At 42.4% G+C, this 144,179-nt stretch overlaps 1 protein-coding gene across 1 annotated transcript; it reads left to right on the plus strand.

Annotated features, from left to right (window-relative positions):
- The first annotated feature begins 8,066 nt into the window (after positions 1-8,066).
- On the plus strand, positions 8,067-90,957 carry BFSP2 (beaded filament structural protein 2). The gene is made up of 7 exons (XM_056518442.1): positions 8,067-8,522; positions 19,132-19,214; positions 52,751-52,907; positions 54,617-54,778; positions 59,616-59,744; positions 60,722-60,942; positions 90,708-90,957. The coding sequence occupies exons 1-7, from the start codon at positions 8,067-8,069 to the stop codon at positions 90,709-90,711; spliced, it is 1,212 nt and encodes a 403-aa protein (XP_056374417.1). The 3' UTR covers positions 90,712-90,957.
- Positions 90,958-144,179: the final 53,222 nt, after the last annotated feature.

Consider the following 144,179-nt stretch of genomic DNA (forward strand, 5'->3'; position numbering starts at 1 on the left):
TGTGGGATTGGTGAGGGGGTAATTACATCGCGCTTATGTCCAGAGGGGAGGCTAAATGGATTTTTGAGATTAAAAAAGGAATACCGCACGGTCTGAATTCTGACTTTGAAATCTTTGGATTTTTAGAAGATTAACACCAACAATATGCTTTTAAATAATAAAAAACCAACAACAATATAACAATTAAATGGATACAATAGCAACTATGAACACAAGGAACTAAACTAAAATACCAGAAACAAAGACAAAACACAAACCAGCGGAACGGGAGGGATGTCAATCAAAGTCAGCAGCACATTTAAGGACAGCGGAGCATCCATCATGTAATTCTCCCAGACGAAGGAGGCTGATACTTTTTGGACTATTCGCATTCCCGTAGTGACGTCACTCATGGCAAACAATTCGCCTAACATGCAGCAAAGCGGACTAGGAGACGGTAGAGACGCCACCGGCCGGGGCAGTCTCCTGCCCCCGATCCCAACACTAGGAACCACACGAGGACATCCCTGAACAAATCCGCATGGAACTAGAAGTACCTGAGCTGGGAACATACAACATCTTCATCTATGCAGGTACCTTATGTATTACCAGACCATAGTTAAAACATAATGAACAAACATTGGATTCTTATGCAATATATTTTCATTTAACAGTATATATTTTTGCGGCATCTGATTCTCATCCAACGCACAAATAGAACGTTGCAGGTGTTCTAAAACTAACAGTATCTTCTACGCAAGTGGATATAACCACCAAACATATAAGGTGAGATACGGCTCATACGCCCAATTATATCCTTCTCCTGCGGTGGCCAGTAGTAACCATCTGTTTCCCGTTTTCTATTTAGATGCACTTTATCTGATGCACATTACCTTACTTATGGTTTAATTCAGGAAACACAACATACCATTATCAGCACAGCTACAGTAGCACCTACTGTAGCTGTGCTGATAATGATATGTTGTGTTTCCTGAATTAAACCATACCCTTTCCTGAATAAAAATTACACTTGTTCAATATACTACACAGCCATTGATGTTTGCATCCATCTTCTTAAAATATTCCTTACACTATTTATTTTCTAATCGGCCCACCACCCAGCCATCGAGGGGAGATCATATATTCGAATCTTGTGGAATATTTTATTCAAAATATTTAAATAAACAAGTATTTTTATCCTATTTATTGCGCCAGTATATATTTTATTTATTTCTATTACGGTATTTTACCTACTCTATGGGGATAGCAGGAACCCATTAATATTCAAGGCAGCATTTAACACATCACCGGAGTGTATTCATTATTTATCATTGTTACCATCTAGACACTCACCTTCCCCAGTCCGTGAGAGCGCTAGTGAATCACCTACTATAGACATCCATATAGGTACGCAGTATAGTTCCCCTACATTAGGTGCAGTATAGTTTCCCCACATTAGGTGCAGTATAGTTCCCCCCACATTAGGGTTGGCAGTATAGTTCCCCCACATTAGGTGCATTATAGTTCCCCCACATTAGGTGCAGTATAGTTCCCCCACATTAGGTGCAGTATAGTTCCCCCACATTAGGTGCAGTATAGGTCCCCCACATTAGGTGCAGTATAAGTCCCCGCACATTAGGTTGGCAGTACAGTTTCCCCACATTAGTTTGGCAGTACAGTTCCCCCACATTAGGTGCAGTATAGTTCCCCCACATTAGGGTTGGCAGTATAGTTCCCCCACATTAGGTGCAGTATAGTTCCCCCACATTAGGTGCAGTATAGTTCCCCCACATTAGGTGCAGTATAGTTCCCCCACATTAGGTGCAGTATAGGTCCCCCACATTAGGTGCAGTATAAGTCCCCCCACATTAGGTTGGCAGTATAAGTCCCCCCACATTAGGTTGGCAGTACAGTTCCCCCACATTAGGTGCGGTATAGTTCCCCACATTGGGTGCAGTATAGTTCCCCCACATTAGGTGCAGTATAGTTCCCCCACATTAGGTGCAGAATAGTTCCCCCACATTAGGTGCAGTATAGTTCTCCAACAGATATACAGCCTTCAGCCATATACAGTGTATGGCTGGAGGCTGCATGTCTGTGTACTGCCCCACTTCAGTGTTCCGACCACCGCTCCTCCAGTCAGGGGTCGCGATCTACGATCCATAGCAGTAGGTCCCGGGACTTGAGGAGCAGTGGTCGGAACACCAAAGATGACGTGCTGCCAGCTGGTGACTTACCATGCAGGCCAGCGCGCGTCCTCCTCCTCGATGCTCTGCTCCTCTGTTCCTATCGACGCACCTCCCGGCGGTCCCTGCGTTTTTAAACTACGGATACTGGAAGCCTGTGCTAGCATTTCTCCTGCGGTGTAGCTATCAGTGTGTGAAGAGTGGGAGAAGAGGGTTACATTGACAATCCAACACAATGGGCAGCACATTGAACACATTTTATAAGTGGTCAGAAACTTGTAAATAACTCATGAAAGAATAAAGTTACATTAAAACCAAGCACATAATTGTTTTTCTTGTGAAATTCCAAATAAGTTTGATGTGTCACATGACCCTCTTCCAATTGAAAAAAAAAAGTTGGATTCAAAATGGCCGACTTCAAAATGGCCGTCATGGTCACCACCCATCTTGTTTCCCCCCTCACATATACTAATGTGCCACAAACAGGAGGTTAATATCACCAACCTTTCCCATTTTATTAAGGTGTATCTGTATAAATTTCCACCCTGTACATAATAGTACACCACCATGTGCATTCACTTGTGCAAAAATCTAAACGAAAATGTATTACTCTGACAGTATATACATGTTTTTCTAGTACCGCTCAGTAAAGAATCACAGCTAAAAGCCGGGCACCTGCTTAAGTATATGGTTAAGAATAAACTTCTTGACAAGTTCGTCAGGCACTTCTTCTTCTTGAACGTTGCATAACCTGTACAAAAGTACTACACAAAGAAAAGTTAGTGACAGATAGCAGAATTATCACTGGTAGACTTCTTTAGCCTGTATATTTGCCATCCCAATCTCACCTGTCAGACTGTTTCCAAGGCTGGGACATGTAACGGGATCCACGGGACGTTGCCCCCTCTAATGTTCCAGTTCACCCGGGACAAGGTAGACTCGTAATGGTGGGGCTGATGGGGACCACCATTTCCACCGCAGCAGCTTGCGCCAATGGGGGAACAGCAGTTGGTGCCTGTTGGGCCGGCCAAACCTCCTCTGCGGGAGTAGGCCGAGGCACTTCAGTTGTTGCCCGGTGGTTAGGCCAAACCTTCTCAACCACAGGAGTAAGCCTAGGTACAATCACAGACGACTGTGGTAGATACTTTGGTGTCATGACAGGCACATCGGGCATGTAGATCTCTTCCTCCTGGACGGTACCTCGGACTTTAGGTGGCAGAAAACCAAAAGGCTCTGCATCCCAGTCATCCATTGGGAAGTAAGCAAACGGAACTTGAGTTGGATTCTTTGGACGGGTCACCGCAGCCGCCCACTCTCCTCTCATGCTCTGTAAAGGAGTGTACACCACAAGCTCCCTGCTGTCTAGAGAATGCAATGATGGGGGGAGATAGTCTCTCTGCACTGCCCGATGATTGACCAAGATGGTCCCCCCATGACGACAGACCATGAGGGTACCAAACCCCCACACTTTGTCGAATTTCACAACCGTGGCACGGCAACGTTCCAGGGGTGGCTCTCCCTCTCGGGGATGTTCCAGCTTTCTAATGGTCTGGGCCTCTAATGTTTTAGTGTCCTGTTGCTGTGCATGTTGCACCTCATATGGAAGCAGCTTTGACCCACATCTTTCCACTCTTTGGGCCCTCAGCCCTTCTAGAATCTTGGCCACCTGGGCTACTCTTCTGGCCCACTAGGACTGGGCCGTCGGGACTGGGGGATGGGACTTCCCTAGCAGGGGGAGATGGTGCTCCCTCATATATTGCATCAGTCCAGTCTCAACGCCAAACAACCACTTAGCTAATGCTGGTGACTTTAGATGTACAGCAGACTTCTGGACCTGGGGGGTTTGCTCTGGGCTAGGGTGGAAGGAGGGTTAAAGAAAGCGGCCTCAGCCGGGGGACTCTCCAACCTCGTGCTTACCTGTTCTGCCATGTTGCTCCACTTGCTGACTTCCGGCAAACTGCTCCTTTTTTGCAGGGCTTCGGGAAAATGGCGGCCGGCCAGAAGTGCGTCAGCGGTGCAGCGCTGACTTCTGCTCCCCTGGCAACAAGGGGCGGATCTTTACAGTTCCACTTTGGCATCGATACAGCAAAATGGTTTCCACACCCAGGGGTGGGACGCTGACCAGCATGGGACATTTTCGCACGCTTCTCCGGTACACCTTTAACCCTTGCAGGTACAGGCAACACATTGTAACCAACATAGCTTAAGACCTGATCTTGCACATGGTTGACACAGTACTTGAACACTTCACAATGGCGGACAACAGTCTTTTCTTTACCTCCCCCTCTATTACACAAGCGCCTCGAGTAAAACACTTTTCACTGGTAAAGTCCCAAACACTTTCTGGCGCAAATTTCATTCGCATCGGCATGCGATTTTCTGACAATACTGCTCACAGTTCAGACTGGGGGAGGACTTGTCGCATAAGGCACACACCCGTATCCTGTTCGTGGTGCCAAAAGTTGGGGTATGGGGTGTGAGATGCAGGGCAGATGGAATTACCCTAGGGGCAGATGGCATTAACCCCTTGTATTCGTGATGCCAGGGTGTGGTTTATCCTCAATACCACCCGAAAGTATACCGCTGGATCCTGGGCTAGGCACGGGGGCTATAATGACTCCAATGCCAAGTTACGGACAATGGTAGCTTTACAGTCTATACAGTGTAGCCAGGCCCATGGAGGTGACCAGTGACTTCAGAGACCTTAAGGGCTTGCTGGGACTTGTAGTGGTTTTGGACAATTTAGTGCAGGCCATGTTGACTTGACAATAGATGACAGTGGCTGACTTGACATAACATGACAGACTAAGCTGTGACTTTAGCTTACTTGTAGACTTGTAACTTGTGGCTTCAGACTTGACTTGAGGCCCCCTATGACTCCAGACACACTCTTAGGCTTGACTGCACCTCAGCAAAGACTCAGGAACTAAGAGAGAGAAGACTCCTCCCAGGGCTTTTATGGGGGAGACTCTGGTGGGGTCCCATTGGTCACCCTTAAGTCACCTGGTAACTGCTACCTCTTGGGTAACAATCACATGACAACTCACATGACAACTGGTGATCACATGTCAACCTTTCTTAAAGATACAACATTCTTATATATATAACATAGGGGATAATATACAATTACAGTAGAACAGATGCAGGGGGTGCCCAGGGGACACTGCAGGGAGGCTGCCTGACAGGGCAGCAAGGGTACATTGTAACAACTCACGTACTGGGTCACCACATAAACACCTGCAGCGACATTATAGTAATAACAGATTCTCCAGCTGCCTATGCCCACAGCATACCAATGCCTAGGACAGCATGACAAATGAGTAGCAACATATTCAGCAAGCAGGTACCCACAGGCTGTTAGCTTAGCAAATATGCAAAAACAAATACCATGAATTTTGATTAGTTATATGTATATTTCAAAATAGGAAGCAGATGCCGGCTGAACCTTTATCCCCTTTATCTTGTACAAACAGATCCCATATTTGTTAACTGAAGTACCACCGGTGATTCAGTAAAAGTTAAATCTAGTGTCTTTAATTTGTATGGGCTTTATGAGGGATCCTATTATTTTATTCTATGGCTTGAGAAAATATCCAGTAATGTCTTAAATAGTGCTGTACTACAGTGTTCTTAATATCTCTGCTGCAGAAAAGTCACATAGAAATCTCATATTGAGAGTCATGTAGTACAACAGTTACACAGTACTTAGGTCCTTTTATACCACTTGAATACACTCTGTTGAGATTGTACAAATAAAAGAGGCAATATGTGACTAATGCTATTATCATTGCCCCATGCAATACTTAAAGAGTACCTGTCACCAAACTAAGATTTTAATATATTGTACCCTGTGTAATTATAAGACACTTTGCTACTTACTTACTGTTAAAATTCTCAACCTTTATATGTTTTTAATGGGATTGAAAAAACGTCCGCTAGGTGGCTCTGTTCTGTTCCCTGCGCAAGTCAGTTAGTTTAGTTTCCTACCAGCCTTCCAGGAGACCAAACTCAGGAAGTGCATGCAGGGCAGGGCGAGCAACAGCTCTCACAGGCTTCAGTGATGTTGCTTCTGCTGGGGAACGCCCACTTTCTCCTGCCAGGAGCTCACACAATGTGAGCAAGGGGAAAGGTATGATACAGAGCTTTTTAAAGCTCAGGAAAAAAAAGGGCAGGAGGGGTGTTAGGAGTAGTTAGGGAATATAATCTGAGTTCATTTAGAAAATATGGTTTGATGGCAGGTACTCTTTAAATAATGAAAATAAATTCCTTTCAATGCAAAAATATAAAACGTATACATAAAGTGTTACATAATATTTAATTATGTAGGAGCTCTAACTTGGAATCATTTTATATATAAAATAAAGAATTCAAGGTATTGTAGAAGGTGCCCTTATTCTGATTGATAGTGCCTGCAGGACAGCCATGAGGAATGTGGTTTGCTTGCTGCTGCTCACTCCATTACCTGAATCGCTCCGGCTAGTAAAAAGTGCTGCCAAGTTCCATTTTTGTTTATGTGATTTTTTTCAGATGTCACAGTGTCCTTGTTGCTTTCTAGGTGTGTGATAGCAGAGCTGTTTACTACAGTATGTGATCAAAAGTATGCCCTATGGGCTTGCCTTCCCCTGGCTCCAGGCTGCACTGCAAACATGAGACCCAAAGGGTCATTGTTTTAGGGCAGAGCTTTAGAAACTGTGAGCCGCAACATATTAGTGTTTCGGCGGCAGTCTCCAGGTGTGTTGCGGGACCATTCTATTTGGTTGCAGGAGCATCTGCTGAGTGACAGGAGATGCTGAGCAGAAGCTACCGAGACTACACATGGGCCTGTCGTGGAGCAATGAAATGGGACAGAGAGACACAAGACAAGTGTGTGATGATAAAATGGCACAAAGGGTGATGAAATTTCACTGGGGAAGAAGGGGGTGGTGAAATGGCACAAGGGGGCGATGAAATGGCACAGACAGTGATGAAGGAGGTCATAAAATGGCACAGGGGGTGATGAAAAAATAAAATAAAAAAAATAAAAACCTCTTTCCCCTAGCGTATCATTACAATTTCATTGTAATCAGTATAGTGACTTCAAATCATGTGGTGAAAAGCATTAAATAATCAAATATAAAAATATACTAAGAGGGGATGTTGTGATCTTGCTTCATTTTTTGTGAATCCACTGTGTCCAAAGGTCTGATCCCATAACACTTCTCCTGCCTTTTTAAATAACTTCCATATTTGATCAATCCCTTTCCTCGTGTGGAAAATATGAAGCTATAATATTTTTTTAAACTTAGCAGGCATGTAACTTTATTGTAAGATTATTATTTTAATATTTTGTATAGTCAATTACAATTCTGATGTTTAGAAAGAGTAAATTCTGTAAGGCTAGATGATGCCTACCTTGTAGAAAGCTTTGTGTACCTTTTTTCTATTTAGAATTTACCGTGCCATACATGCAAAAATGTGCCACTTCAAGCTCAAAGCAGCACCATCACATGGGAAATAAAATGTAAGTTCACATTAATTTCATCTTATAATGGACAACAATTATATATTTTTCATCATGGGTAGTGTATATCAAACTCCCCTATATAAATAATAGCCCCTAACCTGGTTTCTATTTTTTCTAGGATAACCAGTAACAGATATCAAATGATCACTTTCACTGCTTTTCATTGGACATTTATTTACAACAATCAGATTATTCCTGAAATGAATTGCTGAGACAGTGAAAGCTGTGAAACAATGAGGCAGAGCTCTCCATGACGAATAGTACAAACACTGTGTTCTGGAACTTATGACAAGATGTAATCCCAAAAATTCAACAGAAAAAAAAAAACAACCTAACGTTGAGAAGGGAATACAGATTGTTTGAGAGCAGGGACAGTGTGGAGAGTGTCTATTGCAGCAATGCCTTTACCAAGGCGTAGGTCATCTATCTTGGGGCAACAGCCCCCATTGTCTTCTGCTGACTGTTCTGGGGTTTCCAATCGTAGGGTCAGCATTGGCAGTGCCAATATCCTTCCCAGACAACCAGGTGTGTATGTAGGAAGTGTCCCAACTGGAGGCGTAAGTAGTCTTGGCACTCGAGTATCTCGACGAGCCCTGGGCATCAGCAGTGTTTTTATGCAGGGACTGCGCAGTTCTGGCCCACTTGTTCCTGTTACCCACAGCTTGGAGAGAGGGAGAGCCCCCACATTTGAATCCTTAAACAGCTGCTTGGTGGAGTACATAGATAAAGTAAGAGCCTTAGAACAGGTGAATTGTGAGTTGGAAGAACACATCAGAGTTTATCTGGACAAAAAAGCATCAACTGTAAGCAGCTGGGGGTCACTCAGGGAAAACTGGGAGAACATATACCATCAGGTAAGTTCTTTCTTGTGTGGTTATTGGTCTATTGGACTACATTATGTATAAATTGTACTTTATCTAATGGGATTTGTCAATAGAAGCACAGCCTACTTACTCTGTATGCAAAAGTTTGATCATACTTCATTAACCTTTACACAATATTAATAGGTATCCCGCTTACTATTTACTCATGTACTAATAATTATTAGATCTGAAGAGTCTGTCTGAGTTCAATGTATTTGTGCAGTAAACATGTTACAACACTGTAATAAACCTATGCACTCAATGAGTATATAAAAATATCTTACCCTGGGACAAAGTGATTATATTAAGAAGGTTGGTTAGAATTAAGCTATCATACACTCTGTTGTGTCAGACGTATGTGACTAAATTGGGCTAAGGTCTGTTTCACACCAGCGAGTCGGCAAATGTTCATAAAATATAGATCTGAAATACAGATGTATTCGGGATGAAATGCCATCTTTATGTCAACATCATTTTAACGGCATTGCATCCCTATGTCTGTGCAGCAAATACTGATGGCCTATCTTCTAGGCAGGAAATTTAAGTGCTCTCCATCCATGACGAAATTTCTGAAATGGAGAAAAATTGAAGTGATATGTGTTCACAAAGCCTTGAAGAGTGTCCCAACACAGACATTAGTGGTGCATTGCCAAGAGACTAATATCTAGTCAGCAGGGCCCTTCTACTCTAAACCCAAAAGTTACAGTTGTTTCCAAATAATTGCATAGACATCCATTGAGAGGAATTCATCAAGGGCTGCGTCATGCACAGCCTGAGAAAAAGTCACAACATTTTACTAGTCTGTAGTGCACGCGCCTTGTGGTCAGGAAAGGGGTATGGCCCCTATTGTGCCTTATTTATTACAATGTATTCCTCAAACAGGCAGAAATTAAAGTTGACATCAACAACAGCTCAGAGCTGTCCTAGATTTCTAAGGCTGCCGCCCAAGATGTGCAGGATGTACTGATAAGCGTGTCTATCTCTAGTTTCAGCCAGGGTCAATAGGGGACATTTATTAAAACCGGTGGAGAGGGAAAGTGGACCAGTTGTCCATAGCAAAGGCCTTTTTTTAAAAAAAAAATCTGATCGGTTGCTATGAAAAACTGCTTTACTTTTCCTGTGCACAGTTTTTGTTAAATCTCCCCCAGTGTCCCCATTACTAGGAAACACAGGATAAAATATGATATTTAGAGAAGATGGTGATTTCAATACTTCTTTTGGTGATCGCCAAGCGCTATAGTGAGTGATTCTGAACAAATACTGTAGCGTGATGTTTCGGGGATACTCTCCTGAGTCCATAAATAAAACCTTCATTCTGCACTGTACTAGAGTATTAAAAACAATGTTTCACATGTCCATCAGACATGGCAAAAGCTGTTCATCACACCCGGTCTCACTTGTTGATCACACCCGCTGCGAAAGTGATGTATTAACTGGGGAAGCAGGTGGCATTGTGCTTAGCTCCCCAGCTGGCCAACAGATATGTACATTTCTCTGCATAGAAGTCTTATCGACTTTTCTTTATTGTATCTTGTCATCTGTCCAGAGGCAGTAGGGTAGCTGTGTTCTATAACAAGGTAATGATACAAATACAAATGTAAATCTACAGTAAATTGGTGGAAAAGCAAAAAACTCAACAACAAAAATAGGCAAGTGATATTAAAGTATATTAGGAATTTATTGCAATTTTGATGCTAATGATGTAATAGGCCAGTAATAATTTATGGAAAATTAGGGGAAAATAAGTTTATCCTAGGGTGGGATGAGGGTTGGGTAAATGTGTTACAATTAAATGCACAATGAATTAAATTCATATATGTAGTCACAAGATGGCAGCAGAAGCACAAAATAATGGCATCACTGATCACTGTAATGCTGAGCACTCCGAAGCCCTGTCCCTCCCCGGAACGCTCGCGCTGTTCTTCTGTGTGCAGCCCCCCGGTCAGACTCGCTGACCGGAGCGCTGCTCTAGTGTCCCCGGCAGGAATGCGATTCGTGTGGGGGGACGTACCCCCCCCCGCGCGGGTCGCATCCCGATCCTCTCACCTGCCCCGTCCTCCTTCAGTTGCTTCCCGCCGCGCGCGGCCCCGCCCTCTAGGGCACGCGTTCGCCGGCTCTCTGGAATTTAAAGGGCCAGTGCACCATTAATTGGTGCCTGGCCCAATCAGTGTAATCACTCCCATTTTATATAAAAGGAGGTGACCAGTGATGCAGAGACCTTAAGGGCTTGCTCGGACTTGTAGTAGGACTGGTCAATTGAATGCAGATCACGCTGACTTCACAGATAACAGGGACTGACTTGACTTGACTCAAAGCTGTGACTTTAGCTTACTTAAAATAATGGTGGCTGCAGGACTCGACTTTTAGGCCTCCAACACTCTGGACACACACACTATGCACAACTGCACTGGACATCAGCAGGAAGCAAGAGCTCTAAGCTCCAAGAGAGAAGCTAGCTCCACCCAAGGCTTATATGGGGGAGACTAGCAGGGAGCCCATAAGTAACTCTTGGAATCACCTGGTCACTGGTACCTCCTGGGTAACAATAACATGACATATCACGTGGTATAACTCTTAAAGCAACATTACATTTTATAACACTTTACATGGTAAAACATATTTACAATGGGGAAACAAGTGCAGGGGGCCTTGGGGACACTGAAGAAGGCTGCCTGACAGGACAGCAGGAGCACGGAATAACACTTCCCGCACTGAGCCACCACACTGGCAAGGGTTCTTGCCAATAGGCTGGGGAAGGTAGTCCTGACGCTGGTTAAGGGGGACCAAACCAGCTTTATGCCAGGTAAGTCCAATGTGGATAATACCCACCGTCTATTTTTGAACCTCCAAATGTCCCAGGAAGAGGCAGGGGTATGGTGCTGCCTTGCATTAAACTAGAGACCTTACAAAGGGGTAAGGCAGCGGGAGGACTAGCTCTACCTAACCCATTCCTTTACTTCCTGGCCTCTCAATTGCAGCAACTGAGGGGGAGGGCAGCCACTCTATGCTGGGACCTAATGGGCTTTTATTTTTTTCCAAGCATGAAGGGAGGTTTCCTATACACGTATTGGCTCTCTGATGAGACCTCCAGACCCTACCCCAACCACTCCTTCACACCATTATAGAGTAACTCAGCCTTTCATGAATTCCTTTTATTGCTGGACTATGGAGGAAATTGATCAAAACCTGTCCAGAGGAAAAGTCGCCCAGTTGCCCATAGCAACCAACCAGATTGCTTCTTTCATTTTGCAGAGGCCTTGTTAAAAATGAAAGAAGCAAGCAAGAATCTTCCCCTATATGTTTTGGGAGAGGAGGGGGGGGGGTAGTCAAATTGGAACAACTGCACTCTGATGGGTCATTTAAGTCTTTTCAACAATTACAGTCAGACTTCAATCCACCGCATACAGGTGAAACTCAAAAAATTTGAATATTGTGCAAAAATCCATTGTATTTCATTAACCCCTTAACGACCACAGACGTAAATGTACGTCCTGGTGTAGCGGTACTTAGCGCACCAGGACGTACATTTACGTCCTGTGTATGATCGGGAGCATCGGATCGGTGCTCGCATCATCCACAGCAGGTTCCAGCAGCCGGGGACCTGCCGGTAATAGCTGACTTCGGCAATCGCGCTGATGTTGGCCATTAACCCCTCAAATGCCGTGATCAGTACAGATCACGCCATCTGCGGCAGTGCGCATGTTAAAATAGATGATCGGATCGCCTTCTGCGCTGCCGCAGGGATCCGATCATCCGTAATGGTGGACGGAGGTCCCCTCACCTGCCACCGTTCGTCTCCCGGCGTCTCCTGCTCTGGTCTGAGATTGAGCAGACCAGAGCAGAAGATCACTGATAATACTGATCAGTGCTATGCCCTATGCATAGCACTGAACAGTATTAGCAATCAAATGTGCGTAAATGTCCAAACTATCAAAATATAATGTTAGTGATCCCGTACGGTGTACGGTGAACGGTGTAAATGTACATTTTTTTTTAAAAGGCTGCTTTTTAGTCACATTTTATTAAAAAAAAAAATTATAAAATTTTTTCTAAAAGTTTTATATATGCAAATGTGGTATCAATAAAAAGTACAGATGACGGCGCAAAAATGAGCCCTCATACCTATATACGGAAAAATGAAAAAGTTATAGGTGGTCAAAATTGGGCGATACTGATTTTGTATAAAAAGTTTTAGATTTTTTGTACAAAAATATAAAAGTATCTAGCCATTGGTATCATTTTAATCGTATTGACCTACAGAATAAAGAACACATGTCACTTTTACCATAAATTGCACAGTGTGAAAACAAAACCCTCCAAAATTGTGGTTTTCATTTAAATTTCCTCCCTAAAAAAAAATAATTTTTTGGGTTCGCCGTACATTTTATGGAAAAATGAGAGGTTTTATTACAATGTACAATTGGTCACGCAAAAAACAAGCCCTTATATGGGTCTGTAGATAGAAATATAAAAGAGTTATGGATTTTAGAAGGCGAGGAGGAAAAAAACTAAAACGCAAAAATAAAATTGGCCTCGTCGTTAAGGTTAAAACGGGCTTGGTCCTTAAGGGGTTAATGCAACTTAAAAGGAAAGGAAGCATGAAGTGCTCCAAAATCTCCTAGTAGATGGATGCATTGACCCTGGACTTAAATGGGCACTGTCACCAACTTTATTTTTTGATATGTTGTAGTACTTATGTACTACAACATATCTCTAATATACTTTTATTATTTTTTTTTCATTAAAAAGGTTTAATTTACATTTATAAACCGGCTACTGAAATAGGACTGATTTTGGAGTGGCAATCAGTCGTTTTTCAGTTAGGCTGCACTCGCTCCCAGGCTGCACTGCTCAATCAGACAGGTGGGAGCGAGCGCACTGGCTCCCCGGCCACTCCTCCCGCACATCGCCGCCGCCGCCTCGTTGCCGCCGCTGTCCCTGCACGCCCGCTGCCAGACTCTGCAGTAACTGCAAGTGTAATGAGGGAACGGGGTATGCGGGGCGGGGCGGGGGGGGGGAGGAGGGAACGGGCTAGTGCCGTAGCAGGGGGGGGGGGAGGGGCTAGCAAACAAAAAAAAATAGGATGGTGGGAGGTACCCTTTAATGAAACACAAGCAGGTGACATGGCTCCCCAAATCATAGTAATTGGGGGAGCTTTGAGGTTTTCATGAGCTGTAACCATAACATAATCATCACAATTATGACAAATCACGGCTTGAACTATCTTGCTTTGCATGTATTAAGTCTCTCTCTTATATCAGTTTCACCTTTTAAGTTGTATTACTGAAATCAATGAACTTTGCACGATATTCAAATTTTTTTAGTTTCACCTGTACTTCATTCTACCTTTATCTGCAACTCTGTCATGCTATTAAGGGTGCTGGGCAGATCAAGGCCTTTAGCTGCTTACTCTTGCCCCCCTTTGAAGTCGGTGGTGACGACCCAGAATTCCTCAGGTGTTATCTCTTCTTTATACAATGAGCTCCCAAGTAAATATCATCTATGATATTGTGATATGAGCCATCCTTGGACAGGGAAAATAATGGTGCATAAGACTAAGCCATTTCCCACACCTTTGAGGACAGGTCACCCACATCAGAACTCGATTTGCCTTCAACAGGCAAATGGAGTTCTAATGTGGGTGACCTGTCCTCAAAGGTGTGGGAAATGGCTTAGTCTTATGCACCATTATTCTCCCTGTCCAAGGCTGGCTCCTATCACAATTATTCCTTCTCCATAGAGTGTATAGAACCCTGGTATTACTGCCTGGGCTTAGCTTATGCTCCGACTCCTTGTGTCCACGATGTGAGAAAGGTTATGCCACTTTATTGCATATGGTTTGGGATTGCCCTCTGCTTTTTTCCTTTTGGCAGAAAGTCTTAAACATTATATGTAAAGTTTATGGTATGTAACTCCCTCTCATGCCTAAATGTTGTCTCTTAAGCCTTATTGGCTATAGTGAGGAGCCTGTTGGCCCTAAAGTGGGATTATTGTGAATTCTCTATTTGGGAAGAAAATCATTGCCCAGTTCTGGCTTCACTACACTCCTCCAGCTCTTACTGAGTTAGTTACCCATGCTTCTCTGATTATCTGCCTTCAAAAGGGGATCTAATACAAGCATAAAATACTGCATAAGTTCAATTCTTTATAGGGCCCATGGTATAGGGAGTACCGCCTGGGTGGCTCTCAGTCATAGGCTGGGTTGTTCTCCAAGTCTGTATTCTAAGGTAGTCCTTTGTCCATCGGATATGCTAATCCTTTAAGTGCCATGAATAATAGCGATCAAGGCACTTAAAGGGGTACTTCGGTGCTTAGACATCTTATCCCCTATTCAAAGGATAGGGGATAAGATGCCTGACCGCGGGAGTCCCGCCGATGGGGACCCCCGTGATCTTGCACACGGCACCCTGTTTGTAATCAGTCCCCGTAGCGTGTTCGCTCCGGGTCTGATTACGGGCGATCACAGGGCGAGCGGCGTGTGACGTCACGCCTGCGCCCCCGTGTGACGTCACGCTCCACCCCTCAATGCAAGCCTATGGGAGGGGCGTGACAGGCGTAACGTCACACCCCGCCTTTGGATAGGGGATAAGATGTCTAAGCACTGGAGTACCCCTTTAAGAGTCTCACTTACTGTTCCATGCCTGATAGGCAATCTAATTGGGTCCAGTTGGTTTACACATCTGAAGTTTTCTTACCTGGTCTGTGCTGGTCCTTAGGCAGACTCACTGATTAAACTGAGTAATGCTATGCAATTAGCAATATAACATTCCCCTTTGGGGATTAAAAAGTATAAATAAAATAAATAAACTAAATTTTTCAAAATATTAAAATGCCTCTTATTAAAATGTTAATCACATAAAAAATAAATAAATAAAACATATATTTTGTATTTCTGCATGCAGAGCTTTTCCCAGTATAACTCTCCAACAGACACCATTTTTATCATGTGATCAGGTCCTAATAGTATAATTTTGAGGACCTTAATTAAAGCTATATAACTTCAAAAAATTGCTTGGACATTGCAGAACATTAGCAAACTCAGAGATTGACCCATCTGAAATATTAAGGATGGAGAGATCCAAGTATTCAATTTCAAGTATAATTTTTTTAAAGGACAACGGTCACAAGTTCCCTTGCACTATTACCTGATACAGAGGGTTATAGTGAACAGGAGATCGATGCTGGGTCTCGGACTGCTATACCCACCTGCAGTCCGGAACCCCACTCCTCCACACACACACATATATATATATATATATATATATATATATATTGTGATAATGTGGCAAGGAAAGGGTGTATTTCCTTGGCTCACCCTGGAGAAACCTCCACCTGGGGCCTAGTTAATGAGGCAGCAGAGAGGGGAGGTGTTTATAAGTAAGAGATTCAGTGTAATCTGGGCTCTCCCTAGAAAACAGCAAGCTGGCTGTAAGGGAGAGACAAGGGGCCCTGTGAGGAAACACACAGCCGGAGCTGTGAGTGGTCCAAGAAGTGGTGTGAACTGTGACTAGAAGGTTGCAGGAGACACATGTTTAACTGGCTCAGGTAGCTCACCAGTTAGTAGTCAGGGCATGCTGATATGTGTAGTCAGTGACCAGACGGTCTAGGATTTTATTTTGTTCCTATGTTATGTTTGCTTTTTCCTGCAACCTGTCTAAATAAAGATGGCAAGGTGCCAGACTTGCATGAACAACCGTTGTCTGCCAATTTGTTGAGAGGAAACATGTCCCATGGCAGTGTCCAGGGCAATCTCTGAGCTATCCCCAAGGAGAAATCCTTACAATATATATATATATATATATATATATATATATACATATATATGATATTTCATTCTAGCCGGCGGGCCCGCCTCAAAGTGTAAGTCAGCGCTAGAAGAGAGGGACCTTTGGAGGAGTGGAGCTCCGTACTGCAGGTAGGTATAGCAGTTCGAGACCCCGCATGGGTCTCCTGTTCACCCACACTATAACTCGGTGTATCGGGTTATAGTGCGGGGGAACTGGTTATCTTCATTTTCATGGCTACTTATTGGGGTTGTCACCCAGTAAAAGCATCTCTCTTCTGTAGAACACTTTTCATATCTCCACCTTTTCACTCCTCCTAATCTCTATGTACATTGTTGGGAGTACTTAGGCAGAGAAAAGAAATAAAGTTTAACAAAATTTTCAAAAATTTGGTTCAGTAGCTTCACTGAATCTTGTTTCTTCCTCTACACAGATTTGGGCACAGATTCAGATACAAAAACTATTGATATGTTGTAAAGCATGCAAAACCAAGAGGTTTTGCAATTGCTTTCATTAGAAAATTTTTGGTATTTCATACTGAAAAAGCCAGTGAAACAACTGAACCCCCTGCCTGCTTGGACACATACTAGACCTACTGTGTCCATGCATCATCACCTATGTCATGGACACACTTCCTTGATTGACAGCTGGCTCACACCTGGAGGAAAAATCCTCCCACTGTCAGCTTGTGTCCCGCTACTGTCAGTGAGGACAAGCTGGGAGTTGCAATTTTGCTAATGCTAGGGGAGATGTGAGCAGACAGCATACTGAGGGAGGGGGCGGAGACCTGCACAGTGAGGCCACGCCCCCTCCCTTTGAGAGGAATTTAGACTAGTGAGCTAAATTAAAAGTGTAATAAAAAAAATAAAGACACATAAAAATTAGATGTACATGGCAGGATTAAATACTGAGTGATATATTTAAAAAAAAAATGTTGTTGGATCTGATGGGTACGCTTTAATACAATGGTAACTAACTTGTATAACTAATTTGTATAATGATACTCTTTTGTAAATTTTCATAATTTGTACACTCTGGAATTTAACCTTACACATATTGGATCGACTGTACAAGTAGCAGAAAGTAGCCAGTGATTGGATTTCCTCCTGCAGCAGATGGACAGCTTTTGGAGCTAGTATAATTTTCAGCTCAGACAAAATGCTGATCAGAGACAGCCGTATTGTAAATATGAAGCAAAGAGATGAGTACTGGATAGCCATTTTTAGACCCTCACTGTAAGACCAAAATGGGGAAATTTCTCCATCTTTCTTAAAGGAGGTATAATTGTCAGTGAACATCACTGACAATGGGCACGCATGCGCCTTAAAAACGTTCTTGATGCAATGCTGAAAGGTTGCTGTACCTGCTTTTACCGTGTGTCTTAAAAAAGCTAGATTTCGTTATCACATTGCTTGATCAACCCTTCTTTCCAAGTAATTTACTTTACCTTAACCTGAATCTGTGTGACCTACAAAAATCTTAAACATTTTGAACAGTAGCTCCAATTACATTTTGAATACACTTGCAATTTTTATTTCTTGAATCAAGCACTGAAGTTGTAAGGCATGGGAATTAATTTGCCTTATAGACTATTTGCCTGAAGTCATAGGGGGAGATTTATCAAAACCTGTGCAAAGGAAAAGTTGCCCAGTTGCCCATAACAACCAATCCAATTGCTTCTTTCCTTTTGCAGAGGCCTTGTTAAAAATGAAAGAAGTGATCTGATTGGTTGCTATGTGCAACTGGGCAACTTTTCCTCTGGACAGGTTTTGATAAATCTCCCCCATAGAGTATATGACTGAGACTATGTTTACATGGCAGAACTTCCATGCAGAATTCCGCAGAAGATATCCTCCACAATTCCGCTATAATTAACTGCCTATTGCTTTCAATGGCCTTCTGCAGTCCCATTCAGACAGAGGAAATTTTGTATATCGCAAAAATATAGGATCAGTCTTGTATTTTGTGGAATTCTGCAGGGGAATCCCATTGAAGCGAAGGGGGCTTGAATTTTCGTGGAATTCTGTGTTCTGAAAACACAGAAATTCCACCACAATTCTGGAAGAATTCTACAATTCTGCAATTCCATTCACCAAACTTTGCTGAACAGAATTTTTGTGGAATTGCGGAAATTCTGCTGTGTAAACATAGCCTAAGGGTCAGAAATTCTCAAAAGGATAATTTTGTTCAAAGTGTGGTGTATGTATTTTAAATAAACATGTGATAAAGGAGAAGACTATGTTTTTAAGGGAAATCAGTGTGCTGGAATTCATTTTTTTATACAGGCTAGGCATATAGGCCAGCATTTATCATTGTAGGTGTAAGTGAAGCATTTTTATATACCTTTTTGTGTGTGCTGTTAATGTGTAGGAGCACCAAATTTATTCAATGGTCGCAGAGCATTTGATAAATCTTGTGCAGGTCACATTTTCTGAAATTTTTCTCTTCACATACACAAAAAAGCTAAGCTAAGTCTGAGCTGGAGTAGTTTTAGAGACTTATGGGTAGCTTTGCGCCTTGTTTGTGCCTTTTCACAAAAAGCTGCAGTTCATAACACCCTTCCATGTCATGTGTATTGCCAAAATCAGTGGATTGCAACTCAAAATCAGCAGAAATGTGTAAACCAAAAGGTGCAAAAAAGGCGCAAATAAACTCTGTTTGCGCCTTTTTTGCATCTTTTCTAGACACAGAAAAACTGTCTAAAGACAATGATAAATGTCGGCCATAGTAGCTACACAGTTATCTAGAAGTAGCCTACATATCCTAAAATTCTGAAAACACTTCATTTATTGTTTTATACTGTCTTATATTTGCAGGTAGGAGAGGTTGTTTTGGAAAATGCACGACTTATGCTGCAGACAGAGAATATACAGGCATGTGCAGAAGATTTCAAAGAAAGGTAGACGTGTGTGTGTGGGTATGTGTGTGTGTGTGTTTGTGTGTGTGTGCTGCTAATGGCAGTACACTGTTATCTCCAAACATAAGTCATACACATAGTAAACTGCTCATTATTCCATATCTGCTCATTACTTGTTTATCTTTGATTATTATATCTTTGTAACTTTATTGCACATCAGCCAGATGCACACTGCCCCGCAGATTCCAGATGAATAGTTGAAAATAGTGTTCAGATAAATATTTGATACAATATTTAGATAAATCAAGATAACTCAACACATCCAAATCCTTTCCGATGCCATTTTTATGCCGTTTGGATGTGAATATCAATGGTATTATAGGTGTTTGGTCTAGTGAAATTTCCATCTTCATTGATTATAGTGGTGCCTTTCCTCCTCTGCTCCCCTACCGTAGCATTGAGAACATCTCATGGCTATTGGATAATGCATGAAGGTATGGTCTCAGAAGGTATATTTTTTGGATGTGGGGAGTGGGGAAGTGGAGTGCCTGAGATCAGAAAGGTAATACCTTTTCTGCTCCCCAGAGAACTCCTAAAGGAAAACTTATATTTATCCAGTGCATCAAAAATGAAGTCACTTTGCCACAAGTTTCAATTAAAAATGTCCTATTGTTTTGGAAATATTACAGACAACAAACTCTATGTAGTCTGGACCCACTGTCATATTACAAGTGTTCAGTAAGTTAGCAAGATGTAGCAAACAAATGGAATGTTTTACTTATTTGAAAAATTGCTTATTTTTTATTTGATTGACTTTCTAGAAACAGCAGTGAGTTCTATGTTGGTATAATAGGGTACATCATGTTAAGCAGCTTCTTATTTTTGTGTAATAAAGTCATTCCAGTTTTATACCACTTTAGTACTCAAGTCCATTAGTCTTATTTTCAGGCTTCTTCCCAGTGTATTAAAGGGGTACGCCGGTGGAAAACATTTTTTTAACTCAACTGGTGCCAGAAAGTTAAACAGATTTGTAAATGACCTCAATTAAAAAAATCTTTACCCTTCCAGTACTTTTTAGCAGCTGTATGCTACAGAGGAAATTCTTTTCTTTTTGAATTTCTTTTTTGTCTTAGCTACGGTGCTCTCTGCTGGCACCTGATGCCCGTATCAGGAACTGTCTGGAGCAGGAGAAAATCCCCATTGCAAACCTAAGCTACTCTGGACAGTTCCTGAAATGGACAGAGGTGTCAGCACTGTGGACAAGACAAAAAAGAAATTCAAAAGAAAAGAATTTCCTCTGTAGCATACAGTCGCTAAAAAGTACTGGAAGGGTAAAGATTTTTTAGTAGAAGTCATTTACAAATCTGTTTAACTTTCTGGCCCCAGTTGATTTAAAAAAAAATGTTTTCCACCGGAGTAACCCTTTAAGTCTGGAAACATTTTGGGGGCCCATCCCCATTTCTCGAGCATGAGGCAGTTACCAACTTAACTAAAACAAATTAACTGAATATTAGTTGAAAATGCAGTCAAATCTACCAGCAGCATTTTATGTAGCATCAGAAGTTATATAGCATCAGGACAGAGTGACATAAATTTTTGCAGGAATTGATTCATTATAACTTGTCATTTATTGATCCCTGCTCATTCTAGGTGTAGGAGTCCAATGGGTGGTGCTAATCAGTAATTGACAGCTAATTGCCAACACTCATACAAAGAATGCAGTCAAATTCTTAGTAGGACCAATCACTTTGCTCCTAAATCCACATTAAACAAGGATTTAGATGAATAAATTACAAGGTATAAAAAATTATTCCCTACAAAACTTTCTATGAATTTACACCTATAGTTTTCCCACTATTATTCATGAGACATTATGCAAAGCACATCAACAGGTAAACAAGCGCCAGAACAACTTCCAAAAGACTAGGGAGGAGATTTATCAACACCTGTTTAGAGGAAGAGTGGTGCAGTTGTCCATAGCAACCAATCAACTTGTTTCTTTAATATTTAAAAAGGCCTTTGAAAAATGAAATAAGCATTTGATAGATTGCTATGGGTGACCGCACTTTCCTCTTCACAGTTTCTGATTAATCTGCTCCTAAGGATACGTTGACATGTACAGTATCCTGCGCAGATTTGATGTGCAGGATTTGATGCACAGGATTTTCTGATGCAGATCTCAATGTATCCTTAAGGGGTTAAAGTACAAAACATGAATGTGGGAAATGATGGTCATAGTCAATAAAGTTATTGATTGCAATAAATAAAATAATGGGACAGCAATACAGATATAAATAATCTTTTTGGTATTAAAGCTGGGCTGAAGATGAGCAGGCAATCATGGTGCATATTTGCACCAATGACAAACTAAGAAGTAGATGGAGTGCCCATAAAAAAAAAATTCGCGGATTTAGGCAACAAGTTCAAGGCAATGACCTCCAAGGTAGCAAGAGATTAGTGAGGTAAACAAGTAGCTCAGAAACTTGTGCAGGAAGGAGAGGTTTGGGTTCATGGAGAACTGGGCCCACTTTGCAGCCGGATGCATAGCAAGAAAGTGGGAGGGGTTTGTTTACACATAAAATCCTGTCACACGCGCCGATTTTCGCAGCGTATTTAGCTGCGCATCCGCTGGTGAAGGCCCGCTCTATGCTGGCTTTATATTTGCCTGCTGGTAGCAGCAATACCTATTGCCGCTACGAGCAGACACACTGCAGCGATGTGCGCGGTGTACTCGCACATCGCAGCCGCTGAGCTAGGTAGAGAGCTCCCGCGATGTGCGAGTGTACTGCGACTCGCAAATCGCAGTGTGCCTGCTGGTAGAAGCGTATTGCTGCTACGAGCAGGCACATGTAAAGCCAGCATAGAGCGGGCCTTCACCAGCGGATCTGCAGCGTAAAATAAGCTGAAAATCCGCACGTGTGAACGTACCATTAGGCCCATTCTACTTGAGGACATAGGTGAGGAAATGATCATGTGGAGTCTCTGTGGGTGGAAATAAGGGGAGGGGTAAGAACAATAAATTACTGATACTTGTTTGTTATAAGTCACAAAGTATAATAGAAGCAGCAGAAACCCTACTAATAAGACAAATAGATGGTGCAGCAAAGAAGGGGAAAGTCATTATTATGGGGGACTTTAACTACCCTAATATAGACTGGAAAACTGAAACCTGTAGGTCCAGCAAAGGAAACTGGTTTTTGGCAATAATAATGGACAATTACCTTTCCCAACTAGTTCAGGACATAACAAGAGGTGGGGCACTTCTGAACCTTATACTAACCAATAGGCCAGACATAGTATCCGAACTATAGGTATAGGGTCATCTTGGTAACAGTGACCACAAGATAAGTTTTCATTTATCCTATAAAAGGATGTCTACTAGTTGGGCTACAAAAACATTAAACTTCAGGAATGGCATATACCCCAATGGAATAAATGTGCTAGAAATAAGAAAAAAACTATTTGGCTAACCAAAACAGAGATGTGATAAATGATAAGAGGAAAGCACTTAGACTACTAAAACAAGAAGGTAGTGGAGAAATGTTAAAAAGAGGAGCAGAATAAAGTCTGTAAAAAAGAAATAAAACTAGCAAAAATTGCAACAGAGAGAATGATTGCCATAGAAAGTAAAAAGAACCCCAAAATTTTCTTCACTTACATAAATATTAAGAAACTTAAAACTGAAAATGTTGGCCTCTTAAGAAATAATCTGGGTGTAATGGTGGAGGAGGAGGAGGAGGAGGAAAAGGCCAATCTACTAAATGCCTTCTTCTTTACTGTATTTACACAGGAAAATACAATGACAGATAACAGGGGAAGGGACAAAGTAAATCTCCAGCAAATCTCACCTGTTAAACCCAACAAGAAGTGTGTTGCTGCATTAGTACCATTGAAACACACAAATCACCGGGCCCAGATGGCATCCATCCCAGGGTTTTGCAGGAATTAAGTACCATGCTAGGCAGACCCTTATTCCTTATATTTGAAGATTCTATAATGAGAAGGTTTGTTCTACAGGATTGGTGCTTAGTAAATGTTGGTACCAATATTCAAAAAGGGGTCAAAAAGGAATCCTGGGAACAAAAGGCCTGTAAGTTTAACATTTGTTGTGGGTACAATTTTTGAGGCTTTTATGAGAGATGCTATTCTACAATATCTTAATTAAAATAACTTTCACAGCACCAACATGGGTTTATGCGGGGTCGGTCCTGTCAGACTAATCAGATCAGCCTCTATGAGAAGGACCAGGGTGAAGCTGTGGATGTTATATATCTGGGCATTTCTAGAGCATTTGATACTGTGCCACGTGAAAAGTTAGCACATAAAATGAGGATGCTGGGACTAGGGAAGGATATCTGTAAACGGTTGACCAACTGGCTCAGTGAAGGAAACATAGGGTGGGTATTAACCCCTTAAGGACCGGGGTTTTTTCCGTTTTTGCATTTTCGTTTTTTGCTCCTTGCCTTTAAAAAATCATAACTCTTTCAATTTTGCACCTAAAAATCCATATGATGGCTTATTTTTTGCACCACCAATTCTACTTTGTAATGACGTCAGTCATTGTGCCCAAAAATCTACGGTGAAACGGGAAAAAAAATCATTGTGAGACAAAATTGAAAAAAAAAACGCCATTTTGTAACTTTTGGGGGCTTCCGTTTCTACGTAGTACATTTTTCGGTAAAAATGACACCTTACCTTTATTCTGTAGGTCCATATGATTAAAATGATACCCTACTTATACAGGTTTGAATTTGTCGCACTTCTGGAAAAAATCATAACTTCATGCAGAAAAATTTATACGTTTAAAATTGTCATCTTCTGACCCCTATAACTTTTTTATTTTTCCGTGTATGGGGCGGTATGAGGGCTCATTTTTTGCGCCGTGATCTGAAGTTTTTAACTGTACCATTTTTGCATTGATAGGACTTATTGATCGCTTTTTATTCATTTTTTCATGATATAAAAAGTGACCAAAAATGCACTATTTTGGACTTTGGAATTTTTTTGCGCGCACGCCATTGACCGTGCGGTTTAATTAACGATATATTTTTATAATTCGGACATTTCCGCACGTGGCGATACCATTTATGTTTATTTTTATTTTTATTTACACTGTGTTTTTTCTTTTATGGGAAAAGGGGGGTGATTCAAACTTTTAATAGGGAAGGGGTTAAATGATGTTTATTCACTTTTTTTTTGCACTTTTTTTTTGCAGTGTTATAGGTCCCATAGGGACCTATAACACTGCACACACTGATCTTTTACATTGATCACTGGTTTCTCATAAGAAACCAGTGATCGATGATTCTGCCGCATGACTGCTCATGCCTGGATCTCAGGCACTGAGCTGTCATTCGGCGATCGGACAGCGAGGAGGCAGGTAGGGGCCCTCCCGCTGTCCTGTCAGCTGTTCGGGATGCCGCGATTTCACCGCGGCTATCCCGAACAGCCCACTGAGCTAGCCGGCATGCTTTCGGTTTCACTTTAGACGCGGCGTTCAACTTTGAACGCCGCGTCTAAAGGGTTAATAGCGCGCGGCACAGCGATCAATGCCGCGCGCTATTAGCCACGGGTCCCGGCCGTTGTTAGAGGCCGGGCCCGAACCGCTATGACGCGGGGCCACGCCGTGGCCCCGCGTTATAGATCGGGAGTGGACACATGACGTTCCAGTACGTCATGTGTCCTTAAGGGGTTAATGGAACTTACTCTGGTTGAGTGACAGTTACTAGTTGGGTACCACAGGGGTCAGTACTGGGTCCACTTCTTTATATATGTTTGTTAATGTCCATGTAAAGGGATTACAGAGTAGAATTCTATATTTGTAGATGACACTTAACTAAGAAAGGTGATCAGCACAGAGAAGGGTAATATAATATTACAGAGGGATTAGGGGAAGATTGAGACTTTGGCACAGACATGGCAAATAAAGTTTAATGTGGATAAGTAAGGTTATGCACTTGGGCTGTAAAAACAAAATGTACAATGATGTGCGATATAATAAGACATTGGGTCAAACTACTACTGAAAAGGAATTGGGGGTGCTGGTGGACAGCAAACTCAACTTTAGTGATAAGTGCAAGGCAGAGGCTGCCAAACAATACAGTCATGGGAGGTATCAAGAGAGGCATAGAGGCACTGTACAGAAATCTTTCTTGTGATCTTCATATACCTAGGCTGGTAACCATGACAAGGGGCCATCCTCTACGTCTAGAGGAAAGAAGGTTTCCCCATCATCACAGACAGGGATTATTTACTGTTAGAGCAGTGAGACTATGGAACTCTCAGCCTAATGATGTTGTAATGTTTGACTCAATAAATAAGTTCAAGGGGGGCCTAGATGGTTTTCTTGAACAATATAATATTATAGGTTATGGATACTAGATTTATGAGGATAGAACATTGATCTAGGGATTTATTCTGATCGCCATATTGGGACCAGGAAGAATTTTTTCTCTGTTATGGAACAATTGGCATCAGCCTCATGGGGGATCTTTCCTTCATCTAAATCAACACAGTAGGGTGTTAGGTTGAACTCGCATTTTTTTTTTTTAATCTTGCAAAATACTGGCAAACTTTAACCACATAATAAATATTATGAAAAACGACTAAACTTGTCTTTTACAAAGCAGATACTATCTGACTCAAAAATATAAAAGTGTATAGTAAAAGAATGCCACATTACCAAAACGAGGAGAGAGAGAGAGAGAGAGAGAGAGAGAGAGAGAGAGAGAGAGAGAGAGAGAAGAGAGAGAGAGAGAGAGAGAGAGAGAGAGAGAGAGAGAGAGAGGTTCAGTCTATTTTATACACACTTGTGGGCTGGAAAGCTTTATAGTTATTTTTTATACTTAGTTGACAAGTGAAAAAACATTCTTCTTCTTAAACTTCAATGCTTACTTATTAAATGTTATATTTAATCCATTGAAATGTAACAAAAAGTCATTATATTGAATCTAAGCCTTTTTGTGAGCCTCTTTGTCTGCTAAAAGTCCCAGGAGTTCACAGTAGAAATTTACCAGATACTTTACATTACAAAATCCATTAAAACAAACAAATCTGTAATCTATTTACGATTTCTGCAGTGTAAGTTTACTTTGTGGTATAAAATCTACATTGTAAAAATGAGATTTGTATACAACTTTTCTGACTACACCTACAAGAAATATAGATGTGAAAAAATGTATGCACATATACTAGGTATTTCAGGGGGTGGGTAAGGGGTGTTTACGTGTTATGTTAGATACTATTTTCTACTGAATCTAGTCCTTGTGTATAGACAGTGTGGCTATGACTAGCTTCTTATATTCTTGTTTCCTTAGTAAAATCTCCCATGATACTATCTCTCTGTAATACGTACATGTTTATAAGTGAAGGTCACTTGTAGCTTGACAAATCACAGAAGAACCAAAGATCAACAAACTAAATGACGCTAGTGTTCAGATACCTAATAACACACACAGTATCTCACATAAGTGAGAACACCCTCACATGTTTGTAAATATTTTAATATATCTTCTCATGTGACAACATTCTGCTACAATGTAAAGTAGTGAGTCTACAGCCTGTATAACAGTGTTTAATGTTTTGTCCCATCAAAATAACTCAACATACAGCTATTAATGTCTAAACATTGGCATCAAGAGTGAGTACACAATTCATAAGTAGAAACGTCAGAATTGGGCCCAATTGACTCCTTAGTATTACAAGTTCTCAGGTGTGAATGGGGAGCAGGTGTCTTAAATTTGGTGTTATTGCTCTCACACACACTCTCTGATACTGGCCACTGGAAGTTCAACATGGACCTCTTTGAGGAGCTGAAAAAAAGAATTGTTGGTCTACATAAAAATGGCTTTGGCTATAAGAAGATTGCTAAGACCCTGAAACTGAGCTGCAGCATGGTGGGAAAGACCATACAGCGGTTTCACATGACAAGTTCCACTCAGAACAGGCCTCGCCATGGTCGACCAAAGAAGTGAGTGAAAGGCTTAGGATCATATCCAAAGCTTGTCTTTGGGAAATAAACATATGAGTACTGTCAGCATTGCTGCAGAGGCTAAATAGGTAGGAAGTCAGCCTGTCAGTGCTCAGACCATACGCCGCACATTGCATGAAATTGGTCTGCATGCCTGTTGCCCCAGAAGGAAGATAATGCACAAGAAAGCCTGCAGACAGTTTGATGAAGACAATCAGACTAAGGACATGGATCACTGGAACCATGTCTTGTAGTCTGATGAGACCAAGATAAACTTATTTGGTTCAGACAGTGTCAAGCGTGTGTGGAGGCAACCAGGGGCAGGGCGAGTACAAAGACAAGTGTGTTCTGCCTACAGTCAAGCATGGTGGTGGGAGTATCATGGTCTGGGGCTGTATGAGTGCTTCTGGCCCTGGAAAGCTACAGTTCACTGAGGGAACCAGGAATGGCAACATGTACTGTGACATAAAACAAAGTTACAGTCCTCAAGTGATCTAAAAGAGAATATTGAGGGGGGGGGGGAAGGCAAGGGGGAGGTGGAAAGAGAAAAGGCAGAGTGAAGGGGTATAGAGTGATGAAGAATGAGATTAAACCAAAACAAATGAATAAAATAGATATTTAATTAGTGAAAAAATTATATACAAATAAAATAAGCTAATATGAGAGGAAGTGATGCAGGGCACTTGCGAATCTCTTCCACAAATAGCTAAAGGACCAATAAGTTGTAAAAAAAGGGAATATAAAAATAATATAAATATATATATATAAAAAAAATAATATATATATATATATATATATATATATATATATATATATATAAACAGATGGAAGAAAAGTCCTATATATCAGAGTTAATTTATGCATGAATACGTTCACTGGTATGTGAAAAACTCCTGCAGAAGAAAAAGAAAAATAAGGCACAGTACTTGTGATAATGACATTCCTGTAAAAAAAAAAGAGAGAAAATTACAAGTCTCTAGTAGTTTTCAGGGTATATGCATCCTGTGAAAGCAAAAACACTGCGGTCTGGTGTACAAATATTCACAGTCCTGTACATATAAAGTTCTCAATTAGCTCCTGCTGAGCATTAATGTGGATGTATTCCTGTGGAGGAAAGCGGTGGGGCTATGTCCCTTTCACCCGGTCCAGCTGGGCAACAGCCTGGCACAATATATTCTGTGCTATAGCTATTCAGCACTTCTAGCTGAGCGGGGCAGTTGCTAGTGAGGCAAGTCGTCACACTCAGCGAGCGCACGAAAGCAGGAGCGTGTTCACGGAGGTGAGCGGGTACGGCGTCCTTGCTGGTCTGGCTCCGATCCTGCTGGTCTGGCTCCGATCCTGTGTACTGCTGAAAGCTGCTGAGTGCGCTCAAGGAAAAAGAAGCGCAAAATTTGATTACTGGCCAGTAATGTCCATTTCTTTAGGCAATAAACAGTGGGTATCGATCTCTGTAGGACAGTTAGCGATATATGGTTGAATCCATAATTAAATTAAATATACACACTCTCTAGCAATTTCATATTTTTAAATAGATAAATGAAGTCTAAAGTTGCCAGTTTCGCTGCTAGTTCCAATGTATTTCTCTTGCCTATATTGTATGCGAGTTCATCAGGGAACTAAAAAAAGCAAAAGTCCCACATCGCACAGAGATACAGTGGTTATGTAGAACGTGCCCAGACAAGGCAGAATATAGCATCCAAACACATTATTCACAATATTATACCAACAAAGGCCAAGATGAAGGCAGAATATGTTATTTTGCATGATAGTAATAGATGGAAAGCCCAACTAGTGCAAGAACATACAGTCATGGCTGTAAATGTTAGCTCCCCTGAAATTTTTCTAGAAAGTGAAGTATTTCTCACAGAAAAGGATTTCAGTAACACATTTTTCTATACACGTGTTTATTCCCTTTGTGTGTATTGGAACTAAACCAAAAAAGGGAGGAAAAAAAGCAAATTGGACATAATGTCACACCAAACTCCAAAAAATGGGCTGGACAAAATTATTGACACCCTTAACTTAATATTTGGTTGCACATTCTTTGGAAAAAATAACTGAAATCAGTCACTTCCTTTAACCATCAATAAGCTTCTTACACCTCTCAGCCGGAATGTTGGACCACTCTTCCTTTGCAAACTGCTCCAGGTCTCTCTTATTGGAAGGGCGCTTTTTCCCAACAGCAATTTTAAGATCTCTCCACAGGTGTTCAATGGGATTTAGATTTGGACTCATTGCTGGCCACTGCACTGCAGTTCCAGTAACACGGCAGGAGCGCTGCCACTGCAACGTCTGCATCTCGGTCCTTCTTTGTAGCGCCGCCATTCAGGTTCCCCCGGGGGTCATGTCCTATGGATACTCCTCATACCCCAATGTGACTACGTGTATACTTGCGGGAGCAGACAATAAGGCGCTACTATTATGACTGTTTTGATGGATTTAGGGTTCCATCATTTTGCTGATGCTCTGATGTACATGACTTAGTGTATAAATTCAGGCGTTAACTGTATAACTGTATATGAGATAACACTGACTCATACAGGTCCCTATATGTTTCCCCTGAGGAAGCAGGTGTCATATAGGTTTTTTTACTTGGACGCTTGCAGAAACGCGTCGGGATTGGGAATATGTGTAAATTTCATATGTATTAATGATTTATGTTAGCAGTCTCCTGATTGCATGGAAAATTATATGAATGACCCCTATTGTCTAGTTCTTTGGCCACTGAATGCGGGCCAGTGGCAGCATTTGTTCCTAGGTGGACTGTGTTGTGTATATACCTTATTTTGGTACACTTTCTTGGTATCCACATTATTAGTTAATTAGTGTATTTTATATTCTATACCAGTAAAAGTTAAGTTTTAGAAGCACATTTTTCTCCTTAGTGGGATTTCTATATTTATCTGATCTATATAAGGTGGCTCCCCTACTATATTTCGGGCATACGTGTAGCCCATCTAGCCTATACACGTTATCTGTTGTCAATAATTTTGATCAGCCCATTTTTGGAGTTTGGGGTGACATGTCCAATTTTCTTTTTTTCCTCCTTTTTTTGTTTAGTTCCAATACATACAAAGGGAATAAACATGTGTATAGCAAAACATGTGTTACTGCAATCCTTTTCAGTGAGAAATAATTCATTTTCGAGAAAAATTTCAGGGGTGCCAACATTTACGGCCATGACTGTGTACTGTATAAGGTGCTCATATAGGAAGGTGACAGATGTCCTATGATGCAATATGCACCTAATTGGATTAGAAACAGGCTACTTAGCTGTCCTCAGTAGAGATCATGCTCCCCCATTGTCTTGGACCCTGCAAAGAAAAGATAGCATTGACAGCCAGAGGATCCATGCGTAAAAAAGCACATAACTGACATTAGTCTGGATGTTCAGAAATATAGCCATGGTAAGCGGTAGCCCTGATTGGTATAATATCATGTTTAGATGCTATATACTGCCTTTCCTGAGCATGTTTTACTCAATCACTGTATCTCTTTGTGATGCGATATGTATTTATAATCACACAGTATGTAAATGAAGATTAAGTAGCCCAGTAAGGCCTGGTATCATTGCTTACAGCTAGGCTGTCAATCATGTCTAGGTAGTTGTGATTTGAGCCTGAAAAGGTGTGATTACAGCCCGGGGAGCGGTGACTACTTTAGCAAGCTGCATGCCTGGTGACTACTTGAGTCTCATTTACATACTGCGTGTGACATTTCTAAAAGTTGTTTTCTCCACATTTACATCATTATGTGTTGCCCCTCCTTATGTAGGGTAAAACTTACATATAAGCTCTCATTTACTAATGTCAACCCGACTTTTTAAACCCGTCAAAATGGGCGTGGTTATCACATAAAAGGGCGTGTTCCCGACAAAACAGAAAAAACACTCGGAGTATGATGAAAAACTCACAGGAAAACTTGTAAATTTTTCTTCACTAAAACCCGACAGCTCTGAGCTGTCGGGAAATTACTGAAAAGCGAGTGAATCCTACCCCCATCATGGAACAGGGTCTGTTCCATGTTGGGGTTAGTAGTACAGAGGCTAAGGGGTTGATCGCATCGGGTCTCACTTCTGAGACCCGATCCGATCAAAAGTTATTAAGCAAGGGAGCGGGCGGCATGGTCCGCTCCCCAGCGATGTATTTTACTTTCATTTTCAAATTCCCTTCCTGGGATCCTTGAATGGCCCGTACTGAGGAGCCATTCAGGAATCCCTGTGAGCTGCAGTGGGGAAATATATATCTTATATCTTGCCCCCTGCTGCGCTATATGTCTTGTCCCCCGCCGCAGCATATGTGTACATACATATATATATACCCCCCGCACAGCGCTATTATATACCCACCACAGCGCATGTGTACACATATATATAAACCCCACCACAGCGCTATTATATACCCCCGCAGTGCATGTGTATATATATATATACCACCCGCACAGCGCTATTATACCCCCCGCAGCGCATGTGTATATATATATATACCCCCTGCACAGAGCTATTATATACCCCCTGCAGCGCATGTGTATATATATACCCCCCGCAGCGCATGTAGATATATATTATATATGCCCCGCACAGCGCATCTATATACGTATGCCTCTGAAGTGCTATCATTGACTAATGCAGTGGTCTCCTCCAACTTGCGGACCTACAGATGTTGCAAAACTACAACTCCCAGCATGCATGGACAGCCGTTGGCTGTCCGGGCATTCTGGGAGTTGTAGTTTTGCAACATCTGGACGTCCGCAGGTTGGAGACCACTCGCTTAAGAGGCATATGTATATAGAAGTGAAGTGGGGACCAGACATTTAGCGTTATCTGGTCCCCACTTCGCTACAATACATAATCCTCAGCAAACACCACAGCTGCCCCATCGCCTCCCCCCATCCCCGGTGTTATAATTACCTGTTACAGGCCCAGGTCCGCGATCATTCTGGCTTTGGCGCTGTTGCTGTGCGCTGTCATTCTGACGAGTGATGTCCCCAACGCATGTCGTGACGTCACCGTCAGTGCGCACAGTGACAGCGCACAGCAACAGCGCCGAAGCCAGAATGATCGCGGACCTGGGCCGGGAACAGGTAATTATAACACCAGGGATGGGGGAGGCGATGGGGCAGCTGTGATGTTTGCTGAGGACTGTGTATAGAAGTGAAGTGGGGACCAGATAACGCTATATATGTCTGCTCCCAACTTCGCTTCTTTATACGTATGCCTCTGAAGCGCTATCATTGACAAGCATTAGTCATTGATAGCACTTCAGAGGCATACGTATATAGATGCGCTGTGCGGGGTATATATAATATATATCTACATGCGCTGCGGGGGGTATATAATAGCGCTAAGCGGGGGGTATATATATATGTACACATGCGCTGCGGGGGGTATATAATAGCGCTGTGCGGGGGTATATATATACACATGCGCTGCGAGGGGTATATAATAGCGATATGCGGGGGGATATATATTACACATGCGCTGCGGGGGGTATATAATAGCGCTATGCGGGGGGTATATATATATATATATATATATATATACACATGCGCTGCAGATAGGGTTGCCACCTTTCCCTCAGAAAAATACCGGTCATGGGTGTGGCTATGTGGGGGGTGGAGCTACAAAAGGGGAGGGGCCAGATTGCACAGGGGCTGAGGGATCAGGGGTTTAAGAAATGGCATGGGGGATGGGAGGGGGGTTTAAGAAATGGCATAGGGGATTGGAGGGATACAATATATATGTGGGGGGAATTTTCCTATATCGCACAAAAAAAATTACATTTAGAGAATACCTACCAAAACCCTATTTATGCCAGCGGCGGCGGTAGTGGTGGTGCACGACAGCAACACTGGCTCTCTCTGATGGCGAGTGACGTCCCCCTGCGCAACGTCAGATAAACAGGCTAATCAGACAGTATCACACATGACAGATTTAGATGCACAGGCTCAGCAGATAGTATCCCACATAACAGGATTAGATACACAGGCTCAGCAGACAGTATCACACATAACAGGATTAGATACACAGGCTCAGCAGACAGTATCACACATGACAGATTTAGATGCACAGGCTCAGCAGATAGTATCCCACATGACAGATTTGGATATACAGGCTCAGCTCACAGTATCACACATGACAGGATTAGATACACAGGCTCATCAGGCAGTATCGCACATGACAGGATTAGATACACAGGCTCATATCCCACATGACAGATTTAGATACACAGGCTCAGCAGACAGTATCACACATGACAGGATTAGATACAGAGCGCAGCAGATAGTTTCACACATTAAAACATTAAATCAGTGTTTCCCAACCAGGGTGCCTCCAGCTATTGCAAAACTACAACTCCCAGCATGCCCGGACAGCCAAAGGCTGTCTGGGCATGCTGGGAGTAATAGTTTTGCAACAGCTAGAGGCACCCTGGTTGGGAAACACTGCATTAAATACACAATTTTGCAGAGAGGTCTCACCAGTCTCTTGTCTTCACTTTCTCCTTTCCCCGGGCGGCTCCAGGTTAAGGAATGTCCGGGGTGGAGGAGGAATGGGGGGGCAATTATTTATCCCATGGGGCCACATGAGAAACTAAAAATACTGTGGAGGGCCGGGTAGTTTTTCCCCAGATTAGGCAGCATAGTTGTCCCCCAGATTAGGCAGTTTACCCCCCCCCCCCCCCCTACACACACACACACATATATACACAGAAACATAGAGACACAGACACATATACACAGACACATATATACACAGACACATATATACACAGACACATATATACACAGACACATATATACACAGACACATATATACACAGACACATATATACACAGAGACACATGCACAGACACATGTAAACACACACACATATATATACACAGACACTCACCCGCCCTGCGCAGCAGAGGAGACAGGATACACGGCCTCTCCCCTCCCTGCTCTGCCTATGGAGGGTTGTAAGACTGCACGGCAGAGAGAAGGAGGGGGAGGGGGAGAGAGGAGACAGGAGGTGCACGCCCCCTCCCCAGCACTGTACAATCTCTCCCTGTCATTGCACAGAGCTCTCCCTGTCACAGGCTGGTGGTGTCAGACCTGGGCATTGTACGGCCGGTCATGAAAGCAGTGCTCTTCTGGGGATGCTGCTCCGTCCGCCCCTGTCAGTGAATGAAAAATACCGGCCATTGCATGGCCGGTATTTTTCATCCAAACTTACCGGCACAGCCCGGAATGTAGATGAAAATACCGGCTGTGCCGGTAAAATACCGGCAGGGTGGCAACCCTAGCTGCAGAGGGTATATGATAGCGCTGTGCGGGGGACATATATAACATGCGCTGTGCGGGGGGCATATATACAATTCAATTTACCCTGCGACACAATTTTTTTCCCCCTGCGACAGATTAGTAAATCAGGGAGAAAAATACACAGAGTAAATGAAGAAACACTAAGAGATAAACCCGACACTCTTAGTAAATGAGGGCCATAGTGTCTGTTTAATCTGTAATTTCAAAGTTTTATTAACATACAGATAAGTATGTGAAAGGCTTTGGAAAAAAAAAAATACAACCTTACCTGGAACGCTTAGCAGGGGCATCCATGTCTGTGTTCTAAGAATGCAGCTAAAATTGGAAACTGTAACAAAGCCTGGGAGCTATTGATTCTGTGCCCCGAGATTCACCTTTGTAAGCTTTGTGGTGGGAGAGAGATCAATCTGCAACTAATGCAACAGCTGTAGGCACCCTGATTGAAAACCACAGGTCTTTTGAATGGATACAGCTCATTTATGTTTCAATGGGTGGGGTGGCTGATGTGTGGGAGGGAGGAAAATGGAATTGTTGGATTTGTAGTCAAAAAGAGAAAAGTCAAACAGGAAATACCAGTTCACTAAAAACAAGCCAGAGTATTGTGGTAATCTCACAACATAGCCATTTAGCCCCAAGACAAGCACAGATCCTTCCTAAGCATTTCCATTACTGTCTGCCAGGTACGTACTAAAATCACCTTATGGTGGATAACCCCTTTAATGCATGGAAGTGATCTGTGTAGAAGATCAGTGTGTGCAATGTTATAGCCCCTAGAGGGAGCTATAACATTGCAAAAAAAAGTGTGAAAAAAAAAGTTAATCATTTAACCCCTTCCCTAATAAAAGTAAGAATCACCCCCCTTTTCCCATTTAAAAAAAAAACTGTGTAAATAAAAATAAACATATTTGGTATCGCTGCGTGTGGAAATGTCCAAACTATAAAAATATATTGATAATTAAACCGTATGGTCAACGGCGCCAAAAAAAATAGAGTATTTTTGGTCACTTTTTATATCATGAAAAAATGAATAAAAAGCGATAAAAAGTCATATCAATACAAAAATGGTACCGATAAAAACTTCAGATCACAGCGAAAAAAATGAGCCCTCATACTGCCCCATACGCAGAAAATTTATAGGGGTCAAAAGATGACAATTTTAAACGCATTTATTTTCGTGCATGTAGTTAGGATTTTTTCCAGAAGTAAGACAAAGTCAAACCTATATAAGTAGCGTATAATTTTAATGGTATGGACCTACAGAATAAAGAAAATGTGTCATTTTTACTGAAAAATGCACTGCGTAGAAACGGAAGCCCCCAAAATTTACAAAATGGCATTTTTTCTTCAATTTTGTCGCACAATGGATTTTTTTTCTGTTTCGCCATGGATTTTTGGTACAATGACTAATGTCACTGCTAAGTAGAATTGGTGGCGCAAAACATAAGCCATAATATGGAATTTTAGGTGCAAAATTGAAAGGGATATCATTTTTAAAAGGTAAGGAGGAAAAAACAAAAGTGCAAAAACGGAAAAACCCTTAAGGGGTTAAATAGGCTTTTCAAAAAAGAAAGAAGCAATCTGATTGGTTGCCATGCTTATTTTGTGTACACTGTGGGCACTATTACTGTTGAGGAAACCTGCATGCCACTATGGAGGAACTCCAATTGGCACACTTTTTGGGGAAATGCTATGTGAGCACTTACTGTTCATGCTTCTAACTATGAGGGCTTTTTGATTACCAAACTTGTTTTGGAGGCACCATGGGGCACCCCTGCTGTGTGGGAACTACTTGCTTAGTGTATTTCTGTTTTGGGCACTATAACTGATTGATGGCAACATTATTAGATTGAAGCAGCATTACAATCAATGGTACTATCTGCTTGACACGGTTATAGTTGGGGCTACTATTACTGTACCATTGCATATGCCATTATTTACTGTCATTTATGTCATTTAGGCACTATTACTGACTGATATTAACTACTGATATTTTGGGGGCACCAATTTCTCATTGCTAACCCCAATAATTGGAGGTAGCAGCAGAAAGACACTGTTAAGTACAGATAGAGGCTTGTATGGATAAGTAATGGAAAAGTACCCAAAGAAACAGCTACCACTGAAAGCAGAATGTACACCACTAGAAAATCTCAATACAATTACTTTATTGGAATATACAAAACAAATAGGTCAAGTTACAACTTTAAAACCATTTAAAAAGGCTTTCTTTAGAGCCACAACACAGCCTCAGCGCAGGGCCATGACCCCCTGCTCTGAGTAAATGACCCGTCCTACTGCTGATGAATATATACATACAGTGTAAGCTCCGTGTAACTAGCGGTAAGTATAGACAAAAAATATACAAAAATGGCCAAGTCAGCACCACTAGAGTAGCAATACCTATATCATAATATGACAATGAAACAGGTAGTTCTCTGCCCAACCACTGTGTCGCTGGTCTCCGTGGACTGTATATGTGTGGTATTGTACATAATAGTGTGGCAGAATTACGGCTCCACTGCTTCATTGACATATTATGATATAGGTATTGCTACTCTAGTGGTGCCGACTTGGCCATTTTTGTATATTTTTTGTCTATACTTACCGCTAGTTACACGGAGCTTACACTGTATGTATATATTCATCAGCAGTAGGACGGGGTCATTTACTCAGAGCAGGGGGTCATGGTCCTGCTCTGAGGCTGTGTTGTGGCTCTAAAGAAAGCCTTTTTAAATGGTTTTAAAGTTGTAACTTGACCTATTTGTTTTGTATATTCCAATAAAGTAATTGTATTGAGATTTCCTAGTGGTGTACATTCTGCTTTCAGTAGTAGCTGTTTCTTTGGGTAGTATCATGTATTACACTGAGTTGCACCCATCCTAAATCAACATATTCATTATAGAGAGCCCCCCTCACTGCTTCAGTTTTCAAGTAATGGAAAAGTGAGATGTCTGCACAGATAATGAAAGGAGTAACTAAATGTAACTGTGTATTTTGGCTGTTGCTGCGTCTGATCAGTGCCGTGTTCTCTAAGGTCTGTAGACTGAATTTCATTTAAAAACGTAATGTCCCTCTGGAGACAGTGTGCTGCCAAGCCAGTGTATCTAGGCCTACCAGGAAAACCTTGTCTTTGGTGTGGGGAAAAGCATGGGGGTGGGATTTGATACGTATGCCCCTGATCTGTCCCTAGCATAGCCCGTCTTTTAGATTATATTCACATGTGGCCAGGGCTGCCATCAGAAATTTCGAGGCCCCTTATACAGCTCAAGGCCTGGGCCCCCCACCCCCCTGGCCTGCCCTCAATTTTATTTTATAATTATATATTTCTAATTAGATTAGAGCAGAGTGCGGTGCTCTATAACACTGTGCTGCAAAGTATTATACTGTGCCGCACTCTGCTGTAATCTAATGTACCCTATTCTGGTTACTGATTTTCCTACATATTGACCATATAGAGGTAGATATCAGTGAGCGCTCTGCAGACAGTATAAGTGATCATAGTTAGATTTAATGACTCAGAGGATGTCTACAGAACCTGCCAGAGCAGCCAGACAAACATTTTAGGCTCCTTTTTCCAGCCCAATGCCCTCTCTTTACAAACTCCCCATATGTGCCCCCATATATCATTTTAGGCCCCCATATATAGCTGTAGGCCCCTTGTGCCCCATATATAGTTGTAGGCCCCCTGTGCCCCCCACATATAGTTGTAGGTCCCTATGTGCCCCCATATATAGCTTTAGGCCCCTCTGTGCCCCCATATATAGTTGTAGGCCCCCCCTGTGCCCCCCATATATAGTTGTAGGTCCCTATGTGCCCCCATATATAGCTTTAGGCCCATCTGTGCCCCCATATACAGTTGTAGGCCCCCTGTGCCCCCATATATAGTTGTAGGTCCCTATGTGCCCCCATATATAGCTTTAGGCCCCTCTGTGCCCCCATATATAGTTGCAGCCTCCTCTGTACCCCCATATATAGTTGTAGGCTTCTCTTTCCCCCTATATATGTGCAGGCCCCTCTGTGTCCCTGTATATAGTTGTAGGCCCCTCTGTGCCCTTATATATAATTGCAGCCCCCTCTGTGTCCCTGCCTATAGTTGTAGGCCCCTCTGTGCCCTTATATATATATATATGTAGGCCCCCTGTGCCTCCATATATAGTTGTAGGCTCCCTGTGCCCCCATATATAGTTGAAAGCCCCTCTGTGTCTCCACAGATATACTGCCTCCAGCTATATATACAGTATGTCTGTGTACTGCCATGCTTCGGTGCTCCGACCACTTCTCCTCCAGTGAGAAAAGAAAAATCACATGTAAAATCCCCTCCTCACATGTATAATCTCCCCTCACATGTATAATCCCCTCCTCACATGTATAATCCCCTCCTCACATGTATATAATCCCCCCTCACATGTATAATCCCCTCCTCACATGTATAATCTCCCCTCACATGTATATAATCTCCCCTCACATGTATAATCCCCTTCTCACATGTATATAATCCCCTCACATGTATAATCCCCTCCTCACATATATAATCCCCTCCTCACATGTATAATCTCCTTTCACATGTATATAATCTCCCCTCACATGTAAAATCCCCCCTCACATGTATAATCCCATCCTCACATGTATAATCTCCCCTCACATGTATATAATCTCCCCTCACATATATAATCCCCTCCTCACATGTATAATCTCCTTTCACATGTATATAATCTCCCCTCACATGTATAATCCCCCTCCTCACATGTATATAATCCCCTCACATGTATATAATCCCCTCCTCACATGTATAATCTCCCCTCACATGTATGTAATCTCCCCTCACATGTATACAGTGACCCCCCGACCTACGATGGCCCCGACATATGATCAAATCGACATACGATGCTTTTTTATGTCGGGGCCATTACATTAAGTGCTATCCGGCAGCGCAAAATGCTTAAGCTGCTGCCGGATAGCAGCTTAATGTTCCCCGTGTGGTGCGGTTAGTATTACTTACCCCTCCACGATGCTCCGGGGTGCCCTCCGGGTCCAGCGCTGGTCTTCCGGTGTCTTCTCTGCCCTCTCCGATGACGTCAATACGCTGCTGCGCACGTCATCCAATAGGAATGGCGTACGCAGCGGCGTAATGACGTCGCTACGCAGGCCCAGTAAGGCCTTGCGGAAAACAGCAGAGGACCGGAGAAGACAGCAGAGGACCAGAGAAGACAGCAGAGGACCGGAGAAGACAGCAGAGGACCGGAGAAGACAGCAGAGGACCGGAGAAGACAGCAGAGGACCGGAGAAGACAGCAGAGGACCGGAGAAGACAGCGGAGAGCCCAGCGGAGAGCCCAGCGGAGGCCCGGGGACACCATCACGAGCTGCGGGGACAGGTGAGTACAGCTTCCTATACTTTACATTGCACAAATCCCTCAATCTACGATGGATTCGACAAATGATGGCTCATTTGGAACGAATTACCATCGTATGTTGAGGGACCACTGTAATCCCCTCCTCACATGTATATAATGCCTCCTCACATGTATATAATCCCCCCTCACATGTATATAATTCCCCCCTCACATGTATATAATCCCCCTCCTCACATGTATATAATCCCCCCACATGTATATAATCCCCCCTCACATGTATATAATCCCCTACTCACATGTATATAATCCCCCCTCACATGTATATAATCCCCCCTCACATGTATATAATCCCCTCCTCCCATGTATATAATCCCCCTCACATGTATATAATCCCCTCCTCACATGTATATAATCCCCCCTCACATTATATAATCCCCCCTCACATGTATATAATCCCCTCCTCACATGTATATAATCCCCCCTCACATGTATATAATGACCCCCAAACAATTATATAATCCCCCCTCACATGTATACAATCCCCCCTCACATGTATATAATCCCCTCCTCACATGTATATAATCCCCCCTCACATGTATATAATCCCCCCTCACATTATATAATCCCCTCCTCACATGTATATAATCCCCCCTCACATGTATATAATCCCCCCTCACATTATATAATCCCCCCTCACATGTGTATATAATCCCCTCCTCACATGTATATAATCCCCCCTCACATGTATATAATGACCCCCAAACAATTATATAATCCCCCCTCACATGTATACAATCCCCCCTCACATGTATATAATCCCCTCCTCACATGTATATAATCCCCCCTCACATGTATATAATCCCCCCTCACATTATATAATCCCCTCCTCACATGTATATAATCCCCCCTCACATGTATATAATCCCCCCTCACATTATATAATCCCCCCTCACATGTGTATATAATCCCCTCCTCACATGTATATAATCCCCCCTCACATGTATATAATCCCCCCTCACATGTATATAATCCCCCCTCACATGTATAATCTCCTTTCACATGTATATAATCCCCTCCTCACATGTATATAATCCCCCCTCACATGTATATAATCCCCCCTCACATGTATATAATCCCCCTCACATGTATACAATCCCCCCTCACATGTATATAATCCCCTCCTCACATGTATATAATCCCCCCTCACATGTATATAATCCCCCCTCACATGTATATAATCCCCCCTCACATGTATATAATCCCCCCTCACATGTATATAATCCCCCCTCACATTATATAATCCCCCCTCACATGTATATAATCCCCTCCTCACATGTATATAATCCCCCCTCACATTATATAATCCCCTCCTCACATGTATATAATCCATGCATCCCGAATCCCTCAACATACAATGTTTTCAACAAACGATGGTTCATTTGGAATCAATTACCATCATATGTTGAGGGACCACTGTACACTAAAATTCATTACATTTAAAAATTATATATAATCAAAGGGCAGCTAAATCAGCTGGAGAAAATGAGCAAACGGCAGCAAAATATACAGAAAAATATACAGCAAAAAAAAGCCTTCACATGGGCGGATTTCATACTCATACCGTGTTTCCCCCTGTTAGTTTGAATGGGGTCAGTAGGGTTTGTGGCGGATTTTCCACAGAGGAAATTCTGCTGCAGAAAATCTGCTGTGGAGCGCTCGGTACGAGTTTGAAAACAAATCTGCTCATGTGAATGCATCCTAAGGGACAGTTAAAACTGTGTATTTTCTGCTGAATATTTTGCTGCCCATTGAATTCAATTGGCAGCAAAATTTGCAGCATAAATGTATGTGTGAACTGACCCCAAGGCTGAGCCTCATATGTCTACAGAAGCTGCAGAGTCATAGAGGGCTGTAAAAATGCAAGTACTACAACTCCCAGTGTGCTCTGTCTGTACCCCTCTGAGGCTCAAGGATGGAGAAGGCACAGGCTGAACAGACACACCACAATGGGAGTTGTAGTACTGTCATTGTAGGGAGATTTATCAAAACCTGCTGAGTTGCCCATAGTTTCTTTAATTTTTGAAGAGGCCTCTGATTGGTTGCTATGGGCAACTCAGCAACTTTTCCTCTGGACAGGTTTTGATAAATCTCCCCCTACTGTGCTCAGCTCTGTGCAGGCAGATGACAGGACTGTGTGTGAGGGAGAAGTCTCCACCAATCACAGCTCAGCTGGAGGATGTCTCCACCAATCAGAGGTCGGCTGGCAAGTGGATGGGGCGGGGTTAGCTCTCTCCTCTCCCTTACAGCGCAGAGGGCTTAGATAAATACTGTCCATTGCATAGCCTGTATTTTAAAGGGGTTGTGCGCTGCCCTGACTTTCGGAGCTCCGCTCACAGCGTCCGAAAGTTCATTACTCCGAACACTGTGTGCGGGCTTCCGTGTTCGCGGCCACCGGGCGTGACGTCACGCCCGGCCCCTCGTGACGTCTTGCCTGCCCCCTCGTGACGTCTCGCCTGCCCCCTCAACGAAAGTCTATGGGAAGGGGAAGAGACCGCTGTCACACCCTTTCCCATAGACTTTGGTAGAAGGGGCGGGCGTGACATCACGAGGGGGCGGGCGAGATGTCACGAGGTGCCGGGCGTGACGTCACGTCCGGCGGCCACAAACACGGAAGCCCGCACACAGTGTTCGGAGTAATGAACTTCCGGACGCTGTGAGTGGAACTCCGAAAGTCAGGGCAGCGCACAACCCCTTTAATATAACACATACCGGCAGGGAGTCTAAAATACCGGCTGTGAAGGTAAAATACCGTCCAGGTAGCAACTCTAGCTGCACCTAAAAGTTGTTAAGGTTGCAAACAAGCCTTGTGCAAAAATATGTCACTTTTCTATGCCATGATACATTGTCCCGAGTATTAGACTTAGTAATAATGCAATAAAACACAATAACATATGGTAAAAAAATAAATATGTTTACTATTAAATCTCAAAATGTAAGATGTTCTGAGATTTGAGTACAGTGATGTCATCTCTGTATAGAGGCTGGAGGGCGCTGTATCTTCAAATGTTCTGAGATCGGAGCACAGTGATGTTTTCTCTATGGCGAGGCTGGAAGGCGCTGTATCTTAAAATGTTCTGAGATCGGAGCCCAGTGATGTCTTCTCTGTGAAGAGGCTGGAAGGCGCTGTATCAGATGTGCCGGGTACTGCTAATCTACTACACTGAGGTCTCCTCAACGGATGAGTCTTCAGGAGAGTCTCAAATGTTATAGATGTTATTGGGAAACTACATAGAAAGCAGAGAAATAAAGAAATATTTAGTATTTGAGCAATAGTAGAAGAGTATGAGAAGAGGAGATCATTGCAGTAAAGTTCTTACCTCAAGAGAGTTCCCCAATAGATGTTATAGATGTTCCGGAGAAGTAGAATCTATCTTCTCCTTTTCCAAATCCAGCTCATATCGTCCATAATACAGGATCCATCCGCATCATAGGTGAATTTCCTCCTCTTTGGCTCCAGATCATACATGTCGATATCCTCAGGGAATTGTCTCCCCTCCACCTCCATGTCCTCCGGCTGAGATGTTAAAGCCGGGGTTGGTCTGGGAGCCAAAGCGGGCGGAGATCTTTTGGCCGGTGTTGGCTGGAATGGGTTAGCCCGTTTGGTGGTATCCTCGGTCACCTGGTCAAACTTGCGCTTTCCTGATCGCTTTCCACTGCTCGCCATCACTGCTGTGATACAACTCCCTCAACAAAGTCAGGGCTGCAGCCGTTTTTGTTAGCCCCAAGATTCTATAGAGTTATTACATCACATGTGTGACATCAGTGGCCACACCACACACAGATAATATCATCCTTAGTATCATGTGTATCTGCACTGGGCTTAGTATCTACATTATACAGATTATTCATGGTGACATCCAATTGCTATATTAATACAGAACTATAGAAGATTTCATGTTGTGTAGAAAAATACCAGTTACTTATACCGTATCTAAGCCAAATAGGCCGACAACCATGTATGTGTAGCTATGAGCTGCACAATTATAACATATCTATATATATATATATATATATATATATATATATATAACTCAATGGGGGAGATTCATCACTTCCCATGTAGAGGAAGAGTGGTGCAGTTGCCCACAGCAACCAATCAGATCGCTTCTTTCCTTTTTTAAAAGGCCTCTGAAAAAATTAAGAAGCAACCTGATTGGTTGCTATGGGCAACTGCACCACTCTTCCTCTACACAGGTTTTGATAAATCTCCCCTAATGCATTAACCACTTAGGGACTCAGGGCATACAGGTATGCCCCGATGCCCTGGGTCCTTGTACACCCGTGGGGGGGACCGGACCGGGATGCCTGTAGAAATCATTCAGCAGGCATCCCGTGACAATGCCCAGGGGGCATTGACCCGGGCCCTATTAGGGGTTCAGGGCGCTGTATTTCCCCCCCTTTTTTTATTGTGTAATCACACACCCTTATATAAAGTTCACACCAAACACACACACTACACACTTCCCCGCCCCCCCCCCCCCCCACAAACACATACACACAATACACTGAAATAGACTATTTTAGTAATTTTTTCTGTGACAGCTTTGTCAATCTAATGGTGGTGCAAACGATCGTTTAAGCCCAACAGTTCATTGCCCACCACCCTGATTCGTTTTTGGCTAGGTCCAATGAATGGTACGCCAATGATCCAGCCGAAATGAGGACATTTTGGGGCCCCATGCTGCACATGGGCCTGGTCAAAAGAAAGCGTCAGGCACTACTGGAGCTGGGACATCCTATGCCAGACCCCGATTTACAGTATGGTCATGACACGGAAGCGGTTCGAGGCCGTTCGGAAATGCCTCCTTTACACTGATAATGCGGCATGTCCCCCGCCTATGACCGGCTTTACAAAATGAGGCTGGTCATGGATCACTTTGGGGCCAAATTTTTGGAGGCCTACGTACCCCTCAGGAAGCTCTCTGTAGATGAGTCTCATCAGTTTTAAGGGGAGACTCACCTTTCGCCAGTATATTCCCTCGAAGCGGGTGCGGTATGGCGTGAAACTCTACAAATTTTGTGAGATTACCTCCGGGTACACTTACAAGCTTAGAGTATATGAGGGACGAGATTCCCGTATTGAACCCCCAGAATGTCCCGTCCCCCCCTCTGAGTGTTAGCGGGAAAATCGTTTGGGACCTTGTGCACCCATTGCTGGATAAGGGTTACCACCTTTACGTGGATAACTTTTATACCAGCATCCCTCTGTTCACATCCCTTTCCGCCAGATGCCCGTCCGCTTGTGGGACCGTGCGGAAGAACCAGAGAGGCCTCCCTCTAAATTTTGTTCAGACACCTATGCCCAAGGGCGAGTCCCGTGCCCTTACCCGTGAAAACCTGTTGCTGGTCAGGTATAAGGATAAGAGGGATGTCCTTTACGCTGACCACAATTCATGGTAACGGCAGCTCACCTGTCCCTGTGCGAGGTACCACAACAACGATCCTCAAGCCCGATTGTATTTTGGACTACAATCGGTATATGGGGGGGGGGGGGGGGGTTGATCTTTCTGATCAAGTTCTCAACCCATACATGGCCATGCGGAAAACACGGGTATGGTACAAAAAAAGTTGCGGTCTACTTGGTACAGGTTGCCATGTACAACTCTTTTGTACTGTCCCAGCATGCTGGCAACACAAGGACATACCTTCAGTTCCAAGAGGAAGTTCTAAAGGCCCTAATCTTTGGCAACTGGGAAAGAGCAGGCCGGACTTCCCAAGGAACTGAAGTTATAGGTGCCAGGATCGTCACCAGGCCAACACTTTCCAGGTGAAGTCCCCCACACTGGAAAGAAGGGATAATCCCAGAAAAAATGCAGAGTGTGCCACAGGAGGGGGATACGGAAGGACACCACCACTCAGTGTGACACTTGCCCCGATCATCCCGGCCTCTGCATTAAAAACTGCTTCAGGGAGTATCACACTTCAATGGAGTAAATTACCAAAGAAAGAGATGTGTTTATATGGATCAAAATTTTGTTATAACAAAATCACAGACACTACATAAAAATTCATTATAAGAACAATTAAAATCATGATAAGGAACAGTCCAAAAATGGTTGTCCAGTGGACAAGAACCAATCGGCGGTGGCTAGGACCAGGGCTGCCATCAAAAATTTTGGGGCCCCTTACACAGCCCAAGGCTTGGGCCCCCTCCCATGGCCCACGACAAAGTCTACCCCCGCCCACTATCTTACCCATCGTATATTTTAAAACACAGGACAAGAAAAACAAGAGCCCTTTAGTTGAAAGAGGAAAGGAAGAGAAAATATCACTATAAATATTACCATCATACTGTTACTGACCAAATCCTGTATACTGAGATCAATATTAGTGATAATACCAGTATACAAGGAGGAATATTATCACCATACATATTACCATCATATTGTTCATAGTAGTGACCCTGGCGCTGCAGTCCCTGTGATTACAGTGCAGTTACATCTACTGATGTCTACTCACAGAAGGTGTTTTCTTGGAGTCGCTCTCTTCTCTTTCCTTCTCTGTCTTGCTCTGACCATCATGAAGTCTTCTTCCAGCCATGACTCGTCTTCACAGAATCTGCCAGACAACAAACATATTAGTCCCTGCACTTTTTTAACACATTTCCCACATGTTCCTTACCTTAAGTGCCCCAAAAATCCCCCCCTAGGTGCCATGAATAGTATAAGGAAGTAAAGTGTGTTAAGTGAAAGGGTAGTGGCATAGGGTGGAGGGTAGGTTATTTAAGCCCTCAAGGACTCAGCGTTTTTCCGTTTTTGCATTTAAATTTTTTCCTCATCACTTTCTAAAAATCATAACGCTTTCAATTTTGCCCATAAAATTCCATATGATGGCTCATTTTTTGTGCCACCAATTCTTCTTTTCAGTGACATAAGTCATTTTACCAAAAAATCCACGGCGAAACGGAAAAAAATTCATTGTGCGACAAAATTGAAGAAAAAATTTCATTTTGTAACTTTTGGGGGCATCTGTTTCTACGCAGTGCATTTTTTGGTAAACATGACACCTTATCTTTATGCTGTAGGTCCATACGGTTAAAATGATACCCTACTTATATAGGTTTGATTTTGTTGCAGTTCTGAAAAAATCATAACTACATGCAGGAAAATGTATACGTTTAAAATTGTCATCTTCTGACCCCTATAACTTTTAATTTTTCCCGCGTACGGGCCGGTATGAGGGCTCATTTTTTGCGACGTGTTTTGAAGTTTGTATTTGTACCATTTTTGCCCATTGATCGGACTTTTTGATCGCTTTATATTCCTTTTTTTATTATATAAAAAGTGACAATTTTTGCGCGTACGCCATTGACCGTGCGGTTTAATTAATGATATATTTTTATAGTTCGGACATTTTCGCACGCAGTGATACCACATATGTGGATTTTTATTTTCATTTACACAGTTTTTTTTTATGGGAAAAGGGGGGTGATTCAAACTTTTATTAGGGAAGGGGTTAAATGACCATTGTTAACTTTTTTTTTCACTTTTTTTTGCAGTGTTATAGCTCCCATAGGGACCTATAACACTGCACACACTGATCTCTTAGGCTGATTCCTGCAAAGCCATAGCTTTGCATGGATCAGCGAGATAGCGGCTCCATTGCTCAAGCCTGTAGCTCAGGCTTGGAGCAATCAAACGCCGATCGGACGTGACGGAGCAAGGTAAGGGGGTCTCCGCTCGCGTCCTAGCTGATCGGAACATAAGTTATTCCTCCCAGGTAGGTAATGCCCCCCTCAGTAAATAATGCTCCCAGTAAATAGTGCCCCCCAGGTAGGTAATGCCCTAGTAAAAAGTACCATCATTAACAGTGCCCCAGTAGTTAGTTCCCCTAGTAAATAGTACCCCAGGTAGGTCATGCCTCCAATAGGCAGTTCCACACGTAGGTAATACCGCCAGTAGATGTAGCAGCCCCTGTTCTATATGTAAAGGGCCCACAGCCCGTTCTGGTGTCTATGTGAGTAGGGGCACGGGGAGAGCAGTGTTAGGTGGGAGACCTGGGATAAGGGGCTGGCAGCAAGGTAGATAGATATGTGATAAATTGATAGATGCATAGATATTAGATAGATAGATATGAGATAGATATATAGATATGAAATAGATAGATAGATTTAGTGTTGCTCGCGAATATTCGCAATTCGAATATTATTCGCGAATATCGCATATTCGCGAATTCGCGAATTTCGCGAATATAGCGCTATATATTCGTAATTACGAATATTCATTTTTATTTTTTATTTTTTCTTCACAGTACACATCACAGTGATCACCCCTCTCTGCTTCCAGCTTGTATGGTGTAAAGAAGGCTGTAATACTACTGTGTGAGACTGGCGTGCGAAAATTCGCAGATGCGAAAATTAGCACATGCTACTTTTCGCATATGCGAATTTTTACATATGCTAATTTTGTATATGTTAATATTCACATATGATAATTTTCGCATACGCGAATATTCGCATATGCGAAAATAAAACGAAAATATAACGAATATGCGAATATTCGCGAATATATGACGAATATTCGTCCATATATTCGCGAATATTCGCGAATTCGAATATGGCCTATGCCGCTCAACACTAAGATAGATAGGTATGAGATAGATAGATAGATATGAGATAGATAGATAGATAGATATGAGAGAGATAGATAGATAGATAGATAGATAGATATGAGATAGATAGATAGATATGAGATAGATAGATAGATAGATAGATATGAGATAGATAGATAGATATGAGATAGATAGATAGATAGATATGAGATAGATAGATAGATAGATAGATATGATATGAGATAGATAGATAGATATGAGATAGATAGATAGATATGAGATAGATATGAGACAGATAGATAGATATGAGATAGATAGATATGACATAGAGAGATAAGAGATAGATAGGTATGAGATAAATAGATAGATATGAGATAGATAGATAGATAGATAGATAGGAGATAGATAGATAGATAGATAGATAGATAGATATGATATAGATAGATATGAGATAGATAGATAGATAGATAGATATGAGATAGATAGATATGAGATTGATAGATAGATATGAGATAGATAAATAGATATGAGATAGATAGATATGAGATAGATAGATAGATAGATAGATATGAGATAGATAGATATGAGATAGATATGGGATAGATAGATAGATACGACCTGCAGTTAATCCCAGCGTCTAAGTGAATAGGGGCCCGGATAGGGGGAGATTGATAAATATATAGATATAAGGCTGGGTTCGTGTCACGTTTTCCCCAATATGGGACCGCATCCCTGCCGTATGCCGCCCGTATGTAATTCATTTCAATGAGCTGACCGAAGTGAACCGGTCGGCTAATTTTTCACCGAAATGAATTACATACGGGCGGCATACGGCAGGGAGACGGGAGCGCAAGTTTTTTGCTCCCCAGCCTTATGCGCTCCCATATAGGGAAAAAAGTGATGTGAACCCAGCCTTAGAAAGATAGATAAATAATTAGTTAAATAGATATGAGATAGATAGATAGATAAATACATAGATAGATATGACATAGATGGATAGGAGATAGATAGGTATGAGATAAATAGATATATAGATATGAGATAGATAGATATGAGATAGATAGATATGAGATAGATAGATAGATAGATAGATAGATAGATAGATAGATAAGAGATAGATAGATAGATATGAGATAGATAGATATGGGTGTCCCGGTAACGTATCCTATCCGGTACCTGCGTGTGTGGGTCCCCTTAGCCAGAGTCCCTAGGACGTCGGGGTCCCCATTGTCTAGTTCACCCCTGGTCACCTCTCATCCAGATAGTTATTGCACTAATAGCTTACTTAGGAAGCATGTAAATATTATATCAATGCCTATAAATAGTTAATTACCTGTCTATAGCGTGGCGGGACCTGCGGATTGACGTAGTCAATCCCAGCACACTGTGTAACAGTGAATGACAGATGTTCGGACCAATCAGATTCGCCCCGCCCCCTGCCCATATAAGGGAGCGGCGGCCATTGTTCGCTCTCTTGTTCCCGGGCTATCAAACAAGCAGGATCTGCGTAGCCGTCTATCACAGTGAGTTAGGCCTGAGCCTTGCGACAACGGCTGATATATCTAGGATCGCTAGTGTATCAATCCCTAAACACTCTGCAGGATCACCGGACCTTATCTATCCCCTAAATCCTGATGAATCTGCAATAATAACCCTAAATTCAGAGACTTTAATTTCATTCAAGGTCCGCAATAATTGTCAGTCATTGAGATATATAGATACTGTTTGCCTGAGACTGTTATTGTTCATTGGATGTACCGCAATCATCTAAGTAAAGCTCTTCAAGTTAAAGTTCAACTACTTTGTGGATCTTCAGTCATTTTATTACATGCACCTATCATTACTGGGAAGGGCGGCAATAGGCCGGAGAATTACCTCAGCATACTAGCCCTCAGCCTGGCGTCAGGAACTATAGGGTTAACATTAACCCCTCATTTATCGAAACAATTCCCCCATTACCAACCCCCCCAAGGGCTACCACAGATATGATATGAGATAGATATGAGATAGATAGATAGATAGATAGATAGATATGAGATAAATAGATATGATATGAGATAGATAGATAGATAGATATGAGATAGATAGATAGATATGATATGAGATAGATAGATATGAGATAGATATATAGATAGATATGAGATAGATAGATATGAGATAGATAGATAGATAGATATGAGATAGATGGATATGATATGAGATAGATATGAGATAGATAGATAGATAGATAGATAGATATGAGATAGATAGATAGATAGATAGATATTAGATAGATAGATAGATATGAGATTGATAGATAGATATGAGATAGATAGATATGAGATAGATAGATATGAGATAGATATGGGATAGATAGATATGAGATAGATAGATATGATATGAGATAGATATGAGATAGATAGATATGAGAGAGATAGATAGATAGATAGATAGATATGAGATAGATAGATATGAGATTGATAGATAGATATGAGATAGATAGATATGAGATAGATAGATTAGATAGATATGAGATAGACAGATAGATAGATATGAGATAGATATGGGATAGATAGATAGATAGATATGAGATAGATATGAGATAGATAGATATGAGATAGATATGAGATAGATATGAGATAGATAGATAGATATGGGATAGATAGATAGATAGATAGATTCGGCCTGCAATTAATCCCAGCATCTAAGTGAGTAGGGGCCCGGGTAGGGGGAGATAAATAAATAAATATATAGATAGAAGGCTGGGTTCACGTCACGTTATTCCCCATATGGGACCGCATACGGCTGGGGGAGCTAAAACCTTGTGCTCCCTTATCCCTGCCGTATGCCGCTTGTATGTATTTTCCCCGTATGTGGTTTTCTACCGGACCTAAAACCGTGGTTGACTACAGTTTTAGGTCCGGTAGAAAAAAGCATATGGTGAAAAATGAGCCGACCGGTTCACTTCGGTTAGCTCATTGAAATTAATTATATATGGGCGGCATATGGCAGGGCTACTGGAGCGCACGTTTTTAGCTCCCCCAGCTGTATGCGCTCCCATATAGGGAAAAAAGTGATGTGAACCCAGCCTTAGAAAGATAGATAAATAATTAGTTAAATAGATATGAGATAGATAGATAGATAGATAGATAGATATGAGAGAGACAAACAGAGAGATAGATAGAAAGATAGATATGAGATAGATAGATAGGTAGATAGATAAAGGTCTCTGACTGTGTGGGCATGCTGTGAGTTGTAGTTTTACACAGGCTGGAGGCACCCTGGTTGAAAAACAATGAGATGGAGGTAAATGGACACTATCTCATTGTTTCTTAATCAGGTTCCCTCAGCTGTTGCAAAACTACAACTGCCAGCATGCCCAATCAGATAAAGGCATGCTCGGAGTTGTAGTTCTACAGTTTTGCAACAGCTGGAGGCACCCTGGTAGAGAAACAATAAGATGGAGGAAAATAGACACTATCTCATTGTTTCTTAACCAGGGTTCCTCAGCTGTTGAATGAGATAGTGTATTTTTTTCTCTCACTAATCCCAACCTGCACCCCCAACACCCCTCCCTAGAAAGTTACTTAACTTTGATGAATGGGACCCAGCTGCAGGCATTGAAAGTCTTCCTCTTCCAAGATATGAGCGGGTGGCAACGTCTGTGGTGGGGTAAGGGGAAACACAAACCATGTGCTCCTGCTCCACCAATAGTGTGAGGGGAAGAGATGGAAGGGCGTCCCTCTCACCTCCTCTGCTCTTCTCTTCCCAGGCAGACAGTGCGCCCCGTGTTGATTTTACAGGGCCCGCATGCGCAGATGTACAGAAAAAAAATGTCGCTGGTAGCAACAGGCCCTCTCTATGGCTCAGGCAGCTCCCGGACAGGAGTCTGCTCCTGGGCTGCTTTACCAGCGGTCTCCTGCTTCAGTGCTTGGCTGCTGCAGGGGGTGCAGCTGGGGTCCGGGCCCTCTGGCAGCCCAGGCCCCTTACTGCTGTATTGGCTGTACCCCCCTTGATGGCGGCCCTGCATGTGGCAGATTTCTTGTAGACTTTCTGACATGAATCTGAATGGAGCTTCCAAAAATCCATGCCTATGGTGCAGATACGACCCTGTTCGGATAAATAGAACAGATTCAGTCACATAGAATCAAGAAATTCTGTCACAAGACCAAATTGGCTTCATAGTTTGCTTAAAGGCCACATTTTACAGGCTGACAGGGTCTTGAGGCATGATCCATTCAGCGGTTTCCTGTGAGCAGTCTGCTGTAGCATATTTTTAATTTATTTTACAAATAAAATGTGACCTTTTACCATATATACTAAATGAAGTATTGATTTCCTGACGTAACAATGCTGTTTAATTTGCAGATATGAGAATGAACAACCTTTCAGAAAAGCAGTGGAGGAGGAAATACGCTCATTGTACAAAGTGATTGATGATGCGAACCTGACAAAAATGGATTTGGAAAGTCAGATAGAAAGCATGAAAGAAGAGCTTGCATTACTGTCCAAAAATCATGAGGAGGTAAAAATAAAAGAATAAAAGAAAGGAACCTAGCAAAAGATGGGATGGGGCCCCTCTCAGGCCAACAGATTTTCTTCCTTCCTTCTGTGATCATCCATAACTTATTACTAAGGTCAACATGCACATATTGAAATCTGATCCAGATTAGATGATTCACTTACAAAGGAAAATTAACCTACAACACACAGAAAGCAGAACTGACTGTATTTTTGTTTATTTAGTTAAATGCTAAATGAAAAGTTTAGCAATTTTGTAAGTACATTGCATGACATATGGTATAGTGAGTGCAAGATATCAGAGCAAAAACTGAGCAAACTTAGAGCCAACAGAGCCACCTGACCCCACAGATAATAATGTGGGCAGTTTGGGCAGCCATTTTTGGAAGAACCCTTCACACTCCATACAGTTCCATGATCACCGTACACACAGCCCAGATCAGTCTCAGGTGTGATGGTGCTTGCTACTGGAACAAGACTTATAACTTGCTAGAGGCAGGTTTGACTGGAACAAGTTACAGGACACTAAAAAGGCTTGAACTTCTTCCAAGAGGCACACGCAACAGGGGTTCCCTTACTGGACCAAGAATAAACATTTTAGACTAGGCAACAACTGTTCTAACTGAACCTTTTGGTAACACTCTAGACTAGGCGCAGACAGTTTTTACTGACTGACTGATCTACCCAGCAGGAAAAGAACTGCAAGATCTAGCACAAGCCAGATGTAGACTGAACTGATGGACCTTGGACTCCTCACAGCCTTATAGACATTTCTGCAAAAAAGTAGCTGGGGATCATCATGTGACCAAGGCATTACTCATCTTGACACATAATTATGCAAATATTCAGCCTTTACACTCTAGTAACACCTCAGTGTATGCTGCTAAGGCAGTACAATGAACATAAACACTGTTAACCAGTACCCTATACACAGATTTAAGGAGTTGGCAGAGGAAATTGTAAGCCACATGAAAATATATACTGTATATGGAACATGGATACCGGGACACTGTAGATGTATTTTAATGAAAGAGAGGAAAACACACAATTTGATTGTGTTGCGGTAAGCCATATGCAGTGAATAGTTCTGAAATGCTCCTGTACACCTCCGTTTTTTTATACTTTCCAGTTTTTGCAATTTTGCAGTTTAACAATTTGGGTGTAATTGCTAAAACTGACAAGTATTAATAAATGCAGGTTATTAGCAGCATTTCAGAAGTATTTACTGCATATGGCCAACCACATATGGCCAGCAACAGCATTAGGTGTTTTTATCCTAAGTAATTAATTTGTTTTATAATGTTTATTCTCAATAACACACAGCCAGTAGATTGGTCTTCATTTTCAAGGTGACAGGTGCCCTTTAAAGGGGTACTCCACTGGCCAGCATTCGAAACAGTTCTGAACGCTGTGTGCGTGTGTACTTCAGAGGTGCCAGTGCAAATGCTCTATGTGACCAGAGAAAAAAAATTGTTCTCTTAATACAGTGGACAACTGACAGAGCCACGAATGGTCAGGATTGTTTTTAACTATCTCAGCTGCATCGTAACAGATAAGTCAGGATATAAATGACACATAAGTAACCGTTTCCAACAATAAGACATCCCCAGGGTTCCACTAGTCAAGAAATAATGATTCACAAGAAAATTTAAAACTTGAGGGCAGTTTAACATTACTTCTACAGTGCTCTAAACTGATCAAGTAACCTTTCAGGATGTGAAGATGCTGTACAAGCAGCTGGCAGGATCTCAACTGGAAGAAGTAGACACTCCAATCGGCACAGGACTTGATGATATATTGGAGACCATTAGAATTCACTGGGAAAAAGACATTGAGAAGAACAGAGCTGAATCGGGTGCCCTTCTTCAAGCTAAAGTAGGTCAACCTAACATTATTTTATATATTGGTCAATTTTCAGTGCATTCAGAAAGTTTTCAGACAAAATTTGAATTATGTTTCTTCCCATCATTCTGCACTCTATAACCCATATTAATAAAGTGAAAACAGGATGGAAAAACTAAAATATTGCATTGATAGAAGTATTCAGACCCTTAATTCAGTACTTAGTTGAAGCACCTTTGGCAGTGATTACATCCTCCAGTCTTCTTGGGTATGATGCCCCAAGGTTTGCAAGTAAGGGCTTTGGGTGAGCTACTAAGATACATTCAAATAGTTATCCCTAAGCTACTCTTGTGTTACCTTGACTGTGTGCTTAAGATTATTGTCATGTTGGAAAGTAAAAAATCGGTTCAATCTGAGGTCCAAACAACAAGAAAACAACATGGTTTCAAATGGCAGGAAATGCTCAACCCCAAATGCAGTTGTGCATTTATGTTGGGGAAGCAGATCCTGTCCTTGTGGCCCATCGCTAAGGATAATCCACAGCAAAAAATGCATACAATGGAGGATGTCTACAGCAGACTACAATTGCCACAATGGCATCCTACACCCGATGAAAAGTGTGGATGTGTAACATATAAGATATAATACATAAATTTAGGTGCACTACTGTGGTAGATGTAGATAGTAACATATGAGTTACAATTAAGACATTAGCCACTATATCCTTATATGAAGGACATACCTGAGCCGGCACACCAATCCCAAGGTTTCTCAAGTGGCACGGGGCCTAACACTAAATCTACCTGTGCATGATAAGCAAAACCAGGGGCCAGTGGGCATTTACAGCAACATTAGGTCCACAGCCTGCTCCCAGTTCACACCAGTGTGGCTAAGCACACATACAATGGGAGGAGGGAGGCAGACTTTAAGCCCCACCCAAGTAGGCTGATACGTTGCCAGCCTCACAGGTGCACCAGAATGCTGCCTATAATAGTGATTAAGGGGCATTAAATTTGGAGTTTATACACCTCCAAGTACAAGATTTGAACAACAAGAAAAAAAATTGGCATTGAGCATTTCCTGCCATTTTAAACCACGTTTTTGTTCTTGTCCTGCTTGCCCTCTGTGTACAGAGTCCTGCTTGTCTTCAATGTACAGAGCCCTGCTTGTCCTCAGTGTACAGAGCCCTGTTTGTCCTTAGTGTACAGAGCCCTGCTTGTCCTCAGTGTACAGAGCCCTGCTTGTCCTCAGTGCACAGAGCCCTGCTTGTCCTCAGTGCACAGAGCCCTGCTTGTCCTCAGTGCACAGAACCCTGCTTGTCCTCACTGCACAGAGCCCTGCTTGTCCTCAGTGCACAGAGCCCTGCTTGTCCTCAGAGCACAGAGCCCTGCTTGTCCTCAGTGCACAGAGCCCTGCTTGTCTTCAGTGTACAGAGCAGTGCTTGTCCTCAGTGTACAGAGTCCTGCTTGTCCTCAGTGCACAGAGCCCTGCTTGTCCTCAGTGTACAGAGCCCTGCTATCATGCCCCCTCCCGTAGGCTTGCATTGAGAGGCGGAGTGTGATGTAAAACAGGGGGGTGGAGATGTGACGTCACACGCCATCGGCACTGTGGTCGCCGGTAATCAGACCAGGAGTGAACACGCTCCGGGGATTGATTACAAACGGGGTGCCGTGTGCAAGATCACGGGGGGTCCCCAGTGGCGTGACTCCCGCGATCAGGCATATTATCCCCTATCCTTTGGATAGGGGATAAGATGTCTAAGCACCGGAGTACCCCTTCAAGGTGCTTTTTGCAAACTCCATTAGGGCTTTCGTCTGCCTTTCATGTGGATTACTCTGCCATGAAGTCCAGATTGGTGGAGTGCTGCAGTGATGGTCGACCTTTGAAAGTTTTTCCCATCTACAGACAGGATCTTTGGAGCTCAGCCCGAGTGACCATTGGGTTTTTAGTCAACTCTCTTATCAAGGCTCTTGCACCATAAAAAATTTTTTGTACTTTTCTCCAGATCTGTGGCTTTACACAATCCTATCTCTGAGCTTTACAGGCAGTTCTTTCATCTCATTGCCTGGGTTGCTTGGTCAGCTGTGATACCTTGTCTTTCCAAATTATATCAACTGAATTAACCACAGGTGACCCCAAACAAGGTGTAGGAACATCTCAAAGATGATCAAGAGAAATGGGAGGCCCCAAGCCAAAATTTCAAGTGTCAAAGCAAAGGGTCAGAATACTCATGCCCATGCTAAATTTAACTTTTTCATTTTTAATAAATTTGCAAACAAATTTAAAATTACATTTTAATATTCTCATCATGGGTTGTTGAGGGCAGAATGATGGGAACAATTTTGTTTATTTTAGCACAAGAACACAACATAACAAAGTAAATGGGTTGTAAAGCATTGCATTGCATTGTATTGAATTGTATGCATTGTATTTTACAGGTCACCACCCGGTAAAATGTCCTCCTGACAGTAGTGTTTTATTTTGCAAGTTCAATATTATGATACTGTTATTGATTATTAAAGGAGATATCCAGTGGTGAACAACTTATCCGCTATCCTAAGGATAGGGGATAAGTTGCAGATCGCGGGGGCCCCCTGTTTTATTTTTCAAGTTCAATATTATGATACTGTTATTGATTATTAAAGGAGATATCCAGTGGTGAACCCAGTGGTGAACAACTTATCCGCTATCCTAAGGATAGGGGATAAGTTGCAGATCGCTGGGGCCCCCTGCGATCTCCTGTACGGAGCCCCGACAGCGGCGGCCGACACGCCCCCTCAATACAACTCTATGGCAGAGCCGAAGCGCTGCCTTCGGCAATCTCTGGCTCTGCCATCGAGATGTATTGAGGGGGCGTGTCGGCCGCCGCTTCGTGCGGTGGCCGACACCCGCTATCTGGCCGGAGAGCCTGGCCCCCGTACAGAGAGATTGCAGGGTGCCCCAGTGGTCGGACCCCCCGCGATCTATAACTTATCCCCTATCCTTAGGATAGGGGATAAGTTTTTCACCACTGGACTACCCCTTTAATGCCTTATTGTCATTACACAAAACTTTTGATATGTCACAGGGACATGTCAGAAGTTTTGATTGGTAGGGGTCTCAGTGCTGATCGCGACATATAGTCGTGTGAAGCAGTAGCATGCTTCGCTCCCAGATTCAGTGCTCAGCTCATCGGATTGTAGGTGACGGCTCCAGTATAGTCTATGATGCTGTCATCTGCCATCAGACGAGCTGTGTGCTCAGCACTGAGATCCACAACTGATCAAATCTTTTGACATGTCCTTGCAACAGTATAATGATAGCAACACTTTAAGCCTAAGATGAAGTACCACATGTGGGAGTAGTGTGGGTGGTGTTCCAAGGAATTCTCTCAAACACTGTGGGGGAGATTTATCAAAACCTGCCCAGAGGAAAAATTGTCCAGTTGCTCATAGCAACCAATCAGAACCCCTCTTTCATTTTTGAAAAGGCCTCTGAAAAATGAAAGAAGCAATCTGATTGGTTGCTATGAGCAACTGGACAACTTTTACTCTGGACAGATGTTGATAAATCTCCCCCTCAGGCCCCATTCACACTGAGGAATTGGCGAAGAATTCTCGCTTAAAAATTCCACCGCGGAATTCCGTGCGGAAATATAGGAGGAAACTGTTCTTTTTTTGTTTTTTGTTTTTTTGCTGAACGACAACCATCAATTAGAATTTCCCTTATTTATTTACAATTGAGTTCTATGGGATTCTGCTTGCGGATTCCGCTTGAAGAATGAACATGCTCTTTCTTCAAGCTGAGAGGAATTCTGTCGCGGAATTCCACGAGCAGAATTATACATGAATGAATAAATGAATTTAGCAATAGCATAGATCAAATTACTTTTGGAGTATGAAAAGCCAACAGCAACTTAACACAAACTTGTGTATCCCTTATTCAGAATGCAACAAATGTATTTGTAATAAACATACCGATTATTGTAAGAAATACGTATATTGAGTTAGTGAGTTAGTGTCACCTACCGTACAGTCACCTACAAAGACTGGTGTAATTTTTTACTCCTTACTCACCTGCCCAATCTGCCAAGACCATTCCAACTTTCATTTGCTCTCCGCTAATGACTACTTCCTGGTCCCATCTCAACACACAATCACTGGCTAAGGCAGATCACTGCTTCAGCCCGAGGTGAAATTTTGGGAGGCTTTCATTCTTTACAATTTCATTGTGACGTAAAACTGACCTTTATTCTGTCAGCCAGTATGATTACTGGATATCCAGTTAATATATTTTTTATGTTTTACTACTTGTTAAAAAAAAAATCTTACCAACCCAAAACCCTCAGGCACCCCCAAAAATTAGCCATTTGCCCGAGAACAGAGCTGCAAGCAGAAAGATCCTTACATTCTGTAATGTAGATAATGAGAAATATTGAAGCCAGAGGATAAGCATTCAATAAAAAAAAAAAAAAGTCATAGGAAAACCCTTGTCCAAATAAAATTGGATTCTTAATCTTAATACCACCATTGTGCCACGTAAAACCTCAGGGGCAGGTGGGAGGTTATACGTTGTTCCCAGAATAATTGTTAATAGGTTGGTGTATACATCCTGATGGAACTTACAAATTGATAAATTTAGTGAAAATCCTTGCATGTAACTTACTGGAAGCATTCGGTCTTACAGACAGTTTTTGCTTTATTTGGGACTGAATTGAATCAATAACAATGTGTGCCCCAGAGCCTAGTTTTGGTGATCATTGTGTGAGAATTACATCCTTTTTTAATGATTAAAATATATGAATTGCAACAGAACTGTTATGTGTGGACCCTTATCCATTTGATAAAGGTTATGTAATACTGAGGTTAACTTACCTATGGTCTTCTAATAGCAATCAGGTGCGCTACCAGCATTACAAAGTCAAGAGGAGGAAGTTGTGGAGAGTCTGAGAGAAGAGTTCCATGATACAGCGTGCAAAATCCAGAGTCTGCAGGCTGAGACCGAATCCCTTAGGACACTGGTAGGTTCACTGGTCACTGACAAAAATAAGCCAAAAGTGTACATGAAATATTGACTATGGCTGTAAAAAAAAATCACATTTCTATCACACCTTTGTATTTCCTTTTGTACTAAAATTGTACATACCTAGATTAGGGCTAGGTTTATTTCTACCCTTAAATTCCACAGGGCCTGTAAAACTAGGTTCACAGAAATAAAATTGTGAAAGTACTTATTTTAATAGGCCAAGAATCATGTAATGTTAAGCTATATATTTGTTATACGGAGCACTGTTTTTGTGATACAGAGTTTATGATCTTCTTTCACACAGCTTAAAAGTGAAATGTTAAACTTCAGACAGCCTGTTGCCACCGCTAGGGGGGGAACATTGGAGCGTAAGAAAAAAAAATTTTTAACGTATGTCAAAACTTCATACTGATCTCAGAAAGGGAGGCACAAACCTGGTTCCTTTAAATATGAATGGGGGCTAAAATATGCTGTATATCATGGTCAAGTTCAAGTTTTGTTCTCAATTCACTGCTAAGATCAATCTTGAGAGGTCAGATAGATTATCAGCTCTCTGATGGATCCATTATATGCTGCCCATATAGGTCTATGGAGAAGTAGGAGTCTAGTGGAAGAGGGAGATGGTGTAGTCAGAGATTAGCTCAAGGAAAACTGACAATTAGGACCCATTCAGCTGACAGAATATCTGCCCCAAAAAACTAGGACCTTTCAGACATGCTCTGTCTTCATTGACGGAAATGCATGTCTGAGCGGAATCCGCTGAAAGAATGAGCATGTTTATTCTTTCAGTGGAGTCTGCTGCTGCACCAGAATTTCCAAATGGAAATTTTTCAGTTGGATTCTGCTCTGAAATTTGGCCGTGAAATGGGCCCTTAGAAATAGAAGCTATAAAGGGGACAACAAACACAGCAACTTACTCTGAAAAGACTCCTGAACCAACAGATACACTTTTAGATTTGTTTGTTTTTGCAGAAACGTGGTCTGGAGAACTCTTTGCATGATGCTAAACACTGGCATGACATCGAGCTTCAGAATTTGGGCTCTGTGATCACTAGACTGGAGGCAGAACTGGAGGAAATAAAAAATGAAACTGAGCAGCACCAGCGTGACCGAGAGCATTTGTTGTCCCACAAGTTACAACTTGAGAAGGAAATAGCAGCATATCACTCTATCCTGGATGGAGAAGAAAACAGGTAGGTGCACAATATGACGAAGGGCGCATGCGCCTGAAACGCGTCTGATCTGCTGGTTGCTTTTACTGCTTTTACTGTGAGTTCTAATAAAGTCTGGATTTCTATTGACCCACGCTGGATCATCTCCTCTTCTTGTTTGAATCTATGTGCACCGGGCTGGGTGCGGATCCGTGTCGGGGGCGCATTGGTGGAGCGAGCTGGATTTTTCTGAACTAGAGGTGCACAATATGGCATCAATTCTTCATGTATGTTTATGACCTTTTAGATTGTTCTGTGGGGAATTGTTCTGTGCAGATTGCTGTTCAGATTGCTTCTTTCCTTTTTGAAAAGGCCTTTGAAAAATGAAAGGAGCAATCTGATTGGTTGCTATGGGCCAGCAACAGTATTTCCGTGGACATGTGTCTAAACAGGAAGGGCTCCACTAACACATGACCCAGAAAATTTGGAGAAATTTTACCCTAACAACCAATCACAGCTCAGCTTTCATATGTAAACAAGCTCTGGTAAAGTGAAAGCTGAGCTGTGAATGGTTGATATGGAAAAATCTTTCCAGGTTTTCTCACATATTTCAATAAATCAAGGCCAATGTTTGAGAATCTGAAGCATATGAGGTTGACTTTCTGTGCTGTGTTGGGCACAAATATGCGCCAGCTTGGTAAGAAGTGAAGGGTTGGATAACATTTCAAATGTTAAAATGAATTATGCATTTACCATGGGTTATTATGATGATATAAAGAGACAATTTATAAAAGATTATGGGGGGATTCATCAACACTGTATGTTCAAGGTCAGAGGTGAAATTCTCGCTAATTTTTGCACAATCTTGGTTGCTTATCGATAGGCTTCCCACAAACGCTATGAACAGTGGTGCAGTTAGAACTTAGCATTTGTGCAAGATTTATACAATACAACTTTTAAATTTTTTTTTTTTTAAATGTTGATTCCAGTCTGAATCATGATTTATCCTGTCACAACACATTTTCCAATTTAGACACATTTAAGTAGATGCAACGAACTTACTAAACAACGTGCAATGATTTCATAAATTTATTGCACTTAAGCAAGGTGAAAACAGGCACTTTAAGATATATGAATGAAATAAAAAAATACAGAAAATTACACATTTCCCTATGTATTCCTTGAAGTATTTGTGGTGCACTGAACCTGCAAAGTAGAAGTACTTTTTATGCACAGGCACTCCATGTGTTGTCAATGTTCAAAAATTCTAGTGAATACCCTAAGACGCACAGAGGAACAAAAAAACTAATGTGGTATGGAGTTTGATGCAAAGGGTAGATGGAATTACCTTAGGGGCAGATGGCATTAACCTCTTGTATTCATGATGCCAGGGTGTTGTTTGTCCTCAATACCACCCGAAGGTATACCACTGGATCCTGGGCTAAGAACGGGGGCAATAATGACTCCGATGCCAAGTTACAGACAACGGTAGCTTAACAGAGGTTAGACATGTGGAAAAGTCTATACAGTTCAGCCAGGCCCACGGAGGTAACCAGTGACTACAGAGACCTTAAGGGCTTGCTAGGACTTATAGTAAAGTGAACAATTTAGTGCAGGCCACGTGGACTAGACAGATTACTTTGACTTGACTGACTTGTGACTGACAAGACTATTGTTACGCCGAGCGCTCCGGGTCCCCGCTCCTCCCCGGAGCGCTCGCTACACTCTCTCCGCTGCAGCGCTCCGGTCAGATCCACTGACCCGGGGCGCTGCGATTCTGCTTCCAGCCGGGATGCGATTCGCGATGCGGGTAGCGCCCGCTCGCGATGCGCACCCCGGCTCCCGTACCTGACTCGCTCTCCCTCGGTCCTGTCCCGGCGCGCGCGGCCCCGCTCCCTAGGGCGCGCGCGCGCCGGGTCTTTGCGATTTAAAGGGCCACTGCGCCGCTGATTGGCGCAGTGATTCCAATTAGTGTCTTCACCTGTGCACTTCCCTATATCACCTCACTTCCCCTGCACTTCCCTGCCGGATCTTGTTGCCATTGTGCCAGTGAAAGCGTTCCTTGTATGTTCCTAGCCTGTGTTCCAGACCTCCTGCCGTTGCCCCTGACTACGATCCTTGCTGCCTGCCCCGACCTTCTGCTACGTCCGACCTTGCTTCTGTCTACTCCCTTGTACCGCGCCTATCTTCAGCAGCCAGAGAGGTTGAGCCGTTGCTAGTGGATACGACCTGGTCACTACCGCCGCAGCAAGACCATCCCGCTTTGCGGCGGGCTCTGGTGAAAACCAGTAGTGACTTAGAACCGATCCACTAGCACGGTCCTCGCCAATCCCTCTCTGGCACAGAGGATCCACTACCCGCCAGCCGGCATCGTGACAGTAGATCCGGCCATGGATCCCGCTGAAGTTCCTCTGCCAGTTGTCGCTGACCTCACCACGGTGGTCGCCCAGCAGTCACAACAGATAGCGCAACAAGGTCAACAGCTGTCTCAACTGACCGTTATGCTACAACAGTTACTACCACAGCTTCAGCAGTCATCTCCTCCGCCAGCTCCTGCACCTCCTCCGCAGCGAGTGGCCGCTCCTGGGCTACGCCTATCCTTGCCGGATAAATTTGATGGGGACTCTAAGTTTTGCCGTGGCTTTCTTTCCCAATGTTCCCTGCATCTGGAGATGATGTCGGACCTGTTTCCCACTGAAAGGTCTAAGGTGGCTTTCGTAGTCAGCCTTCTGTCCGGAAAAGCCCTGTCATGGGCCACACCGCTCTGGGACCGCAATGACCCCGTCACTGCCTCTGTACACTCCTTCTTCTCGGAAATCCGAAGTGTCTTTGAGGAACCTGCCCGAGCCTCTTCTGCTGAGACTGCCCTGTTGAACCTGGTCCAGGGTAATTCTTCCGTTGGCGAGTATGCCGTACAATTCCGTACTCTTGCTTCAGAATTGTCCTGGAATAATGAGGCCCTCTGCGCGACCTTTAAAAAAGGCCTATCCAGCAACATTAAAGATGTTCTGGCCGCACGAGAAATTCCTGCTAATCTACATGAACTTATTCACCTAGCCACTCGCATTGACATGCGTTTTTCCGAAAGGCGTCAGGAGCTCCGCCAAGATATGGACTCTGTTCGCACGAGGCGTTTCTTCTCCTCGGCTCCTCTCTCCTCTGGTCCCCTGCAATCTGTTCCTGTGCCTCCCGCCGTGGAGGCTATGCAGGTCGACCGGTCTCGCCTGACACCTCAAGAGAGGACACGACGCCGCATGGAGAACCTCTGCCTGTACTGTGCTAGTACCGAACACTTCCTGAGGGATTGTCCTATCCGTCCTCCCCGCCTGGAAAGACGTACGCTGACTCCGCACAAAGGTGAGACAGTCCTTGATGTCTACTCTGCTTCTCCACGTCTTACTGTGCCTGTGCGGATGTCTGCCTCTGCCTTCTCCTTCTCTACCGTGGCCTTCTTGGACTCTGGATCTGCAGGAAATTTTATTTTGGCCTCTCTCGTCAACAGGTTCAACATCCCAGTGACCAGTCTCGCCAGACCCCTTTACATCAATTGTGTAAACAATGAAAGATTGGACTGTACCATACGCTTCCGCACGGAGCCCCTTCTAATGAGCATCGGATCTCATCACGAGAGGATTGAACTTTTGGTCCTCCCCAATTGCACCTCGGAAATTCTCCTTGGACTTCCCTGGCTTCAACTTCATTCCCCAACCCTGGATTGGTCCACTGGGGAGATCAAGAGTTGGGGGCCCTCTTGTTCCAAGGACTGTCTAAGACCGGTTCCCAGTAACCCTTGCCGTGACTCTGTGGTTCCCTCAGTAACCGGTCTCCCTAAGGCCTATATGGACTTCGCGGATGTTTTCTGCAAAAAACAAGCTGAGACTCTACCTCCTCACAGGCCTTATGATTGCCCTATCGACCTCCTCCCGGGTACTACTCCACCCCGGGGCAGAATTTATCCTCTCTCTGCCCCAGAGACTCTTGCCATGTCTGAGTATGTCCAGGAAAATTTAAAAAAGGGCTTTATCCGTAAATCCTCCTCTCCTGCCGGAGCTGGATTTTTCTTTGTGTCCAAAAAAGATGGCTCCCTACGTCCTTGCATTGACTACCGCGGTCTTAATAAAATCACGGTTAAGAACCGCTACCCCCTACCCCTCATCTCTGAACTCTTTGATCGCCTCCAAGGTGCCCACATCTTTACTAAATTGGACTTAAGAGGCGCCTATAACCTCATCCGCATCAGAGAGGGGGATGAGTGGAAAACGGCGTTTAACACCAGAGATGGACACTTTGAGTATCTGGTCATGCCCTTTGGCCTGTGCAACGCCCCTGCTGTCTTCCAAGACTTTGTCAATGAAATTTTTCGTGATCTGCTATACTCCTGTGTTGTTGTATATCTGGACGATATCCTAATTTTTTCTGCCAATCTAGAAGAACACCGCCAGCATGTCCGTATGGTTCTTCAGAGACTTCGTGACAATCAACTCTATGCCAAAATTGAGAAATGCCTGTTTGAATGCCAATCTCTTCCTTTTCTAGGATATTTGGTCTCTGGCCAGGGACTACAAATGGATCCAGACAAACTCTCTGCCGTCTTAGATTGGCCACGCCCCTCCGGACTCCGTGCTATCCAACGCTTTTTGGGGTTCGCCAATTATTACAGGCAATTTATTCCACATTTTTCTACCGTTGTGGCTCCTATCGTGGCTTTAACCAAAAAAAATGCCGATCCCAAGTCGTGGCCTCCTCAAGCGGAAGACGCCTTTAAACGACTCAAGTCTGCCTTTTCTTCGGCTCCCGTGCTCTCCAGACCTGACCCTTCCAAACCCTTCCTATTGGAGGTTGATGCCTCCTCAGTGGGAGCTGGAGCTGTTCTTTTACAAAAAAATTCTTCCGGGCATGCTGTCACTTGTGGTTTTTTTTCTAGGACCTTCTCTCCGGCGGAGAGGAACTACTCCATCGGGGATCGAGAGCTTCTAGCCATTAAATTAGCACTTGAGGAATGGAGGCATCTGCTGGAGGGATCAAGATTTCCAGTTATTATTTACACCGACCACAAGAACCTCTCCTACCTCCAGTCTGCCCAACGGCTGAATCCTCGCCAGGCCCGGTGGTCTCTGTTCTTTGCCCGATTTAATTTTGAGATTCACTTTCGTCCTGCCGATAAGAACATTAGGGCCGATGCTCTCTCTCGTTCCTCGGATGCCTCAGAAGTTGAACTCTCTCCGCAACACATCATTCCACCTGACTGCCTGATCTCCACTTCTCCAGCCTCCATCAGGCAAACTCCTCCAGGAAAGACCTTTGTTTCTCCACGCCAACGCCTCGGAATCCTCAAATGGGGTCACTCCTCCCATCTCGCTGGTCATGTGGGCATCAAGAAATCTGTGCAACTCATCTCCCGCTTCTATTGGTGGCCGACTCTGGAGACGGATGTTGTGGACTTTGTGCGAGCCTGCACTATCTGTGCCCGGGATAAGACTCCTCGCCAGAAGCCCGCTGGTTTTCTTCATCCCCTGCCTGTCCCCGAACAGCCTTGGTCTCTGATTGGTATGGATTTTATTACTGATTTACCCCCTTCCCGTGGCAACACTGTTATTTGGGTGGTCGTTGATCGATTCTCCAAAATGGCACATTTCATCCCTCTTCCTGGTCTTCCTTCAGCGCCTCAGTTGGCTAAACAATTTTTTGTACACATTTTTCGTCTTCACGGATTGCCTACGCAAATCGTCTCGGATAGAGGCGTCCAATTCGTGTCTAAATTCTGGAGGGCTCTCTGTAAACAACTCAAGATTAAATTAAATTTTTCTTCTGCATATCATCCCCAGTCCAATGGACAAGTAGAAAGAATTAACCAAGTCTTGGGTGATTATTTGCGACATTTTGTTTCCTCCCGCCAGGATGACTGGGCAGATCTCCTTCCATGGGCCGAATTCTCGTATAACTTCAGAGTCTAAGAATCTTCCTCCAAATCCCCATTTTTCGTGGTGTACGGCCGTCACCCTCTTCCCCCCCTCCCTACCCCCTTGCCCTCTGGTCTGCCCGCTGTGGATGAAATTTCTCGTGACCTTTCCATTATATGGAGAGAGACCCAAAATTCTCTCCTACAGGCTTCATCACGCATGAAGAGGTTCGCGGATAAGAAAAGAAGAGCTCCTCCCGTTTTTTCCCCTGGAGACAAGGTATGGCTCTCCGCTAAATATGTCCGCTTCCGTGTCCCTAGCTACAAGTTGGGACCACGCTATCTTGGCCCTTTCAAAATTTTGTGTCAAATTAATCCTGTCTCTTACAAACTTCTTCTTCCTCCTTCTCTTCGTATCCCTAATGCCTTTCACGTCTCTCTTCTTAAACCACTCATCCTCAACCGTTTTTCTCCCAAATCTGTTCCTCCCACTCCTGTTTCCGGCTCCTCGGACATCTTCTCTGTCAAAGAGATCTTAGCCTCTAAAAAGGTCAGAGGGAAAACTTTTTTTCTAGTGGACTGGGAGGGTTGTGGTCCTGAAGAGAGATCCTGGGAACCTGAGGACAACATCCTAGATAAAAGTCTGCTCCTCAGGTTCTCAGGCCCTAAAAAGAGGGGGAGACCCAAGGGGGGGGGTACTGTTACGCCGAGCGCTCCGGGTCCCCGCTCCTCCCCGGAGCGCTCGCTACACTCTCTCCGCTGCAGCGCTCCGGTCAGATCCACTGACCCGGGGCGCTGCGATTCTGCTTCCAGCCGGGATGCGATTCGCGATGCGGGTAGCGCCCGCTCGCGATGCGCACCCCGGCTCCCGTACCTGACTCGCTCTCCCTCGGTCCTGTCCCGGCGCGCGCGGCCCCGCTCCCTAGGGCGCGCGCGCGCCGGGTCTTTGCGATTTAAAGGGCCACTGCGCCGCTGATTGGCGCAGTGATTCCAATTAGTGTCTTCACCTGTGCACTTCCCTATATCACCTCACTTCCCCTGCACTTCCCTGCCGGATCTTGTTGCCATTGTGCCAGTGAAAGCGTTCCTTGTATGTTCCTAGCCTGTGTTCCAGACCTCCTGCCGTTGCCCCTGACTACGATCCTTGCTGCCTGCCCCGACCTTCTGCTACGTCCGACCTTGCTTCTGTCTACTCCCTTGTACCGCGCCTATCTTCAGCAGCCAGAGAGGTTGAGCCGTTGCTAGTGGATACGACCTGGTCACTACCGCCGCAGCAAGACCATCCCGCTTTGCGGCGGGCTCTGGTGAAAACCAGTAGTGACTTAGAACCGATCCACTAGCACGGTCCTCGCCAATCCCTCTCTGGCACAGAGGATCCACTACCCGCCAGCCGGCATCGTGACAACTATGACTGTGGCTTACTTGCAGGTTTGTAGCTTGTGGCTGCAGACTGGACAAAAGGTCTCCTATGACTCTGGACGCACACTTAGGCACAACTTGACTGGACCTCAGCAAAGACTAAGAGAGAGTGCAGAGGCTCCAACCAGGGCTTATATGGGGGAGGCTCTTTTGATGTCCCACTGGTCACCTGGTCACTGATACCTCCTTGGCAACAATCACATGGCAAATCACATGATAAATATGCGGGGGGGGGGGCAGGGGATACTGCAGGAGGCTGCCTGACAGGGCAGCAAAGGTATGGGGTAACTCCTCCCATATTGGGCCACCACAAACTCCCCCTTAAACACAGCCATCCTCGGCACCCAGTCCTGGAGGGTGGACGACTAACAGTGGCCACTGGGGGCCTAGTGAGAACAGTTACCGGGGCATATTGGTGTAATGTCCTTCACAGGTCTGGTTGTGGTAAACAAAACAAAAACAAGTCCATGTGGCACTTGACGAAAAATGTCCATACATGCTCTTTGTGGTAAACATCTGGGATTCATTACCTTTGTAGCTGCAACTTCAACACAATAACAACACTTTTGCGCGGATTGGGCTGCCTGAGGCTCTCTACCCAATGCCTTAGCTGCTGGGGCCCCTTGACACTAAACAATTCTCCCCAGAACTCGATAGGTAATTTTATACTATACAATGAAATTACCTTTCCATACTGTACTCTGTCACAATTCGTGTCTGACTTATACCTCAGGGGAACCCTCTGGCCAGTAGAGTACCCTGTTCATGTGGACAGGAAGAAATGGTAGACATATATGCATTTGGTGATGGTGGACTGGGAGAATACGTTTTCCTACAGCCCTAATCTAGACATTACATACGGCTAGACTAAATTAGTTATACTTTGACTGTACAACTGGTACAACTTTATGCAATACACTGTGACTTACACTTCGTACCTAGCTGGTATTTGTCCTTATGTCAACCTTCGGGACCTGCGCAACACCACCTCTGGAGAGTCTGAAATTCTTTTGTCTTCTGGAGCTCTTAGGACTTCTAGAGCTGCTGCTGGCTCTTCCTCAGCGAACTCAGGCACTGGTATTAGTTCAGGACTGGCTGGACTCAGAGTCGCTGGCAGCTGTGCTGGAGAGGCTGGTGACAGAGTTGGTACTCGGGAGACTGGTGTATAGGCTGGAGCCAAAGGGGACTGGTGTGAAGACTAGTGTCGTTGAACCAGCTCCAAGATCGCAGGCTGACTTGGAGAGAACATGGAGAAATCCATAGAGGGGTGGATTCCCTCACCTGGAACGTACTCCCTTGCCGGTCTAACAGCTGGAGGAGGTGGTGCTGGGAGCAATGGTAGAACTTCTTTCAGACATAACTTGATCCGGTTTCGGTGGACAACTTGCAGCTCATGCCCAGGCTTTTGTACCTCACATACATCAGATTCCGGATAAGGTACGGCCATTACCATGTACGGTTCTGTACCGAAATACAGTCTAACTTACTCTAACTCAGTCCCGGACTCAATTACTTGGATAGCAAGTCTCTTGAAAGCGGGGAATGACTTGTTGGAGTTTTGGACTGCTAACATTCTCAGCTGGGCTTTGTCCCACTTATTAAGGGCCCCATCAATAAATCATCCATTAACACCTTGTTGTCCTGCTCGGGAGTTATACCATCTACTTTTTGGACAGTCTCTAGGGCATTTTGCAGGGCTACGGCATACGCTCTCAAGGTCTCACCTGGCTTTTGTCGCCTTTCATACAGCCGGAGATGTACCTCTGACAGAGAGTGTGACTCAAATACCTGGTACAGTCGCCTTCTGGAGTCTGGCCAGGTGCAGACTTCCTCTATCGCTGGTCCCTGAAGTTGTCCTGTGAGCAATTGCACCTGTTGGTTAGGAGGGAAAGAGTAAAAGACAAACAAACTCTGAAATCCCTTGAGGTAAAGGGGTCTCCATTGTAGGTAGGGAGGACAGGGTTCCCCATGAATACCGGTGCAGATGCTGCTGGAGATGAAGGGGCGCTGTCGCCTGGTTGATCTAGAGAGCTGGGTTCTGACATCCTGTTGAATTTTGAGTGCCCTGTTGCTTTAAGGGAAATGAGGTGCATTCTCCTTTAAGATGCTTACTGTAGCGTGGCAGTGGCTTTGACTTGACTGATGGGGGTACTGTAATGTATGCTCCCCCTCTATTTTGCAGGCACCTGGTTGTAATTCGTCTTGCAACCAGACTTGCGGGCACTAACGGATTAAAACTGATAGCTACTGGCACCAGAGACTTGATACTGACAATCGTTGGTGTTTGCAGAGTCTGCACTGCAGAGGGTGCTTGACATGTAACAACGGAGATGAGCGCAGCAGCCGGAGCTTCCAAAATTGCTGCGCCCAGGGAACTTCCTGTTTTGGTCCGGTCGGCAAAATCTTCCCCTGTGCAGCACAGGGCTGCTCTTTCGTTCCTCCTCGCAGCACTGAAGAGGCATCACCGCTGGGGACTGACGGGGCGTAGCTGCTACGGCTCATGTGCGCGGGAAACACAGGACCAATGGAATTACCCTAGGAGCAGATGGCATTAACCCCTTGTATTCGTAATGCCAGGCCATGGTTTATCCTTAATACCACCCAAAGGCAATAATGACTCCGACGCCAAGTTACGGACAATGGTAGCTTTACGGAGGTTAGACTGGTGGAAAAGTCTATACAGTTCAGCCAGGCCCACGGAGGGGACCAGTGACTTCAGAGACCTTAAAGGTGGACAATTTAATGCAGGCCACGTTGACTAGACAGATGACTTTGACTTGACTGACTTGTGACTGACCAGACTGCGACTGTGGCTCACTTGCAGGTTTGTAGCTTGTGGCTGCAGACAGGACTTGAGGCCTCCTATGACTCTGGTCACACACTTAGGCACAACTTGACTGGACCTCAGCAAAAACTAAGAGAGTGCAGAGGCTCCACCCATGGCTTATATAGGGGAGGCTCTGGTGGGGTCCCACAGGTCACCCCTAGGTCACCTGGTCACTGATTTCTCCTAGGTAACAATCACATGACAAATCACATGGTAAACAGTCTTAAAGGTATAACACTCTTACATTTATAACATAGGGATTATATACGATCACAATAAACAGATGCGGGGGGGGGGGGCGGCAGGGGACACTGCAGGAGGCTGCCTGACAGGGCAGCAAGGGTACTGGGCCACCACACAAAAAAAAAGAGAGAAAAAAATCACTATTGGGATACCATCAATGCTTCAATTTAAACCATTTGGCCCAGGCTTTAGTAAATTGTGATAAATTTAGTGATGAGCATCGAATTTGCGATAGTCCGCGAATATATTGATGATTATTTGTACTATGTTCACGAAATTCGCATATTCGCTATGTTCATTCACTTTTTTTTTCATGCAAAAATTTGCATGGGGAATTTGCATAAGATTTTGCATAAAAATTTGCATGTGAAAAAAAAAACAGACCCATGTGATAGACCCCTATTCACATAAAAAATTGCAAGTGAGAAAAAAACAAAAAAACATGAATATTCGTCATTACGAATATATAGCACTATATTCTAAATATTCGCAAAATTGCGACGTGCCAATATTCACGATAAAAATTTGCATTACGAATATTCGTGCTCAACACTATAAATGATTAGTAACAGATGCAATAGATCGCTCCAAAATGAAATTGAGATGAACTGTATTGATGATATGCTGAATATCATTTATTTCTACACTTTTCCATTTAGTTGCAACTGCTGTTTTTGCTGCTGTGAATAAATTAACTGAAATAGTTATATCAGGGAGAGAAGTTTCACTAACACCTACTGTAAATGCCAAAGTGCCAGCTCTGGGCCCCAAGGGAAGGTAAATCCCACTATGTGGCTCAAAGTCAAATTGACCTTTTGTCAAAATGGAGAAAGAGTTTAACATTCCCAGCATACATGTAATAAAGTACCCACTTGTTTATTGCATTGCCAACATTTGTCAGAACAGATAAATAAATAACGATATACTGGCGCACCAATTTAGGTATAATGGTATGACATTAATTATATAATAAAAATATTTAGTGTGATACTAATAATGTAAAAAATATATATATAAAAAATATAGCTCAATGCTCTATAAAACGTGAGTCTTCTATGGGTGAGTTGCCACTGATATATTGATACCTGTGTAAAAAGTAAAAAAATAATGAATCACTAATGTGATATTAAAAATGATGATAGATGATAATAGTTTTAAAAAAGGGAACAATAAATACCACCGTTAGGACACTCTGATTTATAATAAAAGTGGAACTGTTGTGTGCTGAGCCTTAGACTTCCAATGCCTTTTCTGTGGGGGGAAACAAGTATGTGGTGTTACCCCTGGCAACGGTAAGATAGCATATATGTATCATTTTTAATTAAGAATGTCTTACCCTGAGGTGGCTTTTGCTTCTGTGAGGGGATAGAGGTCGATCACTGTTTAGTTTGTTATGGTAGCTGTATATGACAAGGAGCAAGAGAGGTTATGCGTACGAGTCAATTCCTGCCTTATAATCCTTTGTCCCTGCGTGGCTGTATATAAGCCTTGACAGCGATGTACCTGAACACTGGGTGATGCTTCCTCGATGCAGTGATCTTCGGAGTTAATTCCTTGTGATATTATCCGGGTATGTCCTCGTGGATGTTCATTGTAGCGGGATCGGGAGGGAGAAAGCCCCGGAAGGAGCTTTTCTACCGTTCCCAGTTCCCCGTGCAGCACGTTGATGGACTGTAAGCCGTGAGTGACGTCACTATGGAATAGCAGTTTGTCGAAGAACCTTTCGGACGCGTTTCGATAGGCAAGTATCGGCCTCCTTCGTCTGGGATGGTTACGGGATGGATCCTCCGCTGTTCTTAAATGGGCTGCAGATTTTGATTGACATCCCTTCAATACCATTTGTTCTCCGTGAGTATACCAATTTCTTTTGTAATTGTTTAATGCACTGTTTCCTTATTTAAACTGATTGAACTCAAGTTGTTATATTGTGGTTGTTAATCTTCAAGAAATCCAAAGATTTCAAAATCGGAGTTCAAACCATGTGGAACTCCAGTATTTAATTCAAAAATTCCACTTTGCCTCCGCTCTCGACATCATGGCTATATAATTTCCTCCTCTCCAATGGGGAGTGATTTTTTTCGATGCCACAGAATATGGAGTCTTGTTTGTCCTTGTAGTGAACTGATAAGGGGTGGCCCTCATACTTTTGAATGTGGGACTTTCACTGGAGTAAGTAGTGATGAACGGTATTTTGAATTTTTCTCCTGCTTCCTCTTCGGGCTGTGGGTAATATTTATTATTTTTTTTGTTTTTATTTTTATTCACAAGTAAATTTTCCCTTGCCATCAATGCCACTTCTTTGCTTGTTTTATCCAGGATTTCCTCCTCATACCCCCTATTCGCAAACTTATTCTTCAAATTTCTCGCCTCCTCTTCATACTCTATATAATTGACTTCTTGGAATATTTGCCAGCCAGATGGGCAAATGGCAACTGGTTTTCTTGATAAAGCTATTGCTGTCTGTTGGTTTATGGTATGTTTTTGTTTCTATTTTATTGTTATTAACATATATATTTAAATCTAGGAAATTGATTTCCCTTTTGCTATGTGTTCCCGAAAATTCTTAAAACATTTCATTTTTATTCATATCATTTAAAAATTGCTGCAAAAGGGTTTCTCCTCCATCCCAGATAAATACAATATCATCTATGAATCGTTTCCAGAGGACCAAATTTGCACCCAGCTTCCCTTCAGAGTATATAACTTGATTCTCCCAGTAGCCCATGTATAGATTTGAATAACTGGGTGCGAATTTGGTCCCCATCGCTGTGCCCCATGTCTGGACATAGAAATCTTCATTATACTTAAAATAGTTATGTTGTAAAATAAAAGTTATGCAGTCTCCAATATAGTTCACTGGGTCCTCCGGCATATCCCCCTTTTTATTCAGGAAATATTCTGCCGCTATTCTCCCTTTTTCATGTTGCATGATAGTGTATAACGATGTTACATCTAAGGTGCCAATTATATAGTGTTCTTTCCACTCAATTTCATTCAGGACCTCCAGGGTATGTTTAGTGTCCTTTAAATAGGCAGGTAGCGTTGTAACACATTCCTGCAGCATAATGTCTACATAATGAGATACATTTTCCCTTAAACTATGAATGTCAGACACCATGGGTCTTCCAGGAGGATTTACTGCATTTTTGTGGATTTTAGGGATTTGATAAAACACCAGGATTTTTGGGCTCTCTATCATTAAAAATTCTTCCTATTTTTTTTGTTAAAAATTATCTTTCATGTCCCGTCTTCAATAATTGCCGCAGATCCTTTTTATATTGCTCTGTGGAGTTATTATTTAATTTTCTATATGTCCTGGTGTCTTCCAATAGACGCATACATTCTATATGATATTTAACATAGTCTAACATCACAATACTACCCCCCTTGTCCGCTGGTCTTAAAACAATATTGTTGTTGATTTGCAGGGATTTAATAGCCCGTTGTTCTGCCACACTTAAATTGTTCCTGTGTCGTTTGTTTTGAGTATTTATTTTACGGAGGTCTTTTATTACCATGTGTTCAAATGTATGTAAAGATTCCGAATACTCTTTTTGCGGAAAAAAATGTGAATGTTTTTTTTAAAACGTATGTTTATAAGTTGACGGCTCAGGATCAGTTGTTTTTTTTACGTTTTTAATGAAATATTTCTTTACAGTCAGATTTCTCATACATTTTTTTTATTCCTATAAGTGTTTCAAATTTATTGAGGGAATTAGTTGGGGCAAAATTTAACCCTTTTTGTAAGGGGATTTCCTCTTGAGGGGACAGGGAATATTCCCTTAACTTGAAGATCTTCTGGTCCCCTTCTTTTTTGTTTTTATCATGGTTTAATTTCTTTGCCCTCTTTTTTTGGGCGCGTTTCCCACCCCTTCTCCCTCTTTTGCTGGTTTTGTCACTTTTTAAAAAAAAATCATGATTGATTGTGGGTTTACAAAAATAAACCCACTATGTCCCCGATTTCTCTGCAAATAGAAATTAAAGTAGATGAGATACAAAAAGCAAGAAGTTATCTCAAGAAATTAGAGAGACTCCTCATCTCGGAAATGAGAGGCCTGTGGGAGGTCGCAACATTATTGAAGTATTTAGATTGTGACAAAATACCCAAAGGCCTCACAGTCCATAAATCACTATCCGGGGATTTAGGAGACCCAGATACTCTGGATGAATGGGACCAAATGTTCCACACCTTCTCCAGACAAGCGGTATCTTTCATTATAAACAAAAGAAAAGCGTACCTGCTAAATATGAAAAACAATATAGCACAACTATTTAAAGATATCCATAAATATAAAGATGTTTTGGAAAGGTTACAATATAATCTATCTATCTATCTATAATATTATCTATCCATGAAGAACCGTTAGAACGGAGTAATCCAATTCCACTCACTCCACACATCATGATACAAAATGCCCCAGAATATGTAAATCAAAGGAAGGCCCAACAGGAAATAGAAGAACCATTTGAATTTAATGTAACCCCTACAAATAGATATATACCACTAGAACCGGCAGAAATAAATGAAATTGAAGTGAGAAGTGAAGAGAGATCTAGAAAAGAAAAAAGTAAAACAAAACATCATACTGGTTCAAATACAAATAAAAAACAGGAACCAAACCACAGTGTCAGAAGGAAAACAATCAATCATGATTTTTTTCAAAAAAGAGTGACAAAACCATCAAAAGAGGGAGAAGGGGTGGGAAACGCGCCCAAAAAAAGAGGGCAAAGAATTTAAACCATGATAAAAACAAAAAAGAAGGGGACCAGAAGATCTTTAATTTAAGGGAATATTCCCTGTCTCCTCAAGAGGAAAGCCTCTTACAAAAAGGGTTAAAATTTGCCCCAACTAATTCCCTCAATAAATTTGAAACATTTATAGGAATTAAAAAATTTATGAGAAATCTGACTCTAAAGAAATATTTCATTAAAAACGTAATAAAACCAACTGAACTTGAGCCGTCAACTTATAAACATACGTTTTTAAAATAAACATTCACAATTTTTTCCGCAAAATGAGTATTCAGAATCTTTACATACATTTGAACACATGGTGATAAAAGACCTCCGTAAAAAATAAATACTCAAAACAAACAACACAGGGACAATTTAAGTGTGGCAGAACAACGTGCTATTAAATCCCTGCAAATCAACAACAATATTGTTTTAAGACCAGCGGACAAGGGGGGTAGTATTGTGGTGTTAGACTATGATAAATATCATACAGAATGTATGCGTCTATTGGAAGACATCAAGACACATAGAAAATTTAAGAATAATCCCACAGAGCAATATAAAAAGGATCTGCAGCAATTGTTGAAGACGGGACATGAAAGAGAATTTTTAACAAAAAAGGAGGAAGAATTTTTAATGTTAGAGAGCCCAAAAATCCCGGTGTTTTATCAAATCCCTAAAATCCCCAAAAATGCAGAAAATCCTCCTGGAAGACCCATAGTGTCTGGCATTCATAGTTTAACGGTAAATTTATCTCATTATGTAGACATTATTTTTCTATAGTGTGTGGGGGGTGGTATTATTCTATATTGTGTGTGGGGGGTATTATTCTATAGTGTGTGTGTGTGGGGGGGGGGTGGTGGTAGTATTTTTCTATAGTGTGTGTGTGGGGGGGGGGATTATTCTATAATGTGGGGGGGAATATTCCATAATGTGGGGGTATTATTCTATAGTGTGTGTGTGGGGGGGGGGGTATTATTCTATAGTATGTGTGTAGGGGGGGGATTATTCCACAATGTTGGAGGGGGTATTCTATAGTGTGTGTGTGTGGGGGGATTATTCTATGATGTGGGGGGATTATTCTATAATGTGAGGAGGGAAGAAATTATGCATGTGAGGGGAGATAATAATGATTATTATAATCCTCCCCTCACATGTATGTATCATCTTCCCCTCACATATAATTTGATAATCCCCTCCTCACATGTATAATCCCCTCACATACAATCTGATTGTGAGATTATATATGTCAGGAGGGGATTATCAGATTATACATGTGTGGGGATTATCAATGTCAGGAGGGGGTTATCAGCCTATACATGTGAGGGGGAGATGATACATATATGTGAGGGGAGGATTATAATAACCCCCTCCTCACATGTAGAATCCCCTCCTCACATGTATAATCCCCTCCTCACATTGATAACCCCCTCCTCACATGTATAATCCCCTCCTCACATGTATAATCCCCTCCTCACATGTATAATCCCATCCTCACATTGATATCCCCCTCCTCACATGTATAATCCCCTCCTCAGATGTATAATCCCCTCCTCACATGTATATAACCCCCACCTCACATGTATAACCCCCTCGTCACATGTATAATCCCCTCCTCACATGTATAACCCCCTCCTCACTTGTATAATTCCCTCCTCACATGTATAATTCCCTCCTCACATGTATAATCCCTCCTCACATGTATAATCCCCCCTCACATGTATAATTCCCTCCTCACATGTATAATCCCCTCCTCACATGTATAATCCCCTCCTCACATGTATATAATCCCCTCCTCATTTGTATAATCACCTCCTCACATGTATAATCCCCTCCTCACATGTATAATTCCCTCCTCACATGTATAATCCCCTCCTCACATGTATAATCCCCTCCTCACATGTATATAATCCCCTCCTCATTTGTATAATCACCTCATCATATGTATAATCCCCTCCTCACATGTATAATCCCCTCCTCACATGTATAATCCCCCCTCACATGTATAATCCCCTCCTCACATGTATAATCCCCTCCTCACATGTATAATCCCCTCCTCACATGTATATAATCCCCTCCTCATTTGTATAATCACCTCCTCACATGTATAATCCCCTCCTCACATGTATAATCCCCTCCTCACATGTATATAATCCCCCCTCACATGTATATAATCCCCTCCTCATTTGTATAATCACCTCCTCACATGTATAATCCCCTCCTCACATGTATAATCCCGTCCCCACATGTATAATCTCCTCCTCACATGTATAATCCCCTCCTCACATGTATAAACCCCTCCTCACATGTATAATCCCCTCCTCACATGTATATAATCCCCTCCTCATTTGTATAATCACCTCCTCACATGTATAATCCCCTCCTCACATGTATAATCCCCTCCTCACATGTATATAATCCCCCCTCACATGTATATAATCCCCTCCTCATTTGTATAATCACCTCCTCACATGTATAATCCCCTCCTCACATGTATAATCCCGTCCCCACATGTATAATCTCCTCCTCACATGTATAATCCCCTCCTCACATGTATAAACCCCTCCTCACATGTATAATCCCCTCCTCACTTGTATATAATCCCCTCCTCATTTGTATAATCACCTCCTCACATGTATAATCCCCTCCTCACATGTATTATCCCCTCCTCACATGTATAATCCCCTCATCACATGTATAATTCCCTCCTCATTTGTATAATCCCCTCCTCACATGTATAATCCCCTCCTCACATGTATAATCCCCTCCTCACATGTATAATTCCCTCCTCATTTGTATAATCCCCTCCTCACATGTATAATCCCCTCCTCACATGTATAATCCCCTCATCACATGTATAATTCCATCCTCATTTGTATAATCCCCTCCTCACATGTATAATTCCCTCCTCACATGTATAATCCCCTCCTCATTTGTATAATACCCTCATCACATGTATAATCCCCTCCTCACATGTATAACCCCCTCCTCACATGTATAATCCCCTCCTCACATGTATAATCCCCTCCTCACATGTATAATTCCCTCCTCACATGTATAATCCCCTCATCACATGTATAATTCCCTCCTCATTTGTATAATCCCCTCCTCACATGTATAATCCCCTCCTCACATGTATAATTCCCTCCTCACATGTATAATCCCCTCCTCACATGTATAATCCCCTCCTCACATGTATAACCCCCTCCTCACATGTATAATCCCCTCCTCACATGTATAATCCCCTCCTCACATGTATAAGGCTCGGTTCACACTGATGAATCTCCAGAAGGAATTTCTGCCAGCGATCCCTTTAAGCGGCACTAAGACTGTGCAGATCTTTCTGCAGATCCGCTCAGAAATGCATTGCTGTCTGGCAGAAATTCCATTTGGAGATTCTTCAGTGTGAACCTAGTAATCAGATAATGTAATAAGTATTATTCCCCCCCCCCCCCCCGTATGTATCCTCTACTGATCCTGCATTATACTTCTTGCTCTTAGATCCAGCATTAAATCTATGTGCATGTATGTTGAGACCATAACTCTATGGAAACTTGGTAATTGGTTCTGAAGCCACCAAAATGTCATCCAAAAATAGGAAAAAGTGAGGATTAAAGAATATATGTCATGTGCGATACTGTCTGCTAAGCCTGTGTATCTAAATCTGTCATGTGCGATACTGTCTGCTAAGCCTATGTATCTAAATCTGTCATGTGTGATACTGTCTGCTGAGCCTATGTATCTAAATCTGTCATGTGCGATACTGTCTGCTGAGCCTATGTATCTAAATCTGTCATGTGCGATACTGTCTGCTAAGCCTATGTATCTAAATCTGTCATGTGTGATATTGTCTGCTGAGCCTATGTATCTAAATCTGTCATGTGTGATACTGTCTGCTGAGCCTATGTATCTAAATCTGTCATGTGTGATACTGCCTGCTGAGCCTGTGTATCTAAATCTGTCATGTGTGATACTGTCTGCTGAGCCTGTGTATCTAAATCCATTATGTGCGTACTGCCTGCTGAGCCTGTGTATCTAAATCCATTATGTGCAATACTGCCTGCTGAGCCTGTGTATCCAAATCAGTTATGTGTGATACTGTCTGGTCAGCCTGTGTATCTAATCCTATCATGTGTCATACTACTACTGAGCTTGGGGCTGGACTGGCCATGTGAGATAGGCCGCAATAAGGGGCCCTGAGCGGAGGAGGGAGCAGTGGAGTCAGGAGGGTTTAGGGGTATGATGGGGTCAGAGGGGTCTGGAGTAGGACACAGTGGTCTTGGGACAGAGCAGTCTGGAGTAGGACACAGTGGTCTTGGGACAGAGCAGTCTGGAGTAGGACACGATGGTCTGGTGGGATAGAGCGGTCTCAAGGAGGACTTAGGGGTCTGGGGCAGAGTGGTCTAAAGGAGGACTAAGGGGTATGATGGAGCAGAGGAGTCTGGAGGAGAATTTTGGGGTAAGATGGGGGCAAAGGGGTCTGGAGGAGGATTTAGGGGTTTGATTAGGCAGAGGGGTCTAGAGGAGGATTTAGGGGTATGATTGGGCAGAGGGGTCTGGAGGAGGATATAAAAGGTGTAGGGGACAGATGGGTCTGTAAGGGATATATTTAGGGGGCACAGTATCTGTCAGAGTTATAATGATTGTCTTCTTATGGAGGATGAGGATCTGCAGACAAAGTGATTAACCTATGATGTGCTTGTGTCAGACTCTGCAGAGAAGATGGAGCTGGAAGAAGTCATAGTGTCTGGACCAGATGAAGAAGAAAAGAAATTACATCAGAGAAGACGTCACTCATGTCACTGATATGATTGTGAAGTCAGTCTGACTGTCCCATCAGAGCTGTAGTCACTGATATCATTGTGTAGTTTGTCTGACTGTCCCATCAGCTGTAGTCATTTGTAAGTTCTGTAGGGATAATGGGTGACAATGTATCCCAATCTGTTGCTCTGCAGCCATTACAAATCTACAACTTCCATCATGCCTAGGGCTCTCCAGCATAGTCCAAAATGGTGGGACTTGGGAGGTCAGGCAGGCACACTGGGTGGGCACAATCCTTTGTAGTGGTCCCCATTATGTTTTAGGGGCTCTTGTATGATACTTTATGTACTGAGCAGTCTGTGTACTACTGTACTATGTCATGACACACAGTGTGTGGCACTAGTATACGGTAGTGGCGCATTGTGTGACAATTATATCCTGGCAGCACAGTGTCTGACATTAATATATCCACAATTGGTAGAGGGTGGCACTTCTGTAGATTGATGGATCAGGCCCAGAACATAGTAGAAAAGTAATCCCAGCACTCACCCTATGTTCAAGGATATGTAATAAAGTACCTTAAATATATATGGTGAGTGCTGGGATTACTTCTCTAATATTCTTATATCGATGCAGCACAGTGTGGGGCACTGCTGGTATATAGAGTATGTAGCATTTTATAATTGCCCCCCACCCCCACCCCTTCTTTTGTGCTAGGGATGTTTAGGGACCTGTTACTTACAGGTAGCCATAATGTGGCTTGCACTTCATGATGATCAGGAACAAACCGTTAGTGTAATACATTTTGCTGAGGATCACTGTGCATGTTGTAGATGTGCAACCATTTCTGATTTTTTTTCCTCTATTTGAATTCACACACACACAAACACAAACACACACACACACACACATATATATATATATATATATATATATATAATATATATATAATATTAAAACATTTTTTATTTTATCTTGGTGGAATGGGGGTGTGGCCAGGGCGGAGTCTCACAGGGGGCCCTTGCTTTATTTGGTCCGGGGGCACTGAATGTTGTCAGTCCGCTCCTGGTCTCAGAGCATATTTACAATATAAACAGAAAATATGAGGGCCACCCCTTATCAGTTCACTATAAGGACAAACATAAATCCTCAGTTAAAGACTCCATATTCTGTGGCATCGAAAAAATCACTCCCAATTGGAGAGGAGGAAATTATATAGCCATGATGTCGAGAGCGGAGGCAAAGTGGATTTTTGAATTAAATACTGGAGTTCCATATGGTTTGAACTCCGATTTTGAAATCTTTGGATTTCTTGAAGTTTAACATCCACAATATAACAACATGAGTTCAATCAGTTTAAATGAGGAAACAGTGCATTAAACAATTACAAAAGAAATTGGTATACTCACGGAGAACAAATGGTATTGAAGGGATGTCAATCAAAATCTGCAGCCCATTTGAGAACAGCAGAGGATCCATCCCGTAACCATCCCAGATGAAGGAGGCCGATACTTGCCTACCGAAACGCGTCAGAAAGGTTCTTGGGCCGCTATTCCGTAGTGATGTCACTCACGGCTTACAGTCCATCAGCGTGCTACACGGGGAGCCTGGCAATGGTAGAAACGCCACCGGCCGGGGCTTTCTCCCTCCGATCCCACTACAAAGAACATCCACGAGGACATACCCGGATAATATCACAAGGAATTAACTCCGAAGATCACTGGATTGAGGAAGCATCACCCTGCGTTCAGGTACATCGCTGTCCAGGCTTATATACAGCCACACAGGGACACAGGAATATAAGGCAGGAATTGACTCGTACTCATAACCTCTCTTCCTCCTTGTCATATACAGCTACCATAACAAACTAAACAGTGATCGACCTCTATCCCCTCACAGAAGCAAAAGCCACCTCAGGGTAAGACATTCTTAATTAAAAACGATACATATATGCTATCTTACCGTTGCCAGGGGTAACACCACATACTTGTTTCCCCCCACAGAAAAGGCATTGGAAACCTAAGGCTCAGCACACAACAGCTCCACTTTTATTATAAATCAGAGTGTCCTAACGGTGCGTATTTATCGTTCCCCTTTTTCAAACTATTATCATCTATCATCATTTTTAATATCACATTAGTGATTCATTATTGTTTTACTTTTTACACAGGTATCAATATATCAGTGGCAACTCACCCATAGAAGACTCATGTTTTATAGAGCATTGAGCTATATTTTTTATATATATATTTTTTACATTATTAGTATCACACTAAATATTTTTATTATATAACACATATCATACCATTATACCTAAATTGGTGCGCCAGTATACTGTTATTTATTCATCTTTACAAGTCTATTTAGACCTATTTATGGGAACAGGGTCCCATAATATACCAGGCTGCTACCATAACAGAGTATAGTATACATCCACTATATACTCACCTCCCCTAGGAGCGCTAGTGGTATACATATTGATTTGTCAGAACAGCCCGGATACAATTTTGAAAGTTTGTATGGAATCGCTAAAGACCCTACCTAAATCTTGTTCCCATTTTTTTTACAACAGTCCTTGAGTTCAGCAGTAGATAAAAGGATATTGTAAAAAGGATATTGTAAAACAGATACTGTAAGCTTGGAGAGTAAACAAAGGTACATAGTAACATAGTTCATCGTCATAGTCCATCAAGTTCAGCCAAAAACCCTAATGAGTCTCCAACTCCAATCAGGCAATCAGAATAAATCCCTTGATCAACCTTCTACCCATGTAGATCTAGAATCCTTAACCTGTAATGTTATTATACTTGAAAAATGCATCCAGACCCCTTTTAAATTCTTTTACAGAGTTCACCATGACCACCTCCTCAGGTAGAGAATTCCACAGTCTCACTGCTCTTACAGTAAAGAACCCCCGTCTGTGCTGGTGTAGAAACCTTCTTTCCTCTAGACGTAGAGGATGCCCCCTTGTTATAGATACAGTCCTGGATATAAATAGTTCATGGGAGAGATCACTGTACGGTCCCCTGATATATTTATACATAGTTATTAGGTCTCCCCTAAGCCTTCTATTTTCTAAACTAAATAACCCTAATTCTGATAATCTTTCTGGGTACTGTAGTCCTCCCATTCCCTGTATTACCCTGATTGCCCATCTTTGAACCCTCTCCAGCTCCACTATATATTTCTTGTACACTGGTGCTGAGTACTGTACACAGTATTCTATGTGTGGTCTGACTAGTAATTTGTACAGCAGTAGAATTATTTCCTTGTCGTGGGCATCTATGCGCCTATTGATGGACCCCATGATTTTATTTGCCTTGGCAGCAGCTGCCCGACACTGGTCACTACAGCTAAATTTACTGTTTACTAAGACTCCTAATTCCTTCTCCACGTCAGTCGTCCCAAGTGTTCTCCCATTTAATACATAATCCCAGCCCGGGTTTTTCTTCCCCATGTGCATCACCTTGCATTTATCAGTGTTGAACCTCATCTGCCACTTCCCAGCCCAAACCTCCAACCTATCCAGATCCATTTTTAACAGTGCTTAGTTTAGCATCATCTGCAAAGATTTCTACTTTACTATTCAAACCCTCTTCCAGGTCATTAATAAATATATTAAATAGAACAGGACCCAAGACGGACCCCTGTGGTACCCCACTAGTAACAGTCACCCAATCAGAATAAGTATCATTAATAACCAACCTCTGTTTCCTATCACTGAGCCAGTTACTTACAAACTTTCACACATTTTCCCCCAGTCCAATCCTTCTCATTTTATGCAAATCAAGACAGATTTCCGTCCCCCGCCTCCCTCCATCCACCTGTATTTGTTACCTGGTATGCTGCAATAAAGCTCCGTAGCCTATGGTGAGTGCAGTCTTTTTCTCTTGATTTGCATACTTCATTCTATATATGAACTTTGCACCTCCTATCCTTGGCAGTTTTACAGGGTTACACATGCACTCCACCGAAGCTTCCTATCACTGACACCGTTACCTTAGTCCTGCTAGTGTCGGGCCAATCTATATTCTGCTGCATATCCTTTTCTTTTTATGCACCAGCCTTTTATGTGGCATCGTATCAAATGCTTTGGAAAAATCCAGATATACGACATCCAGCGATTGCCCCTGGTCCAGTCTGGAGCTCACCTCCTCATAAAAGCTGATCAGGTTAGTTTGACAGGACTGATCCCTCATAAAGCCATGCTGATATGGGGTCATACATTTATTTTTATCAAGATATTCCAAAATAGCATCCCTTTGAAAAGAGAAGAATTTGCTATATAATGATTTGGGTTTAACATATGGTGTTTCTAAATTTAAAACGTAACATCTTAATTGTAGATATTTGTAAAATTCTGAAGCTAAAAGCAAAAACTTTTGACCAATTTCTTGAAATGATAAAACTCCACTCTCCGCTGATATGTCAGAATGTAATGAAATACCCTGGTCTTTCCAAGCCGAGAAACTGATATTGGGAATTTGTGTCTGAACCACATCCAATGGCAGGTCTTTTAGGCTTAATGGGAATATAAAGGGGGGTATTTATGAAGCACTTTAACCTTGTTTTCTGGAGTCAATTTGTCGCAAAAATTTGGCACAGTGCATTTTTTGCGCCTTTTGTTGCGCCTTTTCATTTACGCACATTCCTTTCCTTGGCGCCAGTATAGGTGTTTTAAGTCTAGTTTTTGCAGTGGTCAGGAATTTATGAAAATTAGACTTTTTAAAAAGGCACAAAGTTTGGCGCAAACCCTTTAAAAAGGCATAAAAATCACCTCCATAAAAAAAGTGGCATAGAAAACACAGATTACAAAAATTTGTTGAAAATACTCTTTAAAATAAGCAGATTACCTTGTTATTGAAATAAATATACAAAAAAAAAATATATATATATATTTCCTATAAAAATTATGACCAAAAATATGGTTAGCATGGACATGTTTAAAAGTCTGGATATTTGGTACAATTAAGTTTAACACACAAGGAATCCCCTCTGAAAGAGCTTCCTATAACACTCACCTGTAAGGTAGGTAAATTCACACATATGATTTTTGAAATTGCCCCAAATTTATAGCTCGATTTGCACCTTTTTGTAAATTTGGCGCAGTGAGTTAAAAGCCACCCATGAAAAAAAGGAGTAAAAAAACACATACCACAGCCATTATTCGTAAATAGCCCCCAAAATCTTTAACACGAGCAAGAGACCAGATGAGGAAAGATGCTGACATGGTAAAGCAAATGTTAGAAGGAATGTTATTTGATAAACGTGATACCCACAATTCTATTGGTTGTGAGACCGTAAGTCTTCCCATGATTTAGAGCAGTCATTTATCCACTATGACTTAACCTGGTCCAACAATGAAGGTTGGTAATATTGTTTTAAATCTGGGCAGCCCAGTCCGCCTCTCCCTCCCGGGAGACACAGACTTTGAGAAGCCACCTCATTTTTTTATTTTTCCAGATTAATTGCATAAGATGCTGAAGGGTTTGAAGTCTACAACTCGGAACTGGGATAGGCAAATTCTGAAAGTAATACAAAATCCTAGGCAATAAAAATATTTTAGTAACTGCAACCCGTCCCACCCAAGATATAGCAAACTTCGAGTAGTTAGACATTTCCCTTGGGAGAGGCTGAGAGGGCGGAATAATTTACAGAGACCAGGAAAGTCAAGGGGGATGTGAGCACAATTCCCAAATAGGGAATTTGCCCTTCAGATCATTTGTATGGGTACAGGTTTTGCAGTCGATTTTTAAGTTCCATTGGTACTCCAAGGTTAGAACTAAAGACTTGGAGGCATTCATTTTATTGTAACTTATTTCACAAAATTCTGGCAGAAATCGAGTAATTCCTGCCAAAGATTGACTTAAAAGTTTTGCCATTCTCATTTCATATGACTACAACAATTTTAATCTGTATGCATGTGTATGGATATATACATTTCCTCAAAAATGAAAACACTGGTGGGGATATTTATCATCGTTGCTTTGGTAAGCGAGTTCTGTAGGCATTTTTATTTTTTATTTATTTATTTATTTATTTTTTCACAGGGGGTTGATAAATTTGGCTCACATAAGCAAAAACCAATAATTCACTTTTGAATACCATTTTTTTTAGCACACATAAGCAAAAACCAACAAATGACTTCAGAACACCAATTTGCAGCTTTGAAAAAAATGTGCGATATACAGTAAATGTGTGTTTATTACATTTGTTTTACCACTTTTTTTTCCCCCTAAATGTACTAACTCTTTTTTTTATTTTTTTTATTCTCATTTCAGATCTGTGTATCCTGTGGATTAATTTAGATTCGGAGGAGTACAGTGACCAGCGTTTTTTGTTTTAATGTTAATAAAATGGTTAACGAGGGCTTGTGGTGGAGTGTTTTTTTTATTTTTTTTGGAATAATTTTTTTTTTAAACATGTGCTTTTTTTTATTTATTCACTTGACAGGCTTAGTAGTGGAGTCCATTACTAAGCCGAGCTTAGTGTTAGCCATAAAAACAGCTAGCGCTAACCCCCAATTATTACCCCTGTACCCACCACCACAGGGGTGCTGGGAAGAGCCTGTACAACAGGCCCGGAGCGTCAAAAATGGCGCTCCTGGGTCTAGGCGGTAACAGGCTGGCATTATTTGGGATGGGGAGAGCCAGTAACAATGGTCCTCTCCCACCCTGGTAACATTGGGCTGTTGCTGCTTGGTTGGTATGTGGCTGAGAATAAAAATAGGGGGAACCCTATGCTTTTTTTTTTTTGCATAAATAATTAAATATTTAAAAAAACGCATAGGGTTCCCCCTATGTTTATTTTCAGCCAAATACCAACTAGCCTAAATAATGCCAGCCTGTTACCACCTTTTTTGACGGTCCGGGCCTGTTGGTACCGGCTCTTCCCGGCAACCCTGTGGTGGTGGGTACCCGGGTAATAATTGGGGGTTAGTACTAGCTATTAGACAGCTTCCACTACTAAGAATGGACTCCGTCTATTAGACACCTTCCACTACTAAGCCTGTCGAGTAAATAAAAAAAAAAAACACAACACGTTTTAAAAAAATTTATTCCAAAAAAAACACTCCCCCACAAGCCCTCGTTAATCATTTTATTAACATTAAAGAGAGAGGAAAAAACCGCTGGTCATCGACGGAGTCAACCGAATCTGAAATAGTCCACAAAATACACAGATCTGAAATGAGGAAAAAAAATTATAAGAAAAATACATTAGGTTAATACATTTATTGTCACCCACCCGCGCATCTCCTGTGCAACACAACTACAATTCTCAGCATGCCCTTACAGTAAGGACATGCTGGGAGTTGTAGTCATGTGGTACAGGAGATGTGTGGGTGAGTGACAAGCTTGTCACCTACCCCCCGCTGCACGACTACAACTCCCAACATGCCCTTACAGTAAGGACATGCTGGATGTTGTATTGTGTGGCAGGGGCAGGTGACAAGCTTATCAATCACCCCCGCCGCACAACTACAACTCCCAGCATGCTCTTACAGTAAGGGCATGCTGGGAGTTGTAGTAGTGCAGCTGGGGGCAGGTGACAAACTACTGTAAGGGCATGCTGGGAGTTGTAGTCGTACAAGCCAGGGAAGCGGAAAGTAATGCGCTTCGCTCCCTGGCAGGTGGTGATCAGAAAATCACTGTATTTTCATATTTCCCACCGGGCCCAAATTTGAAATTACATTGAACTCCGTGGCGTCATAGCAAAGGGAGCCCGGGCTGACTTAACACTGCAGCCGCCCGGGACTCCTGAAGGAGCCATCCCTGCCATCTCTCAGCTTGTACCGCAGCGCTGAGGGATGGCTCCTGCACATCTCCCAGCCCATCTGTGGGAGGCGGCTGCAGAGTGATGCCAGCCTGGGCTCCTATTAACATACAACGGAGCCGCTGAGTTTTTTTAGTCCCAACTGTAAGATCAAATTTCCCACTGGGTCCCGTGATTGGCTGCTCGGTCCCGGCTAATCACGGGACCCAGCGGGAAATGTTAAATTACTCTATGGACAAGAAAAACTCTGCGGCACCGAGGTATGTTTAAAAGAGTCCGGGCTGGCATCATTCTGCAGCCGCCCGGGCTCCATCTGATGCTATCCCCCCTACTCTATTTAACTTAATGAGGTGACAGGGACACTGTTTTACATCCGATCCCTTGCCTCCCATCCGCCCGTGCCGTACATCTCCCACCCGTTACAAGACTACAACTCCCATCATGCCCTCACTGTAAGGGCATGCTGGGAGTTGTAGTCTTGTAGCGGGCGGGCGGGTGGGAGACAAGGGGGGGTATGTAAAGCAGTGTCCATGTCCCCTCATTAAGTTAGATAGAGTAGGGGGGATAGAATCAGACGGAGTCCCGGGCGGCTGCAGAGTGATGCCAGCCCGGGCTCCTTTTAACATATAATGGAGCCGCTGAGTTTTTCTAGTCCCAACTGTAAGATCAAATTTACCGCCGGGTCCCGTGATTGGCTGCTCAGTCCCAGCCAATCACGGGACCCAGAAGGAAATGTGAAATCACAGTAGGGACAAGAAAAACTCTGCAGCCGCCCGGGGTCCGTCTGGTTCTAACCCCGCTACCCTGACTTATTGAAGGGGACACTGCTTTACATCCACCATCACCCCCCCCCCCCCCCCTTGTCTTCCCAGCTGCCAGCGGGAAATATTAAAATTTGCTCTCCAAAGCCGTTTAGTAAGCCAGCTCCGGGCTGGCTTACATTTACGCTGTTTTGGAGAGGTTGTGACTTTTTGTGAGACTTTCACACTTGATAAATCCCTGACCACTGCAAAGTGAAAAATGAAATTCACTTTCGTGGGCTTTTTGCTGACAGCCAAAAATCACACAAAAATTTGCTTAGGTGCTAAAGTGACTTTTTGTGCGACTTTTGTAAGCAAAAAAAGAGCTCTAAATCCCTTGATAAATGTCCCCCTTAGTATTTATCTGGTGTGAATCTTTTTCAGTCACTTGATGTGTACTTACTTAATCTAATGCAGATTTCATCAATATAAATAAATAGCTGAAATCAGCAGTGAGAAAAATGCAGCGGATTAAGTATATGTGTTATGGTGATATCGCACATACATAATCTACTGTGGATTTAGGTTATTTATTAATATTGATTAACTTCACAGCGCATTAAAGGGGTACTCCGGCCCTAAGACATCTTATCCCCTATCCAAAGGATAGGGGATAAGATGTCTGACTGCGGTGGTCAGGCTTGCATAGCGGGGCAGGGCGTGATGTCCCACGGGGGCAGAGTCATGACGTCACAATACTCCGGCCCCGTGGTTGGCACCCGGCAGTTTGTGAGCTGTCAGCGCGACGTGCAGCTCAAAAAGGTGGGTGCCCAATGCAAGATTGCGGGGGGGGGGGGGGGGGGTCCCCAGCAGCGGGACCCCCACGGTCAGACATCTTATCCCCTATCCTTTGTCCTTTGGATAAGGGATAAAATGTCTTAGGGCCGGAGTACCTCTTTAAGTACGAGTGTTCAAACCCTCAAGCAGGGTTTTACATCCAGCTTTTTTGTTGCCGTTTTTAAATCACTTCTTGGGGCCCTTTCACACTACAGAATGTCCGTGCAGAATTTACACAAGAAAATTCTAAGCTGTTCCACTTGCAGCAGACTCTCATTGATCTCAATGGGATCAATTGAAGATTGCCATTGACATTGCCAAAAATGGATGAGGCCACTGTGGAAGTTGAATCCAGGCAGAGTTTCTACAGTGTGAGTGGGGCCCTAAACTTACATAATTCTCCCTGCTGGATCCATTTCTAGCTTTGGTTAAAAAAAATTAAAAAAAATGCCACAAAAAGCTGTGCGTGAATGCCATTTGAGCTATCAAAATACTCATCTTCAGTTTTTTGCCTTATAACTGAATTATGTAGTTTAACCCAATGATGATTCTGTGTTCTTTGTTTTATTTGCAGATGATGTTTAGTAAAACAGTCCTATGAACCATAAAGCTTACAGTCAAGATAAGGATTAAGTTATTCGCACCTGTAAAATGGAATGGTTCTGTGATATATTTGGATTAAAAAAAACAGCCTGGCTTTTATTGTGTGCATTCAAGTTGAATTTTAAGACTGAAACACCATTTAACAATGTAGTAAAGAGAAAGTGATTTAAGATAGTTCTATTTTCATCTTGTAAAATGAAATCTGATTCTAATAAAAACGAACCCAGTCTACTGGCCTTTTTTTCTTTTATGAATCCAGTTTCTGCAGGTCTCAAGAATACTAAGAAATGCTCCACTTGATTGGTAACTATGTTCAGATCATTGCAGCACCTAAATGTGTAGACGTATTCCATGTTAATATCTGGCAAATGGAAGCATCTACCTGACTATAAGGGGTACTTCGGTGGAAAACATTTTTTTTTTTTTTTTAAATCAACTGGTGCCAGAAAGTTAAACAGATTTGTAAATTACTCCTATTAAAAAATCTTTACCCTTCCAGTACTTATTAGCAGCTGTATACTACAGAGGAAATTCTTTTCTTTTTTAATAAATTTTTTGTCTTGTCCACAGTGCTCTCTGCTGACACCCGATGTCTGTATCAGGAACTGTCCAGAGCAGGAGAAAATCATGAAACGGACAGAGGTGTCAGCAGAGAGCACTGTGGTCAGACAGAAAAGAAATTCAAAAACAAAAGAATTTCCTCTGTAGCATACAGCTGCTAATAATTACTGAAAGGATTAAGATTTTTAAATAGAAGTAATTTACTAATCTGTTTAACTTTCTGGCACCAGTTCATTTAAGAGAAAAAATTTTTCCACCTGAGTACCCCTTTAAATAAATGGTAGTTTGTACAAAGGAGCCTTCATGGAATCCAGTAAAACCTTACTTCTTTTCCATTTTCACAAAGGCTAGTCCTACACTGATGTGGAGTACAACAGCAAATTGCATCTTATTCACATATCCAAAATATTTTGCAATATGTCTTCTACTTGCTATTGTGCGACTTTATTACAGATGCGATTTGGCAAGGAGCCCAGAGAAACTTCACCCTTATCGATCAGCTCCATCCCAGATAAATCTACTTCAGGGACAGAATAAGAAACAACCTGAATTCTACATTTTGTAGCTGGTAAAGATGCTAAAGGAGCAGTCGTAGAAGCCATTTAGCTGGCATAGGTGCAATAAAGGCTGCTATAGATGCTTGTACTTCCTGGTGTATTAAGGTACACAGGGGGAGACTTACCAAACCTGTGTAGAGGAAGAGTGGTGCAGTTGTACATAGTAAGCAATCAGATTTTCTTATTTAATTTTAGAAAAGGACTGTGAAAAATAAAAGAGGCAATCTGATTGGTTGCTATGGGCAACTGCTCCACTCTACCTCTTCACAGATTTTCATAAATCCCCCCCCACACTTCATCAGTAATGGATGTCTGCTGATGAGTGGCCAGCTTAGACATGCATGTTTCACAAAGTGGACTTTTATAATTTTCTGGCAATGTATTTTTGTGGCAATATTGTTTTAGACTTGTCTTTGACCTTCTTTGGGACCTCCTGGTTTCTCCAAAAAAACAAAAGGAGAACCAATAAGAACACATCAGAGAATCATATAATGATGATGACCCGCCACACTGGCTGTCCTGCTTAAACCCACTCTGCACTGTAGATGGATAGGGGAGCATCACCCAGAATACGCCCACCATGACCTGCACAAAAAGGAAGCCTGGAGTCCCAATCCACTGCCGCCATCCACACCCATGACCCTCAACATAGGTACTCTATGTTTTTGATCCTGCAAGAAACAGGAAAACACCAAAGTTGAAAAGGAGCTTTTAAGCTCTCTGTGCTTCCTGTACCTAACAGGGTCACGGGTAACAACCTCCAGGTGCTGCTGTCATCTGGACAATGTGTAAATAATCACCATAAAAAAAGACCAACTACTACAATGTTTACTCAAAATAGAAAATATTTTATTAAACATAAATGCAAAACACACATTTAAAAACGAAAGAATGAAAATTATTAAACATCGGCACTGAGATGACAACTACAGAAGAATTGGAGTAATGAGGCTGCGGAATCACATGGAATACGGGGTGATACACATCCAAGACAAGTATGTTCATAGAGATATAGTACATCTGGAGACAGAATTTAGATACATGCATCAAGGAAAAGTAACATAGAATACTAACTCAAATAAGTGGAACTACAGAGACTAGCATAAACAGAAAACGCTAGAGGATATAATGCTTCCCGCCATATATACTGCTAGAGACCTCACCACTCCTTACCCCAATGTAGGTTTCGCTTGTGCTTCGTCAGGGGGCGTGTATCTAATCAACCCCAAGGTGAGTATATATCATATCTATCCACTGTCACGATTCGGCTGGCAGGAGGTGGATCCTCTGTGCCAGAGAGGGATTGGCGTGGACCGTGCTAGTGGACCGGTTCTAAGTTACTACTGGTTTTCACCAGAGCCCGCCGCAAAGCGGGATGGTCTTGCAGCGGCGGTAGTAACCAGGTCGTATCCACTAGCAACGGCTCAACCTCTCTGACTGCTGAAGATAGGCGCGGTACAAGGGAGTAGACAAGAGCAAGGTCGGACGTAGCAGAAGGTCGGGGCAGGCAGCAAGGATCGTAGTCAGGGGCAACGGCAGGAGGTCTGGAACACAGGCTAGGAACACACAAGGGAACGCTTTCACTGGCACGATGGCAACAAGATCCGGCGAGGGAGTGCAGGGGAAGTGAGGTATACATAGGGAGTGCACAGGTGAACACACTAATTAGACCAACTGCGCCAATCAGCGGCGCAGTGGCCCTTTAAATCGCAGAGACCCGGCGCGCGCGCGCCCTAGGGAGCGGGGCCGCGCGCGCCGGGACAGGACCGACGGAGAGCGAGTCAGGTACGGGAGCCGGGGTGCGCATCGCAAGCGGGCGCCACCCGCATCGCGAATCGCATCCCAGCTGGAGGCGGTATCGCAGCGCACCCGGTCAGTGGATCTGACCGGGGCGCTGCAGTAGCGAGGATGTGGCGAGCGCTCCGGGGAGGAGCGGGGACCCGGAGCGCTCGGCGTAACATCCACCAATCATCATGCATGTATTAGATGGACATAAGTGAACAGCCAATACCATAAAAATCAGCCCAGCTAAAACAAGCCTTACGCTGATGAGTGCATTAGTTTCCCTCGTGTTGGAAGCCGCTAGACATGATGCTGACATCATTCTATATGCGCCTGGTGCACATACAATAGGTGTAATGTGTCATTTTACACCTCTCATGTGACGTTGCCGAGGGCGGCGCTGAGCTGACGATATTACTGTCGGCATAGTGCAGCAATGGAAAGGAGGCATGCGTCTGCACGTAACACAGGGTCATGTGGCGCAGTGATGTCATGCTTAAGAGAGTCGAGCGGGGTCCAAAGGTACGCAGAGTCAGGAGAAGATACCTCTCGACTCTCTTGTACTGCACACAGAATAATCCTGACAACTTAAACTGATGGACAGCTAGTTTGACGGGTGTATAGGGAAGCAAGCACAAAAATGACACAATATAGAACACATAAACATATAATTACAAAAAAGGGGGAGAAAAACAACACCACAGTGAACAACCAAAAAGTGCACAGTGAAAAAATGACCAATACCTAAAAGAGAGAAAAAGGGGTTAGCAAATAAATATACAATGCAATAGACTACAAAAGAATGTATCATAATGAAAAAGGCAAATACATTACAAAGTGCTGAGTGCAAAAAGGAAATTATGTCACTACATAATGAGGGACATTTATCAATGTTTGCTTATGTATTCTTTTTTTTAGTAATTTTTTCCTTACTTTTTTTTTGCTTATGTGTGACTTATTTATCAACTGCTTTCAGCCTATTGATAATTTTCTTTCACGTAAGCAATTTTTCCTTTTTTACTTTGGTAGTAGCTTTTTCTGCTCCATGTTTGAGCTGGAGTAAATTTAGTCAATTTTTAACCCTGTTGCGACTTTTTTTTGCGCAGTTGCGACTGTCGCAGTTAATAAATACCTGACTACCCGTAGTCCATTTAAAAATTATTACTACGTAGTTAATTTTTGGAAAACTTGCTTTTCTCGCTTTCGAGTCAAAATGTAGCACGAAAAATCGCGTAGTCGCAGTTGCGACAATTTTGCGACAATTACAGTAAAGAAAACCTGACTAAACCCTTTGATAAATGTCCATAAATATTGCTATAATACTAAGTGAACAACTAAGTGGCCACATACAAGGCCATATAAAGTGACAATAAAATATGGAAGAGATTCATATCTCGTGAAGAAAGTGCACAAAAAGGTGAAAAAATATGTAAAGGGAGTATACAAAGTGTGTTAATTACAGCATAAAGCAAAATACTTTGTGTTAGCTCATTACAATAAGTGTGAAACATATTATTTAAGTATAGAGTGCAAATAGTGTCATAAATATAGGTTATTATAAAAAAAAATGTGCATATATATAAAATTAATAAAAATCACATATATCAATAAGGGCCATTAATGTATTATATGATGTCACTGCTATGACTAAACCTCCAATCTAAATATTAAAAAATTATTACTGGCACAGTCATATATAAATATAATGTAAACATCAGGTAAGTATGCGGTGAACTAATAATATAGAGCGCCATAGCATTATCACTACAAACCGAATTAGTATAAGATAGAGGAAATAACTAATGCTATATAGCACTAATCCTACATCGCAAACAGGTATCAGGCAGAATACATGGCTGGATAAGAATGACAGGTACATAGGTAATATAAGATGGCAATAACACAGGTCCAGATGGATCACCATAGTCGATGGACAGAAAATCTAAAAACAACAAAAAAGAAAGAAAAAACTGAATAAGTATTAAAATACAGTATAAACTTAAAACCTTTACCTTAAAAAATAAAAATAGTAGGGAAGGGAGGTAAAATGGGGGACAGGGGTTAAAAGAAAAGAAACACAGGACCAGGACAACCATATTCACACCTGTAAAATAGTCTTACAAAAAGGGGACAAAACTAGAGTGATCATTAAGACCAAGGGGTTGCAGTGTCTTTAGTCTATAGATCCATCTGGTCTTCAGTTGTCCCTATTTAATTTTCCAGTTGCCACCCTTTATTCCAGCAAAAACTTGATCTATGCCCCTTACCTGAAGGCCTTTGGGGTCACAGTCATGGTACTGTTTGAAACGTTGCGTTACTGTAGTAAGAGTAGTCATGTTGTCCACATCTTTTGCTGCTAAAATCCCTAGGACATGTTCTCTTGTCCTACGCTTTAATAGCCACGTGGTAATTCCTACATAAACAAATCCACAAGGATATTCAGTATACAGTATATATACAGTATATTACCCCTGTCGTGTTGCATGATATACTATGCCTAATCTGAAAAGTTCTAGATCCGTCTGAATTTGCTAAAGTGGTGTCTGATACAATATTCGGGCAGGCTACACATTTGCCACATGGGTCACATCCCCATTTTGGCTTGTTGACTCCAAAGATGATTTTAGATTGTTTGTTTGCCTTTATGATGGCTATGAACCAACATATCCCTTAAATTGGCACTCCTTCTGAATGTAATAGAGGGTTTTTCAGATAAGTAAAGTTTCAATACTGGATCTATCAATTAGATATTCCAGTATTTCGAAAAAATATCTCGAACCTGGGGTACCGGTGCATAGTTAGAGGAGATGAATTTTACCTGGTTATCGTCTCTGCTTTGTATCCCAGGTTGTAGAAGGGTACTCCATTTTGCATGTTTTGCTCTCAAATAGGCACGGCAAATCCAATTTTCTTTATAACCTCTTTACAAAAAACAATCCCATAACTCGATGGCCCGGCTTTCAAACATTTCATCTGTGGAGCAGATACGTTTCAGTCTGAGAAATTGTCCCATAGGAATCCCCTTGATTAAATTCTGGGGATGAGAGGATTGGGCATGTAAGACTGAATTTCTAGCAGTCAGTTTCCTAAACAGGTCCGATTGTACATACCCCTTAGAGTCTACTTCAAATGAAATGTCCAGGAAATCCATGTGGTCTCTTCCTGCTTTATAGGTGAGTTTGATATTACCCCTTCGTGGAGGAAACATCTTCCCCTTTGCGCAGGGTCTGTTGGATGCACTGGAACAAGAACTCAGAGCCTCTGTACCCAGGAGCTGCCTATCGTATCATTCAGTGCTTTATGGTCTGTTCCCTGGGACCCACGACACAGAGGCCATCCAGGAGGCATGGCGCCTTATTAACTGTTTCAAGGACGCTGTGTGGCTTGCCGGGAACCGCCTCATGATCAACAGGGAGAACATATCTGTCCGGGACTGCCGCAGGTTCATCAGGAGCCTGCTCAGAGACTATTCCATCTTGGACAGCCCGGCCATTGATGAAGAAGAGGAGTGAAGACCCCTCTCCTTCCCCCATGTCCCCCTTAAGATATAAACCAGTAGTTTAGCCCTGTGATCCGCCCTCACCCTACCCTCACACAGTCGCTTACTCCCCACACCCCCAGCCCCACCCCATAGCCAAGCCCCTACCCCGATCACAGATTGTATTATTTGGTTTTCGATTTCTTGTGCTTTTCTCTTCCAGGATTGAGCAGAGTGTTAGAGTAGCATGCTGTGCGATTTATAGCTTAGGGAACCTTTGCTGTGTATTGTACTGTCATGCTTTGTGTGATTGTAATTTATTGTATGACTTGTAATGACTGAATGAACAATAAAGCTCTTTCAATAACGGTGAGTTTGATATTCAGATTGTTTTCATTGAGGATGTCCATAAATGTCCAAGTTCCTCCAAGGATCCCTACCAAACAAAAATGACATTGTCAATATAACGTGCCCACAATTAAATTCTGTCTATATAAGGAGGGGTATCTGTCAAGAAGATGGCTCTTTCCCAAGCCCCCAGAAATAAATTTGCATACAAAGGTGCGCATGCCATTCCATCGCGGCCCCTTTGCATTATGGGTCAACGCAAAATTGAGGAGTTCAACCACAAACTCACCCGTATTTCTGTCCATTTCTGACATACTGTATTTAAGAAAGACTGTACCGCATGGAGACCATCTTGATGGCAAATCGATGTGTACAATGACTCCACGTCACTTGTCACAATCCACATGTCCTCTTTAATACTTATATCCTCCATTCTCCTTAATGCATCTGTTGTGTCCTTCAAATATGAAGGAAGAGTCTCAACAATAGGTCTAAGAACATGGTCTATCAGCTTGCAAATAGGCTCACATATATTCTTGCAGCCTGAAACAATAGGCCTACCTGGAGGATTGGCCATTTTCTAATGGACCTTAGGGAGCATATACATAGTGGCAATCATAGCATTCTCAACTTGTAGTTGTGATCTCTGTTCAGAAGTAATAATGCCTCTGGATTCTGCCTGTAAGAGAATGGATGACAATTCCCCTTGAAATTTAGCCAGCGGGTGGAAAGTAAGACATTTATAACCGGAGGAGTCCCTCAACTGTTTATGTACTTCATTCTCATAGAGTACAAAAGGCCATAGGACCAAATTGCCCCCCCCCCTTTATCGGAGTGCTTGATAACTACATCAGTCATAGACTTTAATTGTTCAATCACTTCTTTTTCTGATCTAGAACAGTTATCAAAGGTACGACTCAAAGAGAGAGCTTCAATATCCTTGGATACAAACTGAACAAACATATCCACATTTGACACAGTAGATAAGGGAGGAAACTTACATGACTTTGGTATTAGTATAGACGGGAACCCCCCTGTAGTGGTTGGATTTTGTTCATCAGTCAAATCCTCCACAGCTTGAAGTGCTATCTTCTCATTGCGTGATGTACAGAAAGAAGACGTAGAACAATTTTCAAAATTGTGAAAAATTATTAAAAGAGTTTAGTGGTGAGCTAGCAAAACCGTTAGCAGATTTATTTAACCAATCAATGGTAACAGGAGCCGTCCCGGAAGATTGGAAATTAGCAAATGCTGTGCCCATTCACAAGAAAGGTAGAAAGGAGGAATCAAGTAACTATAGGCCAGTAAGTCTGACATCAATAGTGGGGAAATTAATGGAAACTCTACCAAAGGATATGATTGTGGAACATCTAAAATCCCATGGATTGCAAGATGAAAAACAACATGGGTTTACTTCAGGGAGATCATGTCAAACAAATAGATGGCGGAGGGGCAGTAGACATCGCATATCTAGATTTTAGTAAGGCTTTTGACACTGTCCCACATAGAAGACTTATCAATAAACTACAGTCATTGAGCTTGGACTCCAATATTGTTGAGTGGATTAGGCAGTGGCTGAGTAACAGACAACAGAGTGTTGTAGTCAATGGAGAATATTCAGAGCACGGTCTTGTCACCAGTGGGATACCTCAGGGATCTGTACTGGGACCCATATTGTTTAATATCTTCATTAGCGATATTACAGAAGGTCTCGATGGTAAGGTATGTCTTTTTGCTGATGACACAAAGATATGTAACAGGGTTGATGTTCCTGGAGGGATCCGCCAAATGGAAAAGGATTTAGGCAAACTAGAAGAATGGTCAGAACTCTGGCAACTGAAATTTAATGTGGATAAGTGCAAGATAATGCACCTGGGGCGTAAAACCCCTCAGGCAGAATATAGATTAAAGGTAGGAAGACAATGTAATAGAGAAGCAGGAAATGCTAGCAGAATGCTTGGAAGTATAGGGAGAGGTATAAGCAGTAGAAAGAGAGAAGTGCTCATGCCACTGTACAGAACACTGGTGAGACCTCAATTGGAGTATTGTGCGCAGTACTGGAGGCCACATCTCCAGAAGGATATAGATACTCTAGAGAGAGTTCAAAGAAGAGCTACTAAACTAGCACATGGATTGCAGGATAAAACGTACCAGCAAAGGTTAAAGGATCTTAACATGTATAGCTTGGAAGAAAGAAGAGACAGAGGGGATATGATAGAGACTTTTAAATACATAAAGGGATTCAACATGGTAAAGGAGGAGAGCATATTTAAAAGAAGAAAAACTACCACAAGAGGACATCGTTTTAAATTAGAGGGGCAAAGGTTTAAAAGTAATATCAGGAAGTATTACTTTACTGAGAGAGTAGTGGATGCATGGAATAGCCTTCCTGCAGAAGGGGTCGCTGCAAATACAGTGAAGGAGTTTAAACATGCATGGGATAAGCATAAGGCTATCCTTCATATAAGATAGGGCCAGGGACTATTCATAGTATTCAGATTATTGGGCAGACTAGATGGGCCAAATGGTTCTTATCTGCCGACACATTCTATGTTTCTATGAAAGGGTTTTTTGAAAATCAAATTTCTAGCAAAGAGTTGAATATCCTTTTTAACTTCCACATTAGAAGTTGGAGAAAATTCTAAACCTCGATTTAGTACATCAATCTGGTGAGTGGTAAGTACTCTATTAGATAGATTAATTACCTTAGAAGAGGATCTTTGGTTGTCATGCACATTGGCTCGATCAAATCTACATCTTGTTTTGGGACCCCTGTATGATTCATACGTCTTCTTCTGATTGTGTCTGCGTGATGTGCTCGATTCTACTGAAGATGTGTCACATGTGACATCATGAGATGTTCGGGATGAGACAGAATTGCTACGAGGTCTGTTGTTTGAATTCACAAATTTCCATTTGTATACCCTTTGGATTTGAACATCTGAGATATCTCTCTTCCCAGATTATAATGAATTCATTCATTTCATTCTGAAAAATATCATGTTCACCCAGAGATGGAACATCTTGTAACTGTTTGGTAATCGTGTCTATCTCTATTGAGATCGTATCAAGACACCTAGTATTCAAATCTAAAATTAATTGGATAAATGCCATAGAGCTTTTGTGGCTAATATCCTACCACTGTTGGAAAAAAAGTTCCTCCTCTCTTCCATATGATGGAAATGTTTGAATCCTCAAACCTCTAGGGATCAAACCCTGACTTTATATTTGTGGTGAGGGTGTGATGAGGGCAGATGGAATTACCCTAGGGGCAGATGACATTAACCCCTTGTGTTCATGATGCCAGGGCGTAGTTTATCCTCTACACCACCCGAAGGAATTCTGCTGGATCCTGGGCTAGGCAAGGTGGCAAATAATGACGGAAGTTACGGAAGAATGGCAGCTTTACTGACTCAGACATGTGTAATAGTCTATACAGCTTGGCTGGGCTCCAGGAGGTGACCAGTGACCTCACAGATCTCAGTGCTGTAAGCGACTCCTCGATCCTTGGCAAAGGATAAGCGTCCTTAGGTGTGACATTGTTCAGTTTCCTGTAGTGGACACAGAAGCAGATAGTTCCGTCTTTCTTCTTGACCAGGACAAGTGGCGCTGCCCAGGGACTCTAACTTTCCTGTATCACGTTCGCCTCTTTCATGTCGGCCAGCATCTTCTGGATGGTCTGATACATGCCTGGCACGACCGGATGGTGCCTTTCTTTGATAGGCGGGCAGTCGCCTGTAAGGATACGGTGCTGGATCATCGAAGTCTGCCTGAAGTCTGTGGGGTGTTTGCTGAAAGCTTAGTGATACCTTTTGGCGACATTGACAACTCCATTGACCTGGTCTCTTGGGGGGGGTGTCATATTCAACCTGGAGCTGTGCCCACCAGGGCTCTGGGGGGGTTAGCATTGGATCCTTCGGCAACTTGAGCTGCACGCTGTCAGGGCCACCAGACGTTCTGTCACAATGTCTTTCGACTCTAGGAGGTACAACTGAGCCACTGGGGTGTACTTGGGTAAGACAGTAAGAGAATCAGACAGGTTCACAAACCACACCGGGACTCTCCCATTGGTGACAGTGATGAAACTTCTCTCAGCTCGGACAAGAGGATGATCTTCTAATTGCACAGGTTCCAGCAGGGCCTTATAGGCCCTATTCTTGACTCCGGGATGTGCATGACACCAGATAATGGTCTCTGTGTTGGGTTGTAAGGTCACCGACCTGATGTCTTGAACCCGTACTCTGCAGATTTCACCTTGCTTGTTGGCAAATTCTTGCTCCACCTGTAGAACTTTCAAGTGGTGCTGCACAGCCCACTGGTCTGAAGGGGACATATGAGGAAGAGAGGCATGCAAGGCATCTAATATCTCAGTGAAACAGTTTTTCATAATTTTCATCCCCAATATAAACTCAGCAGACCCCCTTATCTGTCACATTAGTTATAATCACTCCCTGCCCGGTAAGTACATGCTCTCCCAACTGAATAATTTGCTCCCAGTATCCATGTCTGGAGACTGGTTGCCCATTACCTGCTACTATCCTGAAAATAACATCTTCAGGCTCACATAATAAACTAGCATCCCAATGCTGATAGAAAACATGTTTAGCTATAGTAGACACTTGTGACCCTGTATCAATCAACGCCTCTAGAGGTACACCTTCTCCAATGACTTTTACAAAGGGGCAGGAGCCAACATAAAGTGAGAGTACTGATTTAGGTCATTTGGGGGTTGGACCTGGTGACTGTTTTCCTGAGGGCCGGTCCTTGACCTCAGGGTAAATCCGTTTAAATCCCAGCACTGCATTTTCCAATGGCCGGGCTTGTTACAGTAGGTGCAGAAAGGTCTCTGAGTCCCCGCATATCTACAGTAATTGGGATTGCGGGGAACAGGAGCAGGGGCAGGTTTCCTAGGCAAGGGTGGTTCACGGTCAGGTGGAGCAGGCCGGGTGGCAAGTTCCTTAACAGCCTTGGTCAATTGCTCAATGTTCTGTCTAACACTCTGTAGATCTAAGGCTGCGGTGACTGGCAAAGTGGGCTGCACTGGGGCGGGGACAGGGGACTGCGGTGGTTTGGGCTTGGCAACTGCCCCTAGTGGCTCTTGAACAGGTGTGAGAGGAGTACAAGGTGACTCTTTGGTTCCTCCTCGTTGTATTGAAGAGGCGTCACCGCTGGAGATTGACGGGCAGAGCTCCGACCACTCGCGTGCGAGAAACAAAGGACTAAATTAACTTTTTCAGGTACAGACTCTATACATTTCACAATGGCAGATAACAGTCTTTTCTTCACCTCCCCCTCTATTTCACAAGCGCCTCAGAATAAACACTTTTTACTGAAAAAGTCCCGTACACTTTCTAACGTAACTTTTGTTCACATTCGTGTGCAAATTTTCGGCAATACTGGACACAGTTCAGGCTGAGGGGGTTCTTTTCGCATAAAGCGCACACCCGAATCCTGTTCGTAGGATGCCAAAAGTTGTGGTGAGGGTGTGATGAGGGCAGATTGAACTACCCTAGGGGCAGATGGAATTAACCCCTTGTGTTTGTGACGCCAGGGCGTGGTTTATCTTCTACACTACCCGAAGGAATACCGCAGGATCCTGGGCTAGGCACGGGGGCAAATAATGGCTCCAACGCCAAGTTACGGAACAACGGCAGCTTGTACGGAACAAAGTCAGACAGATGTAACAGTTCATACAGCTTGGCTATGTCCAAGGAGGTGACCAGTGACTTCAGAGACCACATGGCTTGCTGGGACTTATAGTGGACTTGGACAATTTGGATGCAGGCCACGCTGACTTGAGACAGGAGGACTTGGACTGACTTGACTATGACAGACTATGACTGACTTCACCTCTACTGTAGTTTACCAGGCTTTGACTTGACCTGTGGGGCAAGGGACTTGAGAATCCGTGGCTGCTTGACTGACTTTAGGCCTCCTCTGGGCTCCAGACACATACCAAGGACTTGACCTCACTGCAACTCAGCTAAGGGCTCGTTCAAATAGCCGTCTGCTCCAGTCAAACAATGCCCGTTATGCAACCCGTTTGCTAATTTTGCAAATGGGTTGTAAAGGGCTGTAAATGAATCCTATTGATCTCAATGGGATTTTTTTACAGTCCTTTATCACCCGTTTGCACCCCTTATGTTTGTAACCCGTTATTTTTTATGCTAAATACATAGAAAAAGAAGCATATGCAGAGCCATAATGAAAAATAGCAAAATGTTATTGACATTTAAATTCAAATTCAAATATATACATTTAAAATCAAGTAAAATACATGTATAGGTTGCAGACACCGCTGCACATCTGCGGACACAGAGGCATAGAAAATAAAGGGTGGTCCGGTGGGACTCAATTGCTACCATAAATGTGACTATAATAATATGAAAGATTAACTACAACAAGTGCCCAAAAATAGTAATAGTAATAAAATAATGTAGGGAGATATAAATAACTAACCCCCAGTAGACACAGTGGTCAACTGAACATTTTAGGTAGGTGTATGTAAAGCAACTAAGGAAGTCACTGCAAGAAGTACCAAGCACAAATAATATAAAATTACCAGTACACAGAATGACACACGTGCGCCAGACCACCCTCACCCAACGTTTCACCAATGAGGCTTCTTCCGGGGCATTTTGCTATTTTTCATTATGCATCTGCATACGCTTCTTTTTCTATGTATTTAATATGTTTTTGGTATAGGATCTACGCACTTTTTTCAGGGGTCATAGTGTTTATCCGTTATTTTTGATGGCCAAAAGACATTCCATGCACAATTTTTTTGGCCGTCAAAAATAACGGGTGAAAAATTTTTAAATTTAACATTGAAGTCCATGGGAAACGGGTTACAAACGGGTTATCCTTTAATGTACCCGTTTGTTCCCGTTAATTTCAATTCGTTTTTGACCTCTTTTTTTCTTCTGAGCATGCTCGAAAGAGGTGGCATGAACCAGGAAGTACACTACAGGAAGTACAAAGCCTCCCGTGAATCGTGGTAAGAAGGAAAGCAATACAGTGATCTTCACATATATCGTTTCCAAGTGGATCATCCTGCGGTAAAATTACAAAGGTGAGCGTCAGGATGCCAAAGATACAGCATGGATTGAGTCTGTATAGTGTTTTTTGCTGTACATGTGCTGTCCTATGTTTTGCAATGTTTATTAGGATATGTTTGAGGGGGGGGGGGGGTAGTGGGTAGGAGTGTATTGGTAATTTTTTTTTTTTATGTTAATTTTTCATTTTATTTTATTTTTTAAAGTCAAAATGTCTGAGTGAGTGTTCCCCCAGCATGGCGACGCACACTTTCTGTAATTATATTTCAATGTGTGTTTTGTCTTCCTTTTTCAATACCAGTGTAGAGCAATATTTGAGCAGTTTTGCATAGCTATTATGCAGATTGCTTCGTTCATTTTTGAAAAGGCCTCTGAAAAATGAAAGAAGCAATTGGTTGCTATGGGCAACTGGGCCTATTTTTGCTTTACACAGGTTTTGATAATTCTCCCCCAATGTCTTTACATAATGACCTGTGGTGTACTGTTGTATAACTACAATGGACAGACAGAAAAAAGGTCTTCCTGATATTTGTAGTTATGCAACAGCTGGAGTCACACATGCAGGTTTACTGTTTTTTTCCTGCTCCCAGTGTGAGTTGCAGAAAATTCTTTGTGGTTCAAAATTGTATCATGGAAACTCGTAGTAAACCTTAGTGCATGTACATACTGTAAATATATGTACATACTATACATAACTACATACTATAACTATATTTTTCTTTTATTTTCATTTGCAGACCCAAATAATTTATGATTCTGATGAGGAGGAATATTTGCATGTAAGGATATACTTCTTTTTGTAACTGTCAACCCCGTAATTTTGTTTTCTTTAGAAGTTAATGTTATGTCTTTCTCATACATAGTCACCACACTCGGAGACAAGTCAGAGCTCCAGCACCACCAGAGTTTCCGTGCTACAACCCGTGAGTTCCAAATTTTTCACTTTGTATTAGCATATGGTTATGTCTGTTGTACATTAATTCTTATGCCAGTACTCGACCAATTTTTTTTTTTTTTTACGGGAACAGCAAACTTCTGAAATTCAGCCGCAGCAGGCCTCACAACCTGAGGCAAGTCAGTCAGCTGCAGCCCAGCCACAGCAGTAACAACAAATGCAACATGTGTAACTGGAAGCACACCAGCAACCAGCTCCAAGGACGCAAGGCCGTGGAAGGGGCTGTGGAAGGGGTAGTCGTGGCAGACGTGGTGGATCTGTGAGTATAACTTTGGTTTTTTTCTATTATGGATTTCAATTGTTGGTCCATGATATGTTTATGTCTCTAGGGCAATCAAAAATCAATTCTCTGTCACTCTATGACATTGCCCTGAATTTGTGAGCCTATCTTGGGCCAACATGTCTATTAATAAATAATAATCTTTTTTTTAATGCACACAGGGCACTACCAGGGGCAGGACCAAATAACCTGTAGAAAAAATTGAAATCAAAACCGAATGACCATGGATTCAGGAGTTTGTCTGGCGCAGAGAGGAACCATCAGGCAGCCAAGTAAAATCAATGGATTTATTGAATGCAACGCGTTTCGCTGCGCATGCGCAGCTTCATCAGGCATAACAAGAGAAGGCTGGTGAAAGATATATATACCTCCAGGAATTAACCGTTAGAGTACTTTTTGACAGAGTTGTTGTATAAAATTACATATCCACATGTGAATGTGACAATATATAAAAAAAAATATATGTAAAAATATATAGAAAAATATAAATGAATATAAATAGATAGACAACAATCACAAAAATAAAACAATAATGTAAAAGCACAATGAAATCACATAAACATATATATATAGTATAATTATCGCATGTGGTGTGAATATACCCCACATGCGACCTAAGCAGACACATCGCTTGGTCACTGGTGCGGCATTCAACAACGCAAGTTGAATATTATTTCAAAATATATAGTATAAAAAAAAAATATATATGGACCTATAAGATGCTATGTGTGTTAGTTCAAAGAGCAAAAAACTGAACCGTATATCACTGCACTATCCAAATAGGCAATGACAGTACAAATAAAGTAAAATGAACAGTGCGGTATTACAAACCGCAACTGACCCGAGGGTGACATGTGAACATTACTTAGAAAAGAAGTGGGAAAAATGAACTAGAATAACTAGTGCGGTATTGAATACAGCACCCGGCCAAAATGCAGGGTGTGAATACTCGTAGAAGGATCAAAATTTACAAACAACAAAAAATAAATAAAAAATACAGAGGTTTCTGTATGCAAAAAAGAAAAAAGAAAAGGAGAAAAAGAAAGAAAAGAACCTGGATAATAAAAAATAAATGATAATAGATAAACAGTGGGACGCTCCAGGATGAACAGCACAGAAGGAACAACGAAAAAAACGGGTAAAAATGTAATATTTTGGAGATTAATCCATTAGAAGAAATGAAATATTATAGACCCTAATTTATCAGATTATTTAACTGTGTCGATACATTCATTAAAACCTTGAGGGTGCAAAGTATGTAATTTGTGAATCCAGAAGGATTCACGATTATTTAATCTTTGTATTCTGTTAGGTAAATGAATGGGGATAGTTTCTAAAATGATTAATTTCAAGGTTTCAGTATTTTTTTGATGGTGAAGAGTGAAGTGTCGGGACAGACTGTGCAACAAAAAAACATGTTTTATGTTCCATCTGTGCTTGTTCATCCTGGAGCGTACAGTTTGTGTGGTGCGGCCGACATATTGGCGGTCGCAACCACAAGTTAATAGGTAAATAGCAAAAGTGGTGTCGCAATTTAGTAAATCTTTTATTTTAAATGTTTGTTGTGTGAAATAAGAAGAAAAAGTGTCAGTTTGAATGATCCATTCGCAGCAAAGGCAGCGACTTTTTTTTTTTACAGGGGAAACAATATGGTTTAAAGGAATGGATATTCTGTGGTGTCAGATGTTCGGTAAATCTACTGGGGGCTAACAAATTGCTAAGATTTTTAGAACGTCTGTAAGTGACATTAGGAACTGGGGGAATTATTTGATTTAGAATTTTATCATTTTGAATAATGGGCCAGTTCTTAGTTAGTATTTTTCTAATATTAGATGCCTCAATATTGAAATTAGTAACAAAATTATATCTAAAGGGGTTATGAGGCTGATTGGAGCTAGATTTTTTGGGAATAGATGTAACCAAATCAGATTGTTTTTTATCCTTCACCTTCATATATGCCTTGGTTAAGAGCGATTTAGGATAGCCCTTCTGTATGAAGCGTTTTAAAACATCAGCTTGAGAAATAAAATCTGAATCAGAGGTACAGTTTCTGCGAATTCGTAAATACTGGCCGAATGGCACCCCTCTTAGCCAGCTGGGATAGTGTGTGCTGTCGAACTGCAGGAAACTGTTAAGATCAACAGATTTAAAAAAAAGTCTTAGTGGAAATAGTGCCATCGACTGTTTTATGGATATCAAGGTCTAAAAATTGAATGGAGCTTTCTGCATAATGCATAGTAAATTTTATGCCCCATGTATTAGTATTCAACTCATTTACAAAAAGGTCAGCTTCATGTTTGGTACCTACCCAGATCAAGAAGAGGTCGTCTATATAACGACGAAAGAAAAAAACAGACTTAAAATACAGGGACTGTGCCATAATTAGGGACTCAAATCGCCCCATGAACAAATTAGCGTAACTTGGGGCGAATGGAGTCCCCATGGCACAGCCCCTGTTCTGCCGATAAATGGTATGATTAAATTCAAAGACATTATTAAGAAGAATAAATCTAATAGATTCCAGTAAAAATTCTGACTGACTAGGGTTTAGTGAGGGGTCCTCTTGTAAAAAATGTCTAATTGCAGGAACACCTAAATCAGTGGAGATGTTAGAATAAAGGGAGCACACGTCCAGGGTAAGGAAACTATAATAAGGGGGTAGGGATAGGGCATGTAGTTCAGAAATGAGCTGAGCTGAATCTCTCAAATAGGATGGTAAATGCAGAACGTAAGGTTGGAGAAATAAATCTATAAAATGGGAAAGGTTTGCAGTAATCGAACCGATACCAGAAATAATAGGTCTACCAGGGGGGTTAATTAAACATTTATGTAATTTGGGTAAATAATAAAAAATAGGTAAATTATAATTTTTAATATTGAGAAAGGTGTGTAATGTAATTTTATACAACAACTCTGTCAAAAAGTACTCTAACGGTTAATTCCTGGAGGTATATATATCTGTCACCAGCCTTCTCTTGTTATGCCTGATGAAGCTGCGCATGCGCAGCGAAACGCGTTGCATTCAATAAATCCACTGATTTTACTTGGCTGCCTGATGGTTCCTCTCTGCGCCAGACAAACTCCTGAATCCATGGTCATTCGGTTTTGATTTCACTTTTACCCAGGAGGGCTGCAGTGGACCTTCTTCTACATTTCTTCAGCATTTTACCTTGTTGTGTGTGGGCGCACAACCAACTTTGGTAAGCGGCTTGGGAATTACCGTCCCCTACCCCCACTAACAAGATCTGCTGATCCCGCACATGAGGCGCCTTCCTCCCTCTTTCTAGATTTCACTTACATCGGTTGACCGCGGTGTGGATTCCACAAGAATCATTCCTAGAAGTGCTGCTCTCACGGGATACTCCTTTCACCATTGTGGTTACATATCCCTCGTCGGGATCTCCAATCGCTTTGGACTCTTCGATTAGTAGGACTTATTATTTCCTGCCTTGTGTTTTTTCACTTTATTATTATATCTTTTTAATTCATTTATTTATTTTGTTATATTTTGGAATGTTATTATTTTTCATTATTATTATTTTTATTTTTATTTATTTTATTACATTTGTTATTATCATTTATTATTATTATTATTATTTAATATTTTTTATTTTTTATTTTTCATTTCTATTTTTCATTGCTCTCCTTGCTCTGACATGGAGTATTTTCCTGATCGTGACCATGTTAGGAACTCCTTGATCAGCCAACTCTTAGGTGCGGTAAAAATTAACCCTGCAGCTCCTGGTGGCTTTGTTCCAGGAGCCCTCACAGAGGACGATCTTACACAATTAACGGCTCTTTTTAATGATTATGAAAGTTGTTGTAAGTCTGAATTGCAGCACAATCTAGATGTTTTATTCTTACAAAGATATCTCAATGATAATTTCACCCCGAGGGGTCTGAGATTACCATTTGAATCCTCCTTTCCCGAGGATCCTCTTTTTACTAAAGAGTGGGATGAGTTTACGGAAAATTGTTCAAGGGGACTTGTTACTCGCCTCCTGGACAAAAGGAATACATTAGTCCTCCATTATCGGGACAAAGCTAGGTCTATTAAAAATACTCTTGCAACCTTTTCGGGTTGTTCTGAATATCACAAGCTTGAGGGACTTGTATCTAATAGATTACAGAAACTGGAGATCGAAACCATAAATAAAAAAGTACACAAGTTTAATCGTGACAAACAAGATTATATGTGTGGCCAAATACATAAATGGCCAAAATGCAATCCTCAGAAACAAATGTCTAATAATACTTTATCCTCTAAAAAACAGGAAAACCCAACCAATTCCATTTTGAAAACATCTTCTATCACTCCCTTGGGGACTGATAGAAGATTCGAACATAGTAGAACTATAGTAAATTCAGCTCGTGGTAACTCCCAACATTCTAACTCAAAAAATTCTAATAATAAGAAAAATCTAATTACTTCTGAAATCAAATTATTGGCTAACAAACCTTCTATGTCTGCTACTAATGTCAATGCAAGTTGTAGCCATAAAGTCACCACTATTACACAGATCACTCCTGCTAATCCTAACAGTAATGTTCTTAACAATACTACCACTAATACTCTTTTATTACTAGACAGACCAGCACCTAATATGGTCTGTCCTTTGCTTCCTCCACTTACTTTTTCGGATCCTTGTCATGGGTTGGACCTGGGTCCCGGGGCAGTGGGGGGTCTCTATGCTGGGCAGCCCTGTAAGTCTCTCGACTGCTCCATTGATTCCTCCCTCCTCACGGTACACGAGGTTTCATTGTCTGACATGAGTTCCACACTTATTGATAGTTCACAATATGACACTTCTGATACTCCAGGGATTTCTACTTCTGCTTCTACTTCTTCATCTTCTTTTTACAATTGCCCTCCCACTACAGATGCCACTCTAGCGTGCAATGCCAATTTGGATGTACGCTTACGCACGATCACTCAGTATTACCCCCCCATAAAGACATTAAATCGAACACAATCCATAAAAAGAAAGGAAAACCCAGAGGTTGCAGAGGAGGTCAAAGAAAACGCCACCCCACCTCTACAACTATCTCAAAGACAGAAAAATTAATAACAAAAAAAGAAAAAAGAAAAATTTTCAATTTATCTAGCTATATACTCTCTGAAAATGAAACCAATTTACTTGCGAAGGGGCTTTCTTTTTGTCCTGCTGTACGTCCGAATGACTTTCAGTTATTCTTAGATCTAAATGACTTTATTCGTAGATTAACACTGAGCCGTCATTTTTTTATTCAGAACAAATCTGATCATCAGATCACTAATACAATATTTTGAATTTGGGAGTTTGTAATTCTAGTATTGATAACATTCCAACTCCCGTTACCACACCAGTTGACATGACTCCAGCTCGTCATGTACTAGTAAAACCCAAATCTTCGTTTTACCCTTTACACAATCGTGGCAGCCATCTTGAGACTTTTTACCATATGGTCATGCAGGATTTTTCAAATTTATGTGATAAATCTGTTATTTTTAGGGAGAGTGATTATTTAAGCCCTCAGAATCCTATCAGATCTTGAATATTATACCCCACTTTCCAATGACCCCTCTCCTCATATTTTTTCACAATATTGTTTGCTCATAGGTGGAGCTGTAGAAAATCAATTGTTGGATAAAAGGGAGCACACCTTTCTCAATATTAAAAATTATAATTTACCTATTTTTTATTATTTACCCAAATTACATAAATGTTTAATTAACCCCCCTGGTAGACCTATTATTTCTGGTATCGGTTCGATTACTGCAAACCTTTCCCATTTTATAGATTTATTTCTCCAACCTTACGTTCTACATTTACCATCCTATTTGAGAGATTCAGATCAGCTCATTTCTGAACTACATGCCCTATCCCTACCCCCTTATTATAGTTTCCTTACCCTTGACGTGTGCTCCCTTTATTCTAACATCTCCACTGATTTAGGTGTTCCTGCAATTAGACATTTTTTACAAGAGGACCCCTCACTAAACCCTAGTCAGTCAGAATTTTTACTGGAATCTATTAGATTTATTCTTCTTAATAATGTCTTTGAATTTAATCATACCATTTATCGGCAGAACAGGGGCTGTGCCATGGGGACTCGATTCGCCCCAAGTTACGCTAATTTGTTCATGGGGCGATTCGAGTCCCTAATTATGGCACAGTCCCTGTATTTTAAGTCTGTTTTTTTCTTTCGTCGTTATATAGACGACCTCTTCTTGATCTGGGTAGGTACCAAACATGAAGCTGACCTTTTTGTAAATGAGTTGAATACTAATACATGGGGCATAAAATTTACTATGCATTATGCAGAAAGCTCCATTCAATTTTTAGACCTTGATATCCATAAAACAGTCGATGGCACTATTTCCACTAAGACTTTTTTTTAATCTGTTGATATTAACAGTTTCCTGCAGTTCGACAGCGCACACTATCCCAGCTGGCTAAGAGGGGTGCCATTCGGCCAGTATTTACGAATTCGCAGAAACTGTACCTCTGATTCAGATTTTATTTCTCAAGCTGATGTTTTAAAACAACGCTTCATACAGAAGGGCTATCCTAAATCGCTCTTAACCAAGGCATATATGAAGGTGAAGGATAAAAAACAATCTGATTTGGTTACATCTATTCCCAAAAAATCTAGCTCCAATCAGCCTCATAACCAGTGGCGTTGCTAGGGTTGGTGTCACCCGGTGCGGTAGAAAATGGTGTCACCCCATACCTCCCCCCCCCCCCCCTCAGCATGTTTTTAGCCTGTTGTGACAGACACCACTGGTGTAGCGCATTGTGAGAAATTCCAGTATAATAATCAGATATACCAGTTGCCACAGAATAGGAAAGTGTTAAAGAAGTTTTCAGCATTTAAATATACAGCTCCAATAATTACTTAAAGGGGTACTCCACTGGAAAACATTTACTTTTATATCAAATGGTGCCAGAAAGTTAAACAGATTTTTAAATTACTTCTATTTAAAATCTTAATCCTTACAGTACTTATCAGCTGCTGTATGCTCCACAGGAAGTTGTGTAGTTCTTTCCAGTCTGACCACAGTGCTCTGTCTGTCCATGTTAGGAACTGTCCAGAGCAGGATAGGTTTGCTATGGGGATTTGCTCTTTGCAGTTCTTGACATGGACAAAGGTGTCAGCACAGAGCACTGTGGTCAGACAGAAAATAAATTAAAAAAAAGAAAAGAACTTCCTGTGAATCACTTATACAGCAGCTAATAAGTACTGGAAGGATTAAGATTTTTAAATAGAAGTCATTTACAAATCTGTTTAACTTTGTAGCACCAATTGATAAAAAAAAAAATGTTTTCCAGTAGAGTACCCCTTTGAGCAGTGGTAAGGTTATGCTGGGAGTTGTAGTTTCACTCACCATAACTGTAGAACTGACAAGCGACTACAGCTCTGATAGGACATAGAGAGGAGAATGTACAATGAAATCAGTGACTACAGGTGATGTCTTCTCTATAGTGAGGAGAATACACAATGATATCAGTGACTACAGGTGATGTCTTCTCTATAGTGAGGAGAATACACAATGATATCAGTGACTACAGGTGATGTCTTCTCTATAGTGAGGAGAATACACAATGATATCAGTGACTACAGGTGACATGTTTTCTATAGTGAGGAGAATACACAATGATATCAGTGATTACAGGTGACATCTTCTCTATATTGAGGAGAATACACAATGATATCAGTGACTACAGGTGATGTCTTCTCTATAGTGAGGAGAATACACAATGATATCAGTGACTACAGGTGATGTCTTCTCTATAGTCTTCCATTATCTAATTCTGATGGTACATACCGCCTGGTCCAGCTAAAACTTCTGTCTGTAGAATGTGACGCCCAGACGTCTCCTCACTATGTCAGCGCATTCTCATCCTCTATATGAAAACAAGTATTATTATAAACCTGCCAGACACTGTATCCTCTAAATATAATACTACTATACACTATACTCTTTGATTATAAACCTTCCATACACCATACCCACTGAATATAATACTACCACACACTGTACATTCTGAATATAATACCAACACATACTGTACACTCTGAATATAAGTCTGCCACATACTGTACCCCTGAATATAATACCGCCACACACTGTACCCTCTGAATATAATACTACCACACACTGTACATTCTGAATATAATACCGCCACACACTGTACCCTCTGAATATAATACTACCACACACTGTACATTCTGAATATAATACCATCACATACTGCACCCTCTGAATATAAATCTACCACATACTGTACCCCTGAATATAATACCCCACACACTGTACCCTCTGAATATAATATTACCACACACTGTACATTCTGAATATAATACCATCACATACTGTACCCTCTGAATATAAATCTACCACATACTGTACCCCTGAATATAATACCGCCACACACTGTACCCCTGAATATAATACTACCACCCACTGTACCCTCTGAATATAATACTACCACAAACTGCGCCCTCTGAATATAACGTTGCCATACAATGCACCCTCTGAATATAATACCACAACCACAGTAACACCCCTCAACATCCGTTAGCTGATGCTATTACCACGGGAGGGGGGTTTTGGTGGTGTTGCTAGTGGATGATGGGGGTGCTACAAGGGGGGGGTGTTGCTGGAGGATGATGAGGGTGCAACTGGCCATCCCCCCTGGCAGTATCACCCCCATCATCCATCCGCAGGATCATCCTCCCGGCAGGAACACTGCCATCATCCACCATCAGGATCTGCTGATGAAGGTGCTGCTGGGGGGGGGGGGTTTGCTGGTGGATGATGAGGGTGCTACTGCCAGGGGGGAGCATTAGGTAGGCAGCAGTTCCCCCACTTTAGGTAGGCAGCAGTTCCCCCACATTAGGTAGCAATTTCCCCACATTAGGTAGCACAGATTCCCCACATTAGGTTGCAGTTTCCCCACATTAGGTAGCACAGATTCCCCACATTCGGTAGCACAGATTCCCCACATTAGGTAGCATAGACCCCCCCCACATTTGGTAGCACAGATTCCCCACATTAGGTAGCAGTTTCCTCACATTAGGTAGCATAGACTCCCCACATTAGGTAGCATAGAATCCCCACATTAGGTAGCATAGACTCTGCACATTTGGTAGTAGTTACCCCACATTAGGCCGCAGGTTCCCTTGCAGGTTCCCCACAATGGGTCAAAGTCTCCCCACATTAGATTGCTGTTTACCCCCCCCCACACACACACACACACATACACACACACACAGAGTCACATACACACACACAGAGTCACACACACAGTCACATACATACACACACACACACACACACACACACAGAGTCTCACACAGTCACATACATACACACACACACATACACAGAGTCACACACAGACAGTCACACACATACAGAGATAGTGACAGACAGAGAGACACACACACACACTCACCCATCCAGCGCAGCGCTCCTTCTCTCCGGGCACCCTGCGAGTGACGTCACTGACGTCCCATGCGGTGGTGCTGACGGACTGGCGCACAGCGACGTTGAAGGCCGGGGGGGCAGCTGACGGACGGGTGCACAGCGGCGATGAAGGGCGGGGAGCGGTGGGGTGCTGACGGGCGCACAGCGCTGGTGAATGCCGGGGGGGGGGGGGTTGGACGGGCGCACAGCGCTGGTGAATGCCGGGGGGGGGGGGTTGGACGGGCGCACAGCGCTGGTGAATGCCGGGGGGGTGCTGTTGGACGGGCGCACAGCGCTGGTGAATGCCGGGGGGGAGGGGGGGTTGGACAGGCGCACAGCGCTGGTGAATGCCGGGGGGGTGCTGTTGGACGGGCGCACAGCGCTGGTCAATGCCGGGGGGGGGTTTGGTGGCCGGTCGGGTACTGACAGGGGTGTCGGTGTAGCTAGGGAGGGGGGGTGCTGCGGAGCGTCTTGGTGTCACCCCATTAGGTTGGTGTCACCCGGTGCGGGCCGCACCCCCCGCACCTGGGTCGCAACGCCACTGCTCATAACCCCTTTAGATATAATTTTGTTACTAATTTCAATATTGAGGCATCTAATATTAGAAAAATACTAACTAAGAACTGGCCCATTATTCAAAATGATAAAATTCTAAATCAAATAATTCCCCCAGTTCCTAATGTCACTTACAGACGTTCTAAAAATCTTAGCAATTTGTTAGCCCCCAGTAGATTTACCGAACATCTGACACCACAGAATATCCGTTCCTTTAAACCATATTGTTTCCCCTGTAAAAAAAAAAGTCGCTGCCTTTGCTGCGAATGGATCATTCAAACTGACACTTTTTCTTCTTATTTCACACAACAAACATTTAAAATAAAAGATTTACTAAATTGCGACACCACTTTTGCTATTTACCTATTAACTTGTGGTTGCGACCGCCAATATGTCGGCCGCACCACACAAACTGTACGCTCCAGGATGAACAAGCACAGATGGAACATAAAACATGGTTTTTTGTTGCACAGTCTGTCCCGACACTTCACTCTTCACCATCAAAAAAATACTGAAACCTTGAAATTAATCATTTTAGAAACTATCCCCATTCATTTACCTAACAGAATACAAAGATTAAATAATCGTGAATCCTTCTGGATTCACAAATTACATACTTTGCACCCTCAAGGTTTTAATGAATGTATCGATACAGTTACATAATCTGATAAATTAGGGTCTATAATATTTCATTTCTTCTAATGGATTAATCTCCAAAATATTACATTTTTACCCGTTTTTTTCGTTGTTCCTTCTGTGCTGTTCATCCTGGAGCGTCCCACTGTTTATCTATTATCATTTATGCTTTATTATCCAGGTTCTTTTCTTTCTTTTTCTCCTTTTCTTTTTTCTTTTTTGCATACAGAAACCTCTATATTTTTTATTTATTTTTTGTTGTTTGTAAATTTTGATCCTTCTACGAGTATTCACACCCTGCGTTTTGGCCGGGTGCTGTATTCAATACCGCACTAGTTATTCTAGTTCATTTTTCCCACTTCTTTTCTAAGTAGTGTTCACATGTCACCCTCGGGTCAGTTGCGGTTTGTAATACCGCACTGTTCATTTTACTTTATTTGTACTGTCATTGCCTATTTGGATAGTGCAGTGATATACGGTTCAGTTTTTTGCTCTTTGAACTAACACACATAGCATCTTATAGGTCCATATATTTTTTTTTTATATACTATATATTTTGAAATAATATTCAACTTGCGTTGTTGAATGCCGCACCAGTGACCAAGCGATGTGTCTGCTTAGGTCGCATGTGGGGTATATTCACACCACATGCGATAATTATACTATATATATATGTTTATGTGATTTCATTGTGCTTTTACATTATTGTTTTATTTTTGTGATTGTTGTCTATCTATTTATATTCATTTATATTTTTCTATATATTTTTACATATATTTTTTTTTATATATTGTCACATTCACATGTGGATATGTAATTTTATACAACAACTCTGTCAAAAAGTACTCTAACGGTTAATTCCTGGAGGTATATATATCTGTCACCAGCCTTCTCTTGTTATGCCTGATGAAGCTGCGCATGCGCAGCGAAACGCGTTGCATTCAATAAATCCATAGATTTTACTTGGCTGCCTGATGGTTCCTCTCTGCGCCAGACAAACTCCTGAATCCATGGTCATTCGGTTTTGATTTCACTTTTACCCAGGAGGGCTGCAGTGGACCTTCTTCTACATTTCTTCTGCATTTTACCTTGTTGTGTGTGGGCGCACAACCAACTTTGGTAAGCGGCTTGGGAATTACCGTTCCCTACTCCCACTAACAAGATCTACTGATCCCGCACATGAGGCGCCTTCCTCCCTCTCTGTAGAAAAAATTGTAATAGACAGTGAGCTATTAATCCAGATGATTCATGAACGTCCTTCCCTATGGGATAAGACAGAACCACAACATGCTAACCACACAGCAACCCGAAGACTATGGGAGGACATCTTTATTGCCATTGTGGAGAGAGGCAACTATGTATGGGAGGAGTTGGAAGACTGGCAAAAGCACAGTTTTGGTAAATATTTTTCCCAAAACTGTAAAGACATATATACCCTTTATGTTCTTTAACTTTTTTTTTTCACCAGGAGATCAAATCAAATGTAGGTGGTCCTCGTTCAGAGACCGATTCATTCGAGATGTAGGAGCGAAGGGGAAAACAGCAAGTGGGTCGGGCACTGTCCCCAAATGGCCGTACACCTACATGGAACAATTAAGTTTCATTCGAAAATGTGCTGATATGAGGAGGTAAGTATTAACTTTTTTGTTTCACTTTATGTTATTCCTAACTTTTTCATATGCATATCCTAATAATTTTCTTTTTTAATTTTATTTCTTCTAGGACTCCTTCCAATGTTCGCAAGAAGCAAACCAATGTGGAATCAGGTGAATTGGCTAGTGGTACAGGAGAACAAGTTGCCTCTCAATCGTGCCATGCTCCCCTACCCAAAACCTCATCTGGTGGATCATCCTCCACATCCATCTCTGCTGGTGCGGTGGTCCAACAGATGAGATCGGGTAGGAGACATCAGAGTGACCTAGAGGATCTCATCAGGGTGTCGCAAGATGCCCTGATAAGATTGGACCAGCAAATGACTGGTTTAAGAGATGAGGGGACCAGACTTGTTTGACAGCAGGAGGGGGCGGTGCGGTCAACAAGCCACCCATGCCCCAGTCAATCGTTTCTCAACTCTTTGGCCATTCCAATGGAGCAGTTAATGATTGAGAGGCAATTTGAGTTCAGGCAAAGTACCACCAATAAGATGATGGAAATCCTGATGGATGATAGAACATGGTTTTTCTTTCAAAAGTTTATTGGGGAAGAAAATTACATTTATAAGTAAAAAGATTTTATTTTTACATTTAAAATTTGTGTCTGAGTTTTATTTATCTTTCAAAATAAGATGTGTTATCTGCTACCAGGTGGTATTCCTGCTATTCCAAAGTGTGCTCTGCACCCTTGGGAATAGCAGGAATACTACCTAGAATGAGAAGAACAAAACACAGATACAGGGGTGTCTTCTGGTTTAAGGTGGTATTCCTGCTATTCCTAAGTGTGCTCTGAACACTTGGGAATAGCAGTAATACTACCTAGAATGAGAAGAACAAAACACAGATACAGAGTAATTTTCTGCTTCCAGGTGGTATTCTTGGTATTCCCAAGTGTGCTGTGCACACTTGGGAATACCAAGAATACTACCTAGAACTACCTAGAACCAGAAGAAGAAAACACAAGTGCAAATACACAGATACAAGGGTTATCTTCTGCTTCCAGTTGGTATTCTTGGTATTCCCAAATGTGCTCTGCAGGAATACTACCTAGAACCAGAAGAAGAAAGCACAAGTGAAAATACACAGATCTTCTGCTTCCAGGTGGTATTCTTGGTATTCCCAAGTGTGCTCTGCACAATTGTGAATACCAGCAATACTACCTAGAACCAGAACATGAAAACTAAGATACAAGTTTATCTTCTGCTTCCATGTGGTATTCTTGGTATTCCCAAGAGTGCTCTGCACACTTGGGAATACCAGGAATACTACCTAGAACCAGAAAAAGAAAAACACAAGTGAAAATACACAGATACAGGGGTTATCTTTTGCTTCCAGGTGGTATTCTTGGTATTCCCAAGTGTGCTCTGCACAATTGGGAATACCAGGAATACTATCTAGAACCAGAAGAAGAAAACTAAAATACAGGTTTATCTTCTGCTTCCAGGTGGTATTCTTGGTATTCCCAAGTGTGGTCTGCACACTTGGGAATACCAGGAATACTACCTAGAACCAGAAGAAGGCACAAGTGAAAAATGAAACAGTACATGAGTGTTTTTTGCTCCCAGGTGGTATTCCTGGTATTACCAAGTGTTGTACACTTGGGAATACCACCTGAGAGCAGAAAACATTCCTGTTATACCCAAGTGTGATCAAAACACTTGGGAATACCAGGAAATCTACTTGTAACCAGAAGAACAAAAATAACAGCAAGCAAAACATTTAGCTAAAAACTTGAAGTCAGGAAGGAAAAAGGCAAACAGCACAGAGTGTTCATATCATGCGCTCCTACCAGTCCACCCAGCCTTGCTGGGACAAGAATAATTCCGCTAACTGGTCTCTCATGCGCATGATTGCTGCTGTTGTTCGCCTTGAAGAGTCCTCAATTCCAGGCAAAGAGGACCATGGGCAGAGGCTCCTTTGTCAAGACATAGTTGTGAAGAATGACTGCAGCTTTTACTACGTCGTCAATCACATGCGTGGAGAGTTAGATGGGCAGTGTGAAGATTCTCCAACCAAAATGGCAAAGGAACATTCCCCAAAACGTCTGGCACATATGAGTCTGTAGTTGTACAGGGTGGGCCATTCATATGGATACACCTTAATAAAATGGGAAACGTTGGTGATTCCTGTTTGTGGCACATTAGTATATGTGGGGGGGGAAACTTTTCAAGAAGGGTGGTGACCATGGTGGCCATTTTGAAGTCAGCCATTTTGAATCCAACTTTTGTTTTATCAATAGGAAGAGGGTCATGTGACACATCAAACTTATTGGGAATTTCACAAGAAAAACAATGTTGGTTTTAACGTAACTTTATTCTTTCATGAGCCATTTACGAGTTTCTGACCACTTATAAAAGGTTTTCAATGTGCTGCCCTTTCTGTTGGATTGTCAATGCAACCCTCTTCTCCCACTCTTCACACACTGATAGCAACACCGCAGGAGAAATGCTAGCACAGGCTTCCAGTATCCGTAGTTTCAGGTGCTGCGCATCTCGTATCTTCACAGCATAGACAATTGCCTTCAGATGACCCCAAAGATAAAAGTCTAAGGGGGTCAGATTGGGAGACCTTGGGGGCCATTCAACTGACCCACGATGACCAATCCACTTTCCAGGAAAATATTCATCTAGGAATGCTCGGACCTGACACCCATAATGTGGTGGTGCACCATCTTGCTGGAAAAACTCAGGGAACATGCCAGCTTCAGTGCATAAAGGGGGAAACCCATCATCATGTAGCAATTTCGCATATCCAGTGGCCTTGAGGTTTCCATTGATGAAGAATGGCCCCACTATCTTTATACCCCATATACCACACCATACCATACATTTTTATGTTCCAACAGTCTTGGAGGGATCTATCCAATGTGGGTTAGTGTCAGACCAATAGTGGTGGTTTTGTTTGTTAACTTCACCATTCACATAAAAGTTTGCCTCATCACTGAACAAAATCTTCTGCGTAAACTGAGGGTCCTGTTTTGCCCATTCTGCAGCACCTGAAACTATGGATACTGGAAGCCTCTGCTAGCATTTCTCCTGCAGTGTTGCTATCAGTGTGTGAAGAGTGGGAGAAGAGGGTTGCATTGACAATCCAACACAATGGGCATCACATTGAACACATTTTATAAGTGGTCAGAAACTTGTAAATAACTCATGAAAGAATAAAGTTATGTTAAAACCAAGCACATCCTTGTTTTTCTTGTGAAATTCCCAATAAGTTTGATGTGTCACATGACCCTTTTCCTTTTGAAAAAAACAAAAGTTGTATTCAAAATGTCCGGCTTCAAAATGGCCGCTATGGTCACCACCCATCTTGAAAAGTTTCCCCCCTCACATATACTAATGTGCCACAAACAGGAAATTAATATCACCAACCATTCCCACTTTATTAATGTGTATCCATATAAATGGCCCACCCTGTAGATCCTTTGGTGAAAGTTCAGGACATGGTTGGAGTACAGCCTCAACAGATTGGCACACATCTGGAAAGTTTAGTCGCCAACAACAACAAATGGCATAGGAGGTCCTTCGGTTCCAGGAAAGGGTCTTGGTGCTGGAAGTCCAAAATCTCTGGAATAAAGTCTCTTTCCCATGGCGGAGCTCTTGAACAGTGTGTGGATACCATAACAGAGAGAAGAGTCAGGAGAAGATACCGCTCAACTCTCTTGTACTGCAAACAGAATAATCCTGACAACTAGAGATGAGCAAAGTTACAGTAATTCGATTTGTCACGAACTTCTCGGCTCTGCGTTTTCTGACTTTATCCTGCATAAATTAGTTCAGCTTTCAGGTGCTCCGTTGGGCTGGAAAAGGTGGATACAGTCCTAGGAGAGAGTCTGCAGCCCACCAGAGCACATGAAAGCTGAACTAATTTATGCAGGCTAAAGTCAGCAAACGCCGAGCCGCAAGGTTCGTGACGAATCAAATCACTGTAACTTTGCTCATCTCTACTGACAACTCAAACTGATGGACAGCTAGTTTTACGGGTGTATAAGGAAGCAAGTGCAAAAATTACACAATATAACACCACATACAGAACACATGAACATATAATAACAAAAAAAGGGGAGACAAACAACACCACAGTGAACAACCAAAAAGTGCACAGTTAAAAAATTACCAATACCTAAAAGAGAGAAAAGGGGGTTAGCAAATAAATATACAATGCAATAGACTACCAAAGAATGTTAGTATCATAATGAAAAAGGCAAATACATTACAAAGTGCTGAGTGCAAAAAGGAAATGATTTCACTAGGAAACATAATATTGCTATAAAATTTAAGGGGTATTCCAGAATTTTTTTTTATTTGACAATGCTACAGGAGCTGTAAAGTTAGTGTAGTTCATAATATAGTGTCTTTACCTATGTGTGACGGTTTTCTCACAATTCTTCTGTGATTTTTCACGCCAATATTTATTTTTACCAGCATACAAAATGACTGTTGTCTCAGATTTTTCCCAGATTGCAATGCAGCCGAGACCTGACTCACTAGTCAGCTGATGACAGGGAGCCTGTCTGCTTCATTGGGTGGAGGGATCAATCTGCAACTAATGCAACAGCTGGAGGCACCCTGATTGAAAACCACAGGTCTTTTGAATGGATGCAGCTAATTTATGTTTCAATGGGTGGGGTGGCTGATGTGTGGGAGGGAAGGAAATGGAATTGTGGGATTTGCAGTCAAAAAAAGAAAAGTCAGACAGGAAATACCAGTTCACAAAATGCTAGCCACAGTGTTATGGTAATCTCACAAATTAGCCATTTAGCCCCAAGACAAGCACAGATCCTTCCTAAGCATGTCCATTACTGCCTGCCAGGTACATACTAAAATCACCCTATGATGGATAACCCCTTTAAGTGAACAACTAAGAGGCCACATATAAGGGCATATAAAATGACAATGAAATGTTGAAGAGATCCATATCTCGTAAATAAAGTGCACAAAAAGGTGAAAAAATATGTAAAGGGAGTATACAAAGTGTGTTAATTACAGCATAAAGGAAAATACTATGTGTTAGCTCAAAACAGTATGTGTGAAAAATATTATGTAAGTACAAAGTGCAACTAGTGTCCAAAAATAGGTTAGTATAAAAAATGTGCATATACATAAAATTTATAAAAATCACATATATTAATATGGGCCATTACTGTATTATATAATGTCACTGCTATGACTAAACCTCCAATCTAAATATTAAAAAATGATTACTGGCACAAAAAAAAAAAAAAGAAGAAAGAAAAAATAAACGAAAAGAACGAAAGAAAAAAAAATTTCTTTCTTTTTTCTTGTTTTTAGATTCTGTGTCCATCAACTATGGTGATTCATCTGGACCTGTGTTATTGCCATCTTATATTACCTATGTACCTGTCATTCTTATCCAGCCATGTATTCTGACTGATACCTGTTTGTGATGTAGGGTTAGTGCCATATAGCATTAGTTATTTCCTCTATCTTATACTAATTCGGTTTGTAGTGATAATGCCATGGTGCTCAATATTATTAGTTTGCCGGATACTTACCTGATGTTTACATTATATTTATATGACTGTGCCAGTAATAATTTTTTTATATTTAAGATTAATGGCCCTATTGATATATGTGATTTTTATTAATTTTATGTATATGCGCATGTTTTATACTAACCTATCCTGACCCTGACCCTGACCCTCTGTTACGGCATCCACACACTGCAGCATTGAACGTCCCTGGTTACCTAGGATTCCGCTCACCCATGCGCAGTGTGAAAGATCCGACTGGCATACCTTTGGATACCGCCCGATCTTAAGCATGACATCACTGTGCCACAAGACCTGTGATACGTGCAGGGGCACGCCTCCTGTCATCTCAGTGCCGACATTTTATATTTTTCATTCTTTCATTTTTAAATGTGTGTTTTGCATTTATGTTTAATAAAATATTTTCTATTTTGAATAAATATTGTAGTAGTTGTTCTTTTTACATGGTGATTACTGACACTGGAGACCGACTATGGCCTAGTCATATTGTCATTTTTTGATGGTGTACAATGTGTAAATACTAGTACAGTGCCTAGTGCAAAGTCTGAAGGGGTAGTGCATGACACAGATATTCTGTCTTAGGAGCAGACAAACCCTTTAACCCCTAGGCAACATCCAACATATATAGTATATGGTGCTGTCATCTGGGGATTACACATGTCTTAAAGAATGATCCCTCATAATTTAGGTAAATAAATGAACACAAAATTCATGTCACCATAAAATGTATGGCGAAACATAAAAATTTATATTGTGGAGTAGAAAAAAAAAACCTTATTTAGCAACTTTTTGGGGGGTTTTATTTTCTACAAGGGGCCACCTATATACAGGAGGGCTACTATCCAATGAGGCAACTATCTACAGGGGGCAACTGTCTACAAGGGTTCAACTATCTGGGTGAACTGTCTACAGTGGGAAAACTATCTAGGGGGTTCTGCATACAAAGGGCAGTTATCTAGGGAGATCAACCTTTCTGGGACACCTATGTAATGAGGGAAACTACAGGAAGGAGGGTCTGTCTAACCACTGGAGAGACCTAACTATCCAATAAAGGACCTATCTACTCGGATTCTGGAGACAGGACGTGATGCGAGGAGGTTGAGAGGCTCCTCCACCCCCCCCCCCCCCCCCCGCTTCCTGCCCCCTCCATGGACCAAACACATGCTGCTGGTACAGGACACCGCTCAGCTGCGCTGAAAGCTGGGATGTGAGTGTGCTGGATGGCGGTGGAGCAGGGGGACCTGACCTGACACAGCAGTAGCGGGCGGGGAGCAGTGGACTGTGAGCGTAGTGGCCCCCACACGAACAACAGCACACACAGGTGTCGACAACGCTGTGATCTGGAGTGGAGGCTCAGAAGAGGCAGTGAGTGGGAGGAACCCGGATTTGTGTTGTGCTGAGAATGCAGGCAGAGTGAGAGTGTGACCCTGGAGCTACTGGAGGAGGACACACTAAGGAGGGTGATCCATGGCTGCTCCAGGGACCCAGCTGAGATTCGGGTGAGATCCTCTCATATCTGTGTTGTTATAAGGATGAAACTGATGCCACAGTGAACAAACCGTACTAAAAGAATAGGTGTGGGGGCAAGTTTTGCTCGCTTAATAATAAATCCCCCTCGTGGCGATTATAGCTGTGGAGGTGAACGCTGCCACGTTTACCTTGTATGTTTAAAGCTGATTAAGAAGGCCCTTCTGAATAAGAAATAAGAATTTATCTATAAGAACTGGATTTGGGTGGAAAACCCTAATTGGGACAGTGTATTTTATTTATTTTTTCTCCTGAGTATAAATGACACCTGGTGAAACACCTGTAGCACTGCAGGAGCAGGTCTATAGTCTGCAGATAACTGAGCTTCTCCTGTGATACAACAAGCTGAAAGTGTCCGTTGGAAATATTTAGTTGGTAATCTTTTCTGAAACTCCCGGCGCAGCATATGAAATACACGTGACTGTTCTGGGTGGGACAATATATTGACAGCTGGAGGATAAGATGGCACCCAAGCTGAATAAAACACATAGCCCAACAAAGGACGCTAAAGCAGCTGAGAAAGTGGATAAATATTTTGTCTCGCCGGGGGAAGTGCCTAGAAATTGTGGACAAAATAAAACCAATGCAGGAGATCTGGGATTAGATGGCTCTTTAATGGAGAAGGAAGGGGATGTTTCCCAACCTGCCCTAGATAAAATATTAGCGGCAGTTGCAAAATGTAATGCTTCCATAGATGTTCTGTCCAATCAAGTGGGGGTTATCGGTGTGGAAATCAATTTGATCAGGGAAGATCTAAAGAAAGTCAGGGAGAGGTGTACAGAGGTGGAGACGAGAGTGTCGGGTGTGGAAGATGAGGTCCATAAGTTAAAATCTGAAGTACAGAGGATGTCAGGGGAGAACAAGTTATTAAATCAAAAAGAGACAGAATTTGAAGACCGCTCCAGATGGGGGAACCTTAGAATCTTGGGTTTTCCAGAGGGAGCAGAAAGTAAAGATGTGATAACTTTTATCCAAAAATGGTTGATTGCGCAGTGTGGGGAGGAAAACCTCTCTAAACACTTTAGTGTGATAGGCGCATAGAATTCCGTTCCAATCCCAGCCAGTAGGAGGCAGACCACATACCATAATACTTAAACTCCTGAATGATAATGACCGTGACAACATCTTGAGAATAATGAGGGGGAAAAAAGGAGATAAATTACAATGGAAATAGAATTATGCTTTTCCCAGATTATGCAATTGAAACACAGAAGAAGAGATATACTTTCAGGGAAGTTAAAAAGAGACTTGCACATAATGGAATCAAGTTTGCTTTAATGTTCCCAGCCAAGCTGAAGGTTTTTTACAACAATGAGACGTTCTTTTTCTCTAGCGTAGTAGAAGTGGTGGACTGGATGGACACACAGGGATTGAAAAATAGTGGTTAAGGTCCGGGGGGGGGGGGGACAATCACGTAAGGCTAGAGATTTGCCCGAGATGGCAGGTCACCAGGTGGGGGGGGGGGGAGGGGGGATGGTTTGGGGAACCCTGGGGAAGTTGTTTTTTTTCCAAATTTATTTATTTTTTTCTGAAAAAAAAATGTTTCTCAAAAAGGATTTTTATTTATATTTTTTTTATTTTTTATTTTTTTTCCTTTTCTCTTCCTTTTCACTACGGTGTTTATTGTGTTTGTTACGCCGAGCGCTCCGGGTCCCCGTTCCTCCCCGGAGCGCTCGCCTCATCTTCGTTGTTGCAGCGCCCCGGTCAGATCCACTGACCGGGTGCGCTGCGGTCCCGCCTTCAGCCGGGGTGCGATTCGCGATGCGGGTAGCGCCCGCTCGCGATGCGCACCCCGGTCCCCGTACCTGACTCGCTCTCCCTCGGTCCTGTCCCGGCGCGCGCGGCCCCGCTCCCTAGGGCGCGCGCGCGCCGGGTCTCTGCGATTTAAAGGGCCAGTGCACCAATGATGGTGCCTGGCCCAATCTTCCCAATTAGCTTAATTGGCTCCCTCCTGTGCACTTCCCTATATCTAGTCACTTCCCCTGCACTCCCTTGCCGGATCTTGTTGCCTTAGTGCCTAGTGAAAGCGTTCCCTAGTCTGTTCCTAGTCCGTGTTCCTGACCTCCTGCCGTTGCCCCTGACTACGATCCTTGCCGCCTGCCCCCGACCTTCTGCTACGTCCGACCTTGCTTCTGCCTACTCCATTGTACCGCGCCTATCTTCAGCATCTTCAGCAGCCAGAGAGGTAAGCCGTTGCTAGTGGATACGACCTGGTCACTACCGCCGCAGCAAGACCATCCCGCTTTGCGGCGGGCTCTGGTGAAAACCTGTAGTGGCTTAGAACCGGTCCACTAGCGCGGTCCTCGCTATCCCTCTCTGGCACAGAGGATCCACTACCTGCCAGCCGGCATCGTGACAGTAGATCCGGCCATGGATTCCGCTGAGGTGCCGCTGTCAAGTCTTGCCGACATTTTCACGATGATCACCCAACAAAATCACCAGCTGGCATACTTGTCCTCCGTGGAACAGCAACTGAACTCACAGTTACAGCAGCTGCTGCCACTGACACTGCAGCTGCAACTGCAACAACCATCTCCTCCGCCGTCTCCTGCAACTCCTCCGCAGCGTCCGGCCATGGATTCCGCTGAGGTGCCGCTGTCAAGTCTTGCCGACATTTCCACGATGATCACCCAACAAAATCACCAGCTGGCATACTTGTCCACCGTGACACAGCAACTGGAGTCACAGTTACAGCAGCTGCAACTGCAACAACCATCTCCTCCGCCGGCTCCTGCAACTCCTCCGCAGCAACCGGCCGCTCCTAACCCCTGCTTGTCTCTGCCGGACAAATTTGATGAGGACTCTAGACTCTGCCGTGGTCTCCTTTCTGGAAAGGCCTTGTCTGGGGCCACACCTCTCTGGGACCGCAATGATCCTGCCACAGCCACAGTCCAGTCCTTCTTCGCTGAGGTCCGTGGTGTCTTCGAGGAGCCTGCCCGAGCTTCTTCTGCCGAGACTGCCCTGCTGAACCTGGCCCAGGGTGTTTCTTCCGTTGGCGAGTACGCCATTCAGTTCCGTGCTCTTGCTTCCGAGTTGTCCTGGAATAGTGAGGCTCTCTGCGCGACCTTTAAAAAAGGCCTATCCAGCAACATTATAGATGTTCTGGCCGCACGAGAGACTCCTGCTAACCTACATGAACTCATTCATCTTGCCACTCGCATTGACATGCGTTTTTCCGGATGGCGTCTGGAGCTCCGCCTGGATATGGACTTTGTTCGCACGAGGCGTTTTTTCTCCCCGGCTCCTCTCTCCTCTGGTCCTCTGCAAACCGTTCCTGTGCCTCCCGCCGTGGAGGCTATGCAAGTTGACCGGTCTCGCTTGACACCTCAAGAGAGGACACGACGCCGCATGGAGAATCTTTGCCTGTACTATGCCGGTACCGAACTCTTCCTGAAGGATTGTCCTATCCGTCCTCCCCGCCTGGAAAGACGTACGCTGACTCCGCACAAAGGTGACACAGTTCTTGATGTCAACTCTGCTTCTCCACGCCTTACTGTGCCTGTGCGGATATCTGCCTCTACCTTCTCCTTCTCTACTATGCTCTTCTTGGATTCCGGATCTGCAGGAAAATTTTTTTTGGCCTCTCTCATCAACAGGTTCTACGTTCCTGTGACCAGTCTCGCCAGACCCCTCTACATCTATTGTTTTTACAATAAAAGATTGGACTGTCTCGTACGTTTCCACACAGAACCCCTCCTAATTTGCATCGGACCTCATCACGAAAAAATTGAGTTTTTCTTTCTCAGGTTCTTTGGCCCCAAGAAGAGGGGGAGACCCAAGGGGGGGGGGTACTGTTACGCCGAGCGCTCCGGGTCCCCGTTCCTCCCCGGAGCGCTCGCCTCATCTTCGTTGTTGCAGCGCCCCGGTCAGATCCACTGACCGGGTGCGCTGCGGTCCCGCCTTCAGCCGGGGTGCGATTCGCGATGCGGGTAGCGCCCGCTCGCGATGCGCACCCCGGTCCCCGTACCTGACTCGCTCTCCCTCGGTCCTGTCCCGGCGCGCGCGGCCCCGCTCCCTAGGGCGCGCGCGCGCCGGGTCTCTGCGATTTAAAGGGCCAGTGCACCAATGATGGTGCCTGGCCCAATCTTCCCAATTAGCTTAATTGGCTCCCTCCTGTGCACTTCCCTATATCTAGTCACTTCCCCTGCACTCCCTTGCCGGATCTTGTTGCCTTAGTGCCTAGTGAAAGCGTTCCCTAGTCTGTTCCTAGTCCGTGTTCCTGACCTCCTGCCGTTGCCCCTGACTACGATCCTTGCCGCCTGCCCCCGACCTTCTGCTACGTCCGACCTTGCTTCTGCCTACTCCATTGTACCGCGCCTATCTTCAGCATCTTCAGCAGCCAGAGAGGTAAGCCGTTGCTAGTGGATACGACCTGGTCACTACCGCCGCAGCAAGACCATCCCGCTTTGCGGCGGGCTCTGGTGAAAACCTGTAGTGGCTTAGAACCGGTCCACTAGCGCGGTCCTCGCTATCCCTCTCTGGCACAGAGGATCCACTACCTGCCAGCCGGCATCGTGACAGTGTTCAACTGGACTGTAAGAGAATGACCGCGGATGACTGTTAAGGCTGTGGTATGGAATGTACGAGGACTTGGGGATAAAATTAAAAGATCAGTGGTAATGGGAGTTATTATGAAGCACGCACCAGGTATAGTCGGGTTAGTTGAGACACATTTAACGAGAGAAACAGTAATGGTTTTGAAACGTAATGTTTCGGGACATTATTACCATTCTCTTCATACAGCATATTCACGGGGGGTTTCGGTGTTAATCCGTAGAAACTTAAATTGGGAATTAATTAGAAAAAGGGTAGATGATGAGGGGAGGTTTGTTTTTTTATATGGGAGACTAGAAAATTTAAGATGAGTATTAGCATTTGTATATATAACCCCGCCTTTCTCATCTGCGGTCCTTCTTAAATTATTTGATTTTTGTGTGAGTTGCGGAGAATGCCCTGTGTTTGCCATGGGGGATATGAACTGCGTCCTAGATGAGAGGTTAGATAGATGGAGCGCAAGCGGGAATAAAGGAGAGGTGGGTTGCACCCCCCTGGCGAAAGTATGTAATTAACTGGGACTCACCGATATTTGGAGAATCTACAACCCTCAAAAGAAAGAATATTCATGTTGGAACAAGACCTGTCAGACTATGTCCAGAATAGATATGTGTCTGGGAAATGACTCTAGTTTAAATAAGGTGATAAACTACATTATTGGGTTAGATGTCTGTCGGACCACGCGGCTCTAGAAGTACTGATAAAAACAGAGGAAGAGGTAAGAGATGGGTTCCAGAAAATTAACCCTCACTGGTTTGATAGAGAATGCCACAATAGGAAAAAAACTTGAGGGAGTTTTTTGCAAACAAGTGACAGCAAGTGACCCGATTGTCTGGGAGACCTGTAAAGCCTACCTAAGAGGGGAAATAATAAGAGCAATAAAGTGGGAAAAAAAAGAGTTTAAATCAAAAGAGGAGGGCTAAATAAGTAATCTTAGGGATACAGAGAAGGAATATACACAAAATTCATCAGAAGAGATTAAGGAAAAATTAAATAAGCTACAAAATGAATTTAATGAATATATGTTGGAAAAGAGTAAAAATAAATTGATTTTTCAAGGCCAGCAAAGATTTGTACAGGCAGGGAAGCCTAACAAGTATTTGATGGCAATTGTCTCAAATCAACACACTAAGCAAAGAATTTCTGGCATAAGGAATAAAGAAGGAGATTGGTGTATAGAAAAAAAGGAAATAATAAGGGAATTTAGAGAATATTATGAGTTATTATATAGATCTGAATATAATAAGGAAAGAAAGGAAACGCTAAATTATTTGGACCAAATGGAACTCCCTAGACTCCCCGAAATGGAAAAACAAACCTTAGATGCTCCATTAACTAGAATAGAACTGAATAAAGCGCTAGATCAGATTAGGGGTAATACAACACCTGGAAGCGATGGACTACCCTTTGAGATATATAGAAGGTTTGGCGGAATTTTGATCCCGGCATTACATAGAGTGATTGAGACCAGCATGGTGACCGGGAAATTACCGGACTCAATGCGAGAAGCGGTTATAATATTGATCCTGAAAGTGGGAAAAGATAAAGAGGATATGGGGTCGTATAGACCCATATCATTAATAAATACGGATATCAAGGTTTTCGCCAAAGCATTAGCCATTAGATTACAGAGTAATATCACAGAGTTAATTAAGGAAGATCAGTGCGGGTTTATCTCGGGAAGAATGGCCCAACACAATATATATAGAGTCCTTACGAATATAGATATGGGAAAATTACAGGGCGGGGAATCCCACTCCATCCTGTCTTTAGATGCCACTAAGGCTTTCGACAGGGTGGAGTGGGAGTTCTTGTGGGCAGTATTAGAAAAATGCGGCTTTGGGAAAACATATATAGACATGATCCGACTGTTATACTCCAAACCTAAGGCAAGAGTGTCGATCAATGGGAAATTATCGGAGCAATTCTCGCTCTCAAGAGGCACCAGACAGGGATGCCCTCTCTCCCCCTTGCTGTTTGCTATGAGCATGGAACCTTTGGCTGTTAAGATCAGAGAGGAGAAGGAGATTGGTGGGTTTGGTGCAAGGGGGAGAGAGGACAAAATATCCTTATATGCAGACGATATCCTGCTTTTTTTGGAAAAACAGTCGGATCTGATCGGAGTGATGGAGATTATCAAGGAATATGAGAGTTTCTCAGGATTAGAAATAAACTGGTCCAAATCAGTACTCCTTCCATTGGGGGAGAATAATATATTCATAGAAAACTAAATAAAAATATAAAAAAAAGACGAGCATTTTAAATACTTCGGTATACAAATCTCAGGTAAATTAGAAGATCATTATAAATTAAACCTAGAACCCTTAATAAAGAACATGGAAAAGAAAATTTAAATATGGAGCGACTTCAAAATTTCTAAAGCAGACAGAATGATATTAATTAAAACGATTATGTTGCCGAAAATATTATACGTATTTAGTGCTTCACCCATTTGGTTTGATGACATTTTTTTTTAAAGAATGCTGTCAATCTTCAATGCTTTGATATGGGGCCGAAGAAGGGTGAGGATTAAGATAGAATATTTATGTCTACCCAGAAGAGAAGGAGGAATGGCGTTTCCCGATGTGAAAAAGTATTTTTTAGCCGCCCAATTATACTTTATTAGGGACTGGAGGAGATCTCATATGATTGAGTATTTGATGGAACGATGTAGAGGATCATATGATGATATTTACCAGTTACTGGAGTCAGGGCAATTAGAAGAGAAAGGATGGAAAAACTGTATAGCAATAGCTGCCTTGAAAAGAACGTGGAAAATGGTAAAAAGGGAGGTGGGAATAACTGGGATATTGGATATAGCCCTCATTTGGAATAATAAAAACACAGTAGAGGAAATAAATAGATTAGAATTTCGAACACTAGCACAATGGGGGGGTGAATAAAATAGGGGATATATATAAGGAAGGGAAGATTAAAACATGGGAAGAGTTAAAAAAAGGGTAGAGAAGTTGGGGTTGGGACATGGTTTGAATATATGAGATTAAGAGGTATAATAAAAGATACGGTAGATAAGGGGAAGAAAGTAGAAATAGTAAAAGGTAGTTTTTTTGATAAGATGGAGAATACAGAGATGGGAAAAAAAGAGTTGTCAAAGATATATAGAGAACTTAATAAATTTTCTATATTAAAGAGAAATCATCACAGTAGAAAAATATGGAAGAAGCACAGTGGGGAAAAATACACGAAATAATTAATTTTTATTCCATTAAATGCGAATCATAGGGTGAAACAGTTTAATATAGTTTATAGGCTGTACTATACACCTCTCTTTTTGTATAAAATAGGTAAAAAGAACTCGAGTGCCTGCTCAAAATGTGGGCTGGAAGAGGCAGGATTGTTGCATATGCTTTGGACATGTCCAGAAATAAAGACATTTTGGGGAGAAGTTATACAATTAGTTGAGAAAAGTTGGAAGATTAGAATAAAATTAACACCAATAAATGCGATCCTGGGAGGTGATATTGGGACAGAAATAAAAAGGGATTGGGGAAAAAAAATTCAAAGGTCACTTTTTTATGCCAGATTAATTATAGTAAAACCGTGGATATCTGTAACAGGCCCGAGTGTGCATCAATGGAGGGAGGGTCTTAGGAGGGAATATAGAATTGAGATATAGAGAACTAAAAGCTGAGCCGCGGGGTCCAATAAGACATTTTTGACCTTTTTTATTTTTTTATTTTTTTTTTTTATTTATTTTTTTTTTTCTTCTTCTTCCTCTAGGAGGGATAGGGGGTGGGGGATGGGTGGGAGGAGCATATTAACATTTTTATAAAATATTGTATTATTCTTTTTTTTTTTTGTAATATGTGGTGGTAATAAAAAAAAAAAGTAGTGATAACCACTCCCCCTCCCTTACTCTCCTCAGTCACTGCCTGGTGATTGACCATCTGTAAGGCTGCGTTCACACGGCCGTCTAGAACCGTCCCGTTCTTCTCCCATCAAAAATAAAAACAGACTTTAAAAAATGTTATCCGTTTGTATCTGTTATTGTTTAGTTAATAGACAAAAACAATTTTGTTCTGAGCATGCTCAGAAGTAAAAACAGATCAAAAAACGGATTGAAAAAACGGATGCAAGCGGATGACATTAAAGGCTCATCCGTTTTCCATAGACTTCAATGTTAAATTTACTGTATCCGTTTTTTCTTCTGTTTTTTGCAGGGAGAAAAAATACTGCATGCACCGTCTTTTCTCCCATAAAAAAAAAAGAAAATGGAAATGAGCGCAGAAGGGTGCAAACGGATGTAAAAGGACTGTAAAAAAAATACAATTGACATCAATGGGATTATTTTACAACTGTTTGTAATCCATTCACAAGCAGCAACAACGGAAACTAAACAGGGGGGGGGGGGGGACAGGGAAAGACGGCCGTGTGAACGCACCCTAACGCTTTCCTTTCTGGTTTTATGCTAAACACACACTGTGTGCTTACAGCTTCTGCAAAACTACAGCTCCCAGCATGCCCACACATCCTTTGAGTTGTAGTTTTGCAACAGCTGGAGGCATATGATTGGTAAAACTCAGATTTACAGCAGTGTTGCTGCAGGCTGTGTTCCTCCTACTGTTACAAAACTACAATTCCCAGCATGCCCACACATCATTTGGATGTGCAGACATGCTGGGAGTTGTAGTTATGCAACAACAGGTGGCATATGATTGTAGTGCCCCTGTATAAGATACACACACATTGACACACATGCACATTACCTAGACAACACAGATTTACACACATACATATATATCCACACACACATATATACATGCAGGGACACTTACTTTTTGAACAAAAAATCCTCCATTCAGTCCCCATTTTCAGTCACCAGCTTCTTTCATCATCTGCTCACAGGCAGCAGTGTACTCCGACCCTCCCCCCTTCTCCTCACATGATCAGACTGAAGTAAACACAGAGAGTGAGGGAGCCGATCACAGCAGCTTTAGATCTGCAGACCTGTCAATCATGAAGTGGGTCCATGACATAGGTGATGACGAGTGGACACAGCCAGGCTGGAATGTATCCCAGGAGGTAGGGAGGCAGATTTTTGACTGGCTTTTTCAGTATGAAATACTGAAATTTTTTTAATGAAAGCAATTGCAAAACCTATTGGTTTTGCATGCTTTCCAACATGTCAAAGGTTTTTATATCTGACAGTGCCCATTTAAGCCTCATTTTGAATGTCTGAATTTACTGATGTTTTTGAGCCTTTTTTATTTATTTATTTTTTGCTTTTGAGCTGTTCTTTTTCTCAACTGATTTTGCAGCTTTTTTGACCGTATTTGTTGCTTAATTTGGGACATATTTTTGGCCATTTATGTCCCTAAATGTTTCCAAAAGACATAAGCAGAAATATACTTTTTTGACTGTTACAATCCAAAATGGGTAAGAAAACTAAGTGTACATAGGCTCTGGGTGTCATGGTGTTGAAGGATAGGCTCTGGGTGTCATGGTGTTGAAGATCCTGAAGAACCCTTGAGTATCTGTTTAAATTTTGAGTCTTAACCCCTTAAGAACTGAGCCCTTTTTCACCTTAAGGACTGAGCCCTTTTTTTTGCAATTTTGACCACTGTCAATTTATGCATTAATAACTCTGGGATGCTTTTACCAATTATTCTGATTCCAAGATATTTTTTTTTTTTTTTTTACATATTCTACTTTAACACAGTGGTAAATTTTCGTCATTACTTGATCCTTTCTTGGTGAAAAATCCCAAAATTTCATGAAAATTTTGAAAATTTAGCATTTTTCTAACTTTGAAACTCTCTGCTTGTAAGGAAATGGATATTCCAAATAAATGATATATTATTGATTCACATACAAAATATGTCTACTTTATATGTGCATCATAAAGTTGACATGTTTTTACTTTTGGAAGACATCAGAGGGCTTCAAAGTTCAGCAGCAATTTTCCAATTTTTCACAAAATTTTCTAAATCTGAATTTTTCTGGGACCAGTTCAGTTTTGAAATGGGTTTGAAGGGGTCTTCATATTAGAAATACCCCACAAATGACCCCATTATAAAAACTGCATCCCCCAAGTATTCAAAATGACATTCAGAAAGTGTTTTAATCCTTTAGGTGTTTCACAGGAATAGCAGCAAGGTAAAGGAGAAAATTCAAAGTCTTCATTTTTTACACTCACATGTTCTTGTAGAACCAATTTTTTTAATTTTACATGGGGTAAAAGGAGAAAAAGCCCCCCAAAATTTGTAACCCAATTTCTCTCAAGTAAGGAAATACCTCATATGTGTATGTCAAGTGCTCTGTGGGTGCACTAGAGGGCTCAGAAGGGAAGGAGCAACAATGGGATTTTGGAGAGTGAGGTTTTCTGAAATGGCTTTTTGGGGGGCATGTTTTGGAAACTACACCCCTCAAGGAATGTAACAAGACAACCGCTGAGCCTTAACACCCCACAGGTGTTTGATGACTTTTCATTAAAGTTGAATGTGTAAATGAATTTATTTATTTTTTTCACTAAAATGCTGGCTTTCCCCCAAATTTAAATTTTTTTTACAAGGGGTTAAAGGAGAAAATGCCCCCAAAATGTGTAACCCCATCTCTTCTGAGTATGGAAATACCCCATGTGTGGACGTAAAGTGCGGGCGAACTACAATGCTCAGAAGAGAAGGAGTCACATTTGACTTTTGGAAAGCAAATTTTGCTGAAATGGTTTTTGGGGGGCATGTCACATTTAGGAAGCCCCTATGGTGCTAGAACAGCAAAAAAAAAAAAAACACATGGCATACTATTTTGGAAACTACACCCCTCAAGGAACGTAACAAGGAGTACAGTGAGCCTTAACAAATTTCCGCTAAAGTTGTACGTGAAAATGAAAAAAAAAAATGTCATTAAAATGCTGGTTTTACCCCATATTTTTCATTTTCACAAGGGGTAATTGGAGAAAAAGCCCCATTTCTTCTGAGTATGGAAATACCCCATATGTGGATGTAAAGTGCTCTACAAGGGCAAACTACAATGCTCAGAAGAGAAGGAGCGCCATTTAGCTTTTGGTGAGAGAATTTGGTTGAAATAGAAGTGGGAGGCCATGTGCGTTTACAAAGCTCCCTGTGGTGCCAGAACAGTGGACCCCCCCCACATGTGACCCCATTTTGGAAACTACACCCCTCACAGAATTTAATAAGGGGTGCAGTGAACATTTACACCCCACTGGAGTTTGACAGATCTTTGGAACAGTGAGCTGTGCAAATGAAAAATGCTATTTTTCATTTTCACGGACCACTGTTCCAAAAATCTGTTAGACACCTGTGGGGTGTAAATGCTCACTGTACCCCATATTACAATATGTGAGGAGTTTAGTTTCCAAAATGGGGTCACATATGGGGAATTCCACTGTTCTGGCACTATGGGGGCTTTGAAAACACACATGGCCTTCAATTTCGGACACATTCTCTCTCCAGAAGCCCAATGGTGCTCCTTCTCTTCTGAGCATTCTAATTCGCCCGCAGAGCACTTTACATCCACATATGGGGTATGTCCTTACTAAGAGGAAATGGAGCTACACATTTTGGGGGGCTTTTTTTTCCTATTCTCCCTTGTGAAAATGAAAAATGTAGGGTAACACCAGCATTTTAGTGAAAAAAAATTTTTTTTTCATTTTCACATCCAACTTTAACGGAAATTTTTCAAACACCCGTGGGGTGTTAAGGCTCACTTTACCCCTTGTTACATTCCGTGAGGGGTGTAGTTTCCAAAATGAGGTCACATATGGGTATTTATTGTTTTGCGTTTATGTCAGAACCGCTGTAAAATCACCCCCTGTGCAAATCACCAATTTAGACCTCAAATGTACAAGATACGCTCTCACTCCTGAGCCATGCCGTGCGCCCGCAGAACATTTTACGCCCACATATGGGGTAGTTCTGTACTCAGGAGAAATTTTGGGGGTCTTTTCTTCTTTTTACCGCTTGTGAAAATTGAGTATGGGGAAACACCATCATGTTAGTGTAAAAATATTTTTTTTTACACTAACATGCTGGTGTAGACCCCAACTTTACCTTTTCATAAGGGGTAAAAGGAGAAAAATCCCCCCAAAATTTGTAACGCAATTTCTCCCGAGTACGGAGATACCCCATATGTGGCCCTAAACTGCTTCCTTGAAATACGACAGGGCTCCGAAGTGAGAGAGTGCCATGCGCTTTTGAGGCCTAAATTGGGGGTTTGAATCCGCCACAAAAATACCCTACGGCAGTGTTTCCCAAACAGGGTGTCTCCAGCTGTTGCAAAACTCCCAGCATGCCTTGACAGTCAGTGGCTGTCCGGCAATACTGTGAGTTATTGTTTTTCAACAGCTGGAGGCTCCGTTTTGGAAAAACTGCCGTACAATCCTTTTTTTTTTTTTTATTGGGGGGAGGGGGACTGTGTAGGGGTATGTGTATATGCAGTGTTTTACTTTTTATTTTGTGTAGGTGTAGTTACATAGTGTTTTAAGGGTACATTCACACAGCCAGGTTTACAGTGAGTTTCTCACTGGGAGTTTGAGCTGCGGCGGAAAATTTGCCCTGTACATTCACATGGGGGGGCAAACCTCCAGCCGTTGCAAAACTACAATTCCCAGCATGCACTGACAGACCATACATGCTGAGAGTTGTAGTTATGCAACAGCTGGAGGCACATTGGTTGCGAAACACAGAGTTTGCTACTTAACTCAGTGTTTCACAACCAGTGTGCCTCCAGCTGTTGAAAAACTAGAACTCCCAGCATGTACAGTCTCTCAATGCATACTGGGAGTTGTATTTTTGAAACAGCTGGAGGCACACTGGTTGCAAAACACTGAGTTAGGTAACAAACTCTGTTTCACAACTAATGTGTCTTAAGCTGTTGCAAAACTGCAACAATCAGCATGCATTGACAGTTGAAGGGCATGCTGGGAGTTGTAGTTTTGCAACAGCTGGAGGCATACTGCTACAACTCCCAGCATGCCCTTTGGTAGTCTGTGCATGTTGGGAGTTGTAGTTATGCAACAGCTGAATGCACACTTTTTCAAAAAAAAAAAAAAGTGCCTCCAGCTGTTGCATAACTACAACTCCCAGCATGCAAAGACTACTAAAGGGCATGCTGGGAGTTGTAGTTGGAACTCAAGCTGTTGCAAAACTACAACTCTAAGCATGCCCCTTGGCTGTGCATGCTGCGAGTTGTTGCTAAGCAACAGCAGGAGGTGAACAGGCCTCACCTCCTGGTGTATCCTTCTGCCGGGACCGCCCCTGCTGCTGCTGCAGCCGAGCCTGCTGCTCCTGTCGCCGCCACCGATCCCGAGGGGACCCCCGCAGGACTAGGGCAAGGTAGGAGACCCCCGCCGGCGCTGATTGCCGCCATCTTCGACGTCCCGATCGCCGCCCAGCAGGGTCGTGATTGGTAGTTCGTTCCGACCGATCAATCACGTGATTGTGAGGCGCCACCCGTGCCACCTCCCTCCTGCTGGGTAAGGGTGAATGGGGCTGTCCCGGATAGCCTCATTCACCCTTTTTTTCCGGGTCACTGAGTCACCAGAGACCCAATTGACCCGGAATAGCCGCAAATCGCAGGTCTGATTTGACCGGCGATTTGTGGCGATAGCTGACATGGGGGGGGGTCTCGGGACCCCCCCAGGGGTTTGCACTGGGTGCCTGCTGATAGATATCAGCAGTCACCCCGGTCCGGGGTCCCGGTTGCGCAAACAATATTATGCCATAGGAAGCTCTGCCTTTGTTTTTGTTTCAGAATACGGTGCTCTTTTAAGGATGTGCCCTTGTTAGTGATGACAGCAGCTGGTCAGGCGGCTGGCTGCTGGAGTGGACTATAGAGCAGAAGGCAGAGGCTATTTACTGGGCAGTAAGAATGTAATGAATGTATGATTTAAAAATGGCATATTTCAAGTTTATTTTATCATATAAATTGTAAAACAGAAGATAAGAAAAAACATCTCAAATTGTTTTTTTAAATATGTTTATCATAAAAACTTGATTTAAACATTTAACATTGCCTGGTTGCAGATTTGCCTCAATAGGGCAAACCCATGCCTAAAACCAGGGCTCATTCTGCAGTTACCCAAGGGTTTGGTATACAGTTATGGCCATAAATGTTGGCACCCCTGACATTTTTCTAGAAAATGAAGTATTTCTCACAGAAAAGGATTGCAGTAACACATGTTTTGCTATACACATGTTTTATTCCCTTTGTGTGTATTGGAACTAAACCAAAAAAGGGAGGATAAAAAGAAAATTGGACATAATGTCACACCAATTATTGGCACCCTTAACTTAATATTTGGTTGCACACCCTTTGGAAAAAATAACTGAAATCAGTCGTTTCCTATAACCATCAATAAGCTTCTTACACCTCTCAGCCGGAATGTTGGACCACTCTTTGCAAACTGCTCCAGGTCTCTCTTGTTGGAAGGGCGCCTTTTCCAATTTTAAGATCTCTCCACAGGTGTTCAATGGGATTTAGATCTGGACCCATTGCTGGCCAATTCAGAACTCTCCAGCGCTTTGTTGCCATCCATTTCTGGGTGCTTTTTGATGTATGTTTGGGGTCATTGTCCTGCTTGGAAGCAAACCCAGCCTTCTGACACTGGGATGAACAGTGCGACCCAAAATCTGTTGGTAATCCTCAGATTTCATGATGTCTTGCACACATTCAAGGCACCTAGTGCCAGAGGCAGCAAAACAACCCCAAAACATCATTGAACCTCCACCATATTCCACTATAGGTACTGTGTTCTTTTCTTTGTAGGCCTCATTCCGTTTTCAGTAAACAGTAGAATGATGTGCTTTACCAAAAAGCTCTATCTTGGTCTCATCTGTCCACAAGATGTTTTCCCAGAAGGATTTTGGCTTACTCAAGTTCATTTTGGCAACATGTACTCTTGCTTTTTAATGTCTCTGTGTCAGTAGTGGGGTCCTCCTGGGTCTCCTGCCATAGCGTTTCATTTCATTTAAATGTCGACAGATAGTTCACACTGACACTGATGCTCCCTGAGCCTGCAGGACAGTTTGAATCTCTTTGGAACTTGTTTGGGGCTGCTTAGCCACCATCCAGACTATCCTGCATTGACACCTTTCATCAATTTTTCTCTTCCGTCCACGCCCAGGGAGATTAGCTGCTGTGCCATGGGTTGCAAACTTCTTGATAATGTTGCGCACTGTGGACCAAGGCAAATCTAGATCTCTGGAGATGGACTTATAACCTTGAGATTGTTGATATTTTCCCACAATTTTGGTTCTCAAGTCCTCAGACAGTTCTCTTCTCCTCTTTCTGTTGTCCATGCTTAGTGTGGCACACAGACACACAATGCAAAGACTAAGTGAACTTCTCTCCTTTTATCTGCTTTCAGGTGTGATTTTTATATTGCCCACACCTGTTACTTGCCCCAGGTTAATTTAAAGCAGCATCACCTGCTTGAAACAATCTTATTTTTCCACAATTTTGAAAGGGTGCCAATAATTTTGTCCATCCCATTTTTGGTGTTTGGTGTGACAATATGTCTAATTTGCCTTTTTTTCTCCTTTTTTGTTTAGTTCCAATACATACAAAGGGAATAAACATGTGTATAGCAAAACTGTGTTACTGCAATCCTTTTCGGTGAGAAATACTTCATTTTCTTGGAGGAGGAGTAGCACTATTTCTGGCCATTGTATAACTGTATATGGAATTTTTTTTCACAAGATATCTGCTCTGCAGCATTCATCTGAAATGTTCAGTTGTCTGTGAGCTAGTGGGTGGAGTCTAGCCGCTACAGTGTCTCCCATACATTGCAAATACACAATAGAGTACACCCTGGTCTTCTATGTCTCTAAACAAATCTTAAGAAGCAGCATAGAGAGCATTATAGAGCAGTAACTAACAGTCAAGCTGTGAAATAAAGCCGTGAATTGAGAACTATTTACTTAGCTGTCTTTCTGTCTCTTTGCTTGTCCCCCCCCCCCCCCCCCCTCATGTACTCCTCACTCCTCCCCTTTCCATAGACTCGTATTGGCAGCTTGTAACATGATCTGAGAGTGAGCTGCAGTTCAGTCTTGTAAACACCAGACAGAACTGAGTAAATGGCTGTTGAGCGGGGAAGGGGGTGGGGGAGGGAGAGGCTTGATTAAAGGAGAATGAAGCACTTTTCTTTGACAAAATATATTACAAAGTTTCCTATATTTGCTTGTACTATTGACCTTCATGGTCAGTTAGGGTCAGGGGTAGTGAGCCTGATAAAAGTTTAAACGGTCACTTGGATCATGACAACCATTCAGTGCATGGCTTGATGACCAGAACTTTGCCCCAAGAGAGCCTTATTTTATCACAGCTTAACCATATGTGTAACATGGTATCAGAGTGAAGGTATGTAAGATTCAGGTACCTTTACATTAGGATTTCATAGTTTTATTTCTTGTTCAACATAAGCCTAAGTGAGTTTATGACAGTGTTCGCATACACCATATGTTAGCCTATGTGCAAGCATTCTTTTAATAGAAAGAATATGAATATTTTTATTTAGCAATAAACAAAATAATAAAAAAATAAGACTCATATAAAGCTTTATTTTCAAGTTCCCACTATAAACAAACACAGTAAATTATATCTAAGTCTGTTCTAAGAGGGTCCTTATGAAACAACTAAGGCTATGAACCATGTCATTTCTGGACTGAAATTAACCATGCTGAACTTGGGTTATTTTTCTGTGTGTTTCTTATTCAGATTTGGTTTCCAGTTGGTTTCGTATTCACACAAAAACTAACTAGTAATTTTCCAGGCTGCAAGTTAATAAGAGGAACAGCTAAAAAAAACAAAAACAAAAAAAACTAAGAGGGAAATGTCCTGCGGAGAACAAGTATTTTAACAATTTGTCACTAAGTTACATTGAACAAAGCCTTGGACATCACGCTGGGCATTGGCACTTTCAATGGTTTAAATGGTTTTGGCCACTGGATCCCTGACAAAGCAAACAAGAGTGAAACGCATGTTGAGGTATGTGGTGGTTGTCAGACATTGTACATAGCAGGTATCTTTCTGACTTTGCATAGCAGTGACTGCTTTTGTGTTTCCTCTTATCCAGAGTTGTATTCTGATCTCTGAATGTTTTTTTGCAGTACTGTTCTTTTGTCTTCCCTTAAAAATGTTATTTTTAACACTATCTGGGTCCACACTATACCTGTAATTACCATGGTTTATTTGTCTATAGAGTGTCTCATAGTGTCTAAGTAACTTTCTTTCACGTATTTATAACTTTTTATGTCTGTGTTATATAATTAAGCTTGATTTACAGTATTTTGTGTACCTTTATTGTTGGTGCTTTTTCATCTTGGGCCGTATATATTATTTTGGTCCAGCAACCTTTTGTGTGTTCTGGTTGCCTTTTTTCTTTTGTAGTGCTTACTGCATACAGGCCAATAACACTTCTCACTGCACCTTAAAAGACTGTCTCTTTAACTCTTTTGACACCAAAAGCCCTGCCATTTATTACTTTTCAAGGCCTCTCTCCCTCAGGCTGATGGTGCAGTTCAATAGTGCCTTCCTGTGTGATCCTTTGCCAAAACTATGCCTCTCCAGTGCTTATACCCATACCTGTACTTTCCCCTGTAGAGGACAGCCCAGGAGGCTTTCATCCCAGATGCCAACTACTGCAATCCAACGTGATTGTGCCACTGGGACCCCTTGTGTTCCACTTTTAATAGATACAGAAAAATAACACATGTACAGTGCAACATAACATCACAGTACTAGTTGAGCTATGCTATAGTTAAAGTAGAGTATAGAGTACCTGTTATCAAACCATATTTTCTAAACTAACTCAGATTATATTCCCTAACTACTCCTAACACCCCTCCTGCCCTTAAAAAAAAAATGTCTGAGCATTAAAAAGCTCTGTATCATATCTTTCCCCTTGCTCATTGTGTGAGCTCCCGGCAGGAGAAAGTGGGCGTTCTCCAGCAGGCGCGACGTCACTGAAGCCTGCGAGAGCTGTGCCTTGCCATGCCCCGCACGCACTTCCTAAGTTTGGTCTCCTGCCAGGGCGGTAGAAGACCAAACTAACTGTTTGACTTGCGGCAGGGTACAGAACAGAGCCACCTAGTGGCCCTATTTTCAATCACATTAAAAACATATAAGGGTTGAGAATTTTAACAGCCAGTAAATAGCAAAGCGTCTTATAATTACATAAGGAAAAATATATTAAAAGTTAAGTTTGGTGACAGGAGTTAAATGTAACACTTTGATAGAGCAATGTTGCACTTCCACAGTGGGTGAAACTATCTAAGGGTCTTATAACCCTTCATTCCCAGGAACAGCCAGGTTTCCAAAAGTCATACCCTCAGCAAGTGTCTGCATATCCTAGCAATATGACATTAAAAGGGAACCTGTTACAAGTTTTTTATGCTGCTCAAAACATTGACAGGCTGTGCTGTTCTTAGGGGAATTATAATCGTAACTTCAGTCTGGAGCGGGGCTCCAAGTGATTGGATGGCCCTCCAGCTATGATTGACAGGGGAGATCTATCAAGAAAGCCTCAGGGCTCTGCACATGGTCATTTAACATAA

The sequence above is a fragment of the Hyla sarda genome, chromosome 5 (genome assembly GCF_029499605.1).
Source record: "Hyla sarda isolate aHylSar1 chromosome 5, aHylSar1.hap1, whole genome shotgun sequence".
Taxonomy (NCBI): domain Eukaryota; kingdom Metazoa; phylum Chordata; class Amphibia; order Anura; family Hylidae; genus Hyla; species Hyla sarda.

What these genes read in the sequence shown, in the direction of transcription:
- BFSP2 (XM_056518442.1), top strand. Translation starts at nt 8,067, where the DNA reads ATGCCTTTACCAAGGCGTAGGTCATCTATCTTGGGGCAACAGCCCCCA. An exon ending in GGGAGAACATATACCATCAG is followed by an intron (nt 8,523 to 19,131) that starts GTAAGTTCTTTC and finishes TTATATTTGCAG; the next exon opens with GTAGGAGAGGTTGTTTTGGA. An exon ending in TGTCCAAAAATCATGAGGAG is followed by an intron (nt 52,908 to 54,616) that starts GTAAAAATAAAA and finishes GTAACCTTTCAG; the next exon opens with GATGTGAAGATGCTGTACAA.